We start from the raw sequence: 144,179 nt of genomic DNA, 5'->3' as shown, positions 1-144,179 counted from the left end.
CTCTTGGTCTATGAACAGGTTCTGCATGTGTGCAATAAGCTGTTCTGAAATTACAACCTTTTCAACGTTTTCAACATTTTGCTATTATTCAAAGAAAAATCCATAACACCTTTTCCCATGATCAACACTCACATGCATAAACAATAAATCACAGGCAAATATCTTTTATAGTATTCTCTGCGTTCAACCGAATCATCTGACTTTCACAATGATCTCTGTTCCTCTGTGTTCTCTTCCAGGTTAAATTTCCGGTAATTACTTGGAAATGTACTGCTACAACCATTTGTTAATGATTTTCAGCACAGTTTTACTAACAACTGGATCCATATACAATATCATGATAAAAGAAGACAATACTGACTTGTCAAGATTTCATTTTACTTGGAACCACAATGTGTTGCAAATGGAAGCCATCGTCGAGAGATCAAATGATGGATTGCAATGGGCAAGTACGTGGCACAAACCCTCTTTAAAATATCCAAGACAAGCGTGTCCCTTTGAGGATTAAGATGCACTTAATGCAAGCGGGGGGCAGTTTCCATTTCCTCACATATATGTGAAAGGTAGACGTTGAAGAAGGATGGATGCATTTGAATGATGATGGTGGTGAAGTAGCATAAATCGACAGAAGAACAAATAAATCTGTCATGCAAAAATGACACTTAGCATGCACTTTAGAGGTGACCATGAGGGGCCGGCCCCAGGGCCTCCACAATGGAGGAACGCTCCTGCTGCCCGCTGGCCTCCTGGGTGGGTCCTGACCTGACCAGGGTGGCTCTGGCCCCTGTCCCTGCCCAGGCCCCGGCCCCGCAGGGAAGCTTGGCAGTGGTGGAGGCAGCCAGGGCCCCACCGCCGGGCCTGAGCAGCTGAGCCTGCCTGGGATCCTGCGCTTGGTGTAGCACGAGGGGTCGAGGTTCAAGGCAGGGAAGGCGCCTTGGGAGGCCGAGCTGAGCGCAGGCTCAGGTGGCTTTCCTCCAGGGAGAGAGAACAGGGCAAGAGAATGGAAAGACAGACCCAGTGCGGTGGAGCAAGAGGCTGGAATGTGCTCCCAAGGAGGAGAGGGCCAAGTTTATGATCGCAGGGCGCTGAGCCATGTCCTGGAGGGCCATGGGGACACCTCTGGGCTTGGCCTTCAGCCCCTCCTCCCAGCACCTGGTCTCCTGCTCAGCCTATGGCACCCAGAGCATCTGGGACCCCCGCAGCCGCATCCCCACCTGCCTCGAGCCTTCCCCACCACTGCTGAGCACAGCATCCCCACCTCAGTGGCCTTTGCCAACTCTGAACCTGCCCTTGGTGCAGCCACAGTTCTGCTGTGGCGACAACATCCTATACAACCTGGAGGCTGGCAGCGCCCTCCTCATGCTGGAGTGTCGGTGAGCAGCGACCAGACCCAGATCAACCAGGTGGTGAGTCACCCCAACCATCACCATCACCACCACCATCACCATCACCATCACCACCACCATCACCGCCCACGAGGACAGAGGCAGCCACTTCCTGGACAATTGGACAGGGAAGTCGGTGCACTGCATGGTGGCTTACCTGGATGCTGTCACCTGCCTAGTCCTGGACCCCAATGGCGTGATCCTGGTGGCAGCAAGTCACGATTGCTCCCTGCGAGCCTGGACAACAAGACGTGTGTGCAGGAGATAACAGCTCACTGTCAGAAACACGAGGCTGTTTTGGGCCGGGGCTGGGCCAGGCAGCCCCTTGTTCCGGTCTGTCAAGACGACAAATGATCCGCTGAACTTCACAGCACCTGAACTTTAAAGCACCTGCTTTCAGCGTTTCGCAGAGCTTACCTCCCCAGACAGAACACAGCCCCCCTCTCCCTAGAATTGTTCCTAAGAACAAGATCACCTCCCTGGACAGAACACAGCCCCCCTCTCCCTAGCATTGTTCCTAAGAACAAGATCACCTCCCGGACAGAACACAGCCCCCCTCTCCCTAGTATTGTTCCTAAGAACAAGATCACCTCCCCGGACAGAACACAGCCCCCCTCACCCTAGCATTGTTCCTAAAAACAAGATCACCTCCCCGGACAGAACACAGCCCCCCCTCTCCCTAGCATTGTTTCCCAAGAACAGCATGATTTACTGACAGGACGTCACCTGGCCGGAGACCTGCAGCCGCAGCACAGAGAACCTCACTTCCCCATTTTGACCTGCAAGCCTTTACCTCAAACCATGCATACATCCGGCTGCCCCAATGGCTGACATGACTTCCCTAACCTGCACTTGCTAGGTTGCCGAACCGTCGCGGGGCCCTTTCTCCTTACTAAAGCCACACCTTGCTTCACATCTTTGTCTGAACTCTGTCTCTGTACTGGGACCTCCGCCTCAGCCTCTCAGAGGCCATCCATGCCGTGGCTTGCCACCTCAGCAAGGCCCTCAACGCCAGCGCGCATGTCTCAGCCCTGGCCAAGGCCTTCCTAGGATGTCTCCTGGGCCCCGTCCTGGGCGAGGAGTCAGGCTAGCGGCCCAGGTGCCTCTCAGCCTCCTGTCTGGGCCTCGGAAGCCTGACCTGTCCCCACGCCCACCCTCCTGCTGTGGAGTCTGGAGGTGCTAAAGCTACTCCCACCCCACTCCTCCAGGAGCCTCTCTGCGGCCTGCCTAGGGATGGGGGATTCTCTCTCTCTGTCTCAGAGCCTTACCCTTGCTCCCCAGCCCAGCCTGAGAGCTGCCATCAGGGCAGTCCAGGTGGCCCAGGGTCCTTTGGGGCTCTACTTTTCCACACTGCCAGAAGGTGGCAGGTTCCCCAAAGATCCTCCACCTCTGCCCATCCTCAGGCCTGGGTGGGAGTTGGGCCAAGAGGGGCGCCTCCCCCCCACACCCCTGGGCTCCAGCCCAAGCCAGGATTGCAGGCTTACCTCCTGCCAGCACCACAGGGCCTTCCAGACACTAACCAGTGCTGTCCCCAGGGCCAGCCACTCCCCCCAGGCCTCCCCTGTGGGCCAACGCAACAGGAGGCCAGAGGGGCTGAACCTCCCTGTAAATCTGTGTGAAGAAGGGGCTCTAGGCCCCAGGTTGTTATCACTGTGTGATAATTGGCATCAATTTTCTCTCCCATCCCTACACTCCTCTATTTCCCTTCTTCATTTGGGCCCCTGCCTCCATGGGACTGCACCAGTTCCTGTTTATAAGCCCCTCTCTCTCCTCCGACTAGATTTGACCATGAAAACTTGTCTCAATAAACCCTTTGGAGTAAGACTGGGCATGAGCCCTCATCTCTATTTTACAGATAGGAAAGTGGGCAACCAGAAAAACAAACACGCGTCCGAAAGCACATACTGTCATTTTTATTGTCTATTGCCGGGGTGGTATAGTGGTTATGCATTGGGTTATGAACTGCAAGGTCAGAAGTTCAAAACCACCAGCCTCTTTTGGGGCAAAAGATGAGCCTTTTTACTGTTATAGTTACAGTCTTAGAAACTCACAGGGGCAGTTCTACCCTGTCCTATAAGGTTTCTAGGAGTTGACATCAACTTGATGGCAGTGAGCATTCAACAACTTTTCATTGTCAAGTTCATTCTGGTTCATATTGTCCCATATGACAGAACTGCCCTATAGGGCTTCATAGGCTGCAGTTTTTACAAGAGTAGATAGCAGGTCTTTCCCCCCTGGAAACCACTTGTACGTTAGAACTGCCAGTCTTTCTGTTAGCAGCTAATAGCTGCCATTGTTCCACTAGGGCTTCTAAGCCACATGCTGTTGTTAGGTGTCATTGAGTCAGTTGTGACCCACATCCACCCTATGCACAACACAACAAAACACTGCAAAGTCATGTGCCATCTTTACAATTGTTCCTTGGCCTCAGCCCACTGTGACAGCCATTCTGTCAATCCATCTCATGGAGGGACATTGTCCTTCAAGGACGGTCTTCTGTGGATATGCCCAATGTATGCAAGACTATGTCTCTCCATCCTCGCCTCCAAGAAGTACATTGGCACACATCTTCCAAGACACACTGGTTTGTCCTTTGAGCAGTTCATGATACTTGCAATATTCCTCCCCAGCACCACAATTCAAATGTGTCTATTCTCTAGGGTCTTCCTTACACAATATCCAACTTTTACATGCATATGAGGCAATTGAAAATGAAAGACTTGGGTCAGGCACACCTTAGTCTTTAAAGTAACATTCGTGCTTTTCAAAACTCTAAAAAAGGGTTTGTGCACAAGATTTACCTAATGCAATTTGTTTTTTGATTTCTTGACTGCTGCTTCCAATAGCATTGATTGTGGATCCAAGCAAGACAAAATCATTCAAAACACCAACCTTATTTTCTTTATATTGAGATGTAATCCATACTAAAGGCTGCAAACCTTGTTCTTCATCAGAAAGATGCTTCAAATTCTTTTCACTTTCAGCATGCAAGGTTTGTCATCTGCATATCTCAAGTTGTTAATAAGTCTTCTTCCAATCCTGAGGCCAAATTCTTCTTCATATAAGCCAGCTTCTCTGATTTTTTTCAGCATACAGATTGAATAAGTGTAGTGAGAGGTAACCACCTTTGACACACACCTTTGTTGGTTTTGGACTATGCAGCATCCCCTTGTTCTGTTTGCATAACTGCCTCTTGATTCATGTCAGAAATTCCCATTCTTGTCAAGATTATCCATAGTTTATTAAGGTCCACACAGTCAAATGCTTTGGCATAATCAATAAAATATGTTTCTGACAGTCTCCTCTTCGAGTCAAGAACCATCTAGCATTACCAAGTATATCCCTTGTTCCACAGCCCTCACTTCACACCTCCTTTGAAGGAGCTTGGCTGCAAGGCTAGAAGCTGGTAGCGGATCCTGTGATCTTGTGTTTCCAAAACACGGAGCAGCTCTCTGCCCCAAAATCAACATTCATTAAACCAAACCTATTGCAGCTGCTGAACTGTGGAAGAACATCGAGAACATGTTCATGAAGCAAAATGTCATTAAGAAAACAAGAAAAAAAATCAAAGCGGATGTCAGAAGCAACTTTGAACCTTGCTGTTACCTGTGCCTACATCACATGGAAGAAACGATGAAGTCGCAGCACTGATTGGGAAATTTGAAAGGGTATCGCAAGGAGACAAAGTAAAATATTATAAAGAACTGGGCAAAGACCTAGAGTTAGAAAACCAAAGAAGGCAGGAACACATTCAGGAAATCTTATACTCAAAGTACTCAAGGGGAAAAAAATATCAAGCTTCAAGTTTCAATAAAAAGGATTCAATAAGCAAAATACTGAATGATGCAGGAAGCATCAAAAGAAGGCAAAGAGGATACACAGAGCCAGTGTGCCCTAAAGAACTAGCATATATATTTGAGTATAAGCCAACCCAAATATCAGCGGAGGCACCCAATTTTACCACAAAAACTGCACTAAAAATGTGCTGTAAAACTTGGCTTATAAACGAGCTGTCAATATTCCATCACGTAAGGAGGTAGCATGTGAACAAGAACCAGTAGTACTGAAGGAAGAAGTTCAAACTGTACTGAAAGTATTAGACCAAAACAAGACTCCAGGATTTATGGAATACCCATTGGAATGTTTCAATGAGGTGATGAAGCAATGGAGGCACTTACACATCTATGCTAGGAAATTTGAAGGTAGCTAGTAGGCCAACTGACAGAAAGAGGTCCGTATTTGTATCGATTCCAAAGAACGGTGACACAAGGTATGTCAACTTATAGAATAATATCATTAATATCACATGCAAGTAACGTGTTGCTGACAATCATCCAACAACAATTGCAGTGGGATATTGAAAGGGAATTGCCAGAGGTTGGTTCAGGATGGATTCAGAATAGGATGTCGAAATCAGACATTGCTGATGTCATGTAGATCTTGGCTCAAAGCAGAGAATACCAGACAGATATTTACGCAATACACTCAACTGCGTGGATCCTAACAAAGTATGGTTAGCCTTGAGAAGAAGGGGAATTACAGCGACTTCATTGTGTTCATGGGGAACCTGGGCCTGGATCAAGAGGCAGTTGTGCAAACAGAACAAGGGGATGTTGCATGGTTTAAAGTCAGCAAAGGTGCATGTCAGGTTGTATCCTTTCAACATACATACTCAATCTATATGCTGAGCAAATCGTCAGATAAGCACGCTTATATGAATAATAATGCAGCATCAGGATTGAAAGGCTGCGATATGCAGATGACAGGACTTTGCCAGCTGAAAGTGAGGAAGACTTGAAGTACTTGCTGATGAAGATCAAGGTTTGCAGCCTTCAGGATGGATGAAATTCAATGTAAAGAGGACTCAACTTCTCACACCTGGACCAATAGGTGCCGTCATGATAAACGGAGGGAAGTTTGAAGTTGTCAAGGATTTTGTCTTACTTGGATCCACAGTCAAGGTTCATGGAAACATCAGGCAAGAGATCCAACAACATGTTGCTTTGGGCAAATCTGCTTTACAAGACCTCCTTGAAGTTTTGAAAAACAAGGATGTTACTTGTAGAATAAGCGTTGTATTTTCCATGGTCTCATGTGCATGTGCATGTTGAACATTGAAAAAGGAAGACTAAAGAAGAATTGATGGTTTGAAATATGGTGCTTGTGAAGAATATTGAAAGTACCATGGACTGCCCAAAACACAATAAAATCTCTCATGGAAGAAGTCCAGCCAGATTGTGACTTTGAGACTAGGATGGCAAGACTTTGTCTCAGGAACTTGGGACATGTCAGGAGACACCAGACCCTGGAAGGACGTCATGCTTGGTAAAGTAGAAGTTCAGCACAAAAGAAGTCCTTCAGCAAGATGCATCGACAGAGCGTTGCAGCAATGCACTCAAACATTACTGCAAGTGTGAGGGTGGTGTGGACCAGGCAGGGTTTTGTTCTGTTGTGCAGAGGGTCGCTATGGATTGGAACTGACTCCAGGGCACCCAATAACCACAACAGCATGGATTGACTCCAAGTTGAGGGCACTTAGCAATGACAGCAGTCTCCTGAACTGTGAGAGAGTAAATTTCTGCTTTTTAAAAACCTCCCAATTATGGTGTTTTTAAAACAGCAGCACTATGAATCTCGGCCTGTTTCTAACAGCAAAGTGGGTTCTGTGGCCCGAATCAGGTTCCAATCTTCCAAAGGCTGACTACATCCAAAGAGTAGGATCTTCCTGTGCCCTGATCCCAGGAACCAGCCCCTGCTGCTTCTCTTTACTTAAGCCCCAAGCCTCACTCAAAATGGTAGAGTTGGAAGATTCTAGAAATCCCCTTTGCCTTGAACTAGCTCCTTGGAGATGCAGTGGGTTAAACATTGAGCTGCTAGCCAAAAGATTGTAGATTCATACCCACCAGCCGCTCTTTGGGAGATAAATAAGACAGACTGCTTTCATAAAGACTTACAGTCTTAGAAACCCTATCCCAGTGCCATCAAGTCGTTTGCAACTCACAGTGATCCTACAGAACATGTAAAAACTGTTCCTGTGTGTTTCAGAGACTGCAACTTTTTACAGGGGTTAAAAGTCTTGTCTTTCTTCCAAGGAATGGCTGGTGGTTTTAAACTGCTGTTTGTACAGTGACAGTTTGTGGCTTTTATTTGATTTATACCTTTGTGTGTGTGTATGTGTGTGTATGCTTCAGTGTTGTTCAATATTTGTCTGTACAGTCCTTCAATATGGCAACTAATGTCTTAATTTTCTCTTCATTTTTTTGGCATGAGAAATGCTGATTGTGTGTGTTTTTTAAATTAAATACTTTTATTGGGGGCTCTTACATCTCTTATCAAAATCCACACATTCATTCATTGCATCAAGCACATTTGTTGTGTTTTATTTGAGGAATTTCTACCTCCAGATCTTTGCACATTTCATTATGATTGATTCCTGACTTTGTCTACTTGAGCTACCCTTTGAAATTTTCTGTTCAGCTCTTTTGCATTAATATTCCTTTCTACTCATTTTAGCTACTCTGTTCAAGAGCAAGTTTTACTTTCTTTATTAAACCTTATTTTAAAAGTTTTACTTTTTTAAGTTAAATTTTTTTTTATTTAAGAGATTCTGGCAAGAGCACATTTTAGAGCCTTTTCTGACATCTACTTTTTTGTGTGTGCAAAATTTTACTGGGAGCTAATACAGATATCATGTCATTCCGTAGTTCAATCACATCAAATAGTATTTTATAATTCTAACCACAATCAGTATCAAAACTTTCTTTTCCTTCTCAAATTGCTCGATATTAGCTCCCCATTACCCCCATCTGTACTTCCCAAGCAACACTGATTTTACCCTATGTCCGTATAGTTTCTTCAATCCTGGGTTTCATATTACCAAAAAAAAAAAAAAGGTAACAAATATTCAAGATAGCTACAGCAAAGTGTGGTGAAGACATTAGATGGTGACTGGCTATCTGATAAAATAGTGTCTGAGTTCTTAAAGTCTTGTTTCCAAACAAGCTGTCATCTAAGTGAGATGTCAACTATGTCCACGCGTATGAAGCACACCACCATCAGTGACCAAAGGATTGTAAATCATGCCTTCTGAGACTCTGGTTTGCAGAAGGCTATGATTGACAGTGAGGCCGGCGCAGGAAATGAGCCGCTGGAGATGTCCTTCTGTCCATAGTGGAGGGATGGGAGTGTCCTGGTTCCAGAGGGCGTTGGAGAGATGCGTATAGGAGATCAATCTGACACACTGGACTCGAACTGTTGAAACCTTGTCAGCGGGTCCCCCTCTGATATCCCCTTTGAGCCCGACATCAACTTTTATGTCTTCTGACCTCAATCAGGAGGGGACAATCTAGTCCTTCTTCCTAGTCTGGAAGCTCTGCGGAAACTTGTTAACAGGGAACTATCCTGCTCATATTTCAAACCCTGGTGACTGAGTTTCCAGTATCACCTCAATATACAAGCACCACAGTGTGACAAACTGACAGATGAATGGTAGTCACCCACAGCACTGTTGCTTTTATTTAGATAGCTCATGCTCTTAGTGTAACTTGAAGTAAATTAAGACCATGTCAATATTTTCAATCTCAACCATATCAAAAATGCAATATTTATCATTTTAATCTATATGGCAGAATATATGAATGAGGTTGCCTACTCTCGTGAGAATTTGCAATCTTGGATTCCCTAAGGATGCAATACACTATCTAATAGGGTCACCGTGAGTAGGAATTTGTTCTGTAGCAGTAGATTTACAGTGCATACATTTTAAATTTGCCAAAAGTTCACAATATAGATGGATTTTGGCAAATTTCTCCTTACATACTCAGTCTTGTTATGTAAACGTATTCAATAATTGTATAATATTTGCATATATATTGCTTCTTGATTTTCAGATGTAAAGTTTTCCTGTTACTGGGACTTGAAGTTATTTAAATTATTTTGTTCTGTATTTTATGTACAAACTATATATAAAGATCAGTAGGATTCAATTTATTAATTAAGACAAGAAAAAGTAGAACTAATGGAATAATTGGTTGTGTTTAATCTTCATTGATTATGGTCACTCTCCTAAACAGACATATACAAGAAAATAAAACTACAAACCTACCAAAAAATTGTAATACTATGATGATAATTTGATTCTATTTTATGTAGATTGTTCATTACTAACATTTATATATGTTTTATATATATGTGAAATTATTTTAAATACTTTTTCCTAAATCTTTTAAAAGTAAATAACAAACATTTACTTTCCTGTACATATTTTAGTCTGTGCATTTTTTGTTTGTTTTTATTTTAATTATTATTTTTTAAATCATTTTATTGGGGGTTCATACAATTCTTATCACAATCCATACATCCATCCATTGTGTCAGGAATATATGTACATTTGTTGCCATCATCATTCTCAAAACATTTGCCTTCTACTTGAGCCCTTAATATCTGCTGCTCATTTTGCCCCTCACTCCCCACTCCCACCCTACCTCATGAACCCTTCATCATTCATATATTATTATAATTTTGTAATATATTACACTGTCTGATGTCTCCCCCCTGTCTTCTTCTCTGCTGTCCCTCCCCCAGGGCAGAGGCTATATGTAGATTCCTGTAATCAGTTCCCCATCTACCCCACATACTCTCCACCCCCCAGGCTTCGCCACTCTCATCACTGGTTCTGGAGAAGTCATCTGTCCTGGATTCCCTGTGTTTCCAGTTGCTATCTGTACCAATATCCATCCTCTGGTCCAGCCAGATTTGCAAGGTAGAATTGGGATCATGATAGTGGGGTAGGGAAGAAGTATTTAAGAGCTAGAAGAAAGTTATATGTTTCATCGTTGCTACCCTGCACCCTGACTAGTTCATCTCCTCCCCACAATCCCTCAGCATTGGGTGTCTGGTTGGCTAGCACTGGGATTTGAGTCTCCACTCTGCAATCACCCACATTTTCAATAATCTTTTTTTTTTGTTCCTTGATGCTTGATACCTGATACCTTCGACAGCTCGTGGTCACACAGGCTGGTGTGTTTCTTCCATGTAGACTTTGTTGCTTCTGAGCTAGATGGCCACTTGTTTATCTTTGAGTCTTTAAGACCCCAGACGCTATATCTTTTGATAGCTGGACACCATCAGCTTTCTTTACCATTTTTGCTTAAGACACGTTTGTCTTCATTGATCGTATCAAGGAGGTGGGCATCCACTGATATGGTTTTTAGCTCTTTGACGTCTGATAACTGGTCCCTTCTGCACCTTGTGGTCAGACAAGCTCATTTGCTTCTTCCATGTGGGCTTTGATGCTTCTCAGCTAGATAGCCATTTGTTTATCTTCAAGCATTTAAGGTCCCAGATGCTATATATTTTGGTAGCTGGGCACTGTCAGCTTTCGTCACCACGTTTGCTTATGCACACATTTTTCATCATCAATCGTGTCGGGAAGGTGTGCATCCTGGAATGCCAATTTATTAGAAGAAATTGTTCTTGCATTGAGTAAGTCCTTGAGTGGAGGCCCAATGTCCATCTGCTTCCTTAATACTAAACCTCAAAGATGTGCGCATAGATCTGCTTCCCCACACTCATATAAATATATTTACATATGTACATTCCAGTCTTTGGAGCTCTATCAATATTCTTTGTCACATAGTACTTTCCTCTATTTCCTTTTACTTTCCTCTTTTCCCACTATCACACTCAGCCTTCATTTGGGTTTCAGTATTTTCTCTAGGTTACCTTGCCCTTGATGACTCCCTACCAGGCTACTCACACCCTCTTTGCTACTGATTTTGGATCACTTATTGCTCCTCTGTCCCTTGGTTTGTCAGCACCACCTCTCTGCCCCCTTATCCCCCTCTCTCATGTCCGCCTGTAACCATTTGTTCCGTTATTTTCTCCTCCAGACTATTCATCCAGTCCATCTTATCTAGGTAGATCTGTAGAGATAATAATATGCACCAAAAATCAAGTCACTGCAAGATAGGCAATGAGTGAGAACACAGATATGACAATAAAAAGGGAAACCAATTATCCATAGAAGAATAAATTAATTTAAAGAAAAAAAATTTAAAAAGAAAGAAAAACCTGTAAATAGATAAAGGTCTGATTTTTTATCTCTGGGGGTGTCCTTCAGTCAGTTCTAATGGGGTAAAATGATCTGGCCCCAGAGTTTGTACTTTGTACTCCCTCGGGGCTCCCTGCTCTGCTCCCGTGGTTGTTGTATTGCATGCTTTTAGTGCGTTGCCTCAGTGTCATAGGGTAGTGTGGGCCAGTCCTGGCCCTGAGTCTCCAGAGTTGTCACCCTTTGGGCCCTGGGCCGTCAAGGGAAGATGTGTTTCTTAGTGGGATCACCCATATTGTCCGCTCTGTTCATTGGCTGTTCAGAGAGGGGAAATCGTCCTCCAGGCTTACTGGGCCAGGGTGTGCTCCCTTCTCTCTTCCTTTCCCTCCTTTTGCTCTCATTTGTGCTGATTGGCATGTCCCTTTACTCTAGCTGGAGCTTCAGTGCCATCCTCTCAAATAAATTCTTCTGAGGTGAGGGGAAGTTGTCCATGTAGCTGGTTTGGGGGCCAAGCCCTCTGGCCCTGCCACTGGCTCCCCACTCCTTGATGGCACATTGCAGTCGTCTGGCATTGGCTTTATATCTGGTCCCTCTTTCCCTGTAGAGACACAAACAATAACCTACCCTTCGGTGGGTCAGTGCCCTATTCCCCCATCATACATCTTTTATTTCCCCTTTCCCCTTTCCTCCCTCCACCCCCATTTTAGTTGGCTTCCTTATGTACCCCTGGGTTTGTTCTGGCCCCTGCCATACTATCTGAACCTCAACCCTGGAGTGTTTGTATACAGTGGCTTTTTCCCTGTTCCCCTTTTGCACTTACATTTTTGCTCTCTCTCTTTTTTATATGTAAATAAATACACGTACCTCAGCAGACTCATGTTATACTTGTCCTTTTGTGCTTGGCTCACTTCACTTAACATAATTTTTTCCAGTTCTTCCCATGCTTTCATATACTTCATGCAATCATCTCTGATTTTTAGTGATGCATAGTACTCCATTGTATGTATGTCCCACCGTTTTTTAATTCATTCATAGTGTTGATCGATATTTGGGTTGTTTACAACTCCTTGTAATTGTGAACTGTGCCACAATGAACATTAGAACACAGGTGGCTGGATGTGGTTTGTTTCTTGCCTCTTCTGGATATATGCCCAGTAGAGGGATGGCTGGGTTGTATGGTAACTCAATTTCCATCTGTTTGAGAAATCGCTAGATCAATTTCCATAGCGGCTCTATATGCCTACAGGCCCATCAGCAGTGGATGAGAGTTCCTATCTCACCACAGCCCATCCAACACTTGTTGCTTTCTGATTTTTTGAATTGGGCTATCTTTGAGGGTGTTAGGTGATATCTCATAGTTGTTTTGATTTGCATTTCTCTTATGACTAATGAACGGGAACACTTTCTCATATGTTTATTGGCCATTAGGATATCTGCCCCTGTGAAACTTCTGTTCAGGTCTTTGCCCACCTCCTCAGTGGGAAATTCATTTTTCTCTTATCGAAAGCTTGCAAAGTATTGCAGATTTTAGTAATAAGCCCTTTGTCTGATGTGTCATTTTTAAAGGTTTTTCCAGTTGGTAGCCTCCCTTTTTACTCTCTTGGTGAATTCTTTCCATGTACACAGGTGTCTTATCTTCAGTATATCCCACTTGTCTGTGTCTCCTCTGTAATTGTATCCTTCCCTATTTCTTGTAGCCTATGTAAGCCCTGTGTCAGGGTTCTCAGATTTGTCCCTATTCCCTCATTGATGGCCCTAATTGTGGTTTAATCTCAAGGTCTGTGATGTACCTTGAGTTTATTCCTGTGCATGGAGTGAGGTAAGGGTCTTGTTTCATTTTTATGCATGTAGATATCCATCTTTTCCAGCACCATTTATTGAAGGTGGTGTCTGCTTCCCATTTTATATTTTTGAACCCTTATCAAGATCAGTTGCCTATATGCAGATGTTTTTATTTCTGGGTCCTCAATTCTTTTCCATTGTTCTGAATACCTGTCATTATGCCAGTACCACACTCTTTTGACTCCTGTGGCCGTATAGTACATGCTAAAATCAGGTAGAGCAAGCCTTACCACTTTGTCCTTCTTCTTGAGGAGTACTCTGCTAATTCTGGGCTTCTTCCCTATTCATATGAAGTTGGTAATCTGTTTTTCCAATTCTTTGAAGAAGAATGGTGGTATTTGTATCAGGATAGCATTGAATTTATATAGTGCCGTGGGCAGAACTGACATCTTTACTATATTCAGTCTGCCAATCCATAAGCATAGGATATTCTTCCATTTGTTGAAGTCATGCTTGATTTCTTGAAGTAGTGTTTTATAATTTTCCTCATATAAATCTTTTGGGTTTTTTTTAGTCAGGTATACCCCAGGTATTTGTGCTTTGCAATTGTAAAGGATACTACCTTTTTAATCGTCTCTTCTGTGGTCTTGTCTGATGTGTAGAGCAGTCCAATAGATTTCTGTGTGTTGATTCTGTATCCTGCCACTCTGCCATATTCCTCTATAGCTTCCTACACTCCGTTTGTGAAGTTTAAGGGATCTTCAATATATAGAATCATATCATCTGCGAGCAATGATAATTTCACCTCTTCCTTCCCCAGCTGAACACCTTTAATATCTTTCCTTTGTCTTGTGTTGTTAGCTAGGACCTCCAGTACGATGTTAAGTAAGATTGGGGACAAGGAGCTACCTCGTCTGGTCCCCTTTTTCAGTGGAAATGTTTTTATCTTTTCTCTGTTAACTACCACTTTAGCTGTTGGTTTTTCATATAAGGCTTGTATAATATTGAGGAATTTTCCTTCTATTCCTATCTTCTTAAGTGTCTTAAACAGAAATTGGTGTTGGATGTTGTCAAATGCTTTTTCTGCCTCTATTGATATTATCATGTGGTTCTTATCATATATCCTGCCAATGCGGTGAATAATGCTGATGGTCTTTCCTATGTGGAGCCATCCCTGCATACCTGGTCTGGATCCTAGTTGGTCGTGGTGATTTATTTTTTTAATGTCTTCGTATTCTATTGGCCAATATTTTGTTAAGGATTTTTGCATCGATGTACATTAAGGATATTGGTCTATAGTTCTCGATTCTTGTGGCATCTTTGCCCGCTTTAGGTATGAAAGTTACACTAGCTTCATAGAAAGAGTTTGGGAGTTTTCCGTCTTTTTCTCTGGATAGTTTGACAATTATGTGTCCTGGTGACTTCTTCTTGGGACTTTGTCTGGCTGGTATTCTTTTAGCCTCTTGTATGGTTGCTTGATTTTCATTTATTAAGCTGGGGAAGTTTTCCTCTAAGAATTCCCTTGCTATTGTCGCTGTTGACTTCTTTGTTGTGTCTTGTTCTGGTAGTCCAATTATTGTAATATTGTTTCTTTTCATAGCATATGGCATGGCTCTCAAGTTTTCTCAGTTTCTTTTATTGTCTTATTTGACTTTTTCCCCCCGTTTGCTGAGGTCTGCTTGGTTTTCCTCTAAGTCACTGGTGCGATTCTCTGCCTGCCTCCTCAAGCTTATTCGCAAGGTCTGTCAATTTTTCCCTGGATTCTGTAATTTCATCCCTTAACTCTTATATTTCCCTTTGGTGCATTGACTTTATCTCCTCTATTATTTCATCTTTTTTTCTGAATTAATTCCCTCATATCTTTTATGACTTTAAGCAGCCTTGTGAAAATTTCTTTTTGTGGCAGGTCCATATCTGCAACTTCTATGCACATCGTTAGGTTCATAACTTCTTCCCTCATTGTTTTCTGTTTCTCCTGATTTTTTGTTGAAGTTGTTGGAATTGGTTGCTGTTTTCCTGTTGTTTTAGAGGAAACTGGAGCCATTTTCATGAGTTAACGATCCTTGGGTTCTGCCTTGGGGGATTTGTATGAGTCCTTCTATGAACTACCTGCTGGTAGTTATCCTGAGGGGTCAGGCTATCGGTATATCTTCCTGTGGTTTCACCCTTATCCTAGCTGTCCAGAATTTTATTACTTGAAATGTGTGTTGGATAGTCCTCTCATGTGACACTGCTTGGATCTTTGTTGGCCCAGAATGGCATCGCTTCGCTGGTCTATATCTAAGTAATCTTCACAGTTTTGGGGGCACCTCAGCTGTCTTGTGGTGTTTTTCTCAGTCACTGTACTGCTGAGGAGGGCATGTGGGTATATCCTCCTTGGTGTAGAGCTCTGTAGCTGGCAGGGGAATTACCATAGGCTGAAAGATTGCCTTGGACGTTGGGAGGATGTTCCTGCAGTAGCGTGGAGCCCCACAAGTGGTGGTCAGGCATTTCCTCCAGTCACTTGTAGGGCCTCAGGAATTAGGCTAGGTATGCCCCCACATTTTTAGGGGAGAACCCCCTCCTTCTTGGTGTGTGGGAGAGGACCGGAGTGAATTTCACATCTTCTTGCCATGCGAATAAATGTGGGTGCGGTCTCCCCAATTGGGCCTTCAGAGTTTCCCTATGCAGAGAAGTGGCCTGGAGGATGCTAGTGTCTTGTGGTAAGAAAGAGAGAGAATGGAGAGGAAAGAGAAAGACACAGACTGGGGAAATAATGCCAAGCAAACTGCACCCTTTCACCCACGTACACCTAAAGTGCACAGAGTAAACAAAGGTGAAAACAGTACAAAAAAAGAAGGAAAAGAAAAAACTAGGAAGGAGAACTATATCTGTTGAGGCTGTGATCAAAAATAGAGAAGACCTTGAAGGAGAGGAGAAAAGAAGAAAACGTGTAAGAAGAGTGAAGTGAATGGGAAAAAGAGAAGAGCAAAGGAAGTAGGGGAGAGAATTTTAAAAATCGTTAATAAAATAGCTGACCCTGCGCTGTGTGTAGCTCTGACTCGTCCTGTGTGCAGCACTGTCTTAATGTCAGGAGGCCCACTGGGAGGACAGGGTTGCCCTAGGCTGAGTGTAGGTGTCTGGGAACCAGCAGTGGTATGTGCAAGGAATGAGAGGGAGCAGAGAGAATCATACAAGCTGAGAGAGAGGCGAAGAGAGCAAAGACAGAGAGAGGAAAGAAAGAAAGGGGAATAAATATAACGAAGGAAATAAACCCAACCGAGTTCACTAAGGTTTGCTGTGATGGTAAAGAGGGAGGAGAGAGAGAAGGATGAAATAAAGAATAAAGAGATAATTATTCCCTGATTGCTTGGATGTGGGGCCAGAGTGGTTTAGACCCTGCCCCCAAATGGTAGGTTAGTGTGCCCTTTTAATGCCAGGACCAAGTGGTCCTGGACAGAATTGCCTTAGCTGACAAGATCGCCTTAGAGGTCTGATGCAGATCCCTTCAGCAGCACAGCGCGTTGTAGGTGTTTGTTCTAGGTGCCTTGTGTGCTGTACAGCACTTCCACGGAAGGCAGGCTGGAGTTCCTCCTGCTATTTGGGTTGATTTGCCCTAAGCGGAGGGTAGTGACCTGAAATGCAGGAGTGGCATATAATAGGAGAGAGTGGGAGAGAAGAGGAGAAAGAGAGGGAAAAAAGGGCGGGGGGAGAGGGATAAAGAAGAAAGAGAGGAAATAAAACCCCAACACAAACCTGAGCTCCTTAGACTGAGTGCAGTGGAAAACTTAGAAGGGCTAGTGAATATAGAGAGAAGAAATAGAGTTAGTAGGTAAGGAGATAACTGAATCTTAATCACCTGTCCGTGAGGCTGGAGGAGTTCCAACTCTTCATCCAGGTAGCTGGGTGGTGTGCCCATTTGGTGTAGGGTTCCACAGATGCTGTGTGGGGTAATTTCAAAAGCAAGCTCGTGCTGTGGCCAGGGGTCACTTGGGTTCTAGAGTTCGTTGGTGTACCTGCCTTTTGCTGTATATAGCACTTCAGGACGGGCTGGGAGGGAGGCACTGAGGTGTTCCCTCAGCCCTATCTCAGGACCCAGGACAGGCAGGGCCCACCCAGCTATGTGTAGAATCACTTGGAGGGAAGCTGGGCTTGTTGTCTTATCTAATCTGTTGGTGCTTACCAGATCAGAGAATTTTATTTCCCCCACCCCCCCTGGCCAGCTGGAATAAAATCAAATGAAATTGTCTCTCACAGCTACTAGGCTGCCGCTCTTGCTTTTTAAAGGTGACTTTTTCTACAGCAGGTCTTTGTGTTTTTTTTGGTCTTTTGTTGTGAAGGTCAATTTTTTAAAACATTTTATAAGGGGCTCATACAACTCTTATCACAATCCATACATATACATACATCAATTGTATGAAGCACATCTGTACATTCTTTGCCCTAATCATTTTCAAAGCATATGTTCTCCACTTAAGCCCTTTGCATCAGGTCCTCTTCCCCCCCCTCCCTCCGCACTCTCCCCTCCCTCATGAGCCCTTGATAATTTATAGATTATTATTTTGTCATATCTTGCCGTATCCGGCGTCTCCCTTCACCTCCTTTTCTGTTGTCTGTCCCCCAGGAGGAGATCACATATAGATCCTGTAATCGGTTCCCCCTTTCCAACACACTCACCCTATACTCTCCCAGTGTCGCCCCTCACACCCTTGGTCTTGAAGGTATCATCCACCCTGGATTTCCTGTGCCTCCAGCTCCTCTATGCACCAGTGTACAACCTCTGTTCTATCCAGAATTGCAATGTGGAATTCTTATCATGGTAGTTGGCAGGGAGGTAGCATTTAGGACCTGGGGAAAACTATATTCTTCATCGGTGCTACATCGCACCCTGTCTCACTCATCTCCTCCCCTAGATCCCTCTGTGAGGGGATCTCCAGGGGCCGACAAATGGTCTTTAGGCCTCTACTCTGCACTTCCCCCTTCATTCACTATGGTAAGATTTTTTTTTTGGTGATGCCTTATACGTGATCCCGTTGGCACTTCGTGATCACACAGGCTGGTGTGCTTCTTCCATGTGGGCTTTGTTGCGTCTGAGCTAGATGGCTGCTTGTTTATCATCAAGCCTTTAAGATCCCAGACACTATCTCTTTTGATAGCCGGGCACCATCAGCTTTCTTCACTACATTTACTTGTTCACCTACTTTGGCTTCAGCAGTTGTGTCAGGAGGGTGAGCATCATAGAATTCCAATTTAATAGAAGAAAGTATTCATGCATTTAGGGAGTGCTTGAGTAGAGGCCCAAGGTCTTTCTGCCACCTTAATACTAATCCTATAAATAAAGACACATAGATCTATTTCCCCATCTATCTATCTATCTATCTATCTATCTATCTATCTATCTATCTATCTATCTACATATCTCTCTCTCTCTCTCTCTCTCTCTCTCTCTCTCTCTCTCTCTCTCTCTCTCTCTATATATATATATATATATATATATATATATATATATATATATATATATATATATATATATATTTGCATGTACATGTCTTTGTCTAGACCTGTATAAATGCCCTTTGGCTCCTAGCTCTTTCCTCTATTTCCCTTGACTTTCCTCCTGCCCCATTATCATGCTCTGTCTCCACCTGGGTTACAGCTATACCTCTTCTTTATGTAACCTTACCCTTGATTATTCCCTACCAGGCCTGCCACTGCCCCCTCAGCACCAATTTGGATTCCATGTTGTTCCCTTGTCCCTGGGTTTGTTAACACCACTTCCTTACCCCCCACCTCCCCTTATCCCAAGTGCCCCCGGAACTGACGGTCCTGTTGTTTTTCCTCCAGATAGTTCATCTAGCCTGTCTTATTTAGACAGACATGTGAAGATAATAACATGCACCAAAACAAGACAGAGGAAAACAAAGCAACAGTATACAACCAGACAACAAAACAACTAAAAACAAACCACTGACAAAGAACAAAACAAAACACTTCACGAAAGAAAAACTTGTAGTTAGTTCAAGGATCATTTGTTGGCCTTTAGGAGGGTTTTCCAGTCCAGTCTGTTGGGGCACCACGCCCTGGCCCCAAAGTCCACTTTCAGCATTCCCTGGGGACCTTGCCTCTCCATTCCCGTGCTGTTCTGCTGCACTTCCCCAGTGCTTGGCCTCAGTGTGGTGGGATCAAATCAGGTGTAATTCGCACTGTGTCTCCGGTGCTGTCCCCTGTAGCGCCATTGGTCATTGAGGAGCATCATGTCTCATAGTGGGGCCAGCCATGTTGTCCACTCTGTGGACTGACTGCTCTAATCAGAAACATCATCCTCATGGCCTGGTGGGCCATGCTGTGCTCCACTCTCTCCTCATCCCCCTTCATCTGCTCCCGTGTGCTCTGATCAGATATGTCTCTCTCCCGGAGCTGCAGATTCAATGTCGTCTTTTGAAACAAATTCATTTGGGGGAGGGTCAGGAATCCACTTAATTTTTGGTGGTTGGGCCAGCCTCCCAGACCTCTCCACAGGTTCCCTACTCCACGACGGAATGTTGCATTCACACCTTGAGGTACTAGGTTGAAGTCTGATCCCTCTTTCCCTTTGGAGATATGAACAATACCCTCCCATTGGGTGGGTTAGTGTCCCATGCCCCCGCTCCCCCTTTCTTCCTTATATTAATCCTTTTATTTTCCTTTCCCCACCTCCTCCCCAGTTGTCTACCATGTGCATCGCTATATTTAATCAGGTCTTTGCCATACTACTCAGTCTTCACCCCCCAAAATTAGTATACAGTAGCTTTTTCCCTATGCCCTTTTTGCATTTTTTTAAAAACGTACCTCAGCGGGCTCATGTACTTGTCCTTTTGTGCCTGACTTACTTCGCTTAGTATGATTTCCTGCAGTTCTTCCCATGCTGCTATGTGCCTCATACGTTCATCACTGCTTTTTTAGTGATGCGTAGTACTCCATTGTATGTATACACCACAGTTTTTTAATCCAATCGTCAGTTGATGGAAATTTGGGTTGCTTCCTGCTCCTTGCAATTGTGAACTGTGCCGCAATGAACATTGGAGCCCAGATGTCTGGCCTTGGTTTGTTTCTTGACTCTTCTGGGTATATGCCCAGTAGGGGGATTGCTGGGTCATATGGTAATTCTATTTCCATCTGTTTTAGATATCACCACATTGATTTCCATAGTTGCTGATCATATTTACAGGCCCACCAGAAGTGGATGAGAGTTCCTGTCTCCCAACTGCCCCTCCAACATTTGTTGCTTTCTGACTTTTTGAATTGGGCTACCTTTGAGGGTGTCAGGTGGTACCTCATTGTTGTTTTAATTTGCATTTCTCTTATGGCTAAAGGTCAGGAACATTTTCTTTCTTTTTTTTTTTTTTACATTTTATTGGGGCTGATACAATTCTTTTCACAGTTCATACATATACATACATCAATTGTATAAAGCACATCTGTACAGTCTTTGCCCTAATCATTTTTTTCTCTTTTCTTCTTTTACATTTTATTAGGGACTCAAACAACTCTTACCACAATCCATACATATACATACATCAATTGTATAAAGCACATCCATACATTCCCTGCCCCAATCATTCTCAAGGGATTTGCTCTCCACTTAAGCCCCTTGCATCAGGTCCTCTTTTTTTTTTCCCCCTCCCTCCCCTTTCCCCCCTCCCTCATATGCCCTTGGTAATTTATACCTCGTTATTTTGTCATATCTTGCCCTACCCGGGGTCTCCCTTCCCCCCTTCTCTGCTGTCCCTCTCCCAGGGAAGAGGTGGATCCTTGTAATCATTTCCCCCTTTCCATCCCACTCACCCTCCACTCTCCCAGCATCGTCCCTCACACCCTTGGTCCTGAAGGTATCATCCACCCTGGATTCCCTGTACCTCCAACCCTCATATGTACCAGTGTACAACCTCTGTCCTATCCAGCCCTGCAAGGTAGAATTCGGATCATGGTAGTTGGGGGGAGGAAGCATCCAGGATCTGGGGGAAAGCTGTGTTCTTCATCGATACTACCTCACACCCTAATTAACCCATCTCCTCTCCTAAGCCCCTCTATGAGGGGATCTCCATTGGCCGACACTTGGGCCTTGGGTCTCCACTCTGCACTTCCCCCTTCATTTAATATAATATATATATACACATACATATATACATATACACATATGTACACATACATACACACACTTATATCTTTTTTTTTTTGCATGATGCCTTATATCTGGTCCCTTGGGCACCTCGTGATAGCACTGGCCGGTGTGCTTCTTCCATGTGGGCTTATTTGCTCCTGAGCTAGATGGCCGCTTGTTCACCTTCAAGCCTTTAAGACCCCAGACACTATCTCTTTTGATAGCCGGGTACCATCAGCTTTCTTCACCACATTTGCTTGTGCACCCATTTGTCTTCAGCGATCCTATCATGGAGGTGTGCAGTCAATGATATGATTTTTTGTTCTTTGATGCCTGGTAACTGATCCCTTTGGGACCACTCGATCACACAGGCTGGTGTGTTCTTCCATGTGGACTTTGTTGCTTCTGAGCTAGATGGCCGCTTGTTTTTCTTCAAGCCTTTAAGACCCCAGTCACTATCTCTTTTGATAGCCGGGCACCATCAGCTTTCTTCACCACATTTACTTGTTCACCCATTTTGGCTCCAGCTGTTGTGTCGGGAGAGTGAGCATCATAGAGTTCCAATTTAATAAAAGAAGGTATTCATGCATAGAGTGACAGTTTGAGTAGAGGCCCAAGGTCCTTCCGCCACCTTAATACTTGACCTATAAATATAGACACAAAGATCTATTTCCCCAACCTCCTATATATATTTGCATGTACATGTCTTTGTCTAGACCTCCATGAATGCCCTTTGACTCCTAGCTCTTTCCTCCATCTCCCTTGACCTTCCTCCTGCCCTACTACCATGCTTCATCGCCACCTGGGCTAGAGTATACCTCTTCTCTAAGCAACCTTACCCTTGATCATTTCCCACCAGGCCTGCCACTCCCCCTTCTCTACCATTTGGGGTCCCATGTTTTTCCCTTGTCCCTGGGTTTGTTAACACCACTTCCTTACCCCCTCTACCCCCCCACCCCAAGTCCCCCCGGAACTGTCGGTCCCGTTGTTTTTCATCCAGATAGTTCATCCAGCCTGTCCTATTCAGACAGACCTGTGGAGTCACTAACATGCACGAAAACTAGACAGAGGAACACAAAGCAACAGTATACAACCAGACAACAAAACAACCAAAACAAACCACTGAAAAAGAACAGAACAAAACAGTTCACAAGAGAAAAGCTTATAGTTAGTTCAGGGATCTTTGCTGGCCCTTAGGAGCGTTTTCCAGTCCAGTCTGTTGGGGCACCACGCCCTGGCCCCAAAGTCCACTTTCAGCATTCCCTGGGGACCTTGCCGCTCCATTCCCTTGCTGTTCCGCTGCACTCCCCCAGTGATTTGCCTCGGTGTGGTGGGATCAGGTCAGGTGCAATTCCCACACTGTGTCTCCGGTGCTGTCCCCTGTATGGCCCTTAGTCACTGAGGGGCATCATGTCTCATAGTAGGGCCAGCCATGTTGTTCTCTCTGTGGACTGGCTGCTCTACTCACGAACATCATCATCACGGCCTGGTGGGCCAGGCTGTGCTCCACTCTCTCCTCCTGCCCCTTCATCTGCTCCCGTGTGCTCTGATCATATATGTCCATCTCCCATAGCTGCAGAGTCAATGTCGTCCTTTGGAACAAATTCTTTTCGGGGGAGGGGCAGGAATCCACTTAATTTATGGTGCTGGGGCCAGCCTCCCAGACCTCTCCACCGGTTCCCTCCTCCACGCCGGGATATTGCATTCACACCTTGCGACACTGGGTTGAAGTCTGGTCCCACTTTCCCTGTGGAGATATAAACCATACCCTCCCCTTGGGTGGATTAATGCCCCATTTCTGTCATGCTGATTGTACTTACCTCAGGGGACTCATGTTGTACCTGTCCCTTTGGGTCTGGCTTACCTCGCTTAACATAATTCCTTCCAGCTCTTCCCATGAAATAACGTGTTTCATGTGCTCATCGGTGCTTTTTAGTGCTGCATAATACTCCATTGTGTGTATGTGCCAAAGTTTGCTAATCCACTCGTCTATCGATGGAAACTTAGGCTGTTTCCAAGTCTTTGCTATTGTGAATTGTGCCGCAATAAACATTGGAGCGCATATGACTGGTCGTGTTTTATTTGCTGCTTCAACCGGGTATATGCCCAGTAGAGGGATGGCTGGGTCGTAAGGTAGATCAATTTCCATTTTCTTTAGGTATCGCCAGATTGCTTTCCACAGTGTCTGTACAAATCTGCACGACCACCAGCAGTGGAGGAGGGTTCCTATTTCACCACAGCCCCTCCAACACTTGTTGCTCTCTGATTTACTGATCTGAGCTAGCCTGAGCGGTGTTAGGTGGTATCTCATGGTTGTTTTGATTTGCATTTCTCTTATGGCAAGGGACCTCGAGCACTTTCTCATATATTTATTGGCCATATTGATCTCCTCTCTAGTGAAAGTTCTTCTCATTTCTTTTGCCCACTTCCTTAGGGGGTTAACTGTTTTCCTCTTTTTGCAGGTCATGATGGTGTTGTAGATTTTAGTAATGAGCCTTTTGTCTGACGTGTCATTACTAAAAATCTTCTCCCAGTCTGTGGGTTGCCTTGACACCCTCTTGGCAAAGTCTTTCGAGGTGCACAGGTGTTTTATTCTTATTAGATCCCATTTGTCGATTTCCAGATCACCTGTGTGTGTCCCCTTCCCTGTTGCAGTGAGCCTATGTGCTCCCTGGGCCAGTGCTCTGAGATTAGTCCTGATTCCCTCCTTAATGGTCCTGATGGTTTGGGGTTTGACTTCTAGATCTGTGATCCACCTTGAGTGTAATCTTGTGCATGGGGTGAGGTAGACGTCTTGTTTCAACTTTCTACATGTGGATATCCATTGTTTCCAGCACCACTTATTAAAGAGGGCATCTGCTTCCCACTTGACGTTTTTGGGACCCTTGTCGGAGATCAGTTGTCTATATGCTGATGATTTTACTCCTGGGCTTTCTATTCTTTTCCACTGGTCTGAGTGTCTATCATTGTGCCAGTACCATGCTGTTTTGACCACTGTAGCTGTGTAGTAGGCATTAAAATCAGGTAGGGCGAGTCCTCCAATTGTGTCCTTCTTCTTGAGGAGTTCTCTGCTAATTCTGGGTTTCTTCCCTCTCCATATGAAGTTGGTGGTCAGTTTTTCCAATTCTTTGAAGAAGGTTGATGGTAATTGGATTGGTATAGCATTGAACTTGTAGAGTGCTTTAGGAAGAACTGTCATCTTTACTATGTTCAGCCTACCTAACCATGAGCAGGGGAGCTTCATCCATTTGTGAAGGTCACTTTTGGTTTCCTGTAATAGGGTTTTATAATTATGCTTATATAGGTCTTTAGTATTTTTTGTTAAGTATATTCCTAGGTATTTCAGTTTGTTCTTGGCTACTGTGAAGGGTACTTCCCTCTTAATCGCCTCTTCCATGGCCCTGTCCGATGTGTATAGAAACCCTACCGACTTCTGTTTATTGATCTTGTATCCTGCTACTCTTCCGTATTCCTCTATTGCTGTAAGTATTCCAACTGTGGAGTTTTGGGGGTCTTCAATGTAAAGGATCATGTCATCTGCAAATAACGATAGTTTCACCTCCTCCTCTCCCAACTGGATCCCTTTGATGTCCTTCCGCTGTCTTATGTTGTTAGCCAGAACCTCCAAAACGATATTGAATAGAAGAGGGGACAGGGGGCATCCTTGTCTTGTACCCTTTTTCAGTGGTATTGTTCTTGTCTTTTCTCCATTGACTATGATGTTGGCTGTTGGTCTTTCATAGATAGCTTGTATGAGCTTGAGGAACTTACCTTCCAATCCTATCTTCATGAGTGTTTTGATTAGGAATGGATGCTGGATGTTGTCAAATGCTTTTTCTGCATCTATGGATATTATCATATGGTTTTTATCCTTTTTCTTCTCGATGTGGTGTATGATATTGATGGATTTTCGGATGTTAAACCATCCCTGCATCGCTGGGATGAATCCTACTTGGTCGTGGTGAATGATATGTTTGATGTTCCTTTGTATTCTATTGGCCAATATTTTGTTAAGGATTTTTGCATCTATGTTCATTAGAGATATTGGTCTATAATTCTCTACACGTGTGGGGTCTTTTCCCTGTTTGGGTATCAAAGTAATGCTGGCTTCGTCAAATGAGTTTGGGAGCTTGCCGTTCTTTTCTATGTTATGGAATACTTTGTGGAGGATCGGTGTCAGCTCTTCCCTGAATGTTTGGTAAAATTCTGCTGTGTAGCCATCTGGCCCTGGGGCCTTTTTCCTTGGTAGGTTTTTGATGACACTCTCTATTTCTTCCTTCGCTATGGGTTTGTTGAGGTTCTTGATCTCTGTCTCAGATAATCTAGGGATAGATTGTTTTTCTAAATATTTATCCATGTCTTCCAGGTTTCTGAATCCATTAGAATACAAACCTTCATAGTACTTTGTGATTATCCTTTTTATCTCATTGGGGTCTGTTGTTATTGCCCCCGATTCATCCCTCATCCTGGCTATTGATGATTGTTCCTTTCTATCTTTGGTAAGCTTTGCCAGGGGAGTGTCAATTTTATTAATTCGTTCATAAAACCAGCTTCTAGTTGCGTTAATCCTTTGCATTGTTCTTTTGTCTTCCCACTGGTTTAACTCCGCCCTGATTTTTATTATTTCTTTTCTCTTGCTATTGGAGGGGTAGTTCTGTTGACTCTGTTCTAGTTGTTGGAGGTTTTGTGTTAACATATCTGTCATACGCCTTTCTTCTTTTTTCATGTATGCATTCAGTGATATCAAGCTACCTCTGATAACTGCCTTTGCAGTGTCCCATAAGTTTTGATATGTTGTATGCTCGTTCTCATTAGTTTCTAGAAATTTCCTGATATCCTCTCTGATCTGGACCTTAACCCATTCATGTCGCAGGAGATCGTTGTTTATTCTCCAATTGGTGGCCCTTGCTTTTCTGGGTGCCCTCCTATTAATCTCCAGCTTTATGGCATGGTGGTCTGAGAAAGACGTCTGGATAATATCTATGTGTTTGAATTTACTCAGGCTGGCCTTGTGCCCCAGCATGTGATCTATTCTTGAGAAAGATCCGTGTGGATTGGAGAAGACTGTGAAACCTTTTGCTTTTGGATGAAAGGCTCTATAGATGTCTATCAGGCCCTGTTGCCTAATTACATTGTTTAGCTCTCTGGCCTCTTTGCTGAGCTTCTTTCCCTGTGACCTGTCTTTCTCTGATAGTGGAGTGTTGAAGTCCCCCACTATTATTGTTGTTTCCGTGATTTCTTCTGTCATTTTTTTAATAGTTTGTTTGACGAAGTTTGCCGCACCATTATTAGGTGCGTAAATATTCAGTATGCTTATTGCTTCCTGGTTTACTGAGCCTTTGAGCATTATGTAATGTCCCTCTTTGTCTCTTTGTATGTTTTGGAACTTGAGATCCATTTTGTCGGAGATTAAGATAGCCACTCCTGCCTCCTTGGAGTTACCATTTGCTTGGTAAACTTTCTGCCAGCCCTTTATTCTCAGCATATGCTTGTCTGCTTGCTTAAGGTGTGTCTCTTGCAGGCAGCAGATTGATGGGTTATGTTTTCTAATCCAATCCTCCAGCCTCTTTCTTTTAACATATGAATTGAGCCCATTTGTATTCAAAGTGATTATTACAATCTCTGGCTTCATGGTTGTCATTTTCTGTTTTGTGTTTTGGGTCTTTGCCTATCTTCCTTCATATCAGTGTACTGCGTTTGAGTGGAGGGTTTCTATCCTGTCCTCTTTTCCATCTGAGACCGTGTTGTCCTGGTAAGTGTTGCTGGCATGTTGGCTTCTAGATGGAGATGGGCTATATGGTGGTCTCCTGGTGGTTCTAGTTGGAGCTTGATCTTCTGGCCATAGTGAGTCAGCCAGTATGTTCTGCAGGGTCGGGTGACTTGCAGTATATTTTTTGAGTTCTTCCTTGTCCTGGAAGACCCTTATCTCACCCTCTATCTTAATGGATAACTTGGCAGGGTATAGGATTCTGGGGGAGGCATTTTCATCTTTCAGTTTTAGGAAGATGCTGCTCCATTCTCTCCTCCTCTTCATGGTTTCAGCTGATAAGTCTGAGCATAACCTTACCTGCGCTCCTTTGTATGTGACTGTCTTCCTTTCTCTTGATGCTCGTAGAATTTTCTCTTTTTCCTCTAAGTTGGATAATTTTACAATTATATGCCTTGGCGTGTTCTTCTTGGTGTTTAGCTTAGCCGGCGTCCTCTCTGCTTCCTGTATGAGAGTCGGATTCTCCTTTGTTAGGTTGGGGAAATTTTCTTCCAGGAATTCCTTTGCTATCTTGGCGGTCGATTTGTGTGTTATGTTGTGTTCCGGTAGACCGATTATTCGAATATTATTCCTCTTCATAGCATCTGTCATTGATCTCAGGCTGTCTTCTGTTTCTTTAATTTTCCTATCTGATTGTTTTTCTCGCTTGCTTCGTTTGGTTTGAGCGTCCTCGAGTTCACTGATACGGTTCTCAGCCTCCTCAAGCCTAGATATAGCTTCTGTGACCTTTTGTGTGGCCTCTGCTACCTCCTCTGTTAGTTTCTGCAGTTCCTTTTGGTGGATAGTATTCATCCCCTCTATTGTGGACTTCATCCCCTCTATTGTGCATTTCATCCCTTCTATCGTTGCATCCTTATTTTGGTTTGCTTCTCTTAGCTCCTGTATTACTGCAAGCAGAGTTCTGAAGATTTCCTTTTGTGGCTGATCTATATCTGTTTCTTCTATGAGTGACGTTAGGTCTGTTAAAGTGCCTCGTTTTTCTGATTTTTTTGTTGGGAGTGATGTGGTCTGTTGATTTTTCCTTGATCCTTTAATAGGCCCCATGCTTCTGGGAGACAGGTGTAACCTTATTGTGTGGAGGCTCAGGCCACTGTGCCGTCTCCTGGGGTGGCTGGGGCGGGCTGCGGCAGGCTTAGGGCTGGCACTGGGGACCCAACAGGGCCCCAGGTGGTGAGAGCTGGCTGGAGCTCACTGACGGCTCCTCAGGGACTGCAAAGCCGAGACCCAGGCTCCACTGCAGGTGGAATGTTTGATCTGCCCGGGCTGTGAGTGGGCGCGGGGAGGCCCCTTGGATAGCTGCGCAGGCAGCTGCGGGACACTGCAGGGAACAATGTTGTTCGCTATATGCCCTTTTGGCGCGAAACCGCAGGGGGTAATGGCGCTGGCAACGGAGGCTTGGCGGGAAACCGCAGGGGGCAATGGCGCCCTTCCTCTGCTCAGAGTCGCGGCCGGCGGGGTCCCTGCAGCACCCTGGAGAGGGCACCTACTCTTGTGCCTTGCGCAGGGAGGGGCCCTTGGTGGGCAGACTCAGCAGCGCGGGGCGCGGCGCTCCGCTGAAGCTCAGGTTCCGGGACAGGCGCGGGTTGGGCTATGGCTCCTGTTGGCGGGAAGTGCTCAGTGCAGGGTCCCCGCCAGGAGTGGAGCTGGCGCTAGGCTGCCAGGGGCTGGCGGGGGCGGGCGGGGGTGGGAGGCCAGCGCACGGAGGGCAGGTGGAGAGGTCCGCGGCAGCGGTGCTGGTGGATGGTCCCCCGTGGGGGTCGCCAGACAACCCGCGGGTCCGCTCCCCTGAGCTTGGATGAATGGAGGGAGGACGTGGGCCCAAAGGCAGATCGCTGCCCTGCGGGGAGAGGGGAACTGCGGGAGAGGAAAGCTTCTCTCCCAGTGGGGATCCGCGAGTGGGGAGTGTGCCTCTGGGGTAGGGGAGCGTGACCTGCTGCGCCTGTCTAGGCAGGGCAAGCAAGCGGCTCTGGGCTGGTGTCCGGTTTGGGGATGGAGCCTAGGCCGGTCGCCAGTGAGCTCACGGCAGCTTAGTGGCCAGAGATGTCCCACTAGTCCGGTCCTCTTTCACCTAGACCCCTGCTCAGGACAAATACGTGGGGTAGGACTGGGGTGCTGTCCCAGGGGGATATTTCACTCACCAGACTCTTACTATTCAGCTACCTGGTCGCCAATCCCGCTTTGTTTGGAGGAGCTCTCAGAGTATGCCGGTGTCCCTGTCGGCCATCTTCCCCGGGTCCCGAACATTTTCTAATACGTTTGTTGGCCATTCGATTTCTGCCCCTGTGAAACTTCTGTTCAAGTCCTTTGCCCACCTCCTCAGTGGGCAATTAGTTTTTTCTTTTGGGAAGCTAGCAGAGTATTGTAGATTTTAGTGATAAGGCCTTTGTCTGATGTGTCATTGCTAAAGATGTTTTCCCAGTCTGTGAACTCTCTTATTACTCTCTTGTGAATTATATCAATGTACACAAGTGTTTTATCTTCAGTATATCCCATTTGTCCATTTGTGCCTCCTCTGTGTGTGTGTCCTTCCCTGTTTCTGATAGCCTGTATATTTCCTATGCCAAAGTTCTCAAGTTGGTCCCAATTCCCTCATCAATGGCCCTAATAGTTTGGGGTCTAAGTTCAAGGTCTGTGATCCACCTTGAGTTTATTCTTGTGCATGGAGTGAGATAAGGGTCTTGCTTAATTTTTCTGCATGTAAATATGCATTTTTTTCCAGCACCACTTGTTAAATAGGGTATCTTCTTGCCATTTGATATTTTTGGGGCTCTTAACAAAGATCAACTGTCTGTATGCTGATGCCTTTATTTCAGGGTTTTCAGTTATTTTCCATTGGTTTGAGTATCTGTCATTGTACCAATATCATGCAGTTTTGAGAACTGTGGCTGTGTAGTATGTGCCAAGGTCACCTAAAGCAAGCCCTCCCACGGTGTCCTTCTTCTTGAGCAGTTCTCTGCTAATTCTGGGCTTCTTCCCTCTCTATATGAAGTTGGCAATCAGTTTTTCCATTTCTTTGAAGAAAGATGATGGTGATTATATCGGGATGGCATTAAACTTATATAGTGCTTTTGACAGAATTGACATCTGAACTTTATTGAGTCTTCCAATCCAAGAGCATGGGATATTCTTCCATTTGTTGACGTCACTCTTGGTTTCTTGTAACAGTGTTTTATAGTTTTACCTGTATAGATCTTTTGTTTTTTTCAGTCAGGTATATCCCTAGATATTTCAATTTGTATTTGGCTATATTGAACGGTACCACCTTTTTGATTCCTTCTGTGGTCTTATCTGATGTGTATTAGAGTCCGATGGACTTCTGTTTGTAGATCTTGTATCCTGCCACTCTGTCAAGCTCCTCTATTGTTTCCAATATTCCCCTTGTGGAACTTTTGGGATTTTCCATATATAAAATCATATCCTTTGCAAATAACGATAATTTTACCTCTTTCCTCCCCAGATGAATACCTTTGATGTCTCTTCTTTGCCTTATGTTGTTAGCTAAAACCTCCAGCACGATATTAAATTGGAATGGGGACAAGGGGCATCCTTGTCTGGTCCCCCTTTTCAGTGGGATTGTGTTAGACTTTTCTCCATGGACTACCATGTTGGCTGTTGGTTTTTCATATATAGCTTGTATTGTCTTCAGGAACTTTCCATTCCTATCTTCGCAAGTGCCTTAAAAAGGAATTGGTGCTTGATGTTGTTGAATGCTTTTTCTGCGTCTATTGTTATTAGCATGTAGTTCTTACAATTTTTCATGTCAATGTGATGAATAATACTAATGGTCTTTCGTATGTTGAACCATCCCTGCATTCCTGGTATGAATCCCACTTGGTCATGGAGAATTTTTTGTTTTATATATTTTGTATTCTGTTGGCTAGTATTTTGTTAAGGATTTTTGAATCGATGTTAATTAGGGATAATGGTCTGTAGTTCTCGATTCTTGTGGGATCCTTGCCTAGTTTGGGTATCAGAGTTATACTAGCTTCATAGAAGGAGTTTGGGAGTTTGCCATCTTTTTCTATGTTCTGGAAAAGTTTGTGTAGGATTTGTGTTGGTTCTTCCCTAAATGCTTGGTAGAATTCTCCAGTGTACCCATCTTGTCCATGGCATTTTTTGGTTGGTAATCCTTTGATAACATTTTCTATTTTTTCTATTGCTATGGGTCTATTGAGATTCTTGATGTCCACCGAGGATAGTCTAGGGAGGGATTGTTTTTCCAGGAACACCGAGGATAGTCTAGGGAGGGATTGTTTTTCCAGGAATTTGTCCATGTCTTCCAAATTGTTGAATTCATTGGAGTACAATCCTTCATAGTAATGTATAACTAACCTTTTGATTTCATTTGGGTCTGTTGTAATGACCCCTCTTTCATCCCTTATTCTAGCTATTGAGATTTGTTCCCTCCTTTCTTTGGTTAGGTTTGCCAATGGTCTATCGATCCTGTTTATCTTTTCAAAGAACCAACTTTTAGCGATATTAATTTTTTCCGATATTAATTTGTACTTTTTTACTTTAATAATTTTTATTATTTTTCCGATATTAATTTTTACTTATTTTCCCTCTCTTGTATCTCAGCCTTGATTTTTATAATTTCTTTTCTTTTGCTATTAGTAGGTTTGTCCTGCTTACTCTGGTCTAGTTTTTGTCAATTTTGTGCCAGCATATCAATCATGAATCTCTCTTCCTTTCTCAAGTGTGCATATATTGCTATGAAACATCCTCTGATGAGTGCCTTTGCTGTGTCCCATAAGTTTTGCTATGTTGTGTGCTCATTTTCGTTGGTTTCTAGAAAATTCCTGATTTCATCTCTGATCTGCACTAGTACGCACTCCTTTTGCAATAGAGACTTATTCATCCTCCAATTATTTGCTCTTATTTTCTTTGTCTTCCTTTTGTTGATTTCCAGTCTTTTGGCACAGGGGTCAGAGAGAGAGGACTGTATTATTTCAATGTGCTTAAATTTATGTAGATTTGCCTTATGCCCCAGCATGTGGTCTATCTTTGAATATGTGCCATGGGGACTTGAAAAGAATGTGAAATTTTTTATATTTGGTGAAAAGCTTTGTAAATATCTATCAGGTCAAATTGTCTAATTGTGGAGTTTAGCTCTCTAGTCTCCTTGTTGAGTTTCTTTCCCTGTGCTCTATCTTTCTCAGTGAGTGGTGTGTTGAAGTCACCCACTATAACTGTCGAGTCTGTGATTTCTTTCTTAATCTTTCAGAATGTTTGGTTGATAAATTGAGCTGGTCTCTCATTCGGGGAATATATGTTTACAATGCTTAATGGTTCATTGTCTATGATTCCCTTGAGCATTGTATAGTGTCCCTCCTTATCTCTTCTTATGGTTTGCATTTTGAGGTCAATTTTATCCGAGATTAGGATTGCAAGCCCTGCTTTTTTTGTATTGCTGTTTGCTTGGTAGGTTCTTCTCCAGCCTTTGATTCTCAGCCTATTTTTGTCTGTAACCTTGAGATGTGTCTCCTGTAAGCAGAAGAGTGATGGTTTGTGTTTTCTAAGCCATTCTGCTAGTCTCAGTCTTTTAATGCCTGAGTTCGGTTCATTGATATTCAGGGTTATTATCTCCATCTGTGGACTCTGTGATGTCATTTCATACCTTTTGTTTTGGGAATTTTCCTCCTTTCCTTTCTCATTAGTGTGTGTTGTGTGTATCATTCTTGACTTCTTTTCATCCTTAAGCCATTGCTATATTGGGGTCTGTTTTCTCTTTGTTGTCCTCTAGGTGAGGTTGTTCTATGTGGTGGTCTCTTATTTATGCTTGGTGAGTGTTGTTCTTCTGCCCATATTGAGTCGGTGAGGATCTTTTGTAAGGGTGGGCTTGTTGTAACGTATTTTTTGAGTTTTTCCTTGTCTGGGAAGACTTTTACTTCTCCATCGTTCTTGATCGATTATTTGGCTAGGTAGAGTATTCTTGGATTTGGGTTGTTTTGCTTCAATTTTTCGAATATGTTACTCCACTCTCTCCTTTTTTTCATAGTTTCTTTCAGCGTGTCTTTGTTATCCTAAAAGCCCCCAGGCCCTGTAGCTAGTTCTGGCATTCCTTAGCTAGGTTGCTTCTTATGCTGATTTATGTTAGTGGCATCTGCCTATGTGCTCCTTGGAGTTGAGCAAATTGACTTGGGTTTGAGTTTTAAACCAAAAATATATATCTCACCCTTCTTTTTTTGCTTCTGATGTGCTCTGATTTGGGGGCTGTCAGGCTGAACCCCATTGGGGGGAAATCCAGTTTATTATGGGGGTTATTTCCTTCTCTGCCAATTGGAACTAGGTTTGCTCCCTGGACTCCCAACTTTCCGCCTATTTTCTTCCACACCGCTATCTTTCTAAATTATGGCCACCCACCAACATTCCCCTGGGCATGAGCTCAAGACAGCGAACCACGCAGAGAGCTCAGGAGTGGGGTTCCGCTTGTGTCTGGGATTCTCTCCCCTCTCTGCTGGCTGCCTGCAGGAATCACTGCTCCCAGCAAGGGTACAGCCTGCGCCTTGGGGCTCGCCAATGCTAGAGTGCTTTAAAGCTTTCTTGGTTTGCTTTGTGAGTGGAAATCCAATGCAAAAAGGGGTCCAGGAGAAACCCTGGTATCCTAGTTCGAATTTCAGGACTCCACCTCCCAGTTTCTTTCACCTTACCTCCCAATTTTCTGGTCAGGCAACAAGAGCTCAAGATGGATGAGTCCTATCTGGTTGCAATTTTCTCAGCTCTCCCAGTCCATGTATTCTAAGTAAAAGAATGCTTTCAAAATAACCATAATATCATTATGAAATCAAAAGAATTTAAAATTAATGTATTAACTTAGCAAATATTCAGTTCATATTCACCCTTTGCCAATCATTGTAAATATTGGGAATTTTTAGTCCTCCCCAAGCATTCCTAAGGGCACTTTCTTCTTATGTAGGATTAATTCCAGATCATATAGTGCCTTTAGGTGTCATATTTCATTCACCTTAAGTTGAAATAGTTTTTTAAAACACTTTCCATTATGAGTTAGATGAAGATTCACAGAACAGATCATCACTTTGACATCCACAATTCATGCAAATGTGGTTTCAGGCATGCATTCCTCTCCCCTCATCATGCAGCTCCCTCCTACCTGGGTTTCCTGCTTGCACTCCTTCTCCTTTCCTATCCTTCTGCTTCGTCTGTGGATAGCCCTCTGCTTTGTCTAGGTCTCTGCCCTTTTGATTTTCAATGGTTGATCATGCTAAGGTGTGCCTGCCACCCTACTGTTATTGCTACTCTTGTCAGCATACCTACTGTTTGGCTGCTAATGGAGCCATGGGATTGAGTTCAATGCTGGACCATGACACAGACTGGTGGTCCACTACAGGGTCTAAGACTCCATAGCCAACCCGTGAGCCTGTTTCCCCATCCGCCCCCACCCTGCCCCACGATGCTTCTGCATTTACTTAGATCACTGTCCTTGTGAACTATGACTCATCCCCTAAAGAGGATTGGTTATGTCTCAGATGTTTTTATAACTTTGTCCGCTGCATGCTCCATCACACTCAGGGACATATTTGCAGCAAAGGCAAATACATATATAGAAATAGCATCTGTCAAACCTATTTATACTTTTATGGCTATACTCTCAAGCTTCCCCCCACACCCACTCAACTTGTTAGTGCAAGCAGAAAAATAATGGTTATTACATGAATTATGATGTAGATGAAAGCTATTATAGGAGTGTGTATAGAACAGAATTTTTTCTGTGACCTTTAACTCTTGGAAACCTAACAGTATCTTTTCCTACCTCCATAATTTTTCCCAACCCCACCTTATTGTATATTATCTTTCCCTTTATCCAGGTCATGACTTGTCTATCCTCCAGCCATTGGTTAGAAGGTAGAGAGGTGCAACAGCCTATTGATTTTTCCTTCTTCTCATGAAACAACTGTTCTCTATCCTTCAAAGGATAGAGACCAGTTGTTTGGTAGCATGCGCTTCAATTTGGATTTGTTGTTTCCTTATGACTGGATTTGGGTTCTGTCTTTTTAGCAAGAATGTAACATAGATGAGTTGTTTTCTCAGAGATTAAATCAAGAGAGTAATGATGTTACTTTCTGTTCTGATGATTTTAACTTTTACCACCTGGGTTGATTTTGAATTCAAGGAAGATGACAATAACATGACACCATCTTTTGTGACAGCCCCAAACACCTTATGAAAGACCCCAAATCAATTGCTTATCATTTTATATATTCTTAATTAAGACCATTTACCATTGAGCCCAACTCATGGCAGCCCCATCTGTTTGGGGTAGAACTGTGATTCACAGTATTTCATGGCCATGATCTTTTAGAAGCAGGTTATCAGTCTTCTTTCTAACACAATCGGGTGGCTTTAACAGCCCTATTGTGCTCAACAGCACTCATACCAAACCCTGTTGTAGTGCTGTTGCCTCTGACTCATGACTGCTCATGTGCTACAGCACATACCTGTCTTGTAGGGCTCTTGGTTGTATACATTATAGGAGATTCCCTGGTGGTGCAGTCAGTTAAGTGGTGGGTTGCTTACCACAAGGTCAGAGGTTTGAACCCACCAGTCACTCCTCAGGGGAAAAATGAATTTATCTTCCCCTGAAAATATCTATGGCCTCACAACCCTATGCTCTACCACCAACTACCATCAAGTCAATGAAACTTCAGTTTAATAAGTGAACCATGGTTTATCAAAGCCTTTTGTAGGATTTCTGAAGCTGTTATCTTCAGGGGAGTAGATATCCAATCTGCTAGGTATGCAATCTAATGCTTACCTAACAGTGGCCCCAAGCTCCATCAAGTTAGAAGTTGAGCACAAACTGTGCTACACGCAGGCCCTTAAATATATTTGTTATTAGGTATCATCAAGTCAGTTCTGACTCAGCTACATCGTGTGTAAACACACAAAAAATTCTCTGTCCGGTGTTATCTTCACAATTATTGCTATGTTTGAGTTTATGGCTGCAGCCACTATGTCAATCTATCTCATTAAGGGGCATATTCTTTTTTATTGACTCCCTACTTTCCAAATTTGATACCCTTTTACAAGGATTGGACCCTTCTGATAATATTTCCAAATCAACTGGCACCATGTATTCCAAAGCATTGATAGGCTAGATTCCATCCCTACATTTTTGTATCTTCAAGATGACACAAAATTATGACACTGCCACAATCAGAAAGAAAGAACAGATCAACGTGGATATCACAATAGACTCTGAAACTTGTTCTTGGATGTAGAGTAATTAAAGCAAAGGGAAGAAATGAAGGAATAAAAGAGTTGAACAGGAGACTTCAAAGAACAGCTGGAGAAGATAAGGCACTGTAAGACAATGGGCAAAGAGGATGAAATCAGCAAACCAGAAAGGAAGAATAACAACAACAACTTCAAGCCTTGAGCTACAATAGTGAATGATTCCATGGTCTAACTTTCTTTCCTCCTCCTTAAAGGCTACCTTGGGCAGGTTCTCAGGAGAGATCAGGGTCTGGAAAAGGACATCATGCTTGGTAAAGTAGAAGGGAAGTGAAAAAGAGGAAGGCCCTCAAGAGAGGGATTGAGTTGGTGACTGCAACACATGGGCTCCAGCATAAGAGCAATTATGAAGCTGGCAGAGGGTGGGCAGTGCATCTTCTGTTGTCCTTACAGTCACAATAATTTGGAACTGACTTAAACTGACTAACAACAATGAATAATCCAGAAGGAGAATTTCCAGTTTAGGTACAAAGTGTCTCAAGGAAAGCAGTCCCTTTATAAAACATATTTCCTGTCATTTTCAGAGAAAGAAAAAAACTCATTAAAAGCAATGAAGAAAACACAAAGACCTTTTTTCAAATGCATATTATTTATTTTTTTTCATTTTGGGGGAGGTAATACAGATATATCATTCCATATTTCAATCACATCAAGCAGCATTATACACTTGCTACCACAAACAGTTTCAAAGCATTCTCTTTCTTCTTAAACTCCCTGAGAGCAGCTCCCATTTAGCCCACACAGCACCCCCTGGCCCCGGAGCCATGACTGTGTTGTTGTTGTCTCTGTGGGTTCATCAAGCCTGGCTTTTATATATATATAAAAACAACAAAAATTCAAGAGGGCTATCCCCAATGACAAAATACATCAGCTCTTAACCCCAATATGAAGAAAAAGAGAAGGCAAAAACACACATAAATGTTGAAAACCTGATCAGGCCCAGGGAGTAGGTGGGGGGATGGAGCAGGGATGGGGGGGATGATCAATTGACAAGATTTTTAACTGTTCATCTCAGGTCTATCATTTTGATCTCCTATAGTCATCTCGTCAATGCATTCTGTTTTGTAACTGGTTTACTCCCATCCTTCCATTATGTACCTAGAGAAATCACCAGAGGCTTATTTCCTGAATAGATCTCACAAATTATCACGGACCCCTACTGTTATGCATAGCCTTCTGCAAACCAGAGTCTCAGAATTTGCGCTCTGAAACATCTCCTCCTTGGGGTCCAGATTCTATGATTTGCAACCCTTTGTACACTGATGTTGGTGTGCTCCCTCCATCCGCACTGAGCTGAGATCTCAGTTAGATGGCTGTTTGTTTGGAAACAAGTCTTTAAAGCCCCAGATGCTATCAATTGTATATTATTGGAATTACTTTCTAACAACCTTTTTGAGGGCTAAGTTTGAAAATGTTTATTATTATTGAATATAATTACTGAATATACTCATGTATAAGCCGAGTTTTTCAGCACGACAAATGTGCTGAACAACTGGGCTTTGGCTTATACACATGTCACTGTTACCCCAGGGAGGTGTAACATCTTGCTACCCCCCACCCCCCCCGCAGGTAATGTGATATGTGATGAGTGTCTGTCATCTCAAGGGTGATTGTCTTTCCTCCGATGTTCATTCAAAGCCCCGCTGACACTGCAGGACTTTGAATGTTTGTTTACTCACATCTAACCAATCAGAGCCGTCCTATGACAGGGATGGCTCTAATTCCCAGAAGTACTGGTAATGAATCACTTACACCGGCAACTGAAATGGTAAGAATGCACCTTTGGCTGTGCTCGTGTCTCCCCTCTGGTCTCTGTTAATTCACATCCGTCATCCCAGCCCGCAAAGACTCCTCCGCCCCTCCTCTCGGTTAACAAGTCGCGTGGGGCCGGGGGGTGGGGGGATTTACTATGAAAGTAATTTTTCAAAGTCTTGTTTTTTTTTATCCTATTAGAAATGGATACTCTTGAACCAAAACAAAAATGCCAGTCATATGAGGCTGGTTTCAAAATGAAGGTTGTTTCAAGAGCAGAAGAAAGCAATAATGGTATTGGAAGTAGGGAATACTGTGTTGACAAAAAGCAAGTGAGGGAGTGGCGGAAAATGCAGGCTGACTTGGAACATATTCCAAAAGCTAAAGAAGCTCATCATGGTTTCACGTCTTTTTATGGATCTCTAGAGACTGAATTGCATAAAAGTGTTATGGAGTGTCGTCAAAATGGTTACTGCGTAACACACATGGGAATCCGCATCCGTTCTCTACAAATGGCTAAAGATGACAAATATAAAGCACCAGGAATTGAAAAATATGGTGCGTAAGCAGCATGGTGTACCCGCTTCATGAATAGGTTTGACCTACTATGTTTGAAACAAAGAACAAAGATTTCCCAGAAATTGCCACAACACCGTGAATAAAAAATTATGTCATTCCAGTCATTTAGTATAAAACAAAAGGATTTATAATTATGACCTGGCATATAGTGAGAATATGGATGAAACGGCCATGAATTTTTATCTTCCAAGCAACAGAACTGTGGCAAGTTTAGGAGCAAAAACACTTTTCTCAAAACCACAGGAAATAAAAAAAAAACAAACACTTTACAGTTGTTCTATGATGTTTGGCTAATGGAACTAAGCTGTGTCCTGTCATTTTATTAAAAAAAGACCTTGCCTAAAAAGATCAATTTCCCACCAAGAATTACTGTGTGTGCATATGTTAAAGGCTGGATGGATGAAGACAGAAAACAAAATGGCTGGAAGAAATATGGAACCAACGACCAGAAGCAGCCTTAAAGAAAAAGCCACCACTACTTGTTTGGGATAAGTCAGAGACCACCTATCGGATGACATTTAAAAAATGGCAAAATCTAGTAAAGTTACTTTGGCCGTTATTCAAGGTGGACATACAACTGTACTGAAGCCTTGGATGTATCTTTGTAAACGCCTTTTTACGACCCTGTGTGAAGGATGTGGCATGAATGGATGTCATCTGGTCAAGCCTGACTAAAAAAGGAGGAAATCTCATGAAGCCTGACATAGAGTTAATAGCAAAGTGGGTTTGAGATGCATGGGAAGACATTCCAGAAGACATGGTGCAATGTGCCTTCCAGAAATGTAGTATTAGTAATGCTATGGATGGCAGTGAAGACTGTGCTTTGTATGAAAATGACAGCAGTGATGGTGATGACGGCGATCTCACTGAGCACAGCGTCTATGATGACCTCACACCAGCTGAAGCTGTGCATTGGGATAGGGATGATGATGAGTAATCCAGTTTTGAGGGATTTTAACTCTTTACATTTTAGCTTGGTTGCTAATTGAGCTCAGGGAATAGTACCCCTAAGAGTTCCTTGTTGATACCTTATTGATTTTGTTGAACCTATTTAAAAGTAACTGTGCTGGTTTACTAATGTTAAATGACCTGTTGTCCTTTTATATACGCTCTTTATTTAAAATAAATATTTAAATATATTACTCCACTGACGTCTCAAATTTCTGTAATTTTATTTTCATTTGTTTGGATTCTTGAAATTCACCAATAGCTTCTGCATTTTCCACCTAGGCTTATACTTGATTTGATTTGTTTTTCTGGTTTCCCAGGTAATAATTCAACACCTTAGCTTACACTACAGTCAACTTATGAGTATATATATAAGGTAATAAGCACGATATTCACCATGCCAAACTTTCCAAGTATATCTTTCATGAGACCCATAATATCAGTGATGTGTAACTATTTCCCCTAAAAAAAACCCTGGCTGTTGGCTGAGTGGATCTCGACTCATGGTGACCCATGAACCTGCTGCATAGGATTATACTGGCATTAGGTTTTAGGATCTGTTTCCCAGCGCTTTCTCCTGTGGAACTTCTGGGTGTGTACAAACAGCCTAGGTTGGGAAATGCTCATCCTTTCAAACATGCATCACCAATAGCCATTGCTAAATTTGCCACCACCTGAAATGACTCAATTATTTCTTCTTTCTCCCTCCCTAGGTCCCTGGTAATCACTCTCAAATTCAGAGCAGTATATATTTGCTATTCAGAGACCAGATCGCAGTCATTCGAACAGCACAAGGAAATATGGAATTGTTTAGAATCGTTGCAGCAGCAGTGGAGAAATCAAAGGAGAGATCTTATTAGGCAAATCTGCCTAAAATGTTCCAGAATGAAGATATGGAACCATTCACTGTGCCTGCTCCAAGCTTTGGTATTTTCAATTGGTTCATTTGCATTTGAAAGCCAGACCATGAGTAAGGAAGACCAACAAAGAATGGATGCATGTGAATTATGGTATTGGCAAAGAATATTGAATATATCATGTTCGGCCAGAATAACAAAAAAAATGTCTTGGAAGAAGTATAGCCAGGATGCTCCTTAGATATGTGGATGGTGAGATGCTCTCACATTCTTTGGATAAAGAATCAGGAGACATCAGCACATGAAAGGAAATGTCACTCTTGCTAAAGTAAAGGGTCAGCAAAAAAAAAAAAAAAAGGGAACACACTCAAGAATGCAGTGACTGCAATTGTGGCTCTTAAATGTGAAGCTAGCCCAGGCTCATCAGGGCGTAATTCTGTTGTACGTAGCCATCATTCTGTTGCTATGAGTCAGAATCAACTTGCCAACAACATTTTATTATATGAATATATCACTGCCACCAAAGGGAATCCTCCAGCTTGACCTCTTATTACAATGTTTTCTTTCTCTCCAGGCACACCCTCAGGTCCCTTTACACGGACTGCTCTCAGGGCCAGAGTCACAGAGGCACACAGTTCCACTGGCTCCAGTCACAGGGCAGTAGCACAACCTGCATACTTTCATTCATTTTCTGTATAAATTTGTTGGCTCTGTCCGTATGGCCATACACGGGGAAGCCAAGTTTGTGCACAAACTGCATATAGGAATAGATAACATGGGACAAGAGGCCCTGTGCACGGTACTTGGGGACAGTAGCTCCCATTCTCAGCTCTCCAGTCTGGTCCATCAAGGACCAGCTCACAGGGGTCCCCTCAGGCCCCAGCAGACACAAGGTGGGGAAGGTCCGGATGCAGCGCTCAATGAATCTCTGGCTCCTCTCATTGCCACCAAAGTGCCAAGATTCATTCACCAAGGCAGCGTGGGTGATGTCCAGGGACGAGAGTTTAAACAGCTCTTCATTACTGTAAGGAAGATCAAGGGAAAAGAACAGGTCAGAATGCCATGCCTACTGTGAAGTATTATGTTTGTTTTTCCTAAATTGACTTGAGAGGCAGAAAAGGTGCACAGGCTGCTCATGCTTAAGTCCATGATCTGATTACAGGTGTGATCTTGTGCTGTAACTTAATGTCTCACTGCCTCCATTTCTTTTTCCATAAAACAAGGATAGTGTTGTATGAGCCCCCAATAAAATGATTTACAAAACAAAACAAAACCAACAAGGATATTAACAGCATCTCTCATAACAGACATAGGGAACCCAAGAGCAGTTGCAGGACAAGGACTCAGAGCAGTGTTTCTCCAAAAGCCCACCCCAAACTGAATCAGTTTGTCTTTAGACGTACTGCAGCTCATGGCACAACCACATGTGTGTCAAGGTAGAACTGCGCTTTGCAAGGTTTTCAATGGTTTAGATTTCAGAAGTACATCACCAGCCTCTCTCCCTGCCCTCTGCCAATGTGCCTCTGAGGGTAAACAGACCACCAACCGCTGTGTTAGCAGCCCAGTGCTTAACTATGTGCGCCATCCTGGGAATCACAAACAGTAAGGACTCTGTAATTGTGATCCTCCAATTAAGACTGGACATGAGCGATCATCTCTATTTTATAGGTAGGAAAGTGGACAACCAGAAAAACAAACAAGCATCCCAAAGCACATACTGTGATTTTTATTGTCTATTACCCGGGTGATATATTGGTTATGCATTGGGCTAACTGCAAGGTCAGAAGTTCAAAATCACCAGCCTCTTCTGGGCTAAAGGATGACCCTTTTTACTCTCATAGTTACAGTCTTAGAAACTCACAGGTGCAGTTCTACCCTGTCCTATAAGGTTTCTAGGAGTTGACATCAACTTGATGGCAGTGAGCATTTAAACAACTTTTCATTGTGAAGTTAATCCTCGTTCATAATGCCCCATGTGACAGAACTGCCCTATAGGGCTTCATAGGCTGCAGTCTTTACAAGAGTAGATGGCCAGGTCTTTTTCTCCTGGAAACTACTTGTTCATTAGAACTCCCATTCTTTCCATTAGCAGCTAATAGGGTTTCTAAGCAACATGCTGTTGTTAGGTGTCACTGAGTCAGTTGTGACCCACAACCACCCAATGCACAACACAACAAAAGACTGCAAACTCATGGGCCATCTTCACAAGGGTTCCTTTGCCTCAGCCCACTGTGACAGCCACTCTGTCAATCCATCTCATTGAGGGACATCGTCCTTCTCCAAGGACTGGTCTCTGTGGATATGCCCAATGTATGTAAGACTAAGTCTCTCCATCCTTGCCTCCAAGAAGTACGCTGGCACACATCTTCCAAGACACACTGGTTTGTCATTTTAGCCGTTCATTGTACTGGCAATATTCTTCCCCAGCACCACAATTCAAATGTGTCTGCTCTTCCAGGATCTTCCTTACACAATGTCCAACTTTTACATGCATACAAGGCAATTGAAAATGCCAGGGCTTGGGTCAGGCACACCTTAGTCTTTAAAGTAACACCCTTGCTTTTAAAAACTCTAAAACAGGGTTTGTGCACAAGATTTACCTAATGCAATTTGTTTTTTGATTTCTTGACTGCTGCTTCCAATAGCATTGATTGTGGATCTAAGCAAGACAAAACCATCGAAACCACCAACCTTATTTTCTTTATATTGACATGTAATCCATACTAAGGGCTGCAAACCGTGATCTGCATCAGAAAGTGCTTTAAGTTCTCTTCATTTTTAGCAGACAAGCTTGTGTCATCTGCATATCTCAGGTTGTTAATAAGTCTTCCTCCAATGCTGAGGCCAAATTCTTCTTCATAGAAGCCAGCTTCTCTGATGATTTTTTCAGCATACAGATTGAATAAGTGTGGTGAGAGGTTACCACCTTCGACACACACCTTTCCTGGTTTTGCACTATGTAGCATCCCCTTGCTCTGTTTGCACAACTGCCTCTTGATCCCTGTCAGAAATTCCCATTCTTGTCAAGATTATCCATAGTGTATTATGGTCCACACAGTCAAATACTTTGGCATAATCAATAAAATATCTTTCTGGTAGTCTCCACTTTGACTCAAGATCCATCCAGCATTAACAATATATCCCTTCTTCCACATCCTCTTTTGAATCTGGCCTGAACCTCAAGTTCCCTGTGACTATATGGCTGTAGCTATTGTTGGATGATTTTCAGCTAGACTTTACTTGCATGCTCTACCAGTGACCTTGTTCCTTAGTTTCAGCATTTTCAACCTTGGGTCACCTTTCTTTGGAATGGGCACAAAAATGGATCTTCCTGGATCAGTTGACCAACAGCTGTTTCCCAAATTTCCTGGCATAGACAAGTGAGTGCTTCCAGTGCTTCATTAGTGTGTTGTACCATTTCAGTTGTTATTCCATCTGTTTCTGCAGCCTTGACTTTGGCTAATAGTTTTTGGGTTCCCGAATTAATCTGGCCTACCTTCCCATTTTCAGGGGGAGAAAAAATTAGTCACTGTGCCCCTGGCAGCTAAAAATGTCTTCCTATATTATTCTGCATCCACTCAAGATCATTATAGTGCTGCCAATTAATGGCAACACCCACCCACTTTGGGAAACAATGATCTAGACTTAACCTCCATTTATGCTAATAACCCTCCATGTGAACTTGAACAAGCTGCTTTATCACCTGCACCTCCTTTATGCCAGGATAATGGAAACAATACTTTCTACGCTGTGTTACAGGCTAACAGAAAACCTACTGTGTTTATAGCTGCATACTGCCATTCATGCTGCAAATATGTAAGTGAATAAAGCTCTTCAAACCATATGTCTGAGAGGTTCCCGGTATTGAGCACATCTAAATCAAATGCCACCACCAATTCTTAGTTGTATGAAGCTTTAGGCTGGAAGTCATTCAAAGCTATTGGGATCCGTACAAGTGAATTAAAATCTCAGTTGGAAATATTTTGTTCTGTGAAGTGAATTCACTCAGCACAATCTCATTAAACACTTGCTATGTGCTGGACACACTATTGTATCCATTGAGGATAAAGCAATAGATCAGTATATTGGGGATCTATCAACAAGTAGAGGTTTTCTCCTAACATGGGTTTGCAATATCCAAGAGAAGATTACAAACAGCACAGAAGTAGATAAATATAGAAATCATTGGTGTCTGATCATGATAAATGCCATTAAGGAAATAAAACTGGGTCAGGTAATCAAGAGTTCTGGAAAGTGGTACCTTCACAGAGTGTGCTTTAAGAAGACATGTCGAAGAACGTTATGGGAAAGTCTGAACAGCAAGGGTCCATTGAGTTTCTATCAGCGACAAGGCATCACAGTCAGGAGAGCAAGTTCTGTTTGAAAGTCTTAAGGCATGATGGAGTTTCACAGGGATCTAGTAACAGAAGGCAGAGCTTTCAGAGTTGCATGAGAAAGGCAGATTAGAGGAGGCCCAGTGGTGCTGGGTCTCTAGTCATCATGGGCTCTCAAAGCATGGAATCGGGATGTTATAGAAGGCGAGTCGAGAGGCACCGGGGTTTTATAAGCAGGTCAACAAGAAAATCCACATCAGGCAATGCAGAGACCACCCCATTCCCTGTGCGGGCCATGAGTTGAAGGGAGATCAGAGTCAAAGCCGGATGAGAAGTGGAGAGGCTGCTTGTGTCGAGAGAGATCTGCGTGCCTTTGATCATACTCACATGGGCTTGGCTCTCCTCGTATCTGGAGCTACGTTTTTTGCCTGCAGCAGCGAGGGAACCAAGGTCTTCATGCTTTCAGGCATCATGTAAAGAAGGCACTGTGTTCTCTTGACCTTAACGGATTTAGTGGATGCAAGATTTTGTATCACTTCATCCAGACTGGCCTGGGAACCTAGAAAGCATGCAAGGGAAGAGAGCTGTGATTGCCCATTCTCCCAGAAGGTGTTCCACAGAAGCCTATAGAATTTAGAGTCAGAAATCTTGCTCCCAATGTGGCAAGTGTCGTTACCTTTGTGACCATGGCTGAGTTACTGTACACTGAGCACGTTTTCTCTTCTGGAAACCCCAAGATAACAATGGAAAGCTCGACGAAATTGTTGTAAAATCAAGAGAAACAAGCTATCTTTAAAAAATAGCAGACAACTTTATACACCATTAGCATCTCCTTTAATCCATCCTGATCGGGTCTCTATATTTTCAAGTCTTTTCATGATTCTCACATTTATATAGGAGGAAACAAAGTTACACGTAAGACACTTGTTGAAGATCACACAAGAAAGGAGCAGGGTAAGGGGGCCTCCGTGGGGAGCTGGACTCTGCGGGCATGTTTGTAGCCCCAGCAGTCATCTTTGCTGGCATCGAATTGCTTTGTGCCACAGTAGCTAACACTTTTGTTCCAGGCACAGGAGGCCAACAGGGAATCTCCTCTTCCACATGCAACCCCCCAAAGAGATCTGGGATGTCTGTGTAAATTACGTCATGAGCCTGCAGCTACCAAGAAAGTATACAGCTCATAGTTTCTTTCATCAACCCCTTAATTGACAGACTTTACGTTATCCACTCAGGAGGTAGTGATGGATGATTTAAGAAATGGATATCAGGCTGAGCGAGGATTTGACGGAAGGAGGAAACCCTTTTAGAGCAGGGGTTCTCAACCTGTGGGTCGTGACCCTTTCATAGGTGTTGACCACTTCATAAAAATAGCAACATTACAGTTATGAAGTAGCAATGAAAATCCTTTTATGGGTGGGGGTCAGCACAACATGAGAAACTATATGAAAACTTCACGGCACTAGGAAGATTGAGAACCTCCGTTTTAAGGGAAAGGGGTTGGGTTAAAAGAGACCCTACAGATGCAACCACGAGGTCCCAGCAGCCAACACACATCTCAATCTCCTTACTTTGAATCTGCAAATGCTGTTTCCAGTTGATGACTTCTGAAATGCCAAGGAATTCCTGGCAGTTCTTGGGATCCTTGGAATAGATTTGGTAAGTGTTGGTGTAGTGATCAAAGTTATCTGTCATGTCCTGTTTTGTCGGACCAAGGCAAATAAATAAATTTGTTTATACCCAATAATTGCAATACTAGTGTTTAATATTCAATTATACAGTCTGATTTCATATACTAAATTTTGATTATTTTACTACATTCTCATTATGTCTATCTTTTTTACTGCATAAGATTAAGGCAGGGCTTCAATTGATTTTTTATTACAAATAAAATTTGTTGAACAAGATACTTATATATTACTATTTACTTTCAAATCAAACAAAGCCATACTGGTTTATAAAGCTTTATTTACAATACCATGATCCTAAAGATTGTAAAAAATTATTGATAAGGAAATTTTGGTTACAAGAGTAAATCTTACTCTGTTTCAAAGAGTTTGGAAAAATGAATTAGGAACCAATGAACTGAAATTGATACAACTAATCTTATAGTAAATCTTAATACAGCTGTGATGAAATTGAATGAAATGAAGACTTGTGTTAAAATGAAAAATGACAATACAATGTTGATTTTTTTCATTGCACATTCCCACCAAAATTAAAAGCCAGACTTGTTCCCAAGGACCGTTTCAAAGTTGCCACGCCAGAACTAGAATTATTTGAAGAAGGAAAGCACCAGGGAGCAGCCAGTCACTAAAATGTTATTATGACTAGAAAATATAGTAAAGAAATGCACTCATGACTCAGCAGTAACAACAATGATGATCTCTGTTTGAAAAATTAGATTTTAAACTAGTTAAATGTTTGCTTTTAACCAGTAAATAAAATCTCTATCCTTAGCATTTGTTCTTTAAAAACAGTATATTGATTTATTTTTAACAACTTTGCAAAATGGTGCTATAGCTGTTAGCGTATATAGATTTTTACTTTACATCTTGTATTTCAAATATACTAATGATTTAATTTAGGTGATTTAAAAAACCTTGGTCCTGAACATATGGTCCAAACACAATGCAAGCATTGTGGTTTGCACTTTACCTTTTCTTTAATAGTTTCTTTCACACTTTTAGGCATTTTGAGTTTTATTCCTCTGCTAAGGATGTACTTCCTGCTACTGTAAGCCATTTAAAAGTCAATTTATCGTCAAACTGCAGTTTTGATGAAACATCTACCAAGAAGACTTTCAGGTATTTTTTTCCGCATCTCCCAAAGTCTGTAGTTTTGCATATTTCCTTGGCAGTGACCCTTGTGTGTCTTGTATGTTCTTAGGGTCTTGCACACTTTCCCACCATGCTATACTTAGTCTGTGTCTCTCTGTGCTTCCCTAGGCTGAGTTTCTTGAGGATTAACACCCTCACAGCGATTTCTGTCCTTCAAAAGGGCATGATATTGTCCGGCACAAGAAACAATTTTGTTTTAATAATCTAGATAATCATCTAAAATGCAGATAGAAATTCTAACTTCTTAATTTTGTTCGTTGTCATCATCCTTCAGATAATTGTTCTTTTGATACATGTATGAATAAATATTTAATAATTAGTTTTATTGACATATAATTCATGTATCGATAATTTAATGGTTTAAATATACTAAAATGTATTGGGGGATCATCACCACATACAATTTTAGATTTTTCTTTTCATTTTTGTACTCATTATTGTTAACTCTCTATTACCCTTTAAGCTCCCCTGCCTTAACTCTATGGAACTTTTAATCTAATTACTGCCACTATAGATTTACCTAACCTGGATGCCATATAAAAAAATCATACAAACACCACCCACCCCACAAAAACAACAAAATAAAACACAGGAAAACCTCAATCAAAGAGAAAGTAAAAGATAATAGAAACTAAAACAACTCAAAATACTTCAAAAGGGAAAACACATGATAATATGTTACACTTTAACCTAAATCTTCAGTAATACACTTTAGATTGCACGTGGTCTGAGTACAAGATATTCACATCTCTGGTCAAGGGTCTGATGGAATTCAACAGAGGCATAATCCCTGAGGGGACCCTGCAATGGAATTGGGCTTTCTTTGTGTGCACAGCCTTCTGCAAACTGGGTGCTCAGAATTTAAGCTCTAATACAAACCTATCCTCTGTTCTCAGGTTGTATTATTTATCATCTTATGGGCTGGTGTGCTCCTTCTGACACTTCACTTAGTTGCTTATTTTGACACAAATCATTAAGCTTGCAGACCTATTTTTCTCTCATAGCGAGGCACCTTATGATTTCTTCACATAATTATCTATTGTACCCATACCTTCAGCAATAACAGTTCTCTTTATATTCTCTTCTTAAAAGGCTCTTTTCCTTTTCAGTATTTAACTACAGAACCAAATTCTAATATTTCCACCAAAATTTGTCTAATCGTCTCATGTAACCCTCATCACATGCACTTTTCATTGGCTTTCGCCTGGGATAATTCTTTTATTATGATTATTATTTTGAGGGCTAATTCTTATCTTTCACACTTTCTGTTCTACATATGTTACAGTATGTTGTAACTTGTTTGCATATCTTCTTTAAGCTGCGGGCTTTTAACAAACTAACACTGTGACTTGGTCCAAGGTTTACAGAACAAATCAGTTTTTCATTCGTTAGTTCATGCACATTTTGTTTCATATCATTGATTGAAATCCCCACTTTGCTCAGTTCCTTGCTCTGTTTACTATTCCTTTCCCTACTTTGCAACTCATTCTTGCCTTTTGGACTTTATCATTTGGCAAACGCTGTCCTTTTTGTCTCAAATGGTTGGCGATTCTGAAGAGTATGTTACCCTCTAATGTTATTATACAGTTTATTGACTGTCAATAGTGGGGCTGAAATGGAATCTTGGGGATTAATTCAGTTCCAGAACTGAAGGGTGACCAAGAATTTTAGTCTGGGGGTTCCACAGCCTCAATCTAACCCCAAAGCCCTGTAACTTTATGATTCTGGGGTTTGTTCCCCAAGTTTCTCCCAGAATATCCAGGGCCACCTAATGTGATCCCTTCCAGAGCTGTTGACTGTAGTAGCCAGCAATCTTCTAGTTCTGGGCCCAGGACCTTAGAAGCTGATGCTCATGTGCTCCATTCGTCTATTAGACTATTTGTTTTCACTTGTCTTCAATTTCCTTCACTTTTCTGTGCTCCAGAATGGGACAGACTAATAATGGCTCTTTAGTTGGCACTCATGAGCTCTTTAATGTACTTCTTGCCATCTCTCCATTCAAAAATAAATGTTTTATTTTTCTCTTTCCAAAGGGTGATTTATCCACAAAGCCGGGGGGGGGGGGGGCGGCGATCAGCATAAACTAAAAATGAAAACAAAGGAACAAGAAGGAACAAGAGAGCAAAGCGATAGACTAAGAGGCAGCCAGGCCGGCACCTGCCCTCTGCCTGGAGAGGGTTCCAGGCCCACCTAAGGAGCCAATGAGGGCACGGTTGGCCACCACCAGTTGCTATTCTCAAAGCAGTAACATTGCCTTGGTGACTTAGGTTATGCCAAGTGACATGATGTCCCCTGAGCCTATGGTCCTGAGCACCCAGGCCCATTGTCTCAGTCCCTGAAGGTATTGCCTCTTGCTAAGAAGTTTTCCTAACTCTGTCTCCTGTGTGTCCTCGTACATTCTTGGATATGTTGGCATTGCAGGTAAATGCACATGTAGAAATATCTTTGGTCAAATCTGTAGATGTTCATGAATCCCATTCTCCTCCCCACACCTGTTCAGCTTGATTATGTATCTATGCATATATTCACAGATTATTGTTTCTGCAGGCTTGTATACATAAGAGTAGTTACTGCTGTTGCGTTTAGGTCTTTGTAGCTCCTAGTGTATTCCTTTGCCCCTTACATTCCTCTTAATGTATATTGTCTTGTCCTTAACTGGAGATAGTAAATTATCCTTTTCCTTTCCCTTTGCCACCTGGAAACCATCGGATAATGGTTGTTGGTTTTTTTTCTTTTGGTGTGAAAGTATGTTCCTGCCTTTCTATAATATTTGTTTTCATATCATATTTTTCCTTTTAGTGTTTGACTTATTTCCCTCAGCATAATGAACTTCTTGAAGAGCAACACTTCTTTCCCTATCCCCTTAATTAATCCCTATAGCCCCTGGGTCTGTCATATTCCCAGGCACATGCTAGCACACAACAAATGGAAACATAGAAGCACTTGCATTCCACATGGAGGATCTTACCTGTTCTTCCGGGCGGATGACCACTGCATTATAATCTGGCCATTTGTCCACTAGTGCCTTTAGCTTAAAAGGGTTTCCCTGGTTCATGTGGAATATGGTCCCATAAACCTGCAGCACCCCCCAAAAAATGTTTGATCAGAACAAGGTTTAATTACCGGAAACCAGGGAAGATACTCTATCAGCCAAGTAGTTTAAATAGTCTTCAGGTTCTACTTTATTATCTCAGGTAGAAATAGACATTTGGCTAAACCAGGATAATGTTACAAAAGTATTTCTAAATTTTCAGATAGATAATAAAAGTAAATAATTTTCACTCTAACCTTGTAGGGCTTGATGTTATAACTTTCTCTTGCTTACCATTTATGTATATAATGCAAATATTTTTTAAATAATGAAATTACCTTATAGATTCTATTCCATTTATTTATTTTTAATAAATAATTTTATTGGGGCTCATACAAGCCTTATCACAATCCATACATACATCAATTGAGTAAAGTGCCCTTATACATTCATTGCCCTTGTCATTCTCAAAATTCTCAAAATTTCGCCTTCCACTTGGGTTCCTGGAATCAGCTTATTTTCCTTTTGTCCCCTTCCCATCCCTCCCTCCTCCCTCCTCTCCCATGAACCCTTAATATTTATAAATTATTATTTTATCTTATCTTACACTGCTCGGCATCTTCCCTCACCCACCTTCCCATTGTCCATCCCCCAGAGAGGAGTCTACTCCACTCCGTTCTTCCTCCTTCCTTTGCTTCAGCTTCCTTCTATTTTAAAGAAGCTCTCATGGAATAGTGAGGAAAGCACTGAGCTGCCCACTGAAAGGTCAGTGGTTCAACCTCACCAGCTGCTCCTTGGCAGAAAGATGAAGCAGTCTGTTTCCTTACATTTACAGTCTTGAAAACCCCACAGAACAATATTATTCTCCCCCATAGTGTCTCTCTGAGTCGAAATAGGCTCAATGAGAGTGGGCTAAACTATTTTAACATGTTTTCCCCAAACATACTATGTATAAGGCATTTTGAAATTTTAATTAAGATAAATCTACAAAATAATTTGTAATGATTAAATAACAATGATTATAATGAAGGATTTTGTGTAGTTAGAAATTCATTGTTTTTGTTGTTGTTAGGAGCTGTCTGTACAACAGAACTAAATATTGTCTGGTCCTCGACCATCTTACAATCATTAACCCATGATTGCAATCACAGTGTCAGACAGCCGCTTGATAGTCTTCCTCTTTTGGTCTCACCTTCCACGTTACCAAGTCTCTCCCTGCCATCAATTCAATGTCACCTCAAGGAGACCCAATAGGACAGGTTAGAACTGCCTACATGAGTTTCTGAGAGTGTAACTCTTTATGGGAGTAGAAAGCCCTGTCTTTCTCCCACAGAGCAACTAGTAGTTTCAAACGGTTGACCTTGAAGTTAGTAGACACTTCATTAGCAGGGCTCCTTTTACATGATCTGGTCATTCTGATAACAGGTCCAAAGTAGGTGAGATGACATTTTGCTATCATTGCCCCCAAAATGGCTTAGTGGTTATGCATTGGGCTGCAATCCACCTGGCAGCCACTTCAAAACCCCCAGCAGTTCTGCAGGAGAAATACTGGGCTTTCTACTTCAGTAAACAGTTACAGTCTTGGAATCCCACAGGGACTCTATGAGTCAGCATTGATCCCATGGCAGTGAGTTAAAGGAGGCCTGGGCCTTGCTCTTGGCATATGGGAGGTGATCTTGAAACCCTTAGTACTGATAGGAGCGTGTCTGTGTGTGTGTGTGTGTGTGTGTGTGTGTGTGTGTGTTAGATAACATTGCGTAGTCTAACATGGTTTAGGGTAGGGACAGTCTATACCAGAAAGAAACAAGGCAATTTAGGATGAAGGATTTGAGTCATAGATCTCAGATGACTTGGAGATTGGTATTAATTGCAGAGTCAGTCAGTCAGTCATGCCTATATAAAGGAACTCCCAAATAATCAGGATTTCAAGGCTTAGGGTTTCCCTGATTAAACATAGTCTGTGAACCTGTTCACATCTCAATGAAGAGAGAGTAATGCTTTCCTGAGCCCACACGGGGAAAATTTTAGATTAGCCGACTTCTACTGTTTTCCTTCTCTGAAATCCATTGACTCCTACTATGATTTTATAATTTATTTCTACTGGCTTTAGGGTTAATTTTCTCCTTGTTGCTGATGTCCTAGCATTGAAACTTAAATCAATGGTTTGCGATTGTTTTTGTTTAGTATAAGCATTTAATGGTGCAAAATTTTCATTGATTCCTTTAGCTGTACCCACAATGTTTGATTTATTGAGTTATAGTAATTTCCTATTTCACTTGTTACTCTGACACAAGAAATATTAAAAAGTATATTGCACAATGATAACGAGAAAAGATTGAAGGTGCCAAGAACATTGTCTTACTTGGATCAATGGAATCAATGTTAATGGAAGCAGCACTTCAAGAGAACAAATGAGGCATGGCATTGGGTCGACCTGCTGCCCAAAACCTCTTTAAAGTGTTGAAAAGAATATTACATGGAGTACTAAGGTGCACTTGACCCAAGCCATGGCATTTTCAACAGTGTCATGAATATGGGAAAGTTGGACTATGAATAAGGAAGACTGAAGAAGAATAGATTGAATTGTGGTGCCCGAAAACAATATTGAAACTACCACCGATGGCTAAAAGGACAAACCAGAATGTTCTGAAAGAAGTTTGGCCAGAGTGCTCCTTAGGAGGAGGACGGCAGTGCTTTGTCTTATATACTTTGGACATATTGTGTGGAGATGACCATGAAAGACGTCACACGTGTTAAAGTGGAGGGGCACCAAAAAAGAAGGGCAGAAAAAAGGAGGAAGAGCCTCAAGGTGACGGGCTGCCACAGCGGCTGCAGCCATGGACTTAGGTAGAAGAGCGGGGCAGTTAAACAGAGAAAGGCTTTAGAAATGGTTTGAAACAGTGCCCTCAATATTGGGCTCAAGCATCATTAATGGTGGGGGTGGCACACGACCAGGCCACACTGCCTTCTGTTGTACATAAGGTTGGAATGAACTTCTTGCGGGCACCACACAACAATTAGTGATCCCGGCGGCACTGTGTTTTCAGCATCCAGCTAACCACAAGTTGGTGGCTTAAATTCACCCCTCTGGCATAAAGATAAGTCACTTTACTCCTGTTAAGATTAAGAGCCTCAGAAACGCTGACATAGGGTTTGTATGAGTCAGAAATGATTCAGTGACAGTAGCATTGCCACTTTGTTGTTGTTGTTGTTGTAAATATATGCTCTTGGTTAAGATTTGTAATTGAGCCTCAATTTCCTCTTTTACACCACAGGCTTATCTGTGCTTTACAGAGAGATGGTGGGACCTAAATGAAATGCAGCAGGAGCAAATGCTGGTCACTGCAGAGATGACCTGAGGATCTGCTTTCTTGTCCTCACTGCTGCCAACCATGACCAGGTCCACTGCCACAGATTCCACCCCAACTCACGCGCCTATAGAACATCCAACCTCTCTTCTGGATTCTATGACTGCACGTTTTATGGGAGCAACAGTCAAACAAAAAAGCCACCATGCCACCAGGGTTCCTTCCCCTCCCACCAGAAGCCACTATCCCCATCTTTCCCACGGAGTTTCCCTTCTCACCTTCAAGGCCTCAGGGAGGCTTGCCCTCAATGAGTTCTCTAAGAGCTGTAGCATCTGTGAGCTCCGCACGTGGAGGATGTTGGCAGACATCTTGACCTAGAACCAGAGCCAGGAAACATGAAGGAAGGAACACAGCTGCCGCCAGAGACACCCCTCCAGTTCTAGATAATGACCCGCTTCATCACCAGTCCCTCCTTGACGAACCCCCCTCATCAATCCTAAGAAAAGATGAGATTGGCAGAAAGCACAGATGTCTCTTTAGAGAAATATCTGTGATATCAATATGCATTGTTTGCTTTTTTACTTAAATTTATTGAAGCACAGCATATATGTTATCTGTGTGTTGGGCATGGGTATTAGTACCAGATATTTCCTTTGATGGGCAGCGACCAACGAATCTGGCTAAAAATACACTCAAGAAACCTGACACTTTTGGGGTCCTCAGCTTTGAAAAGGGCAAACTCTTCTGAAGCATTTTTGGAAACCATTGACATTCCAGCATTTGCTATTTATTCAAAGGAAAATATATGAGAAAAAGTATCTCATGTTTAAAAGTTTATAGCAACATTATTTGATAGTTAAGCACTGGACACAATCTGAATATCTCTCAGTGAAGATAATTTACAGAAATTAAGACCCATAGTTTTTCTATTACTTTAAGTTCTATTAACATGAAGGCAGTGGTAACACGTGGGAGAGATTTCAAATGCAACTTCCAAAAGATAGAACCTGAAAATACTTCAAATACTAGAGGTCAAGCCATTTTTCTGCACATATTTGAACAACATCTATAAAGGACAAAGGTAAAATTGCAAAAATACGTAGCAGCATTCGATTTGGGATATTTAAAATTAAAGTTCTTTTTACATAGTTTTAAGTGAATAATCAACCTCAGTTCCTCTGCTAGAAGCTTTCTTTTCTGAGGTTAAGCAGGGCACAGAATTTCCCTGGTCATTATTGTGTAAGGACCAAACTGTCTACCTTGGATGGTTACTGGATAATGAAATAAGATGATGCTTGTGTGGTCCATCTATACATTAAGTGCTAAATAATTGCCACCTGGAAGATGATACTCCATTCCAGAGACTGTTAGATGTTTCTCCTACCTGCCTACCACCAGTGACCTCCCAAGCCTCTCCATTATTTATGCAATCAAGTAAAAAACAACAAACTACCTTCCTTTATTTAATCAATAATATCTTACATACAGATGGAGCCTATGACCAAGCACAGAAGATAATCAAATCAGATGTCTCAAGTTAACTACTTTCATTTCCCCAAAGAGGATCCTCCCCATAACTTCCCTCAGACATTTCTCATGTGCACCCAACGAGAGCATTTTGATGAAACTGCCTCAGTGTGGAAGGAAAAGTAGAAGAGAGTCTTGGCTCGATGCTGCATTGTGAGATTTTCCCCTCACCTGCAAAGATGTCCTCTTAGCAGAAAGGACAAGCAGCAGCAGTCTATCCGAGAAGACGTTCCTCTCTGACCCCGTGGTGTACTCAGTTCTCAGCCAACTGAGTGTGGGATCAAGCTCCCCTTCTTACATCCCGATCAGGAAGTTGACTCTGTCATGTTGAGAAACGGAGCATGTGCCCACAGCCAATCTGCCTGGGACTGTCAAAAAGCCTGCTATTGGTTACTCAGCAACTCTGCCTTGTGAAACCCGCAGGGAAGGAGCTGGGAGGAGGATACCACTGTGGTAGCATTGCCCCTTTCCTCTCCTCCCCTTTCCTAGGTCCTGGCAACAGACACAATCTAGAGCAGCTGTTCAGGTTTTATGCAGAAAAGGAGAACTGTTTTCCCCTAACATCTAAGTAAAGAAAGCTATCTGTTTGCTGAGACTAAAGGATTGATGCCCCTGCGCCCCCACCCCAACCTTTAGAATAAACTCAGTGAACGAAAGTAGGATAAATAGAACCAAACGACACCTGGAAGTGATTTCTGTGCCCACACAATCCTACAATCACAGTCTTAACCATAAAATAAAGGTGTGTACGTAGATAAATCAGCAAGGTGATCAGGTATGAGAAGGCAAGTGGGACTGCCCAAATGAACAAAGGTTTGAAGTAGAATATTTCTGCATACAGGTGAAGTTAAAAAAAACATCCTTCATCTTAAAAATTTTTTTTCTGCCAGTCCATGGTAAATTCAATATTCTTTGCCAACACCTTAATTTAAAGGCACCAATTCTTCTTCTATCTTCCTTATTCATTGCCCAGTTTTTATATGTATATAACACCATTGAAAATACCACAGCTTGGTCAGATTCACCTTAGTCCTCCAAGTAACATCTTTGCTTTTTGACACTTTATCAGGTCTGGAACACTAAATTGGGCAACTATTCACAGCTGGGCCAAGTCATACAGGGAGAAAGGCAGGTGCTAAAGAGAACCCTAGTGGCACAGTGGGCAACACACTATTACCCACAATGCCCTCTGTTCTAATTCTCCAGGTGAAAGATGAGGCTGCCAGTTCCCGCAATGATAAAATTCTTGGAATCCAGGAGGACACGCCTACTCTGTGCTATAGGTGAGGCAGAGCAGCCAAAGAAGCTCCAGTTTTGTTAGCTGCTAAGGGACTTGCCGTTCCTCCCTCTCATCTCAGAAAGTTGACTGTCAGTTGACCTGCCTGTTCTCCCTCGTCTTATGGGAAAGTCTGTGTTGGTGATTCATTTAGAATGTGCTCCATGTTCCCAGACTCTGGCCACTACAAGTAGTTTCAACTATTCTTCAATATATCGTTTGTTTTGATACGTTTTCAATGTTGTTCCTTTTGATGTTGTAATCTATACGGTGTAGTTAATCTTATGATAACCAAGATGTTATAGTCAATTTTGGTAAACTTTCTCTTATGATAAGGAATGTGCCTTATAATGGATGCTTACTCTTCATGAAGTTACAATTAATCCATTTATTTTGCTTTCTGCTTCTGTTCATGCTTGGTGATAAATGAGTTTTTCAGCCTTAAAGATGGAACTTAAAGTTAAAGATGGAGCTTAAAGAGTGAACTTGAGAAGTCTACTGAGGGCTACCTTCCAGTCAGACATCTTTAGTTTCTCGGTAGCCCAGTGAGCTTAATAAAGTCTATTCTACATGTCAAGACATTCTAGTGGCTGTCGCTTAATTGAATCCCCAATGTTTTGGTTCCCTGAGCAGGAAAGCTGCTCCTGAAAGTGTGGGACCTCTAGGGAGGCACCCCTGCTTTCTCCAGGACCCCAAACTCCTACCTTCGCAGTTGAGTGGCGGCCTGGGATGCTGGGATATTGGAATTTGGCCTGAGTCCCCTGTTCCTCTGGAGGTAAGTTTGACTGTGGGACTGATCTTCTGGTTTGACTTGGGAAGGGAACAAAACAAGGTCTGAATCCTTCCCAGTGCTTCTCCCCAGGACATTGGCTGAGAATTCCAGTAATTTGTTAAGCTGGGGGCGTGCCTTTTCAGCCCTTCTCTTAATAAGTTCGCTGCCTTGCTGAATTGGTAACAGGTTGGGTAGCTTGCAGAATTGAGAACAAGTTTGGTGTTTCGTTAACATGGCCGCTACTCTTTTCAGACAGTTACTTAACACGTATGGTACTCTGGTTTGGCAAGACATGGCTGTTTGTCACCTTGTGGAACTTGACAAGTTGAAATATTTTCCTCTCTGTCTGTAAATGTCTTTATGCTTCTCCCACAGCTCTGGTCTATCTATCTAGCTATCTATCTATTTTCTTTTCTTTTCTTTTCTCCTGTTCTCCCTCCCAGTGACTGGGTTGCAGCTGTCAGCCTCACAGTCACAGACCTGACTGACTGGACATCTGGACAAACAAGCAAACAAATACTTATTTTGGTTGTTATTTTTGTGCTTTTTATTGGCAGGTATAAATTGTTGGCTAAAATTTAATGACTTTCAATCAATCAGGAGCAAACATTTTTTTGTTTTATAAATTTAAAACCTTTGCGATATTTTTTTTAAGAACATGGAGTGATTTTATCCACACACCTGGGATTTGGACAGATAGAAAGAATCTGAATCTAATCTGCCAGGCCATTTTGCAAAAGTGTAATTCATTAGAAGGTATATTTGTGTGTGTGCTTTTGTTTTTATTGTAAAAATAAATAACAATTTTAAGCCACCGAGACAGAAAAGGGTCTGGTTTGGCTTTCAGTTCTCCCGGTTTAATTTTTTTACTCTCCTTTCCAGGTGGCCTCTGAGGGCCTTCTGTCTTTCTAAGGTTTTCCCTGCTTGTAGTGCTGTTCAAACACACAACCTGTCGAACGCTGTGTCTTTGTTGAAGGACTTGAAACCGTTTCACCCGGAGGTTTGAGAAGTCCAACAAGTCTTTGAATGGGTATTAACCGTTGCTTCCAAGAAGCGCTTCGTAACTTCTGGCCAGAAAAGAATTTTTTTTTCTTTTTAAAAAAAGTAATACTTTATTGTGCTTAAAAAACTTTTATTGGGGGCTCTTAACCTCTCTTATCACAAAACATTTGTTCCTCCAGCGTGTCAAGCACATTTGCACATATGTTGCCATCATCATTTTTCCAGCATTCTCTTCCCACTTAATCCCCTGATATCCACTCCCCATTTTCCCCCTCCCTTATGAGCCCATGATAAATTATAGATTATTTTTTCCATATATTACATCATTGACCGTCGCACCTCACCTGCGTTTCTATTATTCATCCCCCTGGGAAGGGGTTCTTGATAGATCCTTGTGCTCGGTTCCCCCTTTGTCCTTTCTCCACCCACCCTCCTAATTCTCCTGGTATCTCGACTCTCCTTGTTAAGGAGTTTTACTTTCCTTCCCCCCCGCCCCCCGCAACTGGCTGTTTATATTTTGTTATATTCAGAAGGGAATTATTGGTTTTTAATTAGCACACACTCACATAAGTGTGTGTGTTTGCATCTCATTAAAGCTCTGATCCGCAGGTCAGGTGAGAATCTGAATGGTTTCATATTAAGTGGAAGTCCCTGCTATTTGTCTGCATAGAACTGAGAGGGTTAAAAATTAGCTCAAATAACTGATCAGTAATGGGTTTGTCTTCTCCTTCCTTGTGGAATGCAGTCTCTTTCATCTTTGGTTAAATCTCATGTTATCTTTTGGGTCACACTTTTTGGCTGCTCAATGTCTTTAACTTTCTGTACAATAGCTTCGTGCCACTGCAAAATGCTCTCTCTGCACTTGACCGCTCAGGAGGTTCTATGTCACACTCCTGAGTCCCCCTCTGCTCCAGACTCTCCTTGCGAAATGAAAAATTCTCTGTGGTGGCTCCAAGACCTGCTTGTCTCCTGCGGCTACTTGGACAAAGACCAGCTGCTTTGCCTGAATCTGTTTGCTGTGGATTCTGTCCCTAATCCCACAGGCATCAGCCACCCTACTTCTCTTGTGCCAGGAGACAAATAGCAGCCCCAGATGCTGACTGCCTGCTCTCACCTGTAAAGAGCAGAAAGCATCAGCAGATTTTGGCGCCCTGCTCTGCCGAACTCCGGCAATGTCCCTGGCTTGTTTGTCTTTTTCTAAACGTATTGCCCACATGAAATGACTGCCAGCAAATAATGGTTGTGCTATTTCACGTCAAAGGGTCACAGTTGTATTCTCCAGGAGGCCCGTAAAGCTGTGTTGAGCATCCGCAGGGGTGGGACATGAAAGGAAATAGAAACTGATTAAAAAATTATAAAATCAGAAATCATAGAAATTGCTCAAAGGGTTAATAATGCTGGAGAAACAAACAAAAAGGCTGTAGCCTGCACTGTAGTGGTGGCCTTAAAGGAAGCAATCAGACCCTGCAGAAGCCATTAAAACCCAAGACAGTAAGAGTTCAGGCTCAGAACAGGTGATCCTGTGGGAGGAACCAATGTGCACTTAGAAATAAGAAAAGCATTGTAATAATAATAATTAAATACTAAACCCTTTGCTCAACAAAGGAAAAAGTTATGTTTGTATTTCAACAGAAATGTATACATTTCTCTTTGATGTGTCCCCCTTAAGCAGTTGTCTCCAGAGGTTCCAGCCAGGACAGTCCAACCAGGAGATACTGTCTCCTGAGACTCCTGGATGCACCTCTGGCCGAACCAGCGGTGCTTGTTCTTTCATCTAAAGTAAGTGCTGATCCCTCCTACTGGGCTCACAGTCCTCATACAAACTACTAAACAGCATTTGCCGGGACCTGTGGTTTCCACCAGTGATACTCCTTGAACTCCAGGACCACGGGAAGATAGAAATAGAGTGACTTTCTCAACACGAAAGAATGTGCCTTGAACTGTACTTGGGTTATAACCTTTATCTGTGTGTGGAATCTGCACAAGGTTGTCAGAAAGCTAAAGTGCAAGTGAAAAGGTCTTGGTTATCTCTTAACCAGACTAATTATAGATTTCTGTCCTTAGCAGGAGTAACATTATTTAAATATGAGAATTGCACTGCACAGCTTGGCAAAGTATATAGGAGGTTTGCTGGTCCAGGTGTTTATTGATGGGTGACTAATTAGTCCCCTGTGTCTCTATTTACCTAGCAGATAAAAGCATTGCAAAGTAACTCAGTTCTTTATGACCTTGCAGCTGAAAGCAGTGTGAGATAACTCAGTTCTTTAAGATTCTTTTGAACCCTACATGTGCTTGTGTTTATCTTAGAATATAGTGCTGTTATGTATTCAAGTGTTTAGAAAGTGTGCCTAGTTAAGTAACATCTGCATAGATAAGAGGTTCAGAATGTTGATCCCGCTCCCCAGAATAAAGCAATACAGAAGACAGCACTGAAGATATAGCACAGGGAGAGAGGCGGGTCTGCCTGACCACATTGCAGTGGACGAAGAGGGAGATAGAGAGAGAGTGGACCTCATCATGATCCACCAAGCCCCAGGGCCATCATCCCCACCCAGAGCAGTCAATGCAAAGAGAGGACCATTGGACCAGCTCCACCACAAGACACGAAGTTCCCTCACTGACCTATGGTGCTATGGAGGATAGCACTGGAGACGCTGTGAGAAAAGTATGCTTGGTCTGTTTGATGCACAGTGGAATGACATACAAAGGGACTGCAACACAGCCGCAAGGGGAACAATGTAACCAAGCCCCCCAGGAATCTGGGAAATAGGCATCTGACTTGGGGGACAGGGCTTATCACCTCATCAGACTGGATTGTAAAACATACATAAGGGCCAGCAGACAGACCTGGAACTACATACTGTTTCTTTAATTTTTTTGTTCTTGTTTGCTTGTTTTTTGTTTTGTTTTTTTACCAATGTCTACCTACATAAGATAGTCAGGGCGAACAATCCCTAGGAGAAAACAACAGGACAGGCAGCTTGGGGGGGGGGGGGGGGGAGTGGGGAACCAACAAACTTAGGGATAAGGGAACAACAAGAGATCTAAAATTGACGGCGAGGAGGGTATATAATGCCTGGTGGGGTTTAATCAAGTGCAATGTATCTGAGAATTAACTACTGACAGCTGAATGGAGGGTGAGCATGATAGTGGGATAGAAAGAAGGTGAAAGGAAATAGAAGAAATAGGAGGCAAAATCTATTTATAGAGGTACAGTCATAGGCCTGTATCTATGTAAACATATTAATTTATAATGAAAGGGACAGAGACCAATGCACACATTTTTATGCTAAGTATTAAGATAGCAGATGGACTTTGGACCTCTACGCAAGGCCTTTAATACAAGAACAGTTCATCCTAATAACCGGGCACTCTTTGATGCTCCCCTTCCTGACATGATCGCTGAAGACAAAATGGGTGCCTAAGCACATGTGGTGAAGAGAGAGAATGGTATCCAGTTTTCAAAAGATAGAGCATCTGGGTTTTTAAAGGCTTGAAGTTAAGCAAGCAGCCATCCAGCAGGGAAGCAAATAAGCCCACATGGAAGAAGCGCACCAGCCTGTGTGATCATGAGGTGTCAACAAGATCAAGTACCGGATATCAAAACATCCAAAACAAACAGCTATATTGATATGAATCAGGCGTTTTGTAGTGGAGACCCAAAGCCCATCTGTAGACAATTGGATATCCTCCCACAGAATGGTTATGAGGAAGGGATGATTCAACCAAGGTGCAGCATAGCATCAGACTGCTGAATCTTTCTATCATGGAGCAGTTGGTGGACTCAAGCCACCAACCTCTCCATTAGCAATTGAATGTTATTTCTTGCTTCCTTTAGGATTTCCCACTCTCACCTTTAAGGATTCAGGAAGGTTCTTCCTCCAGGAATTCTCCAGCATCTGTAGCATCTGGGCTCCTTGCAGTGTGAGCATCATAGAGGACCCTTCAGTCTAATAGGAAGACCAAGAAACAACGAGGAATGAGAATAGCCAGAGGAGACTTAGGAACAAGACGAGCGATTTATATGCTAAAGGCCTTATCTTCAGAACCACTTTACTCTCGTCACCTTCCCCAAAGTCTACAACAACTTCATGGAAGAACAAGACTGGCAGAAACCATAAGGGGTCTTTCCCCAAATTTTCCCTTACCTTCCTTATTTATGCTTGTGTTAATTCTAGGCATTGCTTTCAGTTTTAGATTCACAACCATACTTTTAAAATACCTACAGATTCTTTTAAAATTAAGTTGTTTTCAGTGACTCTCTTGATTCCACCAGTAACAATTGCATTTGGCTGTTTTTTTTGTTTACCCTTAAGTCATATTATTTGTGGGATATTATCTGTAATGGTTACCACCTGAACACCTCCTAGCCTGCTTCATTAAAAATGAGTGAGGTTTCTGAGAAGCAGTTGGAAAACTGATTATCCATCCATCCATCTATCCATCCATCCATCCATCCATCCATCTATCCATCCATCCTTCTTCCATCCATTCATCTATCTGTTTATTCAATAATTCTTTTGAATATTTATTATGAAACTGTCATTATTAGGGGGTTGAGTATCCAATAACATGTAAAAGACATGGCACCTCTCCTGTAGGCACCCACAATTAGTAAGCAAAATAAAACCTGACTAAAATTAACAATGATTCCTAGTAGAAATGACTAAGTTTTTTGACGGGTACAGCGAAGCACACATTGTTTTAAAGTGGCTATTTTAATGTGGGGGATTTTTACATGGTTAAAGATGTCATTTTGAGGATGAAGGTGCTCCTGACCCAACACATGGCACTTCACTATCTCACATGCATCTGGATGCTAGATAAGGAAGGGTAGAGAAGAATTGATGCATCTGATTGATATATCAATATGGAATATTGAACACATACCATGGGCTTCCAAGAAACCTGGTGGGAAGGCCAGAAATTCAACAGTACCAGCTGCTTTGTGAGAGAAAGATGGAACATTCTATTGCCGTTAAAATTTCTAGTCTCAGAAACTCACACGGGCAGTTCTACACTGTCCAACAGGGTCTCTATGAGACAGAATTGACTGCCTGTCAATGAGTTTGGTTTTGTGAATTTATGGACTGCCAGAGAACAAATCAACCTGTTTGGGGAGAAATTCAGATGAATGGCTCCTAATTTCAAGTCACATTGATCCCATGCGTTTTAGCGTGCAGTTGTGCTCCAAAGGAATTTCATTGGATGGATTATTGAAAGCATGTTGCGAGGATTTTCTTCTGAGGTACCTCTGAGTAGATTGGAACCTCCACCATATTGTTTAGGAGCCAATTAGGTAAACTTTCGTATCACTTGAGATGCCATAGAAATAAGTAGGTAGTATAAGAACAGCATTTTACATGTTTAACTCATGCCATCATATGGTGATTACCCAAGCAACTGCCTTTTAGCATTCCAACTACACACACACACAGACACACACGCAAACACACAGACACACAGTATGAAAGTTTCTATGCCTCAGTGATTCCTTCAGAAGCTGCGTTGTTTGGAGGAGGATGAACTACTTCAAGTGGAGACACGGAGGAAGTGTTCAGAGACAACACTGCATTGAAACTGGTCACTGAGGAAAAGGCAGTGTGAGATGCCATGGTCTAGTCCAGAGCGGAATAACTCTGTGACTTTACAAATAGAACAGTTTGAAGATTTCTTAGAGCAGTTTGAAGTTTTCAGAAAATTATTCGGGAAGTACAGAGCATGTCTTTGGATCTCATCCCCACTTCACACCCCCCCCCCGCCCCAGTGTTGTTTTTCTTAATTAGCATTTTGCCTTCCAGTGGCACATTTGTTACCCGTGGTACATATTGAAGCAAGACAGGTTTAATATTCCTAACTAGAGTTCATAATTTATATCCGGATTCGTGCTTGAGTCTTGAATAATGTTTAATGGTATGGTTTTAGATCAGCAAGGAGGGATTAAAAGGAAGATTTCTGCTTTTGCCAAGATGGCGTTCCTCCACTCCTGCGCTCCTCAATTCACAAAGAAGCACATCACCAGATCTTTTTTTTCCCCTAGAATGTCTTATTCTGGAACTTCAGTTGAAACCTGTTCAGTGTGAGAGTAATGCACAAGCCTCCTCTGAAGGTTGATGGTGGCTGTGCTTGAGGTTTATTGGCTAGGAGCCGAGCCCAAACCTCAGGCATCACAGAATATTAGATCAGTGGAATGGAATGGTTGAGACATAGATGGTTTATTTATGGTCAATTGATTTCCCACAGAGATACCTAAATCATTCTGTGGGAAAACTGAATGAAATAGGAATTTTCTTTACAACAAATGGTGCTGGTTCTCATTTTTCAATACTCAGACGTTTCTCTGATAGACTCAAATATCCTGTCAAAGTCTGAATGAAGCTATTTGGAGAGAGATTCTCCAGGAAATCTGATGTCTGCACTGCAAGCTGGCAGTCCTCAACAGTGAGCAACGTCCTTGCCATTGAGCTTCAGAGCGTTTCATCTAGTTGTTCTAGAGGTGTGGACTTATCCAATGAGAAGAAAAGAAATTTAGAGAGTATTTGAAAAAGCCATACAGACATAAGAAAGGACTGATCACAAGAAACCCAATGTTCAGCAAAAGGGAAAAGTAATATATATACGGACCTATCACGATGCCACAATTCCAAGGAATGACCACAATGCCGCTCCATACATGTGCGTGATAGGTGGGAATGTTGGTGATACAGTGGCTAACATTGTTGACTGATTAGCCAAGAGATTAGTGGTTTGAATTCCCCAGTTTCTCAATAGAAGAAAGATGTAATAGTCTATCTCCATAAAAACGTTCAGCCACATAAATTCGATGGGGCAGTTCCACTGGGTACTAGGGTTGCTACGATTTAGAAGTGACTTGACAGCACTGAGACTGAGGTTTCATTGTTGCTGCTGCATACATACGCGAGAGTGTATTAACATAAAATCAGAAGATGTAGGACACAAACCAGCTCATATGTTTCATTTACGTAAGCATAATTTTAAAAGGGAGCAGACATACACAAAACAAGATATAAACAGGCGATGGGAGTATCATTAGACATAAAATATTTATTGTCGATCTAAGAAAATTATTTAAATCATGAATAAATATAGTCTGTATTCATGTCTCTATTCATTGATATAGTTCTTCTCTGCCTTTAAGTGTGTTCCTTTCTTGGCCATTCAGGAAAAAAGCTGCCAATCATTGGATTAAGCCAGATGGATTAAATAAGGTAACAGGTGCACAGTGTCTCCACCCAGTAAGTGCTAGATAAATATTACATGGACAACCTTTCTGGAAGGTTCAGTTCTGTCTCTAGTCATCTACCTGCTTCTGGAAAGTACCCAAATCCCTCTCCATTCATTTATTAGATGGGCCAGATAAACCTCCAAGAACTTTTTCTCTTTTTAAAAATCTTTTTAAAGTTTTCTTTATTCGTTTCATACTTTCAATGTCACTGATTTCTGTTCTCAATTCTATGATTTCCTTTTTTAAAAAAATCATTTTATTGGGGCTCATACAACTCTTATCACAACCCATACATACATCAGTTGTGTAAAGCACCCTTATACATTCGTTGCCCTCATCATTCTCAAAATTTGCTTTCCGCCTGGGTTCCTGGAAGAACTTTCTTATAGTATGTAACAAATTGTCCCTTAAACAGTAGATATTAGGATATGTTTTTTGTTTTTAGATTGAAGCTATTCCTTTGGCCCCAGCATCTCTGCCCGTGTATTCTGCACTTACTTCAATAAAAGTACTTTGATTTTTCTCACACCAGTGAAGGGCTGTGGCAAACCTTTTTTTTTTTTTTGATGGCTCCTCACCTGCAAAATTGTCTCCACAATCTCCACAGATGTCCCAGAAACCCATGAAGAGCAGTGACACAGAGCAGCGTCATATAGAGGGTGTCTTTGTGGCTCTTCTCTGGGAATGCCTGTGCTGAGCTGTGGATCTGGCACTAAGCAAACCGTGAAGGCTGTCCTCCATATAAATGGAAGGCAGCCCTCCCCTTCACAGCTCCTTTGAAGGAGCTTGGCTGCAAGGTTGGAAGCTGGCAGAGGGTTCTGTGATCTTGGTTTTCCAAAACACTTAGCTGCTCTCTGCCCCAACATCAGCAATCCTTAAACCAAACTTATTGCAGCTGCTGAACTGTGGAAGAACATCGAGAACATGTTCATGAAGCAAAAGGTCGTTAAGAAAACAAGAAAAAAGTCAACACGGATGTGTGAAGATACTTTGAACGTCGCTGTTGTCTTGCCTAGGTCAAATGGAAGAGACGATGAAGTCACAGCACTGATCAGGAAATTTGAAAGGGCATCGCAAGGAGACAAAGTAAAATATTATAATGAACTGGGCAAAGACTTAGAGTTAGAAAACCAAAGAAGGAGGAACACATTCAGGAAATATTACACTCAGCGAACTCAAGGGGGGAAAAAAAACCAAGCCTCAAGTTTCAATAAAAAGGATTTAGTGGGCAAAATATTGAATGATGAAGGAAGCATCAAAAGAGGTGGAAAGATACACAGAGCCAATGTACCCCCAAAGAACTAGCATGTATATTTGAGTGTAAGGCAACCCAAATATCAGCCGAGGCACCTAGTTTTACCAAATAAAACTGCAGTAAAAATGTGCTGGAAAACTTGGCTTCAAGATGACACAAAATAATGACACTGCCACAATTGGAAAGAAAGAACAGATCAACGTGGATATCACAATAGACGCTGCAACTTGTTCTTGGATGTAGAGTAATTAAAGCAAAGGGAAGAAATGATGGAATAAAAGAGTTGAACAGGAGACTTCAAAGAACAGCTGGAGAAGATAAGGCACTGTAAGACAATGGGCAAAGAGGATGAAATCAGCAAACCAGAAAGGAAGAATAACAACAACAACTTCAAGCCTTGAGCTTCAATAGTGAATGGTTCCATGGTCTAACTTTCTTTCCTCCTCCTTAAAAGCTACCTTGGGCAGGTTCTCAGGAGAGATCAGGGCCTGGAAAAGGACATCATGCTTGGTAAAGTAGCAGGGAAGTGAAAAAGAGGAAGGCCCTCAAGAGAGGGATTGAGTCGGTGACTGCAACACATGGGTTCCAACATAAGAGCAATTATGAAGCTGGCAGAGGGTGGGCAGTGCATTCTCTGTTGTCCGTACAGTCACAATAAGTTAGAACTGACTTAAATGTACCTAATAACAATGAATAATCCAGAAGGAGAATTTCTAGTTTAGGTACAGAGAAAGTGTCACAAGGAAAACAGCCCCTTTATAAAACATGATATTTCCCGTCATTATCAGAGAAAAAAAAAAGACTCATGAAAATCAATGAAGAAAACACAATGACCTTTTTCAAATGCATATTATTGATTTTTCATTTTGGGGGAGGTAATACAGATATATCACTCCATATTTCAATCACATCAAGTAGTGTTGTACACTTGCTACCACAATCAGTTTCAAAGCATTCCCTTTCTTCGTAAACTCCTTGAGATCAGCTCCCCTTCAGCCCACACTGAACCCTATCAGGAGCCTTGATTGTGTTGTTGTCTCTGTGGGTTCATCAAGCCTGGTGTTTATATATATCAAATACCAGCAAAGACATGCAACAAAATTTCAAGAAGGCTATCCCCAATGACAAAATACATCAGCACTAAACCCCAATATGAAGAACAAGAGAAGGAAAACCCACACATAAATGTTGAAAACCTGATCAGGCCCAATGAGTAGGTGGGGGGATGGAGCAGAGGTGGGGGGATGATCAATTGACAAGGTTTTTTGTTTGTTTGTTTTTTTAAAACATTTTATTAGGGGCTCATACACCTCATCACAATCCACACATATACATACATCAATTGTATAAAGCACATCCGTAAATTTTTTGCCCTAATCACTCTCAAAGCATTTGCTATCCACTTAAGCCCTCTGCATCAGGTCCTCTTTTATTTCCCCCTCCCTCCCCGCTCCCCCCTCCCTCATGAGCCCTTGATAATCCACAGATTGTTATTTTGTCATATCTTGCCCTATCTGGAGACTCCCTTCCCCCCCTTCTCTGCCGTCCATCGCCCAGGGAGGAGATCACAAGTGGATCCTTTTAATCAGTTCCCCCTTTCCAACCCACTCTCCCTCCACTCTCCCAGCCTAGCCCCTCACACCCCAGGTTGTGAAGGTATCATCTACCCTGGATTCCCTGTGCCTCCAGCCCTCATATGCACAAGTGAACAACCTCTGCCCTATCCAGTCCTGCAAGGTAGAATTCGGATAATGGTAGTTGGTGGGAGGAAGCATCCAGGATCTGGGGGAAAGCTGTGTTCTTCATTGGTACTATATCGTACTCTGACTGATCCATCTCCTCTCCTAAACCCCTCTGTGAGGGGATCTCCAGTGGTCGACACTTGGGCCTCAGGTCTCTACTCTGCACTTCCCCCTTCTTTCACTATGGTATATATATATATATATATATATATATATATACATATACACACACACACATATATATATGTATATATATATATAGTCTTTTTTTTTTTTGCATGATGCCTTATTCCTGGTCCCTTTGGCACCTCGTGATCGCACCAGCTGGTGTGCTTCTTCCATGTGGGCTTTTTTGCTTCTGAACTAGATGGCCGCTTGTTCACCTTCAAGTCTTTAAGACCCCAGACACTATGTCTTTCGCTAGCTGGGCACCATCAGCTTTCTTCTCCACATTTGCTTATGCACCCATTTGTCTTCAGCGATCGTATCATGGAGGTGTGCAGCCAATGATATGATTTTTTGTTATTTGATGCCTGATAACTGATCTCTTCGGGCCCACACGATCACACAGTTTGGTGTGTTCTTCCATGTGGGATTTGTTGCTTCTGAGCTAGATGGCCGCTTGTTTATCTTCAAGCCTTTAAGACCCCAGTCACTATCTCTTTTGATAGCCGGGCACCATCAGCTTTCTTCACCACATTTACTTGTTCACCCGCTTTAGCTTCAGCAGTTGTCAGCAGAGTGAGCATCATAGAGTCCAAATTTAATAAAAGAAATTATTCATGAATTGAGGGAATGCTTGAGTAGAGGCCCAAGGTCCTTCTGCCACCTTAATACTAAACCTATAAATATAGACACATAGATCTATTTCCCCATCCTCCTATATATATTTGCATGTACATGTCTTAGTCTAGACCTCCATAAATGCCCCTTGACTCCCAGCTCATTCCTCCATCTCCCTTGACTTTCCTCCTGCCCCACCACCATGCTACGTCCCCACCTGGGCTACAGCTATACCTCTTCTCTACACAACCTTACCCTTGATCATTCCCCACCAGGCCTGCCACTCTCCCTCACTACCAATTTGGGTCCTATGTTGTTCCCTTGTCCCTGTGTTTGTTAACACCACTTCCTTACCCCCTCCCCCTCCCCCACCCCAAGTCCCCCCGGAACTGTTGCTTGTTTTTCCTCCAGATAGTTCATCCAGCCTGTCCTATTCAGACAGACCTGTGGAGACACTAACATGCACGAAAACAAGACAGAGGAAAACAAAGCAACAGTATACAACCAGACAACAAAACAACAAAAAAAAACCACTGACAAAGAACAAAACAAAACACTTCACGAAAGAAAAGCTTGTAGTTAGTTCAAGGATCGTTTGCTGGCCCTTAGGAGCATTTTCCAGTCCAGACAAGGTTTGTAACTGTTTGTGTGAGGTCTATCATTTCGATATCCTATAGTCATCTCGTCAATCTATTCTGTTTTGTAACTGGTTTATTCCCATCCTTCCATGATGTACTCAGAGAAATCACCAGAGGCTTATTTCCTGAATAGATCTCACAAATTATCATGGCCCCCCACTATTATGCATAGCCTTCTGCAAACCAGAGTCTCCGAATTGGGGCTCTGAAACATCTCCTCCTTGGGGTCCAGATTCTATGATTTGCAATCCTTTGGACACTGATGTTGGTGTGCTCCCTCCATCCACACTTAGCTGAGATCTCAGTTCGATGGCTGTTTGTTTGGAAACAAGACTTTACATCCTCAGACGCTATCAATTGTATATTATTGGAATCATTTTCTAATAATCTTTTGGAGGACTAAATTTGAAAATGTTTATTATTGTTGAATATAATTACTGTATATTAATTACTGTATATAATAATTGTATAAGCTCAGTTTTTCAGCACAAAAAATGTGCTGAAAAACTGGGGTTTGGCTTATATACAGGTCAGTATTACCCCAGAGAGGTGTAGCATCTTGCTGCCTGCTCCTACTCCAGGTAATGGGACAAGCGTCTTTTATCTCCCAGGTGATTGTCTTTCTCTGATGTTCATTCAAAGCCCTGCTGACAGTGCAGGACTTTGAATGTCTGTTTACTCACATCTAACCAATCAGAGACGTCCTATGACTTGGATGGCTCCAATTCGCAGAAGAACCGTAGTGATTCACTTAGACTGCCAGCTGAACTGGTAAGGATGTGTCTGTGGCTGCGCTCCATCTCTCCCCTCTTATCTCTGTGTTAATTCACATCCTGAATCCCTTGCCCACAAAGACTCCCCCACCCCTCCTAAGGGATAACATGTCATTGGGCCAATGGGGGTGAGAGGGGGAATTACCATGAAAGTACTTTTTCAAAGTCTTGTTTTTTATCCTATTAGATACTCTTGAACCAAAACAAAAATGCCAGTCATATGAGGCTGGTTTCAAAATAAAGGTTGTGTAAAGAGCAGAAGAGAGCAATAACAGTATTGCAAGTAGGGAATTCTATGTTGATGAAAAGCAATTGAGGGAGTGGTGGAAAATGAAGGCTGACTTGGAACATATTCCAAAAGCTAAAAAAACTAATCATGGTTTACTGTCTTTTTATGGGGCTCTAGAGAGTGAATTGCATAAATGGGTTATGGAGTGTCATCAAAATGGTTACTGCGTAACACGCATGGGAATCTGCATACATGCTCTACAAATGGCTAAGGATGACAAATATAAAGCACCAGGCATTGAAAAATATGCTGCATCAGCAGGATGGTGTACTCACTTCATGAATAGGTTTGGCCTACTGGTATATTGAGACACAGAACAAAGATTTCCCAGAATTTCCACAAGACCTTGAGGAAAAAAAATTGTCATTTCAGTCATTTATTATAAATCAAAGAAGGATGTATAATTATGACCTGGCAGATATTGGAAATATGCATTAAACTGCCATGACTTTTGATCTTCCAAGCAACAGGACTGTGGCAAGTTAAGGAGAAAAAAAATATTTTTCTCAAAACCACAGGAAATGAAAAAAAAAACACTTTACAGTTGTATAATGTTTGGCTAATGGAACTAAGCTGCCTTCTGTCATTATTTTCAAAAGACCTTGCCTAAAAACATCAATTCCCCACCAATAATTACTGTGTGCGCACATGTTGAAGATTGGATGAATGAAGACAGAACAAAAAAATGGCTAAAAGAAATTTGGAACCGACTACCAGGAGCAGCCTTAAAGAAAAAACTATCATTACTTGTTTGGGATATGTTTAGAGCCCACCTATCAGATGACATAAAAAAAATGGCAAAATCTAGTAAAGTTACTTTAGCCGTTATTCCAGGTGGGCTTACATCTGTACTGCATCCTCTGGATGTATCTTTGAATAAGCCTTTTAAAGACCATGTCCGAATGAAGTGGCATGAATGGAAGTCATCCGGTCAAGCCCGACTAACAAAAGGAGGAAATCTCATGAAGCCTGACATAGAGTTAATAGCAAAGTGGGTTTGAGATGCATGGGAAGACATTCCAGAAGACATGGTGCAACGTGCCTTCCAGAAATGTAGTATTAGTAATGCTATGGATGGCAGTGAAGACTGAGCTTTGTATGAAAATGACAGTAGTGATCGTGATGACGGTTATCTCAGGGAGAACAGCGTCCATGATGACCTCACACCAGCTGAAGCTCTGCATTGGGATACGGATGATGAGGAATCCAGTTTTGAAGGATTTTAACTCTTTACATTTTAGCTTGGTTGCTGATTGACCTTAGGGAATAGTACACTTAAGGTATCATTGTTGATACTTTATTTTTTTGTTGAACCTATTTTCTACTTACTGTGCTGGTTTAATAATGTTAAATGACTTGTCCTTTATTTATGTTTTTATTTAAAATAAATATTTAAATACATTACTCCATTGATGACTCAATTTTTATTAATTTTATTTTCATTTGTTTTCATTATTGAAACTCACCAATAGCTTCTGCCTTTTCCACCCTAGGCTTATACTCGAGTCAATCAGATTTTCTGGTTTCCCAGGAATAATTAGGTACCTAGGCTTATACTCTGGCCAGCTTATATTCGAGTATATACAGTAATTTAGACAACATTCACCATGTCAAAACTTTCCAAGTATATCTTTCATGAGGCCCATAATATCAATGATGTTGTGTAATCATTTCCCCTAAAAAAAGCCTGGTTGTTGACTAAGTGGATCTCGACCCATGGTGACCCATGCTTCACAGAGCAGACCTGCTGCATAGGGTTTTCCTGGCAGTAGGTTTACTTAATTGGTTTCCCAGAGCTTTCTCCTGTGGAGCTCCTTGGTGTGTACAAACTGCCTAGGATAGGGAATGCTCATAGTTTTAAACATGCATCACCAATAGTCATTGCCAATTTGCCACCACCCGAAACAACTCAATTGTTTATTCTTTCTCCCTCCATAGGTCCCTGGTAACCACTATCAAATTCAGAGCATTATATATTTGCCTATTCAGAGCCCAGGAGGCAGTCGTTCAAATAGCACAAGGAAATATGGAATTGTTTAAAATCATCATAGCAGCAGTGGAGAAATCAAAGGATATATCATATTAGGCAAATCTGCATAAAACCTCTTTAAAACATTCCAGAATGAAGATATCAAACCACTCATTGTGCCTGATCCAAGCTTGGGTAATTTCAATTGGTTCATTTGCATTTGAAATCCAGACCATGAATAAGGTAGACCACGAAGAATGGATGCATGTGAATTATGGTATTGGCAAAGAATATTGAATATATCATGTTCTGCCAGAATAACCACACAAAAAATGTCTTGGAAGAAGTATAGCCAGGATGCTCCTTAGATACTGGAATAGTGAGACACTCACATATTTTGGACAAAGTATCAGGAGACATCAGTACGCGAAAGAAAATGTCACTCTTGCTAAAGTAAAAAGTCAGCAAAAAAAAAAAAGAAAGAAAAAAGGGAAGATACTCAAGAATGCAGTGACTGCAATTGTGGCTCTTAAATGTGAAGCTAGCCCAGGCTCATCAGGGCGTAATTCTGTTGTACGTAGCCATCATTCTGTTGCTATGAGTCAGAATCAACTTGCCAACAACAAAACATTTTATTATATGAATATATTACTGCCACCAAAGGGAATCCTCCAGCTTAACCTCTTATTACAATGTTTTCTTTCTCTCCAGGCACACCCTCAGGTCCCTTTACACGGACTGCTCTCAGGGCCAGAGTCACAGAGGCACACAGTTCCACTGGCTCCAGTCACAGGGCAGGCGGACAAGCTGAAGACTTTCATTCATTTTCTGTACAAATTTGTTGGCTCTGTCCGTATGGTTATACACGGGGAAGCCAAGTTTGTTCACAGCCTGCATATGGGAATAGAGAAGATGGGATATGAGGCCCTGTGCCCGGTACTTGGGGACAGTAGCTCCCATTCTCACCTCTCCAGTCTGGTCCATCAAGGACCAGCTCACAGGGGTCCCCTCAGGCCCCAGCAGACACAAGGTGGGGAAGGTCTGGATGCAGCGCTCAATGAATCTCTGGCTCCTCTCATTGCCACCGAAATGCCAGAATTCATTCACCAAGGCAGCGTGGGTGACGTCCAGGGACGAGAGTTTAAACAGCTCTTCATTACTGTAAGGAGGGTCAAGGGAAAGGAACAGGTCAGAATGCCATGCCTACTGTGAAGTATTATGTTTGTTTTTCCTAAATTGACTTGAGAGGCAGAAAAGGCGCACAGGCTGCTCATGCTCAAGTCCATGATCTGATTACAGGTGTGACCTTGTGCGGTGACTTAATATCTCACTGCCTCCATTTCTTTCTATATAAAACCAGGATAGTGTTGTATGAGCCCCCAATAAAATGATTTACAAAACAAAACCAACAAGGATATTAACAGCATCTCTCATAACAGACATAGGGAACCCAAGAGCAATTGTAGGACAAAGACTCAGAGCAGTGCTTCCCCAAAAGCCCCCCCCCCCAAACCAAACCAGTTTGTCATAAGATGTACTCCAGCTCATGGCCCGACCCCATGTGTGTCAAGGTAGAACTGTGCTTTGCAAGGTTTTCAATGGTTTAGATTTCAAAGTACATCACTAGCCTCTCTCCCTGCCCCCTGCCAATGTGCCTCTGAGGGTAAACAGATCACCAACCACTGGGTTAGCAGCCCAGTGCTTAACTATGTGTGCCACCCAGGGAACCACAAACAGTAAGGACTCTGTAATTGTGATCCTCCAATTAAGACTGGGCATGAGCGGTCATCTCTATTTTACAGGTAGGAAAGTGAACAACCAGAAAACTAACAAGCATCCCAAAGCACATACTGTGATTTTTATTGTCTATTACCCGGGTGATATATTGGTTATGCATTGGGCTACTAACTGCAAGGTCAGAAGTTCAAAATCACCAGCCTCTTCTGGGCTAAAGGATGACCCTTTTTACTCTCACAGTTACAGTCTTTGAAACTCACAGGGGTAGTTCTACCCTGTCCTATAAGGTTTCTAGGAGTTGACTACAACTTGATGGCAGTGAGCATTTAAACAACTTTTCATTGTGAAGTTAATTCTACTTCATATTGTCCCATATGACAGAACTGCCCTATAGGGCTTCATAGGCTGCAGTCTTTACAAGAGTAGATGGCAGATTTTTCCCCCCTGGAAACCACATGTACGTTAGAACTGCCATTCTTTCTGTTAGCATCTAATAGCTGCCATTGTTCCACTAGGGCTTCTAAGCCACATGCTGTTGTTAGGTGTCATTGAGTCAGTTGTGACCCACATCCACCCTATGCACAACACAAGAAAACACTGCAAAGTCACGTGCCATCTTCACAATTGTTCCTTTGCCTCAGCCCATAGTGACAGCCACTCTGTCAATCCATCTCATGGAGGGACATCCTCATTCAAGGACTGGCCTCTGTGGATATGCCCAATGTATGCAAGACTACGTCTTTTCATCCTCGCCTCCAAGAAGTACGCTGGTACACATCTTCCAAGACACATGGGTTTGTCATTTTAGCCGTTCATGGTACTGCCAATATTCTTTCCCAGCACCACAATTCAAATGTGTCTGCTCTTCTAGAGTCTTCCTTACACAATGTCCAACTTTTACATGCATACGAGGCAATTGAAAATGCCAGGGCTTGGGTCAGGCACACCTTAGTCTTTAAAGTAACACCCTTGCTTTTCAAAACTCTAAAAAAGGTTTTGGCACAAGATTTACCTAATGAAATTTGTTTTTTCATTTCTTGACTGCTGCTTTCAATAGCATTGATTATGGATCTAAGCAAGACAAAATCATTCAAAACATCAACCTTATTTCCTTTACATTGAGTTGTAATCCATACTAATGGATGCAAACCTTGATCTTCATCAGAAAGTGCTTCAGGTTCTCTTCACTTTCTGCAAGCAAGGTTGTGTCATCTGCATATCTCAAGTTGTTAATAAGTCTTCCTCCAATCCTGAGGCCAAATTTTTCTTCATAGAATCCAGGTTCTCTGATTTTTTCAGCGTACAGATTGAATAAGTGTGGTGAGAAGTTACCACCCTTGACACACACCTCTGCAGGTTTTGAACGATGCAGCATCCCCTTGTTCTGTTTGCACAACTGCCTCTTGAATCATGTCAGAAATTCCCATTCTTGTCAAGATTATCCATTGTTTATTATGGTCCACGCAATCAAATGCTTTGGCATAATCAGTAAAATATCTTTCTGTTTCCACTTTCAGTCAAGATCCATCAAGCATTAACAAGTATATCCCTTGTTCCACATCCTCTTTTGAATCTGGCCTGAACCTCAAGTTCCCTGTGAGTATATGGCTGTAGCTATTGTTGGATGATTTTCAGCTAGACTTTACTTGCATGCTCTACCAGTGACCTTGTTCCTTAGTTTCAGCATTTTCAACCTTGGGTCACCTTTCTTTGGAATGGGCACAAAAATGGATCTTCCCGGATCAGTTGACCAACAGCTGTTTCCCAAATACCTGGCATAGACAAGTGAGTGCTTCCAGTGCTTCATTAGTGTGTTGTACCATTTCAGTTGTTATTCCATCTGTTTCTGCAGCCTTGACTTTGGATAATACTTTTTGGGTTCCCAAATTAATTTGGGTACTTTCCCATTTTCAGGGGGAAAGAAAATTAGGCACTGTGCCCCTGGCAGCTAAAAATTTTTTTCTTCCTATATTATTCTGCATGCACTCTAGATCATTACCGTGCTGCCATGGAATGGCATCACCCACTTTGGGAAACAATGATCTAGACTTAACCTCCATTTATGCTAATAACTCTCCACCTGAACTTGAACAAGCAGCATTATCACCTGCACCTCCTTTATGCCAGGATAATGGGAATAATATCTTCTACGCTATTTTACAGGCGAGCAAAATAACCTAGTGAGATTATAGCTGCATAGTGTTGTTCATGCTGAAAATATATAAGAGAATAAAGCTCTTCCAAGCATATGTCTGAGAGGGTCCTGGGATTGAACACATCTAAATCAAATGCCACCACCAATTCTTAGTTTTATGAAGCATTATGATGGAAGTCAATTAAGGACATTGGGATCTGTACAAATGAATTAAAATCTCAGTTGGAAACCTTTTGTTCTGTGAAGTGAATTCACTCAGCACAATCTCATTAAACACTTGCTATGTGCTGGACAAACTATTGTAGCCATTGAGGATAAAGCAATAGATCAGTATATTGGGGATCTATCAACAAGTAGAGGTTTTCTCCTAACATGGGTTTGCAATATCCAAGAGAAGATTACAAACAGCACAGAAGTAGATAAATATAGAAATCATTGGTGTCTGATCATGATAAATGCCATTAAGGAAATAAAACTGGGTCAGGTAATCAAGAGTTCTGGAAAGTGGTACCTTCACAGAGTGTGCTTTAAGAAGACATGTTGAAGAACGTTATGGGAAAGTCTGAACAGCAAGGGTCCATTGAGTTTCTATCAGCAACAAGCATCACAGCCCAGAGAGCAAATGCTGTTTGAAAGCCTTAAGGCATGATAGAGTTTCAGGGGGATCTAGTAACAGAAGGTAGAGCTTTCGGAGGGCGTGAGAAAGGCAGATTAGAGGAGGTCCAGTGGTGCTGGGTCTCTAGTCATGATGGGTTCTCAAAGCAAGGAGTCGGGATGTTATAGAAGGGGAGTCGAGAGGCAGGGGGTTTTATAAGCAGGTCAACAAGAAAATCCACATCAGGCACTGCAGAGACCACCACGTTCCCTGTGCGGAGCATGAGTTGTAGGGAGACCAGAGTCAAAGCCTGATAAGAAGTGGAGAGACTGCTTTTTTTGTGAGAGATCCACATGCCTTTGATCATACTCACATGGACTTGGCTCTTCTCATCTCTGGAGCTAAGTTTTTTGCCTGGAGCAGCGAGGGAACCAAGGTCTTCACGCTTTCAGGCATCATGTAAAGAAGGCATTGTGTTCTCTTGACCTTAACGGATTTAGTGGATGCAAGATTTTGTATCACTTCATCCAGACTGGACTGGGAACCTAGAAAGCATGCAAGGGAAGAGAGCTGTGATTGTCCATTCTCTCGTAAGGTATGCCACAGAAGCCTATAGAATTTGGAGTCAGAAATCTTGCCTCCAATGTGGCAAGTGCTGTTAACTTTGTGACCTTGGCTGAGTTACTGTACACTGAGCACGTTTTCTCTTCTGGAAACACCAAGATAACAATGGAAAGCTTCACAAAATTTTTGTAAAATCAAGAGAAACAAGCTATTTTTTTTTTAAATAGCTGGATGAACTATGTGGAGGAAAAACAATGGGACCGACAGTTCTGGGGGGACTTGGGGTGGGGGAGGGTATGGGGGGTAAGGTAGTGGAGTTAACAAACACAGGGACAAGGGAACAACATGGAACCAAAATGGTAGTGAGGGGGGAGTGGCAAGCCTGGTGGGGAATGATCAAGGGTAAGGTTGTGTAGAGAAGAGGTATAGCTGTAGCCTAGGTGGGGACGGAGCATGGTAGTGGGGCAGGAGGAAAGTCAAGGGAGATGGAGGAAGGAGCTGGGATTCAAGGGGAATTTATGGAGGTCTAGACAAAGACATGTACATGCAAATATATATAGGAGGATGGGGAAATAGATCTATGTGTCTATATTTATAGGTTTAGTATTAAGGTGGTGGAAGGACCTAGGGCTTCTACTCAAGCACTCCCTCAATGCATGAATACTTTTATTAAATTTGCACTCTGTGATGCTCACTCTCCCGACACAACTGTTGAAGCCAAAGCGGGTGAACAAGTAAATGTGGTGAAGAAAGCTGATGGTGCCCGGCTATCAAAAGAGATAGTGACTGGGGTCTTAAAGGCTTGAAGATAAACAAGCAGCCATCTAGCTCAGAAGCAACAAAGCACCCATGGAAGAACACACCAACCTGTGTGACCGCGTGGTCCCAAAGGGATCAGTTACCAGGCATCAAAGAACAAAAAATCATATCATTGGCTGCACATCTCCATGATACGATCGCCGAAGACAAACGGATGCATAAGCAAATGTGGCGAAGAAAGCTGATGGTGCCTAGCTATCGAAGGAGATAGTGTCTGGGGTCTTAAAGGCTTGAAGGTGAACAAGCGGCCATCTAGCTCAGAAGCAATAAAGCCCACATGGAAGAAGCACACCAGCTGGTGCGATCACGAGGTGCCAAAGGTACCAGGGATAAGGTATCATGCAAAAAAAAGAATATATATATATATATTCCATAGTGAATGAAGGGGGAAGTGCAGAGTGGAGACCCGAGGCCCAAGTGTCGACCACTGGAGATCCCCTCACAGAGGGGTTTAGGTTAGGAGATGGGTCAATCAGGGTACGATGTAGAACTGATGAAGAACACAGCTTTCCCCCAGATCCTGGATGCTTCCTCCCACCAACTACCATTATCCGAATTCTACCTTGCAGGACGGGATAGGGCAGAGATTGTACACTGGTGCATATGGGAGCTGGAGGCACAGGGAATCCAAGGTAGATGATACCTTCACGACCAGGGGTGTGAGGGGCGAGGCTGTGAGAGTAGAGGGTGAGTGGGTTGGAAAGGGGGAAATGATTAAAAGGATCCACATGTGACCTCCTTTCTGGGAGATGGACGGCAGAGAAGGGGGTGGGGGGAAGGCAGACTCTGGATAGGGCAAGATATGACAAAATAACAATCTGTGTATTATCGAGGGCTCATGAGGGAGGGGGGAGCAGGGAGGGAGGGGGAAAAAAAGAGGTCCTGATGCAGAGGGCTTAAGTGGAGATCAAATGCTTTAAGAGTGATTAGGGTAAAGAATGCACAGATGTGCTTTATACAATTGATGTATGTATATGCATGGATTGTGATAAGAGTTGTATGAGCCCCTAATAAAATGTTAAAATAAATAAATAAAATGTTGAAAAGCAAAAAAAAAAATAGCATCCAACTTTATACACCATTATCATCTCCTTTAATCCATCTGTATAGGGGCCCATATTTTCAAGATTCTCACATTTATAGAGGAGGAAAAAAGGTACATGTAAGACACTTGTTGAAGATCACACAAGAAAGGAGCAGGGTAAGGGGGCCACTGTGGGGAGCTGGACTCTGCGGGCATGTTTGTAGCCCAGCAGTCATCTTTGCTGGCATCGAATCGCTTTGTGCCACAGTTGCTAACACTTTTACTCCAGGCACAGGAGGCCAACAGGGAATCTCTTCTTCCACATGCAATCCCCCAAAGAGATCTGGGATGTCTGTGTAAATTACATCATGAGCCTGCAGCTACCAAGAAAGTATACAGCTCACAGTTTCTTTCATCAGCCCCTTAATTAACAGACATTACGTTATCAACTGAGGAGGTAGTGATGGATGATTCAAGAAATGGATATCAGTCTGAGTGAGGATTTGATGGAAGGAGGAAACCCTTTTAGGGCTGCAGGTCATGACCTCTGTGGGGTTTAAATGACCCCTTCACAGGGGTCACCCACTTCATAACAATAGCAACATTCCAGTTATGAAGTAGCAATGAAAATAATTTTATGTTTGGGGTTCACCACAACATGAGAAACTGTATGAAAAGGTCACGGCACTAGGAAGGTTGAGAACCTCTGTTTTAGGGGTTGGTGGTTGGGTTAAAAGGGACCCTACAGATGCAAACACGAGGCCCAGCAGCCAACACACATCTCAGTCTCCTTACTTTGAATCTGCAAATGCTGTTTCCAGTTGATGACTTCTGAAATGCCAAGGAATTCCTGGCAGTTCTTGGGATCCTTGGAATAGATTTGGTAAGTGTTGGTGTAGTGATCAAAGTTATCTGTCATGTCCTGTTTTGTTGGACAAAAGGAAATAAATAAAATGTTTATACCCAATAATTGAAATACTAGTGTTTAGTATTCAATTATACAGTCTGATTTCACACACTCAATTTTGATTATTTTACTACATCCTCATTATGTCTATCCTTTTTCCTGCATAAGATTAAGGGAGGGCTGCAGTTGATTTTTTATTACAAATAAGATTTGTTGAACAAGATACTTAGATATTACATTTAATTTCCAATCAACCAAAGACATACTGGTTTATAAAGCTTTAATTACAATACCATGATCCTAAAGGTAGTAGAAAATTATTGATTAGGAAATTTTGGTTACAAGAGTAAATCTTACTCTGTTTCAGAGTTTGGAAAATGAATTAGGAACCAATGAACTGAAATTCATCCAGCTAATGTTTTAGTAAATCTTAATACATCTGTGATGAAACTGAATGAAAAGAAGACTTGTGTTCAAATGAAAAATGACAACACCGTGTTGATTTGTTTCATTTGACATTCCCAGCAAAATCAAAAGTCAGACTTATTCCAAAGGACCATTTCAAAGTTGCCACGCCAGAGCTAGAATTATTTGAAGAAGGAAAGCACCAGGGAGCAGCTATTCAATAAAATGTTATTATGACTAGAATAATTTAGTAAAGAAATGCACTCATAACTCAGCAATGACAACAATGATAATCTCTATTTGAAAAATTAGATTTACAGCTAGTTAAATTTTAGCTTTTAACGAGTACATAAATTTTCTATTCTGATTATTCTTTCTTTAAAAACAATATTCTGATTTATTTTTAACAACATATCAAAATGGTACTATACATGTTTGCATGCATAGATTTTTACTTTACATCTTGTATTTCAAATATACTAATGATTTAATTTAGGTGATTTAAAAAACCTTGGTCCTGAACATATGGTCCAAACACAATGCAAGCATTGTGGTTTGCACTTTACCTTTTCTTTAATACTTTGTTTCACACTTTTAGGCATTTTGTGTTTTATTCCTCTGCTAAGGATCTACTTTCTGCCATTGTAAGCCTTTTAAAAGTCAATTTATCATCAAATTCCAGTTTTGATAAAACATCTACCAGGAAGACTTTCAGGTATTTTTTTCTGCATCTTCCAAAGTCTGTAGTTTTGCATATTTCCTTGGCAGCGACCCTTGTGTGTCTTCTATGTTCTTAGGTTCTTGCACACTTTCCCACCGTACTATACTCAGTGTGCTTATTTCTGTGTTTCCCTAGGCTGAGTTTCTTGAGGATTAACACACTCACAGCGATTTCTATGCTTCTCAAGGCACAATATTGTCAAGCACAAGAATCAATTTCGTTTTATCACTCTAGATATTCATCTAAAATGCAGGTAGAAATTCTATCTTCTTAATTCCGTTCGTCATAGTCATCCAAACTCAGTGGGTGGTTTCACACCTTCAGATACTTGCTCTTTTAATACATGTATAAATACTTAATAAACAGTTTTATTGACATATAATTCATGTACCTATAATTGTTTAAATATAAAAAATTGGGGTTTCATCTCCACATTCAATTTTAGATTTTTCTTTTCATTTTTGTACTCATTATCATTAACTCTCTATTATGCCCCCCAACCTCTTCTCCCTTAACTCTATGGAACTATTAATCTAATTACTGCTGCTATAGATTTACCTATCCTGGATTCCATGTAAAAGATCATACAAACACCACCCACAACAACAAAATAAAACACAGGAAAACGTCAATCTAAGAGAAAGTAAAAGGCAATAGAAACTAAAATAACTTTAAAAATGGGTCAAAATTGAAAATAATAATATGTTAACTATAGAACTAAATTCTAATATTTCCAGTGAAATTTTTTTTCTAATGTTTTCATGCATGTTTCATTGGGTTTTTCCTGGGCTAATTCTTATCGTTCACATTTTCTGTTCTGCATATCTCACAGCATGTTGTAACTTATTTGCATATTTTCTTTAGGCTCTCAACTTTTAAGAAACTTTCGCACTGTGACTTGGTCCAAGGTTAACAGAACAAATCAGATTTCCATTCGTTAGTACATGCACATTTTGTTTCATATCATTGATTGAATTCCCCACTTCTCTCATTGCCTTGCACTGTTTCGCATTTCATTCCCTACTTTGCAACCCATTCCTGCCTTCTGGACTTTATTATTTGGCAAATGCTGTTCTTTTTGTCTCAAATGGTTGGTGATTCTGAAGAGTGTGTTACCCTCTAATGTTATTATTCAGTGTATTGACTGTCGATAGTTAGGCTGAAATGGAATCATGGGGATTAATTCAGCTCCAGAACTGAAGGGTGGCCAAGAATTATAGTCTGGGGGTTCCACAGCCTCAATCTAACCCCAAAGCCCTGTAACTTTATGATTCTGGGGTTTGTTCCCCATGTTTCTCCCAGGATATCCAGGGCCACCTAATGTGATCCCTTCCAGAGCTGTTGACTGTAGTAGCCAGCGATCTTCTAGTTCTGGGCCCAGGACCTTAGAAGCTGATGCTCATGTGCTCCATTCGTCTATTAGACTATTTGTTTCCACTTGTCTTCAATTTCCTTCACTTTTCTGTGCTCCAGAATGGGACAGACTAATAATGGCTCTTTAGTTGGCACTCATGAGCTCTTTAATGTACTTCTTGCCATCTCTCCATTCAAAAATAAATGTTTTATTTTTCTCTTTCCAAAGGGTGATTTATCCACAAAGCCGGGGGTGGGGGCAGGATCAGCATAAACTAAAAATGAAAAAAAAAAAAAAAGGAACAAGAGAGCAAAGCAATAGACTAATAGCAGCCAGGCCGGCACCCGCCCTCTGCCTGGAGAGGGTTCCAGGCCCACCTAAGGAGTCAATGAGGGCAGAGTTGGCCACCACCAGTTGCTATTCTCAAAGCGGTAACATTGCCTTGGTGACTTAGGTTATGCCAAGTGACATGATGTCCCCTGAGCCTATGGTCCTGAGCAGCCAGGCCCACTGTCTCAGTCCCTGAAGGTATTGCCTCTTGCTAAGAAGTTTTCCTAACTCTGTCTCCTGTGTGTCCTCGTACATTCTTGGATATGTTGGCACTGCAGGTAAATGCACATGTAGAAATATCTTTGGTCAAATCTGTAGATGTTCATGAATCCCATTCTCCTCCCCGCACCTGTTCAGCTTGATTATGTATCTATGTATACGCTCACAGATTATTGTGTCTGCAGGCTTGTATACATAAGAGTAGTTACTGCTGTTGCTTTTAAGTCTTTATACCTCCTTTGCCACTTATATTCCTCTTAGTGTATACTGCCTTCTCGTTCACTGGAGACCCTAAATTATCCTCTCTTCCTTTACTTCCCTACCTGATAACCATCAGGTAATGGCTGTTTTTTTTCTTTTGGTGTGAAAATATGTTCCTGCCTTTTTATAATATTTCTTTTCATATCATATTTCTCTTCTGTGTTTGACTTATTTCCCTGAACATAAAGAACTTCTTGAAGAGCAACGTGTGTTTCCCTATCTCCCTAATTAATCCCAATAGCCCCTGGGTCTGTCATATTCCCAGGTACATGCTACCACACAACAAATGGAAACATAGAAGCACATTTATTCCACATCTAGGATCTTACCTGTTCTTCCGGGCGGACAACCACTGCATTATAATCTGGCCATTTGTCCACTAGTGCCTTTAGCTTAAAAGGGTTTCCCTGGTTCATGTGGAATATGGTCCCGTAAACCTGCAGCACCCCAAAAAGTGTTTGATCAGAACAAGGTTTATTTATAGGAAACCAGGGAAGATACTCTCTCAGCCAAGTAGTTTAAACAGTATTCAGGTTCTACTTTATTACCTCAGGTAGAAATAGACATTTGGGCCAAACCAGGATAATGTTACAAAAGTATTTCTAAATTTTCAGATAGATAATGAATGTAAGTAAATTTCACTCTCACTTTGTAGGGTTTAATGTTATATCTTTCTCTTGCTTACCATTTATGTATACAATGCAAATATTTTTTAAATAATGAAATTACTTAATAGATTCTATTTTATTTATTTATTAAAACATCTTTTTATTGGGGCTCATACAACTCTTATCACTGTCCATACAGACATCAATTGAGTAAAGCACCTTATATATTCGTTGCCCTTGTCATTCTCAAAATTCTCAAATTTTCACCTTCCACTTTGGTTCCTGGAATCAGCTCATTTTCCTTTTCCCCCCCTTCCTCTCCCTCCCTGCTGCCCCCTCCTCCATGAATCCTTTATAGTTTACAAATTATTATTTTAACTTATCTTATACTGCCTGGCTACTTCCCTTACCCACCTTCCCATTGTCCATCCCTCAGAGAGGAATATACTCCACTCCGTTCTTCCTCCTTCCTTTGCTTCAGCTTCCTTCTATTTTAAAGAAGCTCTCATGGAATAGTGAGGAAAGCACTGAGCTGCCCACTGAAAGGTCAGTGGTTCAACCTCACCAGCTGCTCCTTGGCAGAAAGATGAAGCAGTCTGCTTCCTTAGATATTACAGTCTTGAAATCCCCACAGAACAATATAATTCCCTCCCATAGTGTCTCTCTGAGTCCAAATAGGCTCAATGAGAGTGGGCTATACTATTTTAACATGTTTTTCCCAAACACACTATGTACAAGGCATTTTGAAATTTTAATTAACATTAACCTACACAATAATTTGTAATGATTAAATGACCCTTATTATACAGAAGGATTTTGTATAGTAAGAAATTCACTGTTGTTGCTGTTGTTAGGTGCTGTCTGTACAACAGAACTAAATATTGTCTGGTCCTGGACCATCTTACTATCATTATTTTCAATCCCGTGATTACAACCACAGTGTCAGACAGCCGCTTGATAGTCTTCCTCTTTTGGGCTCACCTTCCACATTACCAAGTCTCTCACTGCCATCAATTCAATGTCAACTCAAGGAGACCCAATAGGACAAGGTAGAACTGCCCCCATGAGTTTCTGAGAGTGTAACTCTTTATGGGAGTAGAAAGCCCTGTCTTTCTCCCACAGAGCAACTAGTGGTTTCAAAGAGTTGACCTCGAAGTTAGCAGCCACTTCATTACCAGGGCTCCTTTGACATGATCTGGTCTTTCTGATAACAGGTCCAAAGTAGGTAAGATGACATTTTACCATCCTTTCCTCCCAAAAGGCTTACTGGTTATGCATTGGCCTGCCGTCTGCCTGGCAGCCACTTCAAAACCACCAACAGTTCTGCAGGAGAAAGACTGGGCTTTCTACTTCAGTAAACAGTTACACTCTTGGAATCCCACAGGGACTTGCTATGAGTCAGCATTGATCCCATGGCAGTGAGTTAAAGGAGGCCTGGGCCTTGCTCTTGCCACATGGGAGGTGATCTTGAAATCCTTAGAACTGATAGGAGCGTGTCTTTATGTTAGTATGTGTGTTAGATAACATTGCGTAGTCTAACATGGTTTAGGGTAGGGACAGTCTATACCAGAAAGAAACAAGGCAATTTAGGGTGAAGGATTTGAGTGATAGATCTCAGATGACTTGGAGATTGGTATTAATTGCAGAGTCAAACAGTCAGTCATGTCTATATAAAGGAACTCCCAAATAATCAGGATTTCAAGGCTTAGGGTTTCCCTGTTTGACCATATTTTCCACCACCAGGGCTCCTTCCCCTCCCACCAGAAGCCACGGTCCCCGTCTCTCCTCTTTCCCACAGAGTTTCCCTTCTCACCTTCAAGGCCTCAGGGAGGCTCACCCTCAATGAGTTCTCTAAGAGCTGTAGCATCTGTGAGCTCCGCACATGGAGGATGTTGGCAGACATCTTAACCTAGAACCAGAGCCAGGAAACACAAAGGAAGGAGTGCAGCTGCCGCCAGAGACACCCCTCCAGTTCTAGATAATGACCCGCTTCATCACCAGTCCCTCCTTGACGAACCCCCCTCATCAATCTTAAGAAAAGATGAGATTGGCAGTAAGCACAGATGTCTCCATAAATATCTTTGACATAAAAATGGATCATTTGCTTTTGTACTTAAATTTATTGAACAAGCACAGCATATATGCTATCTGTGTGTTGGACGTGGGTATTAATACCAGATAATTCCTTTGAATAAAAACCAGCTGAGAACCGAAGCACCTACTCCATGATCCATGCATGTATTCAGATAAAATATGCAGCACATTTCTGAAGGCTAAATGGACAGTCTAGGTAGAGGCGTCTCACAGGAAGGTTACAAGGACAAAGTGAAACTTGATGCCAGGTTATTGGGGATTTAATATTAATGTATAGCTTAGAAAAGAAACAACAACCACCTGTGCATTTGGGGAACCTTCTTCACATAGAAACTCGCACAAACAGGGAAGAATAGAAATGTGATGCTCACTGATTGCAGGTGAATGGAGCCCTGGTGGTGTAGTGGTGATCCCTTGAGCTGTGATCTGCCTGGTTCAAATCCACTAGCAGTCCTGAGGGAGAAAGCCTGGGCTTTGTACTCCCTACAACACTTGCCGTCTTGGAAACCCAGAGGGTAGCTATGAAGCAGCCCGGACTCCACGGCACTGGGAAATGCGGATGAAGAAGACTTGGTGACGTCATGGCGAAGCATGCAATTGTTAACCAAAGATGGCTGCTTAGAACCACCGAGCCACCCTGTCGGAGACAGACCTATCGGCTCCCATAGAGATTGCAGCCTAGGAAACCCGATGGGACAGTTCTAATCTGCCATATGGAGTTTCTATGGGTTGAGATTGGTTTAAAGGCACATGACAGCAATGACCAATGAAGCTGGCTAAAAACACACTCAAGAGAGCTGACACTTCAGGGGTCATCAGCATTGAAAAGGGCAAACTCTTCTGAAGCACATTTGGAAACCATTGACATTCCAGTATTTGTTATTTATTCGGAGAAACTATGTGAGAAAAATATCTTGTATTTAAAACTTTATAGCAACATTAGTTGATAGGGAAGCACTGGACACAATCCAAGTATTTCTAAATGAAGGTAATTTACAGAAATAAGGTCCATAGCTATACTACTACGTTAAGTTCTACTAACATGAAGGTGATGCTAACATGTGGGAGAGATTTCAAATGCAACTTACAAAACACAGAACCTGAAAACATTAAAAATATTACAGGTCAAGCCATTTTTGTGCACATATTTGAACAACATATATAAAGGACTAATGTAAAATTGCAAAAATATATAGCAGCATTAGAATTGGGATATTTAAAACTAAAGTTCTTTCTACATAGTTTTACATGAATAATCAACGTCAGTTCCTCTCCTAGAAGCTTTCTTTTCTGACTTTAAGCAGGGCACAGAATTTCCCTGGTCATTATTGTGTAAGGACCAAACTGTACCTTAGACTGTTACTGGATAATGAAATAAGATGATGCTTGTGTGGTCCATCTATACATTAAGTGCTAAATAAATGCCACCTGGAAGATGATACTCCATTTCAGAGACTGTTAGATGTTTCTCCTACCTGCCTACCACCAGTGACCTCCAAAGCCTCTCCATTATTTATGCAATCAAGTAAAAAACAACAAACTACCTTCCTTTATTTAATCAATAATATCTTACATACAGATGGAGCCTATGACCAAGCACAGAAGATGACCAAATCAGATGTCTCAAGTCGATTAGCTTTCATTTCCCCAAAGAGGATCCTCCCCATAACTTCCCTCAGACATTTCTCATGTGCACCCAACGAGAGCATTTTGATGAAACTGCCTCAGCGTGGAAGGAAAAGGAGAAGAGAGTCTTGGCTCGATGCTGCGTTGTGAGATTTTCCCCTCACCTGCAAAGATGTCCTCTTAGCAGAAAGGACAAGCAGCAGCAATCTATCCGAGAAGACGTTCCTCTCTGACCCCGTGGTGTACTCAGTTCTCAGCCAACTGAGTGTGGGATCAAGCTCCCCTTCTTACATCCCGATCAGGAAGTTGACTCTGTCATGTTGGGAAACAGAGCATGTGTCCACAGCGAATCTGTCTGGGACGGTCAAAAAGCCTGCTATTGGTTACTCAGCAACTCTGCCTTGTGAAACCTGCAGGGAAGGAGCTGGGAGGAGGATACCACTGTGGTAGCATTGCCCCTTTCCTCTCCTCCCCTTTCCTAGGTCCTGGCAATAGACTCCATCTAGAGCAGCTGTTCAGGTTTTTATGCAGAAAAGGAGAACAGTTTTCCCCTAACATCTAAGTAAAGAAAGCTATCTATTTGCTGAGACTAAAGGTTTGATACCACCACCCCTTTAAAATAAACTCAGAGAAGCCAAAGTAGGACAAACAGAACCAAACCACACCCGGAAGAAGTTTCTGGACTTAGACCATCACAGTCATAACAATAAAATAAAGGTGTGTACAAAGATAAATAAGCAATGTGATCAGGTATGAGAAGGCAAATGGAACTGCCCAAAGGAATAAAGGTTTGACAGAGGATATTTCTGCATATAAGGGAAGTGAAAAAAATCCTAGATCTTAAAAGAAATCATCTGGCAGTCCATGGTATAAATATTCATTGCCAACACCTTAATTTAAAGGCACCAATTCTTCTATCTTCCTTATTCATTGTCCAGTTTTTATATGTACATAACACCATTGAAAATACCATAGCTGGGTCAGATTCACCTTAGTCCTCAAAGTAACATCTTTGCTTTTTGACACTTTATCAGGACTGGTACACTAAATTGGGCAACTATTCACAGCTGGGCCAAGTCATACAGGGAGAAAGGCAGGTGCTAAAGAGAATCCTAGTGGCACAGTGGGCAACACACTGTTACCCACAATGCCCTCTGTTCTAACTCCCCAGGTGAAAGATAAGGCTGCCAGTTCCCACAATGATAAAAATTCTTGGAAACCCAAAGGACACGGCAACTCTGTGCTACAGGTGAGGCAGAGCAGCCAAAGAAGCTCCAGTTTGGTTAGCTGCTAAGGGACTTGCCGTTCCTCCCTCATCTCAGAAAGTTGACTGTCAGTTGACCTGCCTGTTCTCCCTCATCTTATGGGAAAGTCTCTGTTGGTGATTCATTTTAGAATGTACTCCATGTTCCCAGACTCTGGCCACTACAAGTAGTTTCAACTCTTCTTCAATATATCGTTTGTTTTGGTTATTTTTCAATATTGTTCCTTTTGATGTTGAAATCTGAATGATGTAGTTAATCTTATGATAACCAAGAGGTTATAGTCAGTTTTTGTATACTTTTAACATTTTATTAGGGGCTCATACAACTCCTATCACAATCCATACATACATCACTTGTGTAAAGCACATCTGTACATTCTTTTCCCTCATCATTTTCAAGGCATTTGCTCTCCACTTAAGCCCCTGGCATCAGGTTCCCTTGTTTTATTTCCCCTCCCTCCCCGCTCACCCCTCCCTCATGAGCCCTTGATAATTTATAAGTTATTATTGTCATATCTTGTACTGTCTGACATCTCCCTTCACCCCCTTTTCTGTTTTCTGTCCCCCAGGGAGGAGGTCACATGTAGATCCTTGTAATTGATTCCCTCTTTCCAACCCACTCACCGCCTACCCTCCCTGGTCCTGATGGTATCATCCACTCTGGATTCACTGTGCCTCCAACTCCTATCTGCACCAGTGCACAACCTCTGCTCTATCTAGACTTGCAAGGTAGAATTCTGATCATGATAGTTGGGTGGGAGGAAAGCTGTATTCTTCACCCGTGCTACATCGCACCCTGACTGACTCATCTCCTCCCCTAGACCTCTCTGCAAGAGGATCTCCAGTGGCCAACAAATGGGGTTTGGGTCTCCACTCTGCACTTCCCCCTTCATTCACTATGGTAAGATTTTTTTGTTCTAATGATGCCTTATACCTGATCCCTTCAACACCTTGTGATGGCACAGGCTGGCGTGCTTCTGCCCTGTGGGCTCTGTTGCTTCTAAGCTAGATGGCCACTTGTTTACCTTCAAGCCTTTAAGACCCCACACACTATTTTGATAGCCGGGCACCATCAGCTTTCTTCACCACATTTGCTTATGCACACATTTGTCCTCAGCAATTGTATCATGGAGGTGTGCACACAATGATATGATTTTTTTGTTCTTTGATGCCTGATAACTGATCCCTTCAGAACTATGTGATCACACAGGCTGGTGTGTTCTTCCATGTGGGATTTGTTGCTTCTGAACTAGATGGTCAATTTTTTATCTTCAAGCCTTGAAGACCCCAGATGATATATCTTTTGATAGCCAGGTACCATCAGCTTTCTTCATCACATTTGCTTTTTCATCTGCTTTGGCTTCAACAGTTGTGTCGGGCGGGTGGTCATCATAGAATGTCAATTTAATAGAAGAAAGTATTCATGCATTGAGGGAGTGCTTGAGTAGAGGCCAAAGGTCCTTCCGCCACCTTAATACTAAACCTATAAATATACACACATAGATCTATTTCCCCATCCATATATATTTGCATGTACATGTCTTTGTCTAGATCTCTATAAATGTCCTTTGCCTCCTTTTATTTCCTCTATTTCCATTACTTTCCTCCTGTCCCAGTATCATGCTCTATCCACACCTGGGTTTCAACTGTACCTCTTTGTTATGGAACCCTTGATCATTCCCTACCAGGCCTGCCACACCCACCTCACCACCAATTTGGATCCCTTGTTGTTCCTTTGTCCCTGGGGGTATACTTTCTTTTATAATAAGGAATGTACTTTATAATGCTTGCTTACTCTTCATGAAATTACAATTAATCCATTTATTTTGCTTTCTGTTTCTGTTCATGCTTGGTGATAAATGAGTTTTTCAGCCTTAGAGGTGGAACTTAAAGTTAAAGATGGAGCTTAAAGAGTGAACTTGAGAAGTCTACTGAGGGCTGCCTTGCAGGCAGACATCTTTAGTTTCTCGGTAGCCCAGTGAGCTTAATAAAGACTCTTCTAAACCTCAAGACATTCTAGTGGCTGTCGCTTATGTGAACCCCCAATATTTTGGTTCCCTGAGCAGGAAAGCTGCTCCTGAAAGTGTGGGACCTCTAGGGAGGCACCCCTGTTTTCTCCAGGGGCCCAGACTCCTACCTTCGCAGTTGAGGGGCGGCCTGGGATGCTGGGATATTGGAATTCGGCCTGAGTCTCCTGTTCCTCTGGAGGTAAGTTTGACAGTGGGACTGGTCTTGTTTGACTTGGGAAGGGGATGAAACACGGTCTGAACTTTCCCCAGTGCTTCTCACCAGGACATTGGCTGAGAAGTCCGGTAATTTGTTCAGCTGGGGCTTGCCTTTTCAGACCTTCTCTTAATAAGTTCGCTGCCTTGCTGAATTGGCAACAGGTTGACTAGCTTGCGGAATTGACAACAAGTTTGGTGACTTGTTAACGTGGCCGCTTCTCTTTTCAGACAGTTTCTTAACACGTATGGTACTCTGGTTTGGCGAGACATGGTTGTTTGTCTCTTTGTGGAACTTGATAAGTCAAAATATAGTCCTCTCTGTGTAAATGTCTTTATGTTTCTCTTACAACTCTAGTCTATCTATCTATTTTCTTTTCTCCTTTCCTCACTCTCAGTGACTGGGTTGCAGCTGTCAGCCTCGCGAGTCACAGACCTGACAGTGACACTCAATGAACTCCAGGACCATGGGAAGATAGAACAGAGTGGCTTTCTCAACACGAAAGGATGTGCCTTGAACGGTACTTGTGTTATAACCTTTATCCTTTGTGTATGGAATCGGCACAAGGTTGTCAGAAAGCTAAAGTGCAAGTGTAAAGGTCTTGGTTATCTGTTAACCAGACTAGTTATCGATTTCTCTCCTTAGCAGGAGTAACATTAGCTAAATATAAGAATTACACTGCACAGCTGGACAAAGAAAATAATAAATAAAGTTATGATTTATCATAAAATTATATAAAAGGAGTGACATTAATTATGCTGTCAAAGGCCACTTTGAAAAAATACATATATGGCTAATAATTTTGCTACTATTTTTACTTGGGGTCCTCACAAAAATTGTTCTAAATGTATAAGTCTAACCAATTGTAATTATGCAAACAATGCTGTTTGGAATGATACATAATCTTTTTATTAGGCTGACACTGCATCTTTTGTGCCCCTGAGCAGTGAGACTTATCAAAGTTGCTTTCAGCTACACAGCCAGAGGTCAGATATGGTCACGCTGTCTACTCATTTTCAAAGCATTCTCTTCCCACTTGAGCTCCTGATATCCACTCCCCATTTTCCCCTTAACATATGAACCCTTGATAAGTTATAGATTAATTTTCAATATATTACATCATCGTCCCTCGCCCCTCACCTGCTTTTCTATTATTCATCCCTCTGGGAAGGGGTTCTTGATTGATCCTTGTGCTTCGTTCCCCCTTTGTCCTTTCTCTCCCACCCTCCTAATCATCCTGGTATCTTGACTCTCCTTGTTAAGGAGTTTTTCTTTCCTTCACCCCCCCCTGGCAACCGTCTATTTATATTTTGTCATATTCAGAAGGGAATTACTGGTTTTTAATTAACACATGTGTACGTATGCATCTCATTAAAGCTCTAATCCGCAGGTCAGGTGAGAATCTGAATGGTTTCACATTAAGTGGAAGTCCCTCCTATTTGTCTGCATAGAACTTAGAGGGTTAAAAATCAGCGGGAATAACTGACCTTTAAAGCGTTTGTCTCCTTCCCTGTGGAACGCAGTCTCATTCATCCTTGGTTAAATCTCATGTTATCTTTTGGGTCACACTTTTGGCTGCTCAGTGTCTTTAACTTTCTGTACAATAGCTTCGTGCCACTGCAAGATGCTCTCTCTGCACTTGACCGCTCAGGGGGTTCTATGTCACTCCCCTGGGTGACCCTGTGCTCCAGACTCTCCTTGCGAAATGAAAAATTCTCTGTGGTGGCTCCAAGCCCTGATCATCTCCTGCGGCTTCTTGGACCAAGACCAGCTGCCTTGCCTGAATCTCTTTGCTGTGGACTCTGTCCCTAATCCCACAGGCAGCAGCCACTCCACTTCTCTGGTCCCAGGAGAGCAAATAGCAGCCACAGATGCTGACTGCCTGCTCTCACCTGTAAAGAGCAGAAAGCGCCAGCAGAATCTGGCGCCTGCTTTGCCGAACTCCGGTAACGTCCCTGGTTTTTGTGTCTTTTTCTGAACATATCGCCGCACGTGAAATGACTGCCAGCAAATAATGGTTGTGCTATTTCACGTCAAAGATCACAGTCGTATTCGCCAGGAGGCCCATAAAGCTGTGTTGAGCGTCCGCAGGGGTGGGACATGAAAGAAAATGGAAACTAATTTAATTTTTTTATAATTAATAGAAATTGCTCAAAGGGTTAATAATGCTGGAGAAACCAACAAAAAGGTTGTAGCCTGAACTGTAGTGGTGGCCTTAAAGGAAGCAATCAGACCCCGCAGAAGCCGATAAAACCCAAGACAGTAAGAGTTCAGACTCAGACAGGTGACTTGGAGGAAGGAACCAATGCATATTTTGATAAAAGAAAAGCATTGAAATAATAATAATTATGTATTAAAACCTTTGCTCAACCAAGGGAAAAGTTATGTTTGTATTCTGACAGATGAACAAATGTATACATTTCTCTCCAATGTGTCCCCATAAGCAGTTGTCTCCAGAGGTTCCAACCAGGACAGGCTCAGTCAGCGACGAGATACTGTGTCCTGAGACTCCTGGATGCTCGTGTCTGGCCGAGCCGGCGGTGCTTATTCTTTCATCTAAGTAAGTGGTGATCCCTCCTACTGGGCTCACAGTCCTCATACAAACTGCTAAACAGCATTTGCCGGGACCTGTGGTTCCTCCAGTGACACTCAATGAACTCCAGGATCATGGGAAGATAGAAACAGAGTGGCTTTCTCAACACGAAAGGATGTGCCTTGAACTGTACTTGTGTTATAACATTTGTCCTTTGTGTGTGGAATCTGCACAAGGTTGTCAGAAAGCTAAAGTGCAAGTGTAAAGGTCTTGGTTATCTGTTAACCAGACTAGTTATCGATTTCTCTCCTTAGCAGGAGTAACATTAGCTAAATATAAGAATTACACTGCACAGCTTGGCAAAGAGAATAATACATTTTGTAAAGTTATGATTTATCATAAAATTATATAAAAGGAGTGACATTAATTATGCTGTCAAAGGCCACTTTGAAAAAATACATATATGGCTAATAATTTTGCTACTATTTTTACTTGGGGTCCTCACAAAAATTGTTCTAAATGTATAAGTCTAACCAATTGTAATTATACAAACAATGCTGTTTGGAATGATACATAATCTTTTTATTAGGCTGACACTGCATCTTTTGTGCCCCTGAGCAGTGAGACTTATCAAAGTTGCTTTCAGCTACACAGCCAGAGGTCAGATATGGCCACGCTGTCTACTCAATTGTGTTCTGAAAAGAATATGTAAGATTAAAGTTTTAATTCCTAGAAGTTGTCTTTGGTTAATCCAGTCTACGAAGGTTAAATAATTAAATAAATGTAATGAATGTAAGTTTAAACTAAAGGGCAAAAAGTCCCCTTACAACGCTCTGGCAGAAACCGTGTTGCTTGATCAAAGTGGCTGAAGGAAAGAGGACCTGCCCGGCTTAAGTCAATCAGAAAAGCCTGGGGCCGTATTTTGTGTCAATAAAAGTGTTGAAGTGAAATTTAAAAGAAAATAAATAAAAATTAAATTTGTTTAAAAATTGAATTTAAAATCTGGCTCTACTAGGTCTCTACTGTTTTCTTTTAACTGTTATTAATATAATAATTAATAAAATGATACATAAAACTTTCCTCTGGTTTTTAATGCTTCCTCCTCCCCACTACTGTGACCCCAATTCTACCTTACAAATCTGGCTAGACCAGAGTATGTACAGATAGGAGCTGGAAATACAGGGAATCCAGTACAGATAAAGCCCTGAGGACCAATATTGAGAGCAGCCATACCAGGAGGGTAAGGGTAATATTGGGGCAGAAAGGGGGAACCAATTGCAGTGATCTACCTATAACCTCTTTCCAGGGGAGTACATAGCAGAAAAGTGGGTGAAGGGAGACATTTGCAAGTGTAAGACAGGAAAAAATAATAAAGGATTCGTGATGGAGGGAGGGTGGTGGAGGGAAGGGAAAAAGGAGAAGCTAATACCACGGGCTCAAGAAGGAAGAAAATGTTTTGAGAATGATGATGGCAACAAATGTACAAATGTGCTTGACACAATGGATGGATTTATAGATTGTGATATGAGCTGTATGAGTCCCAATAAAATAATTTAAAAATAAATAAAATGAAGAATTGAATTCACACACATATGATAATGAAAAAGGAATAGAAGGTTTGTAAGCCTACTTCCTTTCAGCCATCAATTTGAATCTTTAAAATGGGTATAGAACACACCTGAAAAGAAGGTTCTAAAAGGTAAACCTCACCCAGTGCTTTGAGTGCTCAGGATTTTGCAGACACTGGTGAAGATTGCTTGTGGCAGAAGAAAAACAAACCCTTTTAGCTTTTTTAAACTTTAAACTAGTGGCTTGAGCCTCTGAAAAAATTTTAATGCCATGAAGAACCTCTCTTCTCTAGGACTGAACATTAAAAGGAGACTGTAGCAGCCTGAAATGCTTGCCAGGTAACCACCTTGGTCCACTTGGTTTGTGGAAATGGAAAGAAATGTAGCAATAAGGAAACTGGTTCAACCTGGTCACTTACATCCTAGAACCTGGTTCACAGAAACTAAAGGCAAAGATGAGAGTGAGTTGGCTGAAGCTCATGGCCTAGCCCAAGGGGGCTAAAGTTGTTTTTAAAAAATTGTTATTAGGCCCATGGTCAAAGGCAAGCAGACCAATGGGCACCCTGGTGGAGTCAAATGAAGCAGCCCACATTGAATGAACCAAAACCCGACCAGACGAAAAGAAGATTTTTGCACCTGTGCATTGGTGCATATTGTTGCTGACTTTATGGATGGCCTGTCCTACTTTGATTTTGCTTATGGATTCAGACTCACAAGGTTCCAATCAGAATGAAGATTCTTCACATCAAAGAACTTAATTGTCTCTTCACAGCACTAGGGTAATATAAGTAAGCAGTATAAAAATTGGATGCCCCAAATTAGGAGGATAAAGGCATAAGGGCTTACAAACATTCTTCGATAAAATTAGAACATATTTTATTTTGCTCACTTATAAAATATTATGTTTAAACAAAGCTAATACATTTCAATTTTATGCATTTTAGTTTTATTTTGTAAAAGTGATTGTCCTTGAAGCACTTAGCATACTGAATATTTACGCACCTAATAATGGCGCGGCAAATTTTGTCAAACAAACTATTAAAAAATGACAGAAGAAATCACGGAAACAACAATAATAGTGGGGGACTTCAACACTCCACTATCAGAGAAAGACAGGTCACAGGGAAAGAAGCTCAGCAAAGAGGCCAGAGAGCTAAACAATGTAATTAGGCAACAGGGCCTGATAGACATCTATAGAGCCTTTCATCCAAAAGCAAAAGGTTTCACATTCTTCTCCAATCCACACGGATCTTTCTCAAGAATAGATCACATGCTGGGACACAAGGCCAGCCTGAGTAAATTCAAACACATAGATATTATCCAGACGTCTTTCTCAGACCACCATGCCATAAAGCTGGAGATTAATAGGAGGGCACCCAGAAAAGCAAGGGCCACCAATTGGAGAATAAACAACGATCTCCTGCGACATGAATGGGTTAAGGTCCAGATCAGAGAGGATATCAGGAAGTTTCTAGAAACTAATGAGAACGAGCATACAACATATCAAAACTTATGGGACACTGCAAAGGCAGTTATCAGAGGTAGCTTGATATCACTGAATGCATATATGAAAAAAAGAAGAAAGGCGTATGACAGATATGTTAACACAAAACCTCCAACAACTAGAACAGAGTCAACAGAACTACCCCTCCAATAGCAAGAGAAAAGAAATAATAAAAATCAGGGCGGAGTTAAACCAGTGGGAAGACAAAAGAACAATGCAAAGGATTAACGCAACTAGAAGCTGGTTTTATGAACGAATTAATAAAATTGACACTCCCCTGGCAAAGCTTACCAAAGATAGAAAGGAGCAATCATCAATAGCCAGGATGAGGGATGAATCGGGGGCAATAACAACAGACCCCAATGAGATAAAAAGGATAATCACAAAGTACTATGAAGGTTTGTATTCTAATGAATTCAGAAACCTGGAAGACATGGATAAATATTTAGAAAAACAATCTATCCCTAGATTATCTGAGACAGAGATCAAGAACCTCAACAAACCCATAGCGAAGGAAGAAATAGAGAGTGTCATCAAAAACCTACCAAGGAAAAAGGCCCCAGGGCCAGATGACTACACAGCAGGATTTTACCAAACATTCAGGGAAGAGCTGACACCGATCCTCCACAAAGTATTCCAGAACATAGAAAAGAACGGCAAGCTCCCAAACTCATTTGACGAAGCCAGCATTACTTTGATACCCAAACAGGGAAAAGACCCCACAGGTGTAGAGAATTATAGACCAATATCCCTAATGAACATAGATGCAAAAATCCTTAACAAAATATTGGCCAATAGAATACAAAGGAACATCAAACATATCATTCACCACGACCAAGTAGGATTCATCCCAGCGATGCAGGGATGGTCTAACATCCGAAAATCCATCAATATCATACACCACATCGAGAAGAAAAAGGATAAAAACCATATGATAATATCCATAGATGCAGAAAAAGCATTTGACAACATCCAGCACCCATTCCTAATCAAAACACTCATGAAGATAGGATTGGAAGGTAAGTTCCTCAAGCTCATACAAGCTATCTATGAAAGACCAACAGCCAACATCATAGTCAATGGAGAAAAGACAAGAACAATACCACTGAAAAAGGGTACAAGACAAGGATGCCCCCTGTCCCCTCTTCTATTCAATATCGTTTTGGAGGTCCTGGCTAACAACATAAGACAGCGGAAGGACATCAAAGGGATCCAGTTGGGAGAGGAGGAGGTGAAACTATCGTTATTTGCAGATGACATGATCCTATACATTGAAGACCCCCAAAACTCCACAGTTGGAATACTTACAGCAATAGAGGAATACGGAAGAGTAGCAGGATACAAGATCAATAAACAGAAGTTGGTAGGGTTTCTATACACATAGGACAGGGCCATGGAAGAGGCGATTAAGAGGGAAGTACCCTTCACAGTAGCCAAGAACAAACTGAAATACCTAGGAATATACTTAACAAAAAATACTAAAGACCTATATAAGCATAATTATAAAACCCTATTACAGGAAACCAAAAGTGACCTTCACAAATGGATGAAGCTCCCCTGCTCATGGTTAGGTAGGCTGAACATAGTAAAGATGACAGTTCTTCCTAAAGCACTCTACAAGTTCAATGCTATACCAATCCAATTACCATCAACCTTCTTCAAAGAATTGGAGAAACTGACCACCAACTTCATATGGAGAGGGAAGAAACCCAGAATTAGCAGAGAACTCCTCAAGAAGAAGGACACAATTGGAGGACTCGCCCTACCTGATTTTAATGCCTACTACACAGCTACAGTGGTCAAAACAGCATGGTACTGGCACAATGATAGACACTCAGACCAGTGGAAAAGAATAGAAAGCCCAGGAGTAAAATCATCAGCATATAGACAACTGATCTTCGACAAGGGTCCCAAAAACGTCAAGTGGGAAGCAGATGCCCTCTTTAATAAGTGGTGCTGGAAACAATGGATATCCACATGTAGAAAGTTGAAACAAGACGTCTACCTCACCCCATGCACAAGAATACACTCAAGGTGGATCACAGATCTAGAAGTCAAACCCCAAACCATCAGGGCCATTAAGGAGGGAATCGGGACTAATCTCAGAGCACTGGCCCAGGGAGCACATAAGCTCACTGCAACAGGGAAGGCGACACACACAGGTGATCTGGAAATCGACAAATGGGATCTAATAAGAATAAAACACCTGTGCACCTCGAAAGACTTTGCCAAGAGGGTGACAAGGCAACCCACAGACTGGGAGAAGATTTTTAGTAATGACACGTCAGACAAAGGGCTCATTACTAAAATCTACAACACCATCATGACCTGCAAAAAGAGGAAAACAGTTAACCCCCTAAGGAAGTAGGCAAAAGAAATGAGAAGAACTTTCACTAGAGAGGAGATCAATATGGCCAATAAATATATGAGAAAGTGCTCAAAGTCCCTTGCCATAAGAGAAATGCAAATCAAAACAACCATGAGATACCACCTAACACCCCTGAGGCTAGCCCAGATCAGTAAATCAGAGAGCAACAAGTGTTAGAGGGGCTGTGGCGAAGTAGGAACCCTCCTCCACTGCTGGTGATCGTGCAGATTTGTACAGACACTGTGGAAAGCAATCTGGCGATACCTAAAGAAAATGGAAATTGATCTACCTTACGACCCAGCCATCCCTCTACTGAGCATATACCCGGTTGAAGCAGCAAATAAAACACGACCAGTCATATGCGCTCCAATGTTTATTGCGGCACAATTCACAACAGCAAAGACTTGGAAACAGCCTAAGTTTCCATCGATAGACGAGTGGATTAGCAAACTTTGGCACATACACACAATGGAGTATTATGCAGCACTAAAAAGCACCGATGAGCACATGAAACACGTTATTTCATGGGAAGAGCTGGAAGGAATTATGTTAAGCGAGGTAAGCCAGACCCAAAGGGACAGGTACAACATGAGTCCCCTGAGGTAAGTACAATCAGCATGACAGAAATAGAATAAACATCCATCCCACAATAAACGGGAGGAAGCATAGATAGTTGGAGGGAGGACAGGCCACACCTAGGGAGGTACATGAGAGCCCAGCATAAAGAATGAGTAGTGGGGTAGAGAGAGGGAGAACCGGGAGGGGGAGAATCTGAATGGATGGTATGGGGGGGGGTCAGGGTACTAACCCACCCGGGGGAGAGTATCGGTTGTGTCCCCACAGATCTGGAACATGCATACAGACCCCAATACGACACACCAAACAAGGAGGTTAACGCAAAGTATAGAGGTCTACACAAAGAGGCTGGACGACAAGCCGGCCCAAACCAGAATTAGGCCGGCCCCCACACTCGAAGGGAATACCACAGAAAACAAAAATAGATCATCTGGAGTGGGAAAGGAACTGACCCACCACACCACATCCAGAAGGAAGCTGAAACAAAAGAAGGAGAAAGGACGTAGTGGAGTACACCTGGGTCCACCAAGCCCAAAGTTGATAGACCAGCTAGAAGGGCCCGTCATACAGAGAGGACCATTTAGCTGACCACACTACGAGATACGACATCCTGCACCAACACATGGCCCTACATGGGACAGCACCTGAGACACAATGGGGGATGGGCGACTGAGCTGACCCCGCCACACTGAGGCAAACACTGGGGGCGTGCAATGGAGCAGCGGAGGAAGCAGAGCAGAGGGAGCCCGAGGGAGTATAAAGGATGGTCTACAGGCCAACGAAAGGACCTTGAACTACTAGCAATTTTTCTTTTAATATTTGCTATCTTTTTGCTTAGTCTTTTTTAATTTGTTTTGTTTTTTACCTTGTAAATTTTGTATGTTAGTGGCTTTTCTGCTTATCAGCGTGTCGATGTTGCTTCTGTCAAAGCCATGTTCTTATGGGCCACTTGGGTACAGTCAAAGTCATATCCATTTGTATGCACATATTACTATGTCAGCAGGTCCACCTAGACAAGATAGGCTGGACAAATAATGAGAAGAAAACAACAGGACCAACGGTACTGGAGGGACATGAGAGCGTGGGAGGTAGGGGAAGGGAGGAGGTGTCGCCCAACACAGAAACAAGGGAACAGCGAATGGTTCTAAACCAGAGGAGGGAGGGGAGGGGAGGACTGGAAGGGAGTGACCAAGAGCAAGGTAACTGAGAGGAACTACTGAATCCAGAATGAAGGCCAAACATGGTAATGGGTCGGGAGGAAAGCGAAAGGAAATAGAGGAAAGGAGTAGGAGGCAAAGTGCATACAGAGAAGCCTAAATACAGACATGTACATATGTGAGTATATTTATGTTTATGGGGGCAATAGATTTATATGCATATATTTATAGGTTCAGTAGTAGGGTAGCAGATGGACATTGGGCCTCCTCATGCATAATCCCCCAATACAATAGCACCTCGCCCTGCTAAGCAGCCATTGCAGGATACCCATCTTCCCGACATGATCACTGAAGACAGCCGTGTGTGTAAGCAAATGTGGTGAAGAAAGCTGATGGTGCCCGGCTATCAAAAAAAGATATAGCGTCTGGGGTCTTAAAGGCTTGAAGGCAAATAAGCGGCCATCTAGCTCAGAAGCAACAAAGCCCACAGAGAAGAAGCACACGGCCTAAGCGAACACAAGGTGTTGAATGGACCATGTAGCAGATACAAAGGAACAAAAACAATCATTGTGTGATCACCTTCTTCACATAATGGCTGAAGACGAAAGTGTGCATAAGCAAGTGTGGTGAAGAAGGCGGATGGTGCCCGGCTACTGAGAGATATAGCGTCTGGGGACTTAAAGGCTTGAAAGCAAACAAGCGGCCATCTAGCCCAGAAGCAACCGAGCCCACACGGAAGCAGCACACCAACATAGGTGACCATGAAGGACAGAAGAGACCAGGTCTCCAACATCAAAGGTGGGGTGGTGGTGAGAATCACATCACCGTGAAAGAGGGGGAGTGCATGATGGGGACCCAATGTCCACCTGTAGAGAGCTGAACACCCCTTCCAGAGGGTTAGTGAGGAGGAGATGGGCCACACAGGGTTCAGTGTAACAACAATGAAACTCAAAACCTTCCTCTAGTTCCTGAACGCTTCCTCCCCTCCCAATCATCATGACCCCAATCCTACCTTGCCTTGCGGACCTGGTTGTACCAGAGGATGTACAGCGGTGCAGTGGGGATCTGGAGGCACAGGGAATCTAGGACAGACGAACCCTTCAACACCAGTGATGGGAGAGGCGACACCAGGAGGGAAGGGCATGTAGAAAGGGAGAACCGATCTCAGAGATCTATGTGTAACCTCCTCTCTGGGAGATTGTCAAGGGGGAGGCGGGTGAGGGGAGACGCCGGGGAGTGTAAGATATAATAATTATTTATAAACTATCAAGGGACCAGGGGTGGGATCGGGGAGGGAGGGGGATGGGGAGAAAAAAAAAGGAAACCGAGCTGATTCCAGAAACCCAAGTGGAAGGTGAATTATGAGAGTGATGAGTGCAACGAATGTATAAGGGTGCTTTGCTCATTTGATGTATGCACAGATTGTGAAAAGAGCCTTATGAGCCCCAATAAAAAGATTAAAAAAAAGAAAGAACGAAAATGATTAGGGCAAAGAATGTACGGATGTGCTTTATACAATTGATGTATGTATATGTATATGTATGGATTGTGATAAGAGTTGTATGAGCCCCTAATAAAATGTAAAATAAATAAATAAATAAATAAAGTGATTGTCCTTGTTTTGAAAAGTGTATGTGGCTAACAAGTTGTTTAAGGGTGTCATGTTAATCCAACCCGGATCCCTTCACTGTTCCAGGGACACCTGCAGGCAGAGCTTCATCATCATCATTTACTGAAGTCCCTGCAAACCTTACAACCTGTCCAGCACCAACTCCACAAATTCTTGAGGATTTGTTTCAATTTAAAGGAGGTTGCTACAAATTTTAATGTAATCCCCATGGTAAACACAATGAAATTATCTTAAAATATACACAAAAATAAAGAAAAAATGGACAAAAATTGTTGATTACCAAAAACTCAACTAAGCACACAGAAGATAGGACCAGAGAATATAAGGGATAAAACAGGTGTATCACACACACACACACACACACACACATATACACAACAGAAAATGGATGACTTTAGTCCTTTCTTAGAGGTAATTACTATAAATGTAAATGGATTCAACTCTCCATTTAAATCAACATTAACTGGCAGAATCAATTTAAAAATCACAACTTATCTACATGCTGTCTACTAGAGGCACACTTTAGACTCAAATTGAAATGACGGGAAATTTATTCCATACAAATGAATAACCAGAAAGAAATAAGTAATGGCTTTATTAATATGTAGGAGAAACAAAGACTTTAAGTGAAAATCTGTAACCAGAACAAAGAAAATCAGAGTAGAATATGAGGGGTAATTCGTCATGAAGACATAACAACTGATAAACATTCATTTAACTTTGCTGCCATTTTGGTGAGCCATAGAATTCATTCTGACTCACAGGGACTCTGTGGAACCAATTGAACTTCCCCAAAGGATGTCGTCGTCTGAATTCTTTATGAGAGGAGATGATACGGCCCTTCTCCCATGGTAAGGTTTCTAACCATATTCCTTTCAATTAACAATGAAGCATTTAACCTTTGGGCCATGAAAGCTCCTTGAATCAAATATTCCTGAAACCGAATCAAACTCACTGCCATAAACCCAATGCTGATGAAAGCGACACTATAGAGCAGAGTAGAACTGCCCCTGTGGGTTTCCAAGACCATAACATTTCATGGGGTTAGAAAGCCTCATCTTTCTCCCACTGAGTGGTTGGTGGTTTCGAACCACTGATCTTACAGTGAGTGGTCCAAGGCATAACACACTCTGCTACCAATGCTCCCAGTATCTCACATTAGAACCAGAACATACAGGAAGCAAACACTGACACAATTTGAAAGGAGAAAAGAAGTTCCCCAATAAGAAGGGGAGACTTCAATACACTCCTTCTATACTGGACAGAGCTGACTTGTAGACAGAAGATTAGTAAGAAAATACAGGATTTGACAAACGCTCCAAATCAACTATACCTAATAGATACATGTCATCCTCTCCACCCCACAACAGTGCAATAAACATTTTTATCCAATGTCAGCGGATCACGCACCAGACAGATCATATACCCAGTCGCAAAACAAGTCTCAGTGAATTTTTAAAATTTGAGATCATATATTGGAATTAAATAAGAAATCAATATCCAAAGACAAAAAGGAAATTACACAAATGTTTGCAAACAAAACACACTATTAAACTACCAATGAGTCAAAGAAATAATAAGAAAATATTTGAAGAAGGATAAAAATGAAAGCACAACATGACAAAACACATGGAAGGCAGCCAAGCCCCCAAACTCATTACCATCCAATTTGATTTGGACTCATAGTGACCCTATACGATTCAGTGCTTCTCTTGAATTGTGAATTCTGTGAATTTCTAAGATGGCAAAGCTTTATTGGAGTAGAGAGCCTCATCTTTCTCTTGAGAAGCAGCTGGTGATTTTGAACTACTGGCTTTGCAATTAGCCGCCCAACTGTCACATTTATAGCTGTTAAGGCCTGTGTTCAAAAAGAGCACCCTCCAGACCTGAAACAGAACTCAGTCCTGGGGCTTAACTTTCAGTCAAACTATGGAACGGCATATTAGCTGAGCAAACACCAAGGTGGTGTACACTCCTTAGACCAACCAGAAGAGATCCAAAGGACAATATTTACAAGGGCTAACGCTAAGAAGACATGAAGAGATAAGAAAAAGGGATGACTAGAAATGGTAAACACAGGGAGGAAGTAAAAAGACTATTGTTAGATTAGGGAGGTCTACTGCCATACCACCCTGAACGTGCCCGATCTCGTCTCATCTCGGGCCTGGTTAGTACTTGGATGGGAGATTATGGAGACAGTGATCAATGTCCCCAAACGAAATGTGTATGAATGTTGAATGTAGAGCCAATTTATTTTGTAAACATTCACCCAAATCACAATAATTTTTAAAAAAAACTTCAAATGAATAATCTAATTTTATAACATTTTGTTCATTTTGTCAAGGTGTTTGATTAATCTAAGAAATTTTCATAAAGTTGTCCCTTGTATGTTCCCTCAAATTCATTGATATATTTTCAGCATAGGTAAATACATGTATAGAAATAACTTCTCAAAAAAAAAAGAAATAACTTCTCTCAAACTCACATAACTTTGTGGGCATCCCTCCCACACCTGTTTGGCCCGTGTGTCTATGCATGCCTCCACATGTCCAAGTCAATATGTTTTCAGTTGCTTCATATGCATGAAAGTTGTTACTAAATATGGCAGACCAGTAAAGAACTGATGCATTTGAAATATGGCACTGGTGAAGAATATTAAATATACCTTGGAATGTCAGAAGTATTAATACATCAATTTTGGAAGAGGGGCAGCCAGAATAATCCTTAAAGGTGAGGATAGTGAGTGAGACTTCTCATGTACTTGGGCCATATCATCAAGATGGATCAGTCCATGGAGAAGAGGATCATGCTGGGCAAGTAGAATGTCAGTGGAAAAGAGCAAGATCTCAACAAGAGAAATTGACAGAGTGGTGGGTTTGAATATAGCAATGACTGTGAGGATGGCCAAAGAGGAGGCAGAGTATTTTTCTGTTGTAAGTAGTCTATCTTTATATATATGTATGTATGTGTATTTGTATATATATGTACACGCAAATACACATGTATATATGGTGATTTACATATTTTACACAATATATTTGTTTTAATATAAATATTTATATACACTTTAAATTCATTTTATAGAACTCTTTCTGCATCATTGCATGTTGCTGCCTGAGTCTGAAGAAGGACTTATGGACTAGTATCAGACTTTTGGACTCGAGTTGGTCTGGGTTAGGATACTTTCTTTGTATACAATTACTTCTTGATATAAAGATCTTTCTTATATATGAGAGTCACTGGATTTGTTTCTCTAGTCAGTCATCACTCAAACCAGAGCTCATGTAAACCTCAAAATATCTCCATGAGGAGGTTTTCTATGCCAGTAGATTATACATAAAGGTAGAGGAAACTTGAATAATGTACTCCAGTATTTATTGCTCAGACCAGGAGTATAACACACCTGCATAGGGATATTAGACCAGATGCATGCTTTGATAAAAATGAGCTCCTCAAAACCAGGAGTAGGAGAGGGATCACGTCACCAAGAGGACCAGGCATAAATGGCACCCACTGTTCCTTCTCTCATGTTCTCGCTGATGCCAAGAGCAGGCGTTGCTTGGCTCGTGTCCTACCCTCAGGATCAGGATCTTAACACAGGTGAGGATGATCAACACTCTCGCCTGAGCCTGGTAAAAGTGAAAAGTATCTTATTTAATTTAATATGTGCTTAGAATGAATTGAGCGAGAATTCAAAGAGTGACATATAAATGGAGATTATGTCACCTAGAGGATTTTCCCAGATGGCACAAATGTTTCAATGCTCAATATTAGTCAAAAGGTTAGAAGTTCAACTCCCACCGCCCCCCCCAGAACTGTCAGTCCCGTTGTTTTCTCCTCCAGATTGTTCATCCAGCCTATCTTATTTAAACAGACCTGATGATTTTATTTTTTTATTTTAAGCTTTTGTTCTCATTTTTTTTTCAACTTGACATTCAGTTATCTAATGGTATTCTGTTTGGAGTAGTCAGTAGAGGTATCTGGGCAACATATAGTTATTCTGAACTCAAGGTTGTGGAAGCTGAGATTTGAGTGAACAAATTGTTCCTGCATATCTTTTGTTCATTATTTACTCCAACCATGGAGAGACAATAATTGCACCTTTGATTTCCATTCACAAGATTAAAAAAATCGTTTTATTGGGTGCTCATCCAGGTCTTATCACAATCTATACATATAACCTTTGTGTCAAGCACATTTGTACCTTTTTTGCCATCTGTAGGCAATTGGACATCCCCTTGTATAAGGGTCATGTGGAGGTGACGAGCCAGTCAGGGTGCAGTGTAGCTTTGATGACACATACAGCTTTCCTCTGTTCTTGAATGCTTCCTCTCCCCCACCCCCACTATCATGATCCGAATTCTCGCTTACAAATCTGACTAGATAAGATGATGTACACTCGTTCAGATAGGACTTGGAAACATGGGGAATCCAGGACAGATGAACCCCTCAAGACCTGTGGTGAGAGTGACGATACCAGGGGTGGGGAGTGGAGGGAATGTGGGGTAGAAAGGGGGAACCAATTACAAGAATCTATGTATAGCCTCCTCCCTGGGGGGTGGACAACAAGAGTGGGTGAAGGGAGATGTTGGATAGTGTAAGACATGACAAAATAATAATAATTTATAAATAATCAAATGTTCATAGGGAGAGGGGGATGAGGAGAAAAAATGAGGAGCTGATACCAAGGGCTCAAGTAGAAAGCAAATAGTTTGAGAATGATGATGGCAACAAATGTACAAATGCGTCTGACACAATAGATGAATAGATAAGAGTTGTACGAGCCTCCAATAAAATGATTTTTTTAAGATGGGAAATGAAAAAGGAAAACCAAAAGTGAGTTGATACACTTTAAATGGTTTTATTTTTCTTACAGAGAATGTTAAATATACCTTGAACTTCCAGAAGAACAAACAAGTCTCTCTTGGTGAAAGTACAACCAGAATGCTCCTTAGAAATGAGGATGGTGAGACATTTCCTTGAGCACTTTGGACGCACTATCAAGCTAGACCAGCTCCTAGAGAAAGATATCAGGCTTGGGAAAGTAGAGGGTCACTGAAGAGAGGAAGAACTCAGTGAGATGGATTGAAACAGGGACTACAACAATGGGCTCAAACAGTCGCTATTCTGAGGTTGGAGCAGAACTGTCAACAGTTTGCTCTGTTTTTCATAGAATTATAATGGAGTCAGCTTGTTGGTTCTTAATAACAGCAATACCAGTGAGGTAGACATCTCTGTTCAAGAGCCAGCTTATTTTGAGGGGGAAGTTGTTGAGTCTCCTTTGCTTAAATTTTACTGTATGTTATCTAGGTGTCTTCTCAGTTGAGTGTCTGCATTCCTTCACACTTCCTACATGAATGGACTCTGAGTATTAATTTGCATATATGACCTTAACCCCTAAGTCATAGTTGATAGTAGTTTAGGGAGACACAGAAATATTGATGATCAACGGAGATATGGGTGAGGCAAGACAGTGGATGGTGTAGGATATGATAATAATAATAATTTATCATGTATCCAGGGTTCATTAGGGAGGGAGGGTGGGGAAGGGAGGGAAAAGAGAGGAGCTGATACCAAGGGCTCAAACACAGAAGCATAAAGAATCAGAATATTTTCATGGATAAAATCTTCTTGGAAAAAAAAAAGATAAACGTATTGCTAAAAAAAAGTTATCTTGGCAAGAAGGACTCACAGCATTAGTCTCCTTGACACGGAGACCAGAAGAACTAGATGGTGCCCAGATACTAGTACCAACTGCTCGGAAAGGGATTCCAGACAGAGTTGATGGGAGGAGGGGGGAGGTTGCAGAACAAAATTCAAAATCATAGGAAAGGCCAGGCTTACTTGTGGACTTTCCAAGACTGTGGCCCTCAGTCGCCCTTCAGGTCTAGAACTAAACTCACTCTCCTGGCTCAATTTTCAGCCAGGCAAGAGATGGTGTCTAAAGGGAATAATGATACCAGGGAGCTATTCACATCACGAATCATCAAACATTGTTCAAAAGGGTTAAGAAAGGAGCAACGGGAATAAGAAACACAGGGAGGAAGCAGGATAAGTGATGTCACATTGTAAGGATTGCAGTTAATGAGAGGAAACAAAATGTGTCTGAGTCGCTGAAGGTAAAAGTGACGATTTGCATTGTAAAACTTCACTCACGACAAAAGTGATGGACACGGAGAGTTTTTAATTCAGAGGTGTCTGTCATAATAAAGAAAAAGTGTAACTCTAAAAGATCAAACTTCCAAATTTTTTAAGGCAATGGAGGGGTATAGGGTAACGTGTTATTAAGTAATGGGCTCAGGTAATGCGCAGGCAACAGATACTACGATGTGTTTTGTGCTGAGGTCAAGGGTCACGCTTATCATTGTATCAATTCCTTTGCCATGTTAAGAAACATTTGTGCTAATCAACAATATTTCTGGGGTATGCATATCCACTGGTGCCAGCCACGAGGACTGACTTTTTTTTTTTTTCATTATGCCTTGGTTTTTCTCCATGTCCGGGTCTACATGAACATAATAGGGGATATTGTGCTGAGCTACAAAGTCTCCCAAGTCAGAAGAAATCTGCTTCATGAGGCCTTGGCCCTGGTGTTTGGGGTCTGTGTAAGCCCCTCTCAACTCAGTAGTGTGATCCAGAATAACCCAGGAGATGGGAGTCTTCTCTGGACCTTGCACACAACACGCTGGCAAATTCTGGAGGCGGTGTTTGGGTATATTTCAAGCTCTTCTCATTTTCCCCATAGTACCACTGTTCATTCACCAGCTTTGCATGTGAGCTCTCCAAAGAGTTCTGAAAGCTTAATTTCCTGTCAAGAACAACATTGTCATTTTTCAACAACTATTGATTGAACGGGCAGAAAACTAACACGACACTCTCCCTTAGGGATCCCCCTCCTTGTCATGGCTCTGACTCAGAATGACCCTGTGCACAACAGAAGGAAACGTTGCCCAGTGCCGCACTATCCTCCAAATTGTTGCAAAGATTGAGGCCATGGGTACAGTCAATCTGTCATTCCATTATGTTGAGGGTCTGTCTCTTTTCTTGCCTACCCCCTTTCCTACCATGATGCTTTTCTCGAGGGACTGGTCTCTCTTGAGAACATGTCAAAAGTCCGTGAGGTTAATCTGACCATCCTAGATTCTAAGAAGCATTCTGCTCGGAATTCTTCATATTTGGCCCCAGATACCAGGGCCCGGGTCACATTTGTTCTGAATAGCTTTGTTTGTTCTTCTGGAAATGGACTCGAGATTCTTTGTCAACACCATCATTCAAATGTACCATTCTCCTGCCATCTTCCCTTTTCATGTGCGGCTTTCTAATGCATATCAGGTGGCTGGGCACACCGGTCCTCAAGATGACATCTTAGCTTTTTAACGTTTTTTAGGAGGGACTTTAGTAGGAAATCTCTCAGTGCAAGAGGGTGTTGGATTTCATTCCTGCTGTTTATGTCAGCATTGATTGTGGATTCAAGTCAAGTGAAATTCTTGAAGCGTCATTGGTTCTGTTGCTAGAGGTCCAGGGATGAGAAATGCTTTCTGTATATTCAGATGTGACCTGTGATGTGTATCTTCACCAGCAAGAGCTTAAAATCATTTTCACTTTCAGCAACCAAAGTTTTGTTATCTGCATATTGTAAGTTGTTACTGAGTCTTCCTCCACGCCTGAAGCCAAGTCATTCTTTGTGGAGCCCAGCCTCTTGTATTATTTGATTTTAGCATACAGATTGAATAGGTGTAGTGGGAAGATACAAACCTCTCACACACTTTTACTGGTTTTAAACAACATAGTATCACCTTGTTCTGTTTGAAAGATTGCCTCTTGCTCTATGCACAGGTTCCATATGAGTGCCATGAAATGTTACAGAATTCCCATTCTTTGCAATGTTATCCATAATTTATTATGATCCACACAGTTGAATGCTTTTGCATATTTAATTTTAAAATTGGTAAGCATCTTTCTGGTATTTTGTGCTTTCAGTCTAAATCCATCTGACATCAGGAAAGACATCTTTATGTGCCACCTAAAAAGACCCATACTCCATTGTTATCGACTCAGTTCAACTCTGATGCTGTACCACAGAGTAGAACTGCCCCACATTTCCAAAGCAGTTATCTTTAAAGTAGCAGATAGCCACCTCTTTCTTCTACAGAGCAGCCAGTGATGGGTTGCAAGTTGGCCTATGAACTGCAAGGGCAGCAGTTAAAACCCCCAGCTGCTCTGAGTCTTTCTACTCACATAAAGATCTACAGTCTTAGAGCCCACAAGGACAGTTTTACTCTGTCCTGTAGGGTTCTATGAGACCGAGTTGACTCAGGGCAATGAGTCTGAAATTTCAAGTGACATTTTGGTTAGCATCCCAACACTTCCCCAACATGCTATCCAGGCTCTAATGCTTCAGAGAAAACTTAAAGGCATACTCACAAGTGTTAATAGTATTTACATCTGGACAGAAATATTGCGAGAGTGTTTACATGAAGGCATAAGATTTTCAATGGCTATTCTCTCTGAAGGGAGCAGTCGATCCTTTCTTCGTCGGCTCTTCTTAGTCTGGAAGTTCTGCTGAAATCTATTCACTTTGGGGGATCCCGCTGGCACTTGAGATACTAGTGACCTAGGCTACCAGCATCACAGTAATACACAAGCTGCCCCAGCATGACAAACTGACAGACAAGTGGTGACATGGAAGAAGTAAGGCCAGAGTGCTCCTGAGAGGCAAGGATGGCAAGACTCTATCTCCCGTACTTTGGATGTGTTGTCAGGAGAGACCAGTCTCTGGAGACAGACATCCTGCTCAGTAGAGAGGCAGCAAAAGATAAGGAAGCCTTCTAGGAGAGGGATTGACACCGTAGCTGCCACAAAGGCCTGAAACATAGAGAAACTTGTGAGCATGGCAGAGGAGCAGGTAGTGATTTCTTTTGTGGTACCTCGGGTTGCTATGGGTCAAACCGGCTCAATGACCCTAACAACAGCCAGAGTGTAAGTGGATGATGTTCACCCTTTACTTTGTATACTTGAGCAACCCACCCACTGCCAGCAATTGGTTGCAATTCAGACTTCATATTGCATGTAGTGTTTTTGCTTTAAAAATAACAAGTTTGAGTTAATAGTCTTCAAACACCACCATGTGTCCAATATTCTCCCATATGGAGTTCTGAAGGCCTAAGTGAGTTACTTTATAAAGGTCTCAAACAATGAAGGCCCTGCCCTTTTCTCGGGAAATGGTAGCTAATGTAGTCCCATTCCCTTGCCGATACACCTATGTAGTTCACCATCGTTTAGTCTCAAACCTCACACTTCCAAGTCTGGCCCTTATGGAAACAGAATGATTTTATCAGGAATTTGCTTATTCGAAATCTTACTTGTTATTTTCATCCGGTTCACTCATTTTCAGTGACCTCATTGACTCATCACTTGAAATCTCATGTTTCTTCAAAGGGTCTGGTACAATCAGTACACCCTTTGTGTAGTTCACTTGCACGCATTTTGAGGCGGAAACCTTTCTGATGATATTTCCCAAGCTCTCTTGGCAACCTAGACAAAGATGGAAGATGATATTGGTTTACTCCTAGCACATTTGCTACCTAATGAAGCAGGGCAGTTTTTTTTTTTTTTTTAACTTCTGACTGGTTACCTTGGATCTGCAAGATTGGTTCCCAGTTGATCACCTTCGGACATCTCAGGACATCCTCTAATGTGTCAGGGTTTTTGGTGAAGATGTAAGTATTGGTAGAGTGATCCTGATCATCCTTCATTTCCTAATACAATAAATCTCAATCAGATTTATGTAAACACCACCATCTACAGAAGCGGTTCCCAATCTGTGGGTCGAGACTCCTTTGGGGGTTGAACAGCCCTTTCGCAGGGGTTGCCAGATTCATAACAGTAGCAAAATGACAGTGATGAAGTAGCAATGAAAATAGTGTTATGGTTTGGTGTCACCACAACACGAGGAACTGTATGAATGGGTCACGGCATTAGGAAGGTTGAGAACCACTGATCCACAGAATGTTATTGCATACATCTCAAGAATAGACTTGACACATTGAACACGAATGACAGATGATCTGATGAACTGCGGGGGGACATCAAGAACATCATTCATGAAGAAAGCAAAAGGACATTTAAAAGACAGGAAAGAAAGATCAAGTGGATGTCAGAAACGACTCTGATTGTTCTTCTTAATCACAGAGTAGCAGAACAACTGATGAAGTCAAAGAGCTGACTAGAACATTTCAAAGGACAGTTGGAAGAGACAAAGCCAAATACTATCATGAAATGTGCAAGACCTAGAGTTAGAAAATCAAAAGGGAAGGACATGCTCAGCATATTCTAAACTGAAAGAAATGAGGAAAAAAATTGAAGTCTCAATGTGAAATCTTGAAAGATTCTATGGCCAAAATATTGAATGATGCAGGAAGAATCAAAAGAAGATGGAAAGTCTACACAGAGTCACTGTAGCAAAAAGAACTAGTCTGCATCCTACCATTTCAGGAGCTAACCTGTAAACAAGAACCAATGGTGGAAGGAATGAAGGATGAAGTTCAAGCTACACTGAGAGCATTAGCCAAAACAAGGCCCCAGGAATTGAAGAAATACCATTGAAATGTTCCAATAATCTGATGAAGCATTGGAAGCACATACCATTCTATGTCAAGACATTTGGAAAAGAGCTACTTAGCCACCTCATTGGAAGAGATTCATATTTGTACACATTCCAAAAAAGTGGCCTAAAAGAATGCTCAAATTATAGAACAACATCTTTGATAACACAAGGAAGTAAAAATTTTGCCGAAGATCATCCAGTAAGGGTTACAGCAGTACATTGATGGGGAGCTGCCAGAGGTACGTGCCAGTTGCATAAGAGGACCTGAAACAAGTGATAACATTGTAATACCAGAAAGAGATTTATTTGTGTTTTGTTGATTATAGCAAGGCAGCTGACTGTGTGGATCATAACAAACTATGACTAGCCTTGAGAAGAATGAGAATTCTAGTACACTTCATTGTGCTCATGCTAAACTTGTACATGGATCAAGAGGCAGTTGTGCAAACAGAACAAGGAATTACTGCATGGTTCAAAACCAGGAAAGATGTGCATCAGCGTTGTATCTTCTCACCATAACTATTCAATCTGTATGCTGAGCAAATCATCAGAAAAGTTGTATTATATGGAAAAGAATGTGGCATTAGGATTGGAGAAGGATTTATTAACAACCTGTAAAATGCAGATGACACAACTTTGAATGCTTAAAGCGAGGAAGACTTGAAGCACTTGCTGATGAAGATCAAGGACTGCAGCCTTCAGGATGGATCATGATTCAATGTGAAGAAAGCCAAAACCCTCATAACTGGGCCAGTAGGCAACATCATGATAAATTGAAAAAAGGTTGAAGTTGTCAATAATTATGTCTCCTTGGATCCACAAACAACGTCCATGATAGTAGCAGGCAAGAGATCAAAAGATGGGCTGCATTAGGCACATCTGCTGCACAAAGCCTCTTTAGAGTACTGAAAAGTAAAGATGTTACTTTGTGGCTTAAGGTGCACCTGACCCAAACTGTGGTATTTTCAATTGCCTCCTATGCATGTGAAAGTTGGACATTAAATGAAAATGACTGAAGAAGAATAGATGCATTTGAATTGTGGAGAGGAGGAGAAAATGGAATGCACCATGGAGTGCTAAGAGGACAAACAAATCTATCTTGGAGGAAGTATGGCCAGAGTGCTCCTTATCTCTGAACATAATATGTTCGTCTTTGAAAACCCTCTTTCTGCCTCAGCTGAACTTGCAGCAATTGTTCTGACATAGTTTTAGTTCTTGGAACACCTTTCGGAATGGCATAATTCACTCATCATATCTCATGGGCATCTGGGGCGTAACACAAAGCTGAAATGAATGACCGCGTGTCTCCGTCTGGTTGCTTGGCACTTTTTCACTTTGCATTATATGTTTGTTTCCTGAAATTAAAAAAAGCGCAAATGAATAAAAATCTAGTATTTCATCAAAAGTATGAGTTTTGTGAAATGAATAAATATATATTATAAGCATAATTCCATCTAATATTTTATACCTATGGATGGAGTGATCATTACTGTAAGGACTTAGAATATGCTGTTGCACAGATGAATATTAAAATAAGAGTAAGAAATTTAAATTTGTGATTTTCACATTTAGCAGCTGTCCAGCCACCTGCTTTACGGAGAACCCTGAGTACAAGTTACATTTTAAATGATCGGTTCACCAAACTCAATAAAACAGTAGGTATTTTTGGTTGTGTAAAGAAAATCTTGGAGAGACTAAATTAACTTGTCAAATGTTGTATCACCAAGAAATAGAAAAAGGTTTAACCTCAGATATGCTTGTGGTAAAGTCCAGACTCTTCACCACCAGAATCTTGGTGTTTATCAAGTGAAAGCTATTTTGATCATATGTCATTCGTTTCTTAGATATTCAAAAAGCAAAGGAAAAATTTAGCTCTCTTCTCACCAAAGCAAAAACCCCTATTAGATGCAATCTATGAGATGCCATAAATATTTTCCTCTCATATTACTTTCCTATTGTCTTTCCTCATGCGTTTTATGGAAATTGGAGCATATTAGATTCTGCAGAGGACATATCAAGTCCTTTTTTAAATAGGGAGGAGGAAGACTTTAATGAACACAGAGTTTATAATATAATCTTGACCTCTGACCCTTGTGAGCTGGCTTCCATCGGAAATAACCCACTGCTGTAGAGTCAAATTCCAACACACAGCAAAATTATAGGATAGAATAGAACTGCCTCCAGAGGGTTTACAAGGCTTTACATCTTCACAGATGCAAACTCTCCTGTGGAGTGGCTAATGTATCTCACAGCACAGCATCCCATTGCTTCAATGTAGAAGAAGAATAAGCCAATGAACTGATTCAAATCACAATATGGCTGACTGCCCCTGAAGACATTAAGCAGAGGCAGACAAGACAAAGAAGGACTCAGAGTGTAGTAGTAATAAAATATCATATGAGTGAGCTTCAAAAATTCATGGAAATATCTTGTTATCTTTTAATGTCATGGTCCACAACTTTTGAACCCACTCATATGTTCAGTGCTTACTCAATGTTAAGAAACCTTTAACCACTTTGCATATGCGAACTCACTTAAGCCCTACACTATCACAGATAGGTAGCACTATTTTTCCATCACCAAGTCTCCCCTGGCTCTTCTCCTTTCGTGCCGTCTCTTGATCTCCTCTCCAGGCTGAAGGGTCCTCTGTGATGCTCACACTGCAAGGGTCCCAGATGCTGCAGATGCTGGAGAATTCCTTGAGGAAGAGCCTTCCTGAATCCTTAAAGGTGAGAGTGGGAAATCCTAAGGGAAGCAAGAAATAGTCATTTCTTGTGAAAGAGAGGGAAAGAGAGTAACATTGATTGAACACGCCATCTGGGTCATGTTTTATCTCATTATTAATGCTCACTACCTCGCTGATAAGAAGCATTAGTGACACCATGGTTGAGTGCTTAGCTGCCAAGCAAAAAATTGGCTATTCATATCCACAAGCTACTCCATGAGAGAAGGAAGTGGCACTGTGATTCCATAAAGATGACAGCTAGGAAACCCTATGGGCCAGTTCTGCTCTGTCTTGTAGACTCAGTTTCTGTGAGTTGTAATAGACTAGATGGCAGCACATTGCTGCGTTCTAAAATTTGATTTATTTATCTACATTTACTAATATATTCACGTCACTCATGAAAAACTGGAACTAATTTCTTCATGAAGCCTCTCCTCATGGCTAGAGATATCACAAGTTCAGATGAAATCAGTAAGTTTAGAAGGTTTTTCTCCTTTATGTTTCTCCCTGAACTAGCATCGGTTCCTATGGATTGGAAAATGGCAAGAGTGTTGGATGGAGAGGTAGTTCTTGGTTATTATTTATTTATGGCAGCAGCCACTAAACTGTACATCATTAAAATGTAATCATCTCTCCTGGTCTGACTTCATCCTCGGCATACTTCCAGGCTGACATCTCCTGAGGTTTTATGTTCACAACTGTTATGAGGGCCATGTTGCTATGTACTGCCCCATCTCCCAAGCCCCAAACCATAAAAATACTTCACGTCTCTGAAATTCTCTCTCTTTCTCCCATCAAAATGGACCTCTTGGGTAGAGAGGCTTAACTCATCCTTGAAAAGATTAAGCAAGACATCCTACGTGGCAGGATGGGAATCCAAAAGTGGACCCAAAGTCTGAGCCTCCCAAGCCTAATGCCTAGAACACCAGTTGTAATACTTATTGTTAGGAGTTCATTTAACCTCTTCAAACGGTAGTGTGAAGGTACATGTTAAAAAGTAAACACACACACAACCTTTGGGTCATCCATTGGTCTTATATTTTCCTAAGAAAATATAAGATACTTGTTGATGCAAACATAGTGTATGAGGAATTCTCTGTTAAATTGAAATGTTGGAGATAGCTGAAATGATCATCAATAAGTAAATGAATAAATGATCTGTGATATATGCATATAATGGGATTCTGTGCAGTCTTTATGGAACCCTGATGGCATAGTGGTTACGAGTTTGGGCTGCTAACTGCAAGGTCAGCAGTTCAAAACCACCAGCTACTCCATGGGAGAAAGAAGGTAAAGAGTTACAGTGTCAGAAATTCACAGTGTCAGAAGGTAAAGAGTTACAATGTCAGATAGTGCCAGTTCTATCCTGTCCTACAGTGTTGCTCTGAGTCAACATCCACAGTGAGTCTTTGGTTTATAATTGAAATTATATAGAAAATAATTGAAAGTGTTTGGGAATGTTAGCATGGAAATGTGCCCACAATGTATTTATGGGGGGAAAAATCAGATCTCAAAGTAATAAATATCAAGTAATTTTATTTTTGTAAAACTGTGTATCTCTATGCATATGAATAAATTCCTGAAAAAATCTTGTATGAAAATCAAATAAACTATACAACATTAAAGAATTTTTTTAAAAATCTGTGAAATAGCTCGTGAATGAACCTAGAGGACACCATGCTGAGTGAAAATTATTAATCACAAAAAGACAAATATTGTATGAGGCCTCTATTATAAAAATTCAAGAAAAGGTTTCAAGCTAAAGGAGACATACTTTGATGATGTGGAAAAGAAATGGAGAGAAAGAAAACACAGATTAGAAGGTAAACAAGTGTTAACCTGGGGAAGACAATAAACAAGAGAGAAGTTGGTCAAAAATAATGGAGGAAGGACAAAATTTGGGAAGTTTGCAAATATTAAAAGCAATAGAAGCAAATACTGTTCTTTGCACCATCTTGCAATAGTGGTGATCTACGCATACATGGCTGGATAGAGAGGCACACTGAACAGATGGGGGGAGCAGAGGGGGAGTATACCTGTAAATCTGTGGTGTGGTGTGTGTGTGTGTACATATATGTATATGTTTGACAAGATGTTTGTAAATGTGTATTAATCTTTGGTACAAATATATCTATGAATGTGTTAAAGCATACAGTCATGGTTATATCTTAGATATAACCAAACACTTTGAGGGAAAAGTTGATAAGCCTGAAGGATCATTACTATAGTCTCCAGGAACTCTAAGGTCTATTGACATAACATAGTTCACTCAGACAATACTCTACATCCTGTTTGGGACTAGTGACTAGGGTCTTAAAAGCTGATAAGAAGCCATTTAAGGTGAAAATTGGTCTCTCTCCCTTCAGAGGAAAAACAAGTGATAAAAACTGAAAATCATACAGAACTAGTTAGTGCAAGGGGCTCATGGGCCATTGAAACATTAGTTTCCTCAATCCTGAGACCAGAAGAACTAGATGGTGCCCTACTACCACTGCCAACTGCTCTGAAAAGGATCACATTAGAACGTCCTGAATTGAATGCAAGAAAATGTGAAACAAAATGTAAAAGCATAAAATAAATCAGACAGTGGTTGGAAAGAGACAGGTGGGACCCCCCCCCCCCCCAAACAATAGTCCTTACTCACCCTTCAGGTCTAGAACTGAACCCACCCCTGTGGTAAAATAATCAACCAGGAAGTAATCAACTTTGAAAAGGAGGAGGAAAGTATACAGATGATGATATATTGAGGGGATTACAGGGGGTGAGTTGACACAAAATGTGTAAATTGTGAAATGTAAAGCAGATGGCCTGCTCTGTAAACCTTCACCTAATTCAAAATAAGAAGTTTCTTTAAATCAATTTAGAGTAGTACTGGTTAAATCATTCTTATTTTGCATAAATATTTCACTGTATGTATAATAATTTATAATCTGATAGTGGGGGAACTCCTCATGCAGGGTGCAAACGTGACACTTAAAGATTATTTTATCTAGACTTATTCATATCAAACATAGGGAATTTTGCCACTCAATCCTAATATGCTGATTCTCCTACTTTTGGGGGTGCTGCAGGTTTATAGAACCATATTCCACATGAACCAGGGAAACCCATTTAAGCTAAAGGCTCTAGTGGGCAAGTGGCCAAATTTTAATACAGTGGTTATCTGCCCTGAGAAGCAGGTAAGGTACCAGATATGGAATGAAGGTGCTTTCAGAGTCATATGTGTTGTGTGCCTGGCAATATAGCAAATCCTGGGACACTGGAATAAATCGTGATGATGGAGACCAGTCCCCGTCTTCAAGAAGTTCACTGCTTGGAGGAGTAGATAGATAAATAAGTGAATTACAACATGGTGTGAGAGATAGAAGAAGAGAAGTTGTACACGATACAGAAGCAGCCCAGGAGAAACTCATTTTAAATTACATGTGCTATAGGAGATGGGAGAGAACTCAGGACATTTCTTGGTGAAATTTTTATCTGAACTTGTTCTCATAGTTACCCATATTTTTGTCAGTCTGAAAAGAAAAAGAAAGAATCATGACTGGAGGAAATCGAAAGCAGAAAAGTATAAAGGTGCAATGCGTTAGTAGGGTAGCAACCAAGAGCACAATTACAAGGCTAGAATGTCCATATACATATTCAGTAAGTACTTTTCAAAACTGATGAAATGAAATTGCTACTATGTTTCAAAGAGGAAAATTCTTAAGCTTATTTTTTTAAATCAAGTAAAACTATAAATGTATAATAATACTAGTACGGGGCCTCTAATTCAAACAAAGATGTTACTGAAAAATTATTAAAATAATTAATGCATGAAATGAAAAGCTTTACGTTAATAAGAAAAACTTAGAATGAGATACTAGTCCTTGATCTTTCATTTTAAATGCAATCTAAGGACTAAATTCTGTCATCACTGACCTGTGACTGTCTTTTAGTGGAACATTTCCCAACTACGTTTATTCTACATCAATTGAGGTAATGTTCTCCAAATCCTCCCAACTGTTATTCAATAATTTAAGGGGATCTTTCTGAGCAAGCAGTTTGTTTTCCTAGAATGCCTCTCAAAAGAGTCTTTTTCTAATTGGGATTCATTCTCTTCGCTTTCCTTGTGTCGAGTTAGGAATCTGAATCCACCTTTACCTGCATCCTATGCAATGCTCACAATGGCATCGTCTGTGCATTCGGCAAGAATCTGAATGTGGTAAAATTCATCCATGCAGTAGAATGTTTCTCTTGTTTTTGGATTTTACCATATCCCTGTAGAGAATTGTGGAAGCATAGAAGAATGCATTCAAAAAGGTTGTGCTTTAGATTTGAAATTTTCATGTAATATATGTGTTGATAACACTATCTTGCTATGATTTTCCATCATAATTTTAACACTTGAAATGCTGATCTTGAGCCTATGACTTCAATGACTTAGGAGTAATGAGAATCCACCATTCAAAATATCAATATTTCAGTACTTAAAAATTGTAACTGCATTGGGAAAGCCCCCACCCACCCCAAGCTAGGCAATTGTGAAATAGAAGCAATTTGATTTCTCTTCCCTTACCTAACATCAACAGGCGATGACAGATGACCTTGATCACTACACCAACAATTACCACATCTACTCCAAGGACTGTGAGGAATTCCTGGACTCAGCAGCAGTCATCAAGTGGAAAGAGCATTTGCAAATCCAAAGTGAGAGGACCGGGTTGGGTCATGAAACACAAGGCCCCTCCTATAATTTATATCTCCTTCTTCCAACTTCCAGACCTTCAGCCTGCTGTCTCATTTTTTACCCAGTGACCACTGTAGAAAAAGAAACGCTCCTACGTTAGCAAAGAATGAGTGTTTCATGTGTATACCAGTTGCCATGAAGTTGACTACAGTGTGTGTCAGAGTAGAATTGGGCTTCATGAGATTTTCAGTAGCTGGGTTTTTGTTTGTTTTTTAAATCATTTTATTGGGAGCCCGGACAACTGTTATCACAATCCATATATACATCCACTGTGCAAGCACATTTTTGGGGAAGTAGATTCCCTGGTCTTTTTTCCAAGACAATTATGTGTGGACTCCAACCGATAACCTTTCTATGAACAGGTGTTAACTATGCACCACCCAGGGACTAGGTTTCATATAACCCCAAACTGAATTCAATGTCATGGTGTCAATGCTGATGCATAGTAAGTCCCTGGTGGGTTTCCCATAATTGTTTGTGGGAGTAGAAAGTCTAGTCTTTCTCCTGTGGAGCTGTTGTTGGTTTTGAACTGCTGGCCATGCAAATCATAGCTCAATGCATAACCACTAAGCTGCTAGGACATCTAGGTTTTATAGAGATTCCGGGTAACCAGGATCAGAAAGAGAGGGCAAGTTGCAATATGAAAACACTTTTAAGCTTCTTCAGGAATAAGGTAGGTACTGAAGACTATTAAAAGTACCATGAATTGTCAAAATAATAAAAATTCATTTTGGAAGAAGTAAAGCCGGAATGCTCTTCTTAGGCAATGACTTTGTCTCCATTCTTTAGACCTGTCGGGAGAGTCCCTGGAGAAGGTGAAGTGGTGGGCAAGGTGGACGGGCAGTAACAAGGAGGAAGACCCTCAGCACGATGGTTCCCACAGGGACTGCAGCAATGGGCTCAACATAAGACCGATTGTGAAGGTGGCACAGCAATGAGCAGTGTTTTGCTCTGTTGTACATAGTGTCACTGTGAGTCAGATCCAGCTCAATGGCTTCTAACTACAAAAACAATCAAATTTACTTTTGTCCCCTTAGTGGAAACAACTTCCATCACCACCGTGAGCCTTGGTACATTAGGAGACCTCCCAGGGAATGGATGCCAGGAGCTCTGGGCAACCCATGGACTCTCCCTGCTACTGCTTTCCTCTCTAAGAGCATAGTCAGGGTGCACTGATGGTGATTATGATGCTGATAACTCTTCCCTGGAAAACTTGACTGTAATCTTAGTATTCCCATGAATGGCATGGCCATGTCTGAATCAATCCCGGGGCATGTTGTCAGTTATGTACAACAGGGGAAACTGCATAATATTTAATATGAGTTAGAGAGGTCACCCAGCAGCAGCATCAACCCCAGAACCAAGGTTTTCTGAATCTACACCCCTACACTTCCTACTCTGCTGAGAGCCTCTCACTGGAATGTGTGAAGCTGACGTCTCTCCAAGTCCTCCCGTCTAGGTTCACAGTCCAGCCTGAATGAGGTGATCCGCAGTCTTGCAGTCACAAAAGGCTTCAAGGTCAAGCAAACACAATGCTTCCTCTTTGTGATGCCCGAAAGAGCACAGAAACTGGTTCCTTCCTTGGTGGATGCAAAGCACTTGCCATCCACGAGTGGCCGGCCCAAGGCCATGTGAGTGTGATAAGAAACCATGGCACAGTGGGTGCACATTGGGCTGCAATTGGAGACGTCAGCAGGTCAAACCCACCAGCCACTCCTCAGGAGAAAGACAGGGCTTTGTACACCCATAAGCAGTACAGTCTCAAAATTCACAAAACAGTTATTCTCTGTCCTGTGGGATCACTATGAGTCAGCATTGACTCTATGACAGTGAGGGTTTTTTTGTTTGTTTATATATAATATGCATTACTAATAGCTCATTCCTTCAAGGGTATAAAATCAGGGCTCAGCCTACCTGTATAACCTATTTGTCCATCCTGCTTATCCTCTCCACCAACTCTAGTCTTCTTTCTGTTCCTCTATTATGACATGATCATCCTATTCCAGGACCTCCCAGTTACTGCTTACTTCCTCTGCCTACTTCGTCTCAAGAAAAGCAAAACCATCAAGCTGGTTCCAACTCATAGCGAAACTGTACCTCTTTATGGGAGCAGAGAGTCTCATTTTTTTTCTCTGAGCGGCTGGTAGGTTCAAACGACTAACCTCATGGCTTGCAACTCAATGTGTAGCCTGCCATGCCACCTCAAAACTCAAAACCCAGACTCACTGGCATCGAGTGGATTGTGGGTTTCTGAGACTGTCACCCTTTATGGGAATAAAAATCCCCTCTTTCTCCCTTAGATTGGCTGCTGGTTTCAAACCGCTGACCCTCTCATTAGCAGTTCATTGCTTAACCAGGGTTCTGAGATTCCTAGACAATAACAGAGGTAAGAGCAAATGTCAAGCATCATGAAACCTATGACCACCAAGTAAATTCCACACTGGCAACCAACTTCATGTGATGCAGGGTAGCACTTGGCTCCATCCGAGTTTTTGGTGGCCGTAGTCTTTACCAAAGGCGGATTGCCAGGACTTTCTTCTGCAGTGCTCCGGGAGAGTTTAAATCACTATAGGCTGAAAATTAACTCTCCGCATCACACAAGAGTCATAAGACACCATGCTATTCTTCACAGAAATCTCTTGTGACATAGAACTTCCCCATAGGGTTTTTGTTACTGTTTTGTTTTAACTGTAATCTTTATGAAAGTAGAACACCATGTCTTTTTTCCATAAAGCCTTTAGATGCGTTTGACCTGCCAACCATTTAATTAGCAGCCGAATACTTAGTGTTTGCACCACAAAGACACCTTATAACACTTCCTACTCATGAGCTCTTCTTTTCTCTTGGTCCTTCCCTAGCAACCAAGAGGTGTTTAACCTCTCATCCCTGGACATCACTCATGCTGCATGGGTGAATACATTCTGGCATTTTGGTGGCAATGAGAGTAGCCAGAAATTCATCGCAGAGAGGGGGTCTGTCTCACAACTCCTATCTGAGCCACCTAAACTTGGGTCTTGGGATCAGAGCACTCTCGGATAAGGAGGCTAGGAACTGGGTCTCATGCTCTCTCCCAGTTTCTTCTCCCTGTCACAGAAATCTTCCGGTTTGTTCTGAACTCACGGCAATTTTCTCTGTCTCCATGCTTATCCAGAACTACTTCATGGCACACAATTAATGAGCAGCTAGTCACAGGAATCTGGTCGTGGTTTAGACACACTGCTCCTGAATAAAAACACCTTCCTGTTCTCAGAACTACTAGGATACTGGCACCTTCTCCCAGCCCCTTCCTCTTGCTTCCAAGCTGTCCAGCACTCTGTTGCTCCTACATGGATTTATTTGGATAAACCCAGAGTCAGGTTTATCTTTGTTGTCTTACCCATGATGCCTTGATCGGCTTGCTTAACAGTGGCTCTTTTACTCTTCCACGTGGGCCTTTTGGGAGAATCTGGTTCTATAGAAAAGGCTCTTTCATCCACCTTGTCCTGGTGACTGTAAGTCATAGAAATGAGTAATGTGATTACCAGTTCTTATCCAAAGAGCCCTGTGCTCTTTGACTTGTTTCCATTTGGAACATCTTAATTCTGTTTGTGTGAGATGGCAAAAAATGGTTACCATTTCAGGTTCATGCTTTATATTTTAGATTCAATAGAATTTTGTACCAAATGAATATCAACCATCCTTACCTACTGTGTTGACCCAGACATCAGAAATGTTGAAATCATCCTGTAAGAAGCTTTTTGTCTCTCTTGGATAAACATCCAGGTTGGGCACCTGAGGAAACCTCGCCATTTAGCAATTTAGCAGATAGGCTACAAACTTCCCCTTGATACCTGTCACTACAGAAGACCATAGATGGTATACACACACACACACACACACACACCTTCAGCTCTTTGTGCAGTGTATATATTACAAAAGTACATTGCTCATGCATATGCCCTAACTTAAAAATTGACTTGAAGGCACATTTAATTAAAGATAAATTAATAAAAATGAAGAAAGGAAGAATCAGTAAACTCTAGTAAGGAATTCCCATCAACAATCTGTCAGTTTGTTATTTCGTAGAAGCTTGTGTCTTGTGATGCCGGAAGCCATGCCACCAGTATTTCAAATACCAGCAGGGTCATCCATGGTGAAGTCTAAGTTTCCAGACTTAACACAGACTAGGAAGAAAGGCCTAGAGATATACACTTGGATCACAGTAGAATACCATATAATGTGCTTAGTTCATACATGTCATCAGGAGGGATCAATTGCTAGACATCATGTTGAGTGAAGTTAGACCAATGAGGATAAGAGAGATACTTGGCAAGGGTGAAATAGATTGATAAAGTAGCTGCACTGGACTTGAACATGCCAATCATTTGGAGGGATGACACAGGACAAGACTAGATTTTATTCGGTGATATATAAGAACGCCATGAATTGGGATCAACTCCATGGTCTCTAACAAGAGTTAGATATCCCAGTGACCCTTTGGGAAATTAGATTACTGGCACGATCTACCTTTTTATACATACTATTTTAAATTCTTTAAAGGTCTAAAGACCTCTTTAAATTGTTGAAGATTAAATATGTCACTTTTGGACTAGATACATCTGATCCAATCCAAGGTATTGGCTCATAGGCATACGCATGCGAAAGTTGCACCACAAATAAGGAAGACCACAAAATAATAGATGCATTTGAATTGTGGTATTGACGATAAATATTGAAAGTACCATATCTACCAGAAGAATAAACAAATCTCTTGGAAGAAGTACAGCTAGAGTGCTCCTTAAAAGGCAAGACTTCATCTGATGTGCTTTGAACATGTTATCAGGGGCTATCAGTCCCTGGAAAAGGATAGCATGTTTGGTAAAATAAATACTCTCAAAGAGCTAGGTTGACACAGTGACTATAACAGTGGGCTCAAACACAACAACAATTGTGAGCGTGACACAGGGTCAGGTCGTGTTTTGTTCTGCTGTACACACCGCCACTGTGAGTGGGACCTGCAGAACAATAACAGAGCTGCTGCATTTGCATGCATTTTAGAAAGTCAATTCTAAAATCCAGTAAGTGCTTCACTCCACACTCATGCGTTCAACTTATTACATTCTTCTGTGTCTTCTGTCTTATTTCTAGAGGTCTACACTAAAAAAAAAACATGTAAAATGATGCAATTTACATTTTATGGACCTAGGGCTTGGGTTGTGGTTCAAGCACCAACCGATGTTCTTATCAATTATGGGAAAAGAGTATTATGGCCCAAAGTAAAAACTATTATGTCCCCTACTAGGTAAGACATTTGTCTACATTTTCTTATAGTTGAAATCCAAAGCACAAACAGATGTTATGCTTGTTACTTTTTCTCCAATCTATGCCACGAACACTTCCCCCTTGTCCACAGTCTCATCTTAAAGGCATACCCTCTTCAGTTGGAAAAATATAAAACAAAACTAAACATGGTTTCTCAACATTTCTTTCTCATTTCAATTGTTCATAGCACTATGTCCACGTGAGCCGTCTAAGAAATAGACACTCATGTGGAATTTTGAAGCGCAGGACAATTATGGGGAGAAATTTCCATGAAGGATAAAAGGAAGAGCGAGGGGGGCCAGCAAGGAAAAGATGCCTCATGCCTATGAAAGAAGAGAGCAGAAGTATTGTTTGAGGAGAGCTTCAGCTTCAGTGTAGCCGAGAGAAGTCCTGGGCAGGCTGAGGGGGAGTCCAGAGCAGAGCTTGCCTGCAAGAGGCACCTGATCAGACACAGATGTCTCACTGTTACCACCTTTACTGAGAGCAGCATGGGGAAAGTGTGATCTTGGTCCATCCCAAATACAGCAGGTAGAAGCTGTCAGGTAGCTACGCTACTCACAAGACGTTTTCCCTTCAGAGGAGATAGAGTAGTGAACAAATTAAATGGTCTGTCACTGGCTATTGACCTTCAGGTTAAGGGTTTAAAAACACACAGCAGTCCCACAGAGGAAAAAGCCTGGGGATCTTCTCCACAAAGAATACAGCCCAGAAAACCCTGCGAAGCAGTTTTGCTCTGTGGTACTTGGTGTTGCTCTAGGTTGGACCAGATTTGCCTATGATTTAAAGCAAGGACAACAAAATGTTTTGAATGTGAATACTGTGCTCTTCTTCGAACTCATTTCTTTTGGATGGGCCCTTGGGCTTGGAAATGTTACGTTAAAGAGTCACTGTGAATATTAGTATGGTTCTTTTTTTTAATTAAAAAAAAATTTTAGTATGGTTCTTATACATATAACATTAATGCCCTTTACAGTGGCTTGAGTAAATGAATGAAAGCATTCACTTTTCTAATTACTAATTACCATTAGTCAATCTCATGTATTGAGCAACCGAACGGACAGTAAATATATATATATGTGGCTGGCACTGACAAGATTAAAGGGACACACTGTTCCCCTTCACCTGCACCTCACACACTACTTACAAATACATGAAGTACAGTATACCGGGAAGCATTTCAGTCAAGGAAGAGGAAACTTGCACTGTGGGTCCTACTGTGCAAAAAGCAACACATGTCACTCAGGTCTCTCCAAACAGCCTGCAAAGTAATGTCCCTGCGCTACTAAAAACTTCAAGGTGGAAGACGCCTCTCTGGCAGACTTTACTTACCCGTGCTCTGCCCTCTTCTGAAGAGAGTTGCAGACACACTGAGGAGCAAGTCCCAGGAGGAAATTTCTCACTCACTCACTCACTCACTCACTCACTCACTCACTCACTCACTCACTCACTCCCTCACTCATTTACTCACTCACTCACTCACACACTCCCTCACTCATTCACTCACTCACATACTCCCTCACACATTCACATATATACTCACTCACTCACTCACACACTCCCTCACTCACTCCCTCACTCACTCACTCACACACTCTCTCACACATTCATACATATACTCACTCACTCACACACTCCCTCCCTCACTCCCTCACTCACTCACTCTCACTCACTCACTCACACTCACTCACACATTCACACATACACTCACTCACTCACTCACACACTCACTCACTCCCTCACTCACTCACTCTCACTCACACTCACTCACACATTCACATATATACTCACTCACACACACACTCCCTCACTCACTCATTCACTGACTCACTCACCCACACACTCACTCACTCATTCACATACTCCCTCACTCACTCATTTACCCACTCACTCACATATTCACACATTCACTCACTCACTCACTCACACATTCACTCACTCCCTCACTCATTTACTCACTCACTCACTCACACATTCACACATATACTCACTCGCTCACACACTCACTCCCTCACTCACTCACTCACACACTCTCTCACACATTCACATATATACTCACTCACTCACTCACACACTCCCTCACTCACTCCCTCACTCACTCACTCACACACTCCCTCACACATTCACACATATACTCACTCACTCACACACTCCCTCCCTCACTCCCTCACTCATTCACTCACTCTCACTCACTCACTCACACTCACTCACAGATTCACACATACACTCACTCACTCACACACACACTCCCTCACTCACTCATTCACTGACTCACTCACTCACCCACACACTCACTCACTCATTCACATACTCCCTCACTCACATACTCCCTCACTCACTCATTTACCCACTCACTCACATATTCACACATTCACTCACTCACTCACACATTCACTCACTCACTCACTCACGCACTCACTCACTCACTCACTCACTCACTCACTCACTGCCTTGAGCTGATGCACATCTAATCCATTGCTTCTTTCTCTTGTGTTACGTAATTACCTTGAGACCAGGAAAAAGGTGAAGAATTTCATATGTGGTGCATTGTGTAATCCCATAACTCGGAAATCTAGGCAGTATATTTCCCAGGTTGACGGAGTGGTTGATTAAGTGCTTGGAAAAGCAGAGGCTAGAGATATAACTGGGAACCCAGCCTGAACTTAGAGTTATTGGTTATGGTGACAGGCTTTCCCATTTCTTGTTAAAATCTTGGCATATTTCTGAGAATCGTGAATGTTTTTTCAGCTGCACACCATGAGTATAACTCGTATGTCAAAATAGTGCCTTGTCTTTCATCTATTTTAATGAAAGTGGGACAATTTCTAAAACAGATTCTCAAACTCCTAACTCACTGATGTAGCACTGATTCCGACTCATGTAGACCCAAAAGACCCTATAGGGTAAAACCCTGGCCCCTTTCGATCCTATAGAACCCTGTAGAGTAGAATGGCCCCTGTGGGTTTCTGAGCCTGTGGCTCTGGTATATAAGTCCACCTTCCTCTCTTGGAGAGGCTGGTGCTTTTGAACTGCTGACCTGTGGTTAGCACTGTGCCACCAGGGCACCTTCTAGAACAGACATTTTTAAAAAAAGAAAAACTCAAACTCACTCCCATCCAGCTGATGCTGACTCATAGCAACCTTATCAGACATGGTAGAACTACTGCGTGGTTTTCTAAGACTGCAACTGTGTGTAGGGATAAAAACCTCATCTTTCTCCCTCATAAACAGACCTAGGATCTTTAAGAAAATATTTATCAACCCCTGATCTTGAAAGACTGATCATCTATATTCTCAATGAGAAAAAGCCTTCTCAAGCCAAAGGAAAGGGTTATGGGCAGGGAGTGTGTTCTTGTATCACACAACTAATCTTCAGTTTGAATGTTTATTCTATTGAGAAGGACAGGTGTGGGTCTGGGAGTCATTCGTACATAGTTTCAAAATCGGACTCCCCCATTCATTTCTAGGAGCGCCTGAGACAGTTACGTAGCTGCTCTGATTCTTGATATCTTCAAAACGAGGCTGATGATACTGGTACACCCCTCATCCTGGTGATGCAAGCAGCTACGCACTGAGCTATCAACTGAATGGTTGGCAGTTGAACCGACCCTTGGGTTCCACAGAGGAAATACCTGGCACTCTGTTTCCATAAAGATTGCAGCCAAGAAAGCCCTAAGAGCGGTTCTGCCTCATCCCACAGGTCCCTCTGAGTGGAAATCAACTCGGCAGCACCCAACAGCAAGGTGAGGATTCAGCGCGTACTGGTGGTAAAACAGTTTGCATCCCAATGCTGACTTCGGGGTGGCCAGTCTGAAGCTCTGCTGTGGTGGTGTAGGCAAAAATGCCTGCGATTTGCCTCTGTAAATATGATAGCCAAGAAGACCCCACGCAACAAGTCTAGGATGGGGGGCATCTAGGGCTACTGCACCTACCCAGACACAGCAGTGGGGTCCATTCTCCCGCTGAGGTCATTACCTTAGGGACACAGTGGCGAATGGGGCCTCAGTGCATGGGTTTGGGAGCCAGACTGAATGGGTTTGCAAACCAAGCCTGCTACTTGCTGATTGTGTGACCTTGAGCACATTATTACTCCACCTTTCTGGGGCCTTGATCTCTTCATCTGTGAAACGAGGGTAATGGGACTATTACAGGAACTATTTTATCAGTGAACATTGGATACGTGCTATCCCAAGGAGGCCTGTGTCTTCAGCGGCTTGCCTCTCTGCTGGTCATGCCACTCTCACCTCATTCCTCCTTCACGCACTTGATCCCCCTACTCTCTCTTTGCCTCCCTTCCTCATTGCACCTCATGGCATCTCTGAGGATGCCAGTACAACCTTTCCAAGCTCCTCTGGTCCCTCTGTTTCTCCTTCAAGTGATGGTGTTACCACCAATCAACCATGGAAACCCTTTTGACCTGGAGGTGCTGATTGGGGCTTGGCCGAACCCCCAGAAAGTAATCGTCTAATCTCAAAATGTATGCACAGAGACCTGGAGTCTGTCAGCTTTATCTTTCTTTATCGTGATCTCTTTCTCTGTGAAATGGGATTATTATAAGTATTAAATAAGTCCGTACCAAATAAGTACAAATCCATCTTGGAAGAAATACTGTCAGAAGGCTCTTGAGAGGCAAGAAAGGCCAGACCTCGTCTTTGGATATATTGTCGGGAGACATCAGTCCCTGGGGAAGGACATCATGCTTCGTAAACTAGAGAGACAGTAAAAACAAAAAGAAAAAGAGGAAGGATCCCAACAAGATGGATCAAACCAGATGATTGAACAGTGGACTCAAACCCAAGAACAATTGTGAGGAGGGTGCAGAACCGGCAGTGTTTCGCAATGGTCTCCATGGGGTCGCTATGAGTCAGAACTGACACAATGCACCTAATTACCACATATAAGCATTAAAAATGTAAAACTAGCCTATTCTGAATGAACCCAACTAAGAACCCAGTTGTCATTGAGTCTATCCCACATGACAACCTCATGTGTTTCTGAGAACTGGTTCTGGAAGGCTTGCAGGACTATGACTCCTTGGACACAGACTCCTCTTGGTGGGTTGGAAGCAACCGTCTTTCAGGTGGTAGACAAGCACATCTGCATTCCCTCAGACTAACCAGAACTGCTTGATACACAGAAGAAACGTCAGAATACTTTGCAGGCAACTTTTTCAGGACTTGATCCCTAGGATGAGCTCCACAATCCATTCTTCCTGCCAAAGTGGAGAACTTTTATGGGTAAGGGTGGATGTCAGCCAGAGAATGAGTAGGGCAAGGGACCCTGAGTGAACGGTGCCTTTAGTTCCTGCAGAGGCTGAAAGAAAGCCCATCTCAAGAGAAGGGCAGGTGTCCAGGATATCAAAACAGTTACTTTAAAACAGGCACTCCAAGGGAAGTCCACCAGTGAACAAAACTTTCCTGGATGTGGGGACTCTGAAACACCCACTGCCACTGAGTCAATGCTGGCTCATCACTACACTATAGAACAATGTAAAACAGCCCCTGTGAGTTTCACAGACTATCTCTCTCTGAGTGGGTAGTGGTTTCAAACTGCTGACCTTCCAGTTAGCAGCCCAAATTGTAATCACCAGGGCTCCTTGGGACTATGGTAATGGACTCAAGATGGCCATGGGCTCCACTTTATGGAAGGACTTCACCTGTTCGTGAATTCCGCCCTCTGAACAGTCCTGTCAAGTGAACATATTATGTCTAATTTTGAGACATGAAAACTACAGCTGAGAGATATTGGTATGTGTCTAAGGAAACAATAATGCTAACAAATGGTCTTTGGATTTGATTGGTATGACTGGAGTTCAAGTTTACGTCTGTCAATTTCACTTCTCTATGTGAAAAAGGCACATATCTGAGACTGTTTTGTCATCTGTAAAATAGGATGGTAATAATATCATCCTCAGAGGATGATGTTAGGTTTCAATGAAACTCTGTATATCAAAAAGTATAGTACAAAATCCTAGCTCCAACTTAAGAACAGTTAGTTCTTACATCATGGCCCTGCTCGATATTTGCCCTCAGAAGGAAAGCATAGAAGACATGGGTGCTATAGCAAGATGTGACAAAGAGTCTAGATGGTGTCCGGCTGGCAGATAAAATAGAATCTGGGGTCTTAAAGGCTCACTTCCAACTAAGCAGCCGTGTAAATGAGATGTCAAATAAGTCCATATGGAGGAAGCACACCATCATCAGTCACCAAAGGATGGTAAACAGTAGAATCCAAGGTCAAAGAAGGGACTCATATCAAAGCCTACTTCGTGAGAACCCAGTGTACAGAAGGCTATGGCTGACACTAGGAGTCCAAGATTCATTTGTGGAATTACACCGGAAATAAATCTCCGGAGAACTCCCTCTTATCTACAATTGGGGGTGGGAGGAAAGTGGTTACTAAACAGAAAGCTTTGGAGAGATGTGTATAGAAGACTTTAACTTGAACAGTTAAAACTTTGTCTGTAGATCGCCACTATAATACCTGCTGGACCTGATCTGGTTTCTGAAATTGTCTGTATCTTTGGTTTGTGTTGTTCTGTTGAGGTTTTGCTTGTCCATAGTAGGGTGTATCTCAGAGGTGCCAAGTCATGGAGGTCACCCTCTAGAAGTTGTGTTATATGTTCTTCCATTTTTTGATATCTGAAACCCAGGATTGATAAACCTATAGAGACAACAAGTGCATTAAGAGTTTCAGGGGAAAGGGGTTCAGGGGTGGAAGGGTCATGAAAGGGACATAATGTCAAGGAATCCATGTAGAAAAAGAATGTTTGGAAACCGTGGTAGCAATTGTATAATTCTGCTTGAATTATGGGATTATATATACATATACACACCCTGTTTCCCTGAAAGTAAGACATACCCTGAAAATAAGACCTACTTACAATTTTGTCTTTCGCTGAAATATAAGGCATCCCCCCAAAATAAGATCTCCCTGAAAATAAGGCCACCCAAAGGTACCGTCGCTCTGGACGCTGGGCCGTAGTGGCGGCGCCACCACGCAGCTCACTGTTGGCCACAGCACAGCCAGAGCAGACAGGAAGTGTTAGGTCTCTGAATAAAACAATAAAACAATAAATAAATGTGTACCTAATGATCTTAAATATAAAAAAAACATACACAAATCTAACATGATGAATGGGGTAAAAAATAAAAATTATAATAGGAAGGAGAGGTTTCCCGGTCATAGACTTCAGACGTGGAGTGGGGAAGCACTTGGCACCCCATTCAACTGATTGGGGATTATTCAAAAGAAGGCCAAATTGAATGTCTAAAGGCATAACCGGGTGGGGTGGGGTGGGGGCACTAGACCTCTCCATCCCTGATCACAGGTGTAGCCATGGGGACGTTTAGTATGCTCACATTTGGGACACAAATGCTGAAGACTAAAAAGGTGTTTAAGTTGTTAGGCAAGAGAGACCTGGGACATGCAGCCCTGAAAGAAAGGGGGAGTAGACGGATGGTTTATAACCAGAGAGATATTCATCTGCTCTATGTTAGGATCCCTGTTATTTGTTTGGCTATCTGTTTCTTTTTTGTTTGTTTGTTGGATTTGTGTGTGTGTGTGTTTATCTATACAAGATAAGCAGGATAAGCAATCTTATGGGGACAGCGACTGATCCAGTGGTTTCTGGGTAGCATGGGAGGTGAGGGGGGGTGGGAGGAGGTGGGGAGCCAACTATGACCTGTACAGGGGAAGAGTATGGGCTCTAAAATTGATGGCGAGGAGGGTGTAGCTTTTCTGGTTATGTATGATCAATCGAGTTGTATCTGAGAGGAATTACTGAGAGGTGCATGATGGGTTAACATGATAGTTGGGCAGGAGGAAAAAAAGGAAAAGGGGAAAGAAGAGAAAGTATGTATGTATATAGGTAACTATACAACTATCACTGGGGATTTCTTTGTAGACAAAGATATCATTCCATCACAGACAACATCATTCAAGATAAGTCCTGAAATATTCTTTCTGTGATGAACTTGATGACTTTCTTTGAATCTGTCATTCCATGCATATGATTGTCTCATTCAAAACAGGCAGAACCAGTCCATTTCAGCTCACTTATGCCCAGAGTATCAGTATCTTTGCATTCCCTTTCATTTTGATGACTTCACATTTTCCGAGACTCATACTTAGTATATTCCACATTCTGATTATTAATGAGTGTCTGCAACTGTTTCTCTTCATTTCCAATGGTGCTTCATCAGTAAGCAAAGATCTAGAAAGTTACTCCATTGAAATCACCATGGTTGGTTCTGCTTTGAGGAGGCCTCTATTCCGCAGCTGTATTTTTAGTACCTTTCAATGGAGGGACTCATCTGACACTGCATCTGACAATGTTTTACTGCTATCCATTAGACTCTCAGTAGCTAATCTCTCAGAAGTGGACAGCCCACTCCACCTTTCCGCCTTGTGTCTAATCATGCTCCACTGCTGTTTTAATGATGTCAGTGTTTAATCCCTCAGAAGTGAATGACTTCTTCTTTCTTCATAGTCTGTTCCTATTCTGGGGAACTCTGTTCTCCTATTCACCTTGGCTGGGGACCCTTCTGTTACTTAACTTACTGGTGATACAACTTCCAGTATCACAGCCACACGCAAGCACTACCAGAGGACAAACTGACAGGCAAGGGGTAGACATATTCCCTAGAGTTGCTTGATCTCCTGGATCCCTGACAATCTGACTTTGTGGAGTAATGCTCAGTTTGTTCACTTCCCAACTTCCTCAAAGTGTAACAGTCAGCATCCTCACTTGTACCCAAACCTATTTGTTGTCTATTCTTTCAATCTGCTCTTAAATGTCACAGGCCCTGAGGACATTGTGACTTTGACTTTATATCAACACTGTCAGTGAACTGTCTCCTGGACACAGAGGAACACCTCATCACTTGGGTCTTCATGAACCCCATTGTTGAAATTAGAATGGCCTACACCATAGGTGGATACCCATGAAAGGGCATCATGGAGCAGCTGGTGATGAACTACATAAAATCTCTTCCTCGGGGGAATATCCTGTTTTCTGTCTTTGTGGTGGAAGAGAAAGAGACATCCCACAGACGTGTGATGCAGTGGTGGACTGGATACCCGCAGAAGACACGGTCAATAGTTGAGACAATTAAGCTGTTTCATCGTCAAGGGTAAATCCCCTCTTAGTCTAAAAAAAGATGATACAAAATGACTATCATCCGCCAATGATCATTAGGCAATTATGTTGTACCAAAATGTCCTAATATGAAGATACAATGTTAAAAGAGACATCGCTATGTTTCAGAAGCAATTACAGTCCAGAGGTGGCTAGTACACCCTTTTCAATATCATGATGTGTTACTGGGAAGGGAAAGGAAAACAGTAAGTCGGTACCTGGGAATTCACATGTGGTTATTACCTCTTTGGAAATCACAAGTCCTTGTGACATTTGGTTGATAAAACCTACCACATGGAAGGTAAAGGAGAGTCTTTCATACAAATAACTTTATCAGTCTGGTCAGACTCTATAGTTTACTTTGAATACATTGCTATTTATGGATTTCTGAGGCACACTACTAAAGAATGGAAGTAAATCGAGTAGCTTGTGATAAGCAAAGCTTCTCTGGGCAAAAGATTCCTGGGTGGAACAAATAATTTATCCTTTACTCTTCACCTAAACGACCGTGTTTCCAATCTGACCCACGGTCCTGTAGAAGAAAGCCTAGCAATCAGCTCCATGAAGATGACTCTGCTGTTGTTCAGTCACTTCTGACCCACAGCAACTCACTGTGTTGGAGAGACAAGGTGCTACATAGGGTTTTCTTGGCTGTAATCTTCACCAAGCCTTTTAAAAATGGAGTCATTGCTGAATTCGAACTCCCAAACTTTAGGGTAGCAGCCTAGAAAACTCTGACATTGCTCTACTCTGGAGTGTATGGGGTTGTCATGATATGGGATCAATTTGATAACAGTGGGTTTGATTTTTGTTTCTCTCCCCTAGGCAAACGTGCCCCCCTTACACACAGTAAACTTCCGTCGCTGCAATGCACAAAAGGGAATTCTTAGACTCAAATCTGATGAAGTTCAGATTTGAACTTGTAAAAGTTCCATTGTAAATGTGGCACATGCTATGGTTTCATACTTTTTAAAAAAGATTCATCAATAATATAGTTCATTTATGAGCATTTATCATCGACATGAAAATTAAGAAAGATGGCTTCATTACTACTAGTGTTCTCTACTATTATTGGGAGACAAGGAAAGGATTCTTTCATTACCATTATTGTTGTTATTTTTAAAATTTTAAATATATATATCATATCATTCCATAGTTCAATCACACCAAACAGACGTGTACAATTGCTACCATGATCAGTTTCCAAACATTCTTTTCCTACCTGGATTCCTTGACATCAGCTCCCCTTCACCTCTCCTCTTCACCACTACACTCGCCCCCACCCCCACCCCTACCCCGAAAGCTTTATGCTACCTGCTGTCTCCGCAGGTTCATCAATCTTGAGTTTCGTGTATCAAAAAAGGGGAAAACATATAACACAACTTCAAGAGGGTGACTTCTAATGACATGACACAAACCAAAAGCACAAAAACTCTTGGAAACCAGATCAGGTAGAGCATGCATTGCAGGGAGGAATCTACTGACAAAGTTTTAACTGTTCAATTCAGATTTACTTCCTTGATCTTCTATACTCATCTCTCCAAAGCTCTCTGTGAACATTTCCTCCCACTTCTCAATTGTAGATAGAGGGAGTTCTGTGGAGACTTATTTCTTATGTAGTTTCACAAATGACTCACGGGCTCCCACTGTCAAGCATAGCTTTCTGTATACCACACTCTCACAATTTTGGCTCTAACACTAGTACCTCCACTGACTTTGGATTACCTGATTTACCTTTTTTGGTGACTGCTGATGGTTTATTTTTTCCATGTGGACTTATTTGACATCTCATTTAGATTGCTGGGGTTTTTTTTGGAAACAAGTCTTTAGATCCCAGATTCTATTTTATCTGCTAGCCGGGCACCATCTACGTTCTCACCACATTTTGCGTGAGCACCCATGTCTTCTGTGCTCTCTTCCCGAGGGCAAGTATTGAGCAGAGTCATAATGTAAGAAGTAATTGTTCTTAAGTTAGAGCTAGAATTGAGTGCAATCCCCAAACCCATTGCTGGATCTAAGGTTTTTGGTTTGTTTTCTTCTTTTAATTTGTTCTTACTTGGGGGTCAGTACATATGTCATACCATTCCACAGTTCAATCCAGTCCAACACAATTGTATGATTGCTTCCACAATCATTCTTATACCCTTTATTAATCTCGAGTGAAGCTTACTGCTGGTTAAGTTGTCTTCTGAGACTTCGTTTTGGTGCCTCTGTTGTCTGAAGGAGTAAGATCAGTTACCAGGAGGGGGCCTGGAAGAAATAGGGGCTAAGGCGAGGACTAAAGCAAGAGAAGATGTGAACTTGACTAAAAATTGGTGGTAAAGCCTTCCAGATGAAAGAGTGAATATGATCCAGGCACTATTGTAAGTACTTTATAGAGAAAAATTTGTCTCCGTAACTTATAACAATCACTGATCAATAAAATAAAGACGTAGAAACTACACAGATATAGTAATGGCCCTTTCAATGTTCTTGTCTGACTTCTTGCCTCGGGAAACTGGATTACTATGGCTTTTGTAAGCTATTGCAAAACTTACTGCCAGCGATCTCAGACTTAAAGAGCAGAGGGAAACTATTGCAAAAGACTTGGGAGTTTTCATTCTCTCTGACAGTCCAGATAAAGGTGAAAATTTTTTTAGGTACAATAGATTTCAGTTGAATTGGTGGTGGTGGAAGTGGTGTAAAGTCTGCCTGTGAATTAATCCTCCCTCACCTCTATCTCCCCATAAAATATTAATCTCCATAGAATCTGACCTCTCTATTTGACATAATTTTAGGGTCTTCAGATCCACAAAACACAGATTATGGAAGCTAATGAGACTTTTTAAAAATTCCAGTTTGCTTTAGGACATTTTGGTATATCATCACTCACATTTTATATGAATGAATCCAATCAGATCAATAGCCTAAAAAGCTGATTGATTGCCACGGTCACTGGTGTGAGAAAGTGAGGAAACACATCATTTGGATTTTTAAAGGGTAAATAAATCTTAGATAATAAAATAAAACACAACCAAGAATTTAGGATTATATGAAAATGACTATCATTTGGCACTCAAAAGGCAGAGACAGTGCATGAGATGAAAGAAACATTAAACAAACAAATACAATTTGCTTATTTCAAAATGGTGCCTCAGGCAGGTCCTACGCCTCAGAGAGAATGTGGATCCAGAGTTTGAGACACAAGAACCAGCAGCACAGTCCAGGCCAGCTGGCAACTTACCCCCCTCTGAACATCCCTTAGGGCCTACTCAATTAATCTGTCTAACCCTGTGTGACTCCACTAAGTTAGCGCTTTCCCAACCTAGCCATGTACCTGGATTGAAGAAAGAATAAGAAAGCATGGGAACTAGGAAAGAGATTTAAAGTTGAAAAAGTAAGTGCCAAGTCGGTTCCCACTCATCACGGCGCTGTACAATAGAACAAAGCACGGCTTGGTCCTGTGACATCTTCACAATGATTCTTACCTTTTATTACAGCCATGGTGTCAAACCATCTTGCTAAGGGTCTGCTTTTTGGATACCCCTCTACTTCACCAGGGCAGTCCTTTGGCAGAGACTGGTCTCTCCTGGTAAGATGCCCAAAGCAAGTGAGACCAAGTCTCACCATCCTTACCTCTAAGGAGCATTCTGGTTGCACTTCCAAACAGATCTGCTTGTTCTTTTTGGCAGCCCGTGGTATTTTCAAACATTTATCTCCAGGGCCATAATTAAAATGCATAAATTCATCTTCGGTCTTCCTGATTAAGTGTCCGACTTTCACGTACCCATGACGCGATTGAAAACACCATGGCTTTGGTCAGGCACACCTTAGTTCTCAAGGTTACCTCCTTGCTTTTGAAAACGTTATAGATGTCTTGAGCAGCAGATTGACCAATTGTAATGGGTTGTTCGTTCTCTTAAATTACCAATAACCATACTAAAAGCAAATAGATTGATTTTCCTATTTAAAAATACCTGTTTCATAATGAGCTAAGAACAATGTCTAAGAAGCAAATGTAAAAAAAATATGAGGTTAAAAGGATGGAGACATATGTCAGGTAAACATCTAACTGAAAGCAATTATCTAACTATCAGGCAAAATAGAATTTAAGGAGAACCAAACCAAAAAGACAAACTCACTGCCACCGATCTCTGACTCAAAGAGCAGAGGGCAGAGTAGAACTTCCCCTTTGGGATTTTGAACCTGTAAATCATGATAGGAGCAAAAAAAGATCTTTTTTCTCCCTCAGAGTACTGGGTGAGGTCAAAATCTTACACTTGCAACCAGCAGCCTAACTCTTAACCAACTAAGCCACCGAGACAGTATCTGAAAAATATGAAATCCTCCCACAAGAGAGGTCATGATTCTTCCTGAAACATAACACAGCAAGATGAATAAATAAAAATATCCATATAGGTATACATATGTACCTATGGATACGCACACATACACACATGTGTGTGCATAACCATTATAACTTGAAATAAAATGTATTGGACAAACCTGCTGCCAAGACCTCTTAAAAATCCCCTCATAGAGGGGTTTAGGAGAGGAGATGGGTTAATTAGGGTGCGAGGTAGTACCGATGAAGAACACAGCTTTCCCCCAGATCCTGGATGCTTCCTCCCCCCAACTACCATGATTCGAATTCTACCTTGCAGGGCTGGATAGGACAGAGGCTGTACACTGCTACATATGAGGGCTGGAGGTACAGGGAATCCAGGGTGGATGATACCTTCAGGACCAAGGGTGTGAGGGACGATGCTGGGAGAGTGGAAGTTGAGTGGGTTGGAAAGGGGGAACTGATTACAAGGATCCACATGTGACCTCTTCCCTGGGAGAGGGACAGCAGAGAAGGGGGGAAGGGAGACTCTGCATAGGGCAAGATATGACAAAATAACGAGGTATAAATTACCAAGGGCACATGAGGGAGGGGGGAAAGGGGAGGGAGGGGGAAAAAAAAAGAGGACCTGATGCAAGGGGCTTAAGTGGAGAGCAAATGCCTTGAGAATGATTGGGGCAGGGAATGTATGGATGTGCTTTATACAATTGATGTATGTATATGTATGAACTGTGATAAGAATTGTATGAGCCCCAATAAATTGTTTTAAAAAAAAGTGTTAAAAGAGCAAAGATGGCACCCAAGCCAAGTCAGCATATTTTCAATCACCTTAAATATACATGAAAACTAGACAAGGAATAAGGAAAACTGGAGAAGAATTGATATATCTGAATTGTAGCATTGGTGAAGAATATTTGAACATCCCATGGACTACCAGAAGGACAAATGTGTCTTGAAAGAAGTTCAGCCAGAATTTTTCATAGAAGCAATGAAGGCAAGAGTCCACCTCATGTACTTTGAGCAGGTGATCAGGAAGGATAAATCCCTAAGAAAGAATATCATTCTTGGTAAAATAGAGGGTCATCGAAATTGAAAGAGAGCTTCAATGAAACGAATTGACATGTGCTGGCAACAATCGGCCCAAACGCAGTAGCTGTGGGGAGGGCGCAGGACCAGTCAGTATTTTGTCCTTTTCTGTTGTCTACACTGTTGCTATGCGTCAGAACTTACTCAGTGGCACACAACAACAACAACAACAACAACACACACACACACATGACATACAAGAGGTTTCAAGAAGTTTGTGGGAAATTATATAAATATATTCCCAAAGCAAATACACTTCCACCAAGACAATTCTTATTTCAGCAATCCTATCTAGGATTTCTGAGACTGAACATTTTTTTCAAGGATGTTTAATTTTATTGGGTTATGTCATATTTAGTGCTCATATGCAATGGTGCACCATAGATTAAAATGTCATTTATAAATAGGATGTTTTAAATAGAAAATTGGCTATGATCTAAAGTTTTCCTTCTTTTTACTAAAGGTACATTCAAGTATCATATGTTTTAGTGACCTAACACCATTGTAACTCAAACATTACTAGTCTGTAATTCGGTGGCTTTAAAGAGCAGAGAGGTCTTGTCTCACATTTCTAGAGGCTAACGATTCAAACCAGGGTTTAGGGTGGGTGGAAGCCTTCCTTGATGGTAGCCCCAGGCATTCCTTGGCTCTCTGACTTACAGAAAGTCTTTATAGGCATGGCTTGTGTCTCCCCACCTCTGCACTCCCCACCTCTGCACATGACTCTAAGTCCATTCTGGTCTTTTTTAAAAAATCATTTATTAGGGGCTCATACAACTCTTATCACGATCCGTACATACATCAATTGTGCAAAGCACATTTGTGCATTCATTGCCCTCATTGGTCTCAAAACATTTGCTCTTCACTTAAGCCACTGGCACCAGCTCCTCATTATCCCCTTCCCACCCTGCTCCCTCGAGACTGCACATTTTTATGAGTTGACAGCCTCATCATTCTTCCATGGAGCCTTTGGTGAGTTTGAACCATTGATTTTGTGGCTGTCAGTTTAACACCTGACCTCCCACCATATGCTATCAAAAAGCCCCTAATGTTTGGCATGTCTTTGGGGGAGACAAAGCTGGCAAAAGTCTCTTTATAATCCCCAAAGCTTGGACATCCTCTTACAAAGGGTCACAGGGAGAAGACGAGCTAGTCAGGATTCAGGGTAGCAAGGATGAAACATACAACTTTCCTCTAGTTCTTAAATGCCCCTTCCTCCACCCCCCCCAACCCCCCGCCCACTATCATGATCCCAATTCTACCTTACAAATCTGGCTAGACCAGAGGATTACACTGGTAGAGATAGGAAATGGAAACACAGGGAATCCAGGACAGATGATCCCTTCAGGACCAGTGGTGAGAGAGGCGATACTGGGAGGATGGAGGGAAGGTGGGGTGGAAAGGGGAAACCGATTACAAGGATCTACATATAACCTCCTCCCTGGGGGATGGACAACAGAAAAGTGGGCGAAGGGAGACATTGGACAGTGTAAGATATGACAAAATATTAATAATTTATTAATTATGAAGAATTCATTAGGGAGGGGGCAGGGGGAGGGAGGGGAAAATGAGGAGCTGATACCAAGGGCTCAGGTAGAAAGCAATGTTTTGAGAATGATGAGGGCAACAAATGTACAAATGTGCTTGACACAATGGATGGATGTATGGATTGTGATAAGAGTGCTACAAGCCCCCAATAGAATGATTAAAAGAGAATATTTAAAACCCAGTCAGGGTACCAGGGACTATCAGAGGAACAAACAAATCTGTCTTGGAAAACCTATAACCAGAATGCTCCTTAGAAACAAGGATGGAGAGACTTTGTCTCATGTACTTTGGACAAGTTACCAAGAAGGACCAGTCCCTGAAAAGGGGCATTATTTTGGGTAAAGTGGAAGGTCATCAAAAAAGAGGCAGCACTCAAGGAAATGGACTGACCCCAGCAGTGGCTCCAACATGAGAACAGTTGTGGGATGATGCAGGACCTGGTCCTGATTCATTCTGCACACAGGGCCACTATAAATCAGAACTGACTTGACAGCACCAAATAACAGCAACAGAAACAAAGGATACCCAACTTTAAGAACAGTACCTCTTCCCAACAGCCATCTCCAGGACTCCAGGACCTGGAGTTTATAGTAGCTCACACTCGTTCTCAAATGTTACTTACTTGTCCACAACTTAGAGCATGTGCATGCGCGCACACACACACACACACACACACACACACACACACACCCCACTGACCTTACCTACCTTTAACTCAAATCTGTATTTCTCTGTGTCCTTCAGTTTGTGTAATACAGGGTCTTGTTGGACCCCTTTTGAGTGTATTTGAAAATCCCCTAACAACCATTCATGAGAACTAGATCTAAGATAAAACTTTCCATTTCTGGCTAGATCAGAGCCTCTTGCCTCAACTTCTTCGTTGCCATGAAAATAGATTAGAATAATATGTGTTTGTATTGCCATAGATGATTGCTAGAAAGGTAGCCAGTGATTAGAGTAGAGTAAAAGTTAAATTGTTTCCATGGAAAACACTCTTCTTACCTTCTGAAAGATATACCTTATATATGCATCACTAATCAAAAGATTGTATAAAGGGGTATATTGCCTTCACAAACTGATAACAACAATAGGAGTTCCTGAGTGATGCAAAGCATGACGGGCTCTGTTACTACCTGAAACGGTGGTTTGAACCTACCTTCCCAGGATCTCAGAAGAAAGCCCTGGCGATGCTTGTGAATGGTCAAAACCTTGAC

At 41.9% G+C, this 144,179-nt stretch overlaps 3 protein-coding genes across 3 annotated transcripts; 1 reads left to right on the top strand and 2 right to left on the bottom strand.

Annotated features, from left to right (window-relative positions):
- Nucleotides 1-41,108: 41,108 nt before the first annotated feature.
- On the bottom strand, nt 41,109-62,511 carry LOC142446310 (glycine N-acyltransferase-like). Its single transcript, XM_075548076.1, has 5 exons — nt 62,431-62,511; nt 50,629-50,736; nt 46,392-46,518; nt 45,211-45,382; nt 41,109-41,511 (listed from the first exon to the last, which is right to left on the bottom strand). The coding sequence occupies exons 1-5, from the start codon at nt 62,509-62,511 to the stop codon at nt 41,109-41,111; spliced, it is 891 nt and encodes a 296-aa protein (XP_075404191.1).
- An 11,516-nt stretch (nt 62,512-74,027) lies between these two features.
- Nucleotides 74,028-86,855, bottom strand: LOC142446309 (glycine N-phenylacetyltransferase-like). The gene is made up of 5 exons (XM_075548074.1): nt 86,784-86,855; nt 84,692-84,799; nt 80,961-81,087; nt 78,132-78,303; nt 74,028-74,430 (listed from the first exon to the last, which is right to left on the bottom strand). Exons 1-5 carry the CDS (start codon nt 86,835-86,837, stop codon nt 74,028-74,030), a joined length of 864 nt encoding a protein of 287 aa, XP_075404189.1. The 5' UTR covers nt 86,838-86,855.
- A 29,915-nt stretch (nt 86,856-116,770) lies between these two features.
- On the top strand, nt 116,771-123,205 carry LOC142446308 (glycine N-phenylacetyltransferase-like). The gene is made up of 4 exons (XM_075548073.1): nt 116,771-116,848; nt 119,916-120,023; nt 121,413-121,530; nt 123,030-123,205. The coding sequence occupies exons 1-4, from the start codon at nt 116,771-116,773 to the stop codon at nt 123,203-123,205; spliced, it is 480 nt and encodes a 159-aa protein (XP_075404188.1).
- The last annotated feature ends 20,974 nt before the right edge of the window (nt 123,206-144,179 follow it).

This window comes from Tenrec ecaudatus, chromosome 4 (genome assembly GCF_050624435.1).
Source record: "Tenrec ecaudatus isolate mTenEca1 chromosome 4, mTenEca1.hap1, whole genome shotgun sequence".
Lineage (NCBI taxonomy): Eukaryota > Metazoa > Chordata > Mammalia > Afrosoricida > Tenrecidae > Tenrec > Tenrec ecaudatus.
This window is presented reverse-complemented; position numbering and strand designations above follow the sequence as displayed.

Excerpts from the sequence above, each read along its gene's own strand:
- LOC142446309 (XM_075548074.1), bottom strand. The coding sequence starts at position 86,837 with ATGCTACAGCTCTTAGAGAACTCATTGAGGGTGAGCCTCCCTGAGGCC. Across the intron at positions 81,088-84,691 it reads TTGTCCGCCCGGAAGAACAG|GACATGACAGATAACTTTGA; the intron begins GTAAGATCCTAG and ends CCAACAAAACAG. Across the intron at positions 74,431-78,131 it reads ATGAGAAGAGCCAAGTCCAT|TAATGAAGAGCTGTTTAAAC; the intron begins GTGAGTATGATC and ends CCCTCCTTACAG.
- LOC142446308 (XM_075548073.1), top strand. The coding sequence starts at position 116,771 with ATGCTCACACTGCAAGGGTCCCAGATGCTGCAGATGCTGGAGAATTCC. Across the intron at positions 116,849-119,915 it reads GCCTTCCTGAATCCTTAAAG|GTTTATAGAACCATATTCCA; the intron begins GTGAGAGTGGGA and ends GGGGTGCTGCAG. Across the intron at positions 121,531-123,029 it reads AGAGCATTTGCAAATCCAAA|GTTCACAGTCCAGCCTGAAT; the intron begins GTGAGAGGACCG and ends CCTCCCGTCTAG.
- LOC142446310 (XM_075548076.1), bottom strand. The coding sequence starts at position 62,511 with ATGATGCTCACACTGCAAGGAGCCCAGATGCTACAGATGCTGGAGAAT. Across the intron at positions 45,383-46,391 it reads ACAGCATTTGCAGATTCAAA|GTTCCCAGGCCAGTCTGGAT; the intron begins GTAAGGAGATTG and ends CATGCTTTCTAG. Across the intron at positions 41,512-45,210 it reads ACGAGGAGAGCCAAGCCCAT|TAATGAAGAGCTGTTTAAAC; the intron begins GTGAGTATGATC and ends TCTTCCTTACAG.